The 117,754-nt window shown below is 40.1% G+C and overlaps 2 protein-coding genes across 2 annotated transcripts; both read right to left on the minus strand.

The window, feature by feature from the left end:
* Positions 1-15,533: 15,533 nt before the first annotated feature.
* LOC133128901 (uncharacterized protein C1orf226 homolog) lies at positions 15,534-18,031 on the minus strand. Its single transcript, XM_061242705.1, has 2 exons — positions 17,721-18,031; positions 15,534-16,116 (listed from the first exon to the last, which is right to left on the minus strand). The coding sequence occupies exons 1-2, from the start codon at positions 18,029-18,031 to the stop codon at positions 15,534-15,536; spliced, it is 894 nt and encodes a 297-aa protein (XP_061098689.1).
* A 10,744-nt stretch (positions 18,032-28,775) lies between these two features.
* On the minus strand, positions 28,776-96,463 carry LOC133128796 (carboxyl-terminal PDZ ligand of neuronal nitric oxide synthase protein-like). The gene is made up of 10 exons (XM_061242588.1): positions 95,961-96,463; positions 95,553-95,624; positions 62,270-62,362; positions 59,550-59,608; positions 50,418-50,526; positions 47,018-47,156; positions 46,170-46,327; positions 38,918-39,076; positions 32,495-32,660; positions 28,776-30,131 (listed from the first exon to the last, which is right to left on the minus strand). The coding sequence occupies exons 1-10, from the start codon at positions 96,063-96,065 to the stop codon at positions 29,653-29,655; spliced, it is 1,539 nt and encodes a 512-aa protein (XP_061098572.1). The 5' UTR covers positions 96,066-96,463; the 3' UTR covers positions 28,776-29,652.
* Positions 96,464-117,754: the final 21,291 nt, after the last annotated feature.

Genomic DNA, 117,754 nt, shown 5'->3' on the forward strand with positions numbered 1-117,754 from the left:
ATTTGGGGAGACTGTAAAACCAACATATTTCGGAGGGTAAACAAGATCTGACCACATCTACTCTTTCAGAACTTGTTACGACTTCCTGACTTTTGATATGGCTATTTATTAGCGTTGTGTCATTAACTACGTGGCCTGGTATTCAATCCACACCGAAATCACGTGCGCAGTTAGGAGTTCCGTAAGGACCTGTCCTGACTCCTGCATGGACCTTCGGGCCCGAACATTATACTGTAATCTCTACTCTAAGTACGTAATAAATGTGTGAAATACGGCAGGCTACAATATCTACTCCAAATACAAGCAAGCATATCCACTTAGTCGATTGTAATTAAATGGATAGCTTAATGACTTATCCACATTTAGAAATTAATGATGGGAGTAAATGTTTGAGCAGTGGATAGTTTTAACATTTTTCAGCATGTGGCATCTTATAACTTGTGTATATATACACATGTTCTACTGTAAATGTCACCCAAGCCAACCTTCCATCTTCCAGAATAAAGCTATGTGCTCCAGATAATAATCATACTGTAAACTATATGGGAATTCAAAGGTCTGCCCACCAAATACATTTATTTCTTTGTCCCAACGGGCATAATTTTGTAGGTTGAAATCACACTTCTTTGCAGGCACTATCACATCTTGATTAATGGCTGTTTTTATTATTGATATTATTATTGATATATTATTGATAATAAAAACAGGCTCTGGGTGGCATCCATCAGTATAATATAGATGCCATAAATAGGGAGCACAAAGTTGTTTTTCTTGTTTAAATTAATTTGTAACATGTTATTTAGCCACCATACATGTATAACCCAACAGTAGCTTAATTCATATTATACTGCGCTCCTCAAAATAGAAATTATGTGAGCTTGATGAAAAGGTTTAGCATACATGAAATATAGGCCTAGGCCTAAATTATATTGCAAAGAGCCACCAGATGGTTGGTATGTCTTTGGGGACATGTTCTTTCCCCCCCCCCCGGCATTCAGGTTCGCTTGAAAATGAATTACAGGAGAATTTGTGAGGTATGGTAGAGTCCTGAAAACGGAGGGTACTCCTTCAGGTTGAGGAAGTGAAAAGGATCTAGTTCAGCACATATAGATGCTTTAAATGTCATTCTATCCCTCCAGGGGGCAGTGATGATCCATGTTACAGAAAGGACATCTTGCAGTAGCTGGAGTCAAAGCTACAGTACAGGCAGATTTTGCTTATACAAAAAAATATATATTAGTATTTTAAGACCGTATGAAGACTACAGCTGTCGTGTGGAGTATTTATGTTCTTAATGGTGTTTTATTTCATTATTAGCATAATGATTTATTCTATTTCTTCACTTTTGTGTGTCGCTCTTGATAAGGGTGTCTGTGATTTTAATGTAATATAATTTTGAAGTTGATATTTCAGTTGGCCTACTTGGCGCTTATTTGAATGATTCACTGTATGGAAGTTTTTCATGGGCAAGTTTCAACCACAGCCATGCAAATGTTTCGCCAATGTGTGTAGGAGGAAGACTATGCAGATGTGTGTTTTAAATATGGAACCAAGGAGTCAATTTGTCTGCTGCAGAGACTATGCCTGGGGAATATGAGATCCATTGTCAAACCCTGTTTTCTCTTTGATGTCCCATCGCCAAGGGAAGGGGCGAGGCAACTGCAGCATACTTTTCAATGCAAAATACCGTAGTAACAATTTCAACTGATTCACAATGTCTCAAAATTTATTATTTGTTGTTCCTGAATCTTGTGTTCTCCAAGCGAGTAGGCCCGCAGTAATTTCTACTTGTGTTTTAACATGACAGTTTATTTAACATAGCTTTGCTTGTGCAATACCATGGACATTCATTTCACTTGTTTAATAAAATAAAATAAAAATAGAACTGAATTGCCAATGTTCATACTGGCTGTTACCTCTCAGCTAGGGTGATCCTGTCTTACTGCTGTCTTTGGGGAAAAAGTTTTTGATGTAACATATGGAAGGAGGTCTTGGGACATGATGAATGATCATAGTTAATGCGATTTCATACAAATGTTTGAGGAATCATCGAAATCAACCAAAAATGTAGAATTTGTGTCATGATTCTGACTATAAACACATTTCATAAACTCTAGGAGAATATCTACAATCATCGATCAAACTCAAATATACTGCATTATACATGGGTTAAAATGGTAATTAGCACATTTCTTATACTTATGCATATCTTTCACCACAGACTTTACAGCTACAGTATATGGATTTCTTCACCGACTTTACTTCTCTTATTAAATATTGAACATGTTTGCGGGTGAATAAAGTAAACACTGTAAATAATGCTTTGAATATCTAGATTTTGTTCAAAGGCTAACTGCTGATCTTTGGTTCCAGAAGGCACTTCCAGAGTGATCTTCCCCTAAGGAAACAAAGACTCATACTATGTGAAGACCTTTGTGTGCTGCTGCTGTTTACTGTCGGTGCCCATTACAGCTTCGACAAGGAAGGTACTACCATAATAGGTTATTTTGTACAACTGTAACATTACTCATTTCTATTTATCTTGAAATTTGGACTATTATTTAGGTTTTTAACATTTCTACAGATACAAATTGGAAGAAGGGGGTTAGAGGCAAGAATAGCACAGATAAGATAACTATGCTAGTCTGCATAAGACAAAATACAATATTAATGCAACTTTAAACCCAATTTTCATGTTTTATTGATCAAGCACCTTCAACAAATTCCCCACATACTGTTGACCCACTTTCTTGCACTATTGTCAGCCAGAGGAAATATGTTTGAATACATATCAAAAGAACAGAAAAGGCAACATAAGTCATTGATAGAGTGGATTTAAGAAGCTCTAAAGTACAGAGAAATTATCATATTCTTCCCCAGAAGAAAACTTTTACTGCATTCAAAAGCAAGTGAAATCTTGAAATGTTTCAGATTGGAAATAATTCTCATTTGGCCGCACTGCTGTATTTTGTCAAAGAAAATAATAAAAATGATAATGAATATAAGGCAAAATTATGTTAAATTAAATTGTGCTCATTATCTTAGTTTTTGGTTTGTAAAAATTGACTGGACATTGTTTCAAGATGATGTAAAATGGTAAACGATATGGCATGGTCATTTGTCGCCTATGCTGTTTATCTGATAGCTGTGGATGACTGGTCGGGAATTGTAATCTCAGTTATAATGCACGATTTTTTGAGCTAGGTCCTCTGTATTGACTTTAGAATCTAAAACATATCACTCACACTAATTCCAACTGGGGTGTTCAGCCAACATGTTCTTACAAAGCAGAGTGCTGTTCCCATGCAAATGTGCACAATCAATGCTGGCTAATGACTAAGTCTGTCTCCATTATCTAGATTCATTAGCTTCTTGATTACAGGTCATCCATCTCTGGAAAATGGTAGTACAATTACTTCTGAAAACTCAATTCTCAACATAATGTTTGTATTTAGACTTTATGAAACATAAAATAAAATGGTTTTAAAAAATACATTTTTAAGCATGAAAAAAGAGTGAGAATGGAGAGGGGAGTTAACTGGATTGAACTCCACAAACAGAGAGGCACCCATGGTCAATCCCTTGCACATCAATTGTCAAGCATAAAAATGAAAAGGCATTCAAAATGAAATATATCATTGGGCCTAGGTTTTGATTTTATTTTTTCCCACAGAAGATATTTAGAGCAGGATCTGTATACAACAGTGGGACTCAGTGTATTCACCAGAAGCAGGCTGTGGGCAGGCTGACAGCACGTCTTAGCCTAAAGGTCTACGGTCACGCTCTATATGAATACATACAATTTATGAACATAAGTTACCGCAAACATTTCCACAGACTGCACACTCTGGATCAACTTGGATTTCCATCAAACACGATTCCCATTCTCTGCTTGCCTCGTCTTTCACCTGGCTGTGTAGAGCGAGAATGTCTTGTGTCGAATTGTGCCTTATCAGACTACTCTCTCTACTGAATATGATAAGAGGGCAGAAGTGACTTCCACAGGAACTGGGCAATAGTCTCATCAGAGAATGGAGACGCAGTAAAAATATGCTAACAAATGCTACACTGCAAATTTGCAGCGTATACCCGTGAGTTTTAAAGAAACAAAGCTGTAGTGACAGTGTCACTGAAATTGTACTAATTAGGTAAAAATCCAGGTTATACATCTGAACCCCCCTGTCTGACCTTACCGTAAGGTAGTTTACTGTAGCTACAGTCAGGAAGCTCCCTTACTGTATGTTCCTCTGTGATGTAGACCAAATGGTTTTCTGTAAACTTCATGTCCAATTGAGGTGCAAATGAGACATCCCCCAAGACACCAGTTACCATTGTCTATCAGAAATTAAAGGAAACTCAGTAAATCACATGTGCCATAATGGCAAACATTTGAAAACCTAAAGAAAGTACTGTTATATTACTTTCACTAGAGGGCAGCAAGCACCTGTAGCACTTCAATGTCCGTGATAATTACTTTCCACGGTGTCCTTTTTATTAATTCTGCAATTTTGAATGCAGTTGGTTATCGTTTGCCTACTGCTGGGAGGGTTGGTTCTTTAATCAGGTAAAAGAAAAAAAAAATATATATATAAAATGAATAATCTTTTAATAAGATTATATAATAACAGGATTATTATTTCACGGTGGATGAGAGAGCGTTGTGTCTGAAAATTCGTCAATATTCTCTGATTAGCTCCTGTGTTACCTCTGTGATTCCTTTTTAGACATGGATATTAAAATAAGGGCATACCGTAAAGTACAAAATAAAGCTGACTTATCCATCCACTGACGCCAAATTGGAACAAAGCAGCTACATCTATTTTTATGGCCGATTTCCTTTTGGTCCAACACATTGACACATTTTGAACTGTTTTAACCCTATTTGAGGGCTCTAGGTGGCTCCAATGCAATCAGCGCACATGGACTCATACATATTCATAATGAGCCAGCGAATCAGAACACTTCCTGCTTCCCAAATGGCAGTGATAGAAGCTTCAATGCATGGTGGTGAGATGATTGTCTGGTGAGTGCATAGGCGATCTGTGCTCACCACCTCTCATCAGTAGTTTGCTGGACTTCAGCAAAGCTCTCCTGGAGTCTGACCTCTGACAGCGAGAAGTGAATCTGTGGAGGGAGATTGGAGGAGGAGAGGGGACCAGGGGGCCACGTTTCTGACTGAAGACTGAAGCTGGTATTGCAGTAGCAGGTAGCTTCGGGGGCAGAAGACACCCTGTTTCTGGAAGCACAACTCATTTCCCATCCATTACCTTATATTACATTACATTACAAGGCATTTAGCAGACGCTCTTATCCAGAGCGATGTACAACGAAGTGCAGATCGAACACAGGAACAAGTGTGAAGAGGACGGACCCTAGAGGACAGTACGGACAGTCCTAGCATGACCATACAGATACAGATGGAACCCTTTCATCCCTGCCCATTGTTCTGTCCCAGTAAAACTGGAAAAGACCTTCCCTTAAAACCAGAAAAGACTGCTTCCCTTCCTCGACACGAGGCCCCTGATTTACAACCTGGCCCATAATGGAAGCTTTGTCTTCAATTAGGACTTCTTCTGAGAGGCATGCATTGGTTAATGACTGGGAAATAAAAACATTGATCCAATACATTATACAATGAAATAAAGTTTAAAAGCATTACGCGTAGAAACATTAAAAGAAGTTGCACAAAAGTGAAACCTTATATCCTGTCTCAGTTAAATGACTTTATTATCCTCGTATAAGTGAAATTGCGCAGCTAAAAACAAAACAAAACAAGGCTCTAAAAGAGAATAGTTATAAGCACATTGTGTATTGTCAGTCCGATTAAATTTCCAAAGGGTAAGTGCACTAGAATTAGTAAATGTAATTAATACTATTTAATTTAAATCAAATATTGAATTTAAATAATGAAAGTAATTATTAAAGCCTGCTGCCCAGATGTACTGTATTTTACCAACCCTGTAATATTAAACATTTATTTTTATACTTTGTGTGTTCGAAAAACATATTACGGGAAAATAAAGTATTCACAAGATATTTTACAAAATGATGATGTCATGAGCTTTTAATGAAGGATCAGCAGAAATCAATGACACAGTATTCTCATTTACAGACAGAGGTTTGGAGCCTGAAATCTCCAGCCTCCCACTGTAATGAAGCATTATCAAATAGCCTAGTCTGAAATTACTCACCATGCAGCATAACCGGGTGACGGAGGAGCTGGGAGCTGAATCAGAGCGTGGGAGAATACAACCTTCAGCAGACTCACCCTGTGGCTATGCACCTCCATCTCCACCGTTGTACTGCGATCTCCTGCCACTCGACCCTGACAACCTCCCAAGGTCTGGGGAGATGATTGGCCCTTGTGCCCACTGCTCCCAGTTCACAGCTGGAATGAGGCACCAATGGAGAGCTGCGGGCTGGCTTGGTTCATGACCCACACAACCTCAGATATCAGCGTATGCGTTGGCGGTGTCCGCAGGACAGAAAGCGGCTGCCTGCCTATTACCCGGTTACAACTGTTATTCACAACAGAGAGGGCAGCCTGACAAATGTAAAACAACCTTTAAAAGAAATGCTTGGATTTTTGCTTTGGCATCCTCTATAACAGTGATGATACTTCTAATCAAAGTATCAGCGTTGTTTCCAGATCAACAGATTGTGAGAACATAGTATCTGTTTGTACATTGGATTTACATAACAGTGGGTGGAATAATTACAATACTACAGATATGAATACAGCTGTTGTTAGCAGCTCCCTAAATATAATCAAATCGAGCTCCCACCATTGTATATAGTCCTTATCAGTATGAGTAATGTTCCACACTCTGTCATACTGTAGTGACCTGTCTGGTTAATTGTTGCTAATTGGGTTTCTTGTTACATTTATTCATAAGTTTCAGTACACTTAAGTAAGGTAGCTTGCTCATTATGAACCCATCCTCACTCTGAACTTGGTTGAACTATGCCTACCATTTTAGAGGAAAATGTTAAGTGAATCGCTCCCTCCAATTTCTTCACTTCCCTGTAGGACTGCCAGAGCCAGCCCAAGCAAAGTTATGATACCAGACCCTTTTAACAGGCCATGCCACTCAAAATATATATATTTTTTCCCCAGAAATCTATTTACACTTGATGCGAATGAGAAATCTGTTGGGATGACTCTGTTGAATCAGGGGCTGCCCAGGCCAAGACTCATACAGACCGTAAATCCGACATCACTCGGTGAATTTGTTGTGAACTTAGATAGCTTCGACTTTGGAGCTTGGATTTATGACCTCAGAGCTTTCCAGTTGCTACCTCGTACTAGCAACCGTTAGTTTCTTGGCAGATGGCAAGAAGCTGTCACTAGCTTCTGAGCACCATTGACTTCACAGCTACTTGGTAACAAACGCTGTTCATTGGGAACATTAAAATATATACGGTATAAAACTTATTTAGGAATGACAATTCATCTTGGGCTCTGTGGTGCGTTTTCCTCCTATTCAAAACATGCATGCCAACTCAACTGAGGATAACTTGTGAGCCTCAGCACATTGAATATAACACACTGGTTATATTGAATTTTGTTGAATGGTGCTCTGTGTAAGAGCATCTGCCAAATACCTGTAATGTAATGTAATTAATAGGATGCAATAATTGATGTGTATGCCTGAACTGGGTCAATTCACTGCTGCCTTGGAGGACAAACAACAATACAATGGATCAGTGTTCGGGGCATAGCAAAGTAAAGTGGAGGGTTTCAGTTCAAATCCCAGAAGTAAAAGTGCCCTTGTATCCTTGAAGAAAATCCGTAATCTGTGCTGCTTCGGCAAGTACTGAGTATAAATGATTAAAAACTTAATTGTGCATTGAATTACCCTAATTGCTATGTAATGTAATAACAGCTCACAAAACTGTTCACAAATAATCGTTCACAAATGTGTTGCCCAGCAAGCAAAGCAAACGGAATCAACAAATCAGACTGGTCTCACATATATTTGGATTTATCAAAACATGAAAAATATCCATATCCAAGAGAGGCTCACATTTTGAAAATGGAAAATGGCAAACGGAGTTGCTGAATCACTCAAACATGATAAAGATCATGACAGATGCCAAGACTGGGGTTCAGTGATTAAATATACATTAAAATGATCCGTGGAGCTTTGTATCTTTTTCTTAGCACAACTTTTGCCAAAGAATCACAGCCCCACTTGGTGTGCTTTTAGCTTTATCCTGCTTATTAAAGAATGAGGAAAGGCGAGGGAAAAGAGTATCTGTACGACTGTGCCCAAGTCTGCTCTAAATTCAAAAGGCTTTTGCAGTTTGAGGCTGCAAATCTATTTTTACTGCAGCAAGAACCCAATAATTCCCAGTTTTATTTTATGCAGTGTAAAATATATTATACAACACATAATCTGTACATCAGCATATCGTAATGCATGTGAAAGTGGCCATAACTGACACTTTTTCCATTTGAAATTCCTCCTGACAAATCCTTATGGATTTTTATATCGTTACAAATCAATTACTTGCCAGGCCAGCTTCATTACCTTGAAGGTTGTGCACCATCAATCTCTGACTTCATCTAGCAAAAAAATATCAGGACTTGGCTGCCCAACCTTCACGAGACAAATGCGGAGAGTTCAGTTGATGTGGAAGAATAAATCTTGCTGGAAAGGAGTAAGCATCAGGGATATTCAGTTACGCCCGAAATGAGACATGGACATCATTCAAAATGATCAGCAATAATGATTAAAAATAAAGAGGACAGATAAATTGTTTTGATGAATGATATTTTGAAATATCTCAAAGTGACATAAAGGAGGAGCAGGGAGGACTGACTTACCTGAATGGAAGCCATTTTGTGCCAGAATGCTCATCAGTGTGTCACCTAAGGTTCAGTGGGCAGGACTTATTTAGCTGATTGTAACAAAACCACAAAAAAGGTAACCAATGCATATCCTACACACATTTATTCACATTAATTTATATTTTAATGTTGAATGGGGGGTTAGCATTTCCCTCACTAGGAAAACATAAAAGATTTTATTTTGGGAATTGCTCTCCGAGTACAGTATGTGGATCCATTTCATGACCACTAACCAAACATGCCTAATCATGTTCACCCACTCAACCTACAGGCAGTTGTAGTAATCAATCAACCAACCAATCATGTTTATCTGTTCATGGTTGACTCATTGACATAAGCATCAAGTAACTGCAGACAATCCTACTGGTAGAAGGTGATCTTAAGACCACACTGAGGAGATAGTTAAGGCATTTTTTTCCAGTGACAACTGAAAAGAACAGAGAACTTGAATAAGATCACTGGAATCAATTCTTTCCCCTTTTAAACAATTCCAGTTTCCCTGCCTTAGAGTACAAGATGGCTGACCTTCCCCTGCCCCCTTTATGTTCCTCCATGAAAAGGTCCCTGTCAAATGGAAAGAGATATTATTGACTTCTGAAAAGGCGTTACAAATCAAGGCAATACAATGGAGTACTTTGTTAATAGTAATCTTGTCTCACAGAAAGCCTTCTTATCCTTTCTTTAGCAAGTCAGTCCAAACCATCTCAATAAGGACAAGAGTATTGTGAAGAAAGCTCTTTTTCTGGCCCACTTTTGAAATGTCCCAGTACATTTTCTCACCCGTATATATATTGTCCCTGATAAAAAAACGGTTAACCTTTTACAAAAACAATTGCTGAGGGAAAAAAAAGGGAAGACTATATCTGGTAATTTAGGATGGCTTTAGTCATACTATCAGGATTAGAGATCGCTTGGTGGAGGACATGAGATAAATTGGATGTGATGATGTTCGATGAATCATTAGTTGCCATGGTTTTGCTTGAGCTGAACAACATTCAAATGAAAGACAAGTTTCCCTTGATACAGAGGCTGTCAATGACAAGAAAATACATTGTAACATTTAAAAAATAACAATTATTTTTGGCAATAACCTGTTGAAATATTAGTAGCATGTAAATGGAAGCTTTGTAAATATTAAGGCAAAACCCAAGCTATGGACACACTCACACACACAGAATCAGTCACAAGCAACATGGGAAGTTTCACAAATTTATTCTCGAGAAAATGGAAATATTTAATTATCGTGGGATGTTATGAGGTCATATTGCAACAGGTCCTCACATGCCCCAAATCTTAAAAAAAAAAGAAAAAAAGAATTTAGTTTAAAAATGTTATATCTACATACATTTTCAATAAAAATCTGCAGGAGCACTAATGTGTGACAGAATTTGAATAAAAAGTGTGTGTAGATCAGGGAATGAGACATGTTTTTCACTTAGTACATTAGAAACATCAGTATAGCCCAATGCAAAAAATAAAAATAAGCATCCGTATAGCCTTATGCATAAGGCAGTAAATTACGATCAATCATGAACCAGGCACCAGGGGCAGTGATCCAAGAGGAAAATATTAAATCTATTCAGCATTTTGCAGGATATATTTTTTGTTTTTGTCGGTAAAAAATGATTACTTTAGTCATATGTTTTGGCTAACTTTTATTCTAATACTTTATCTAAACTTAGATAAAGTATCTAAACTAACTGACTTAAATACTGACAATCAAATTCAGAAAAGATTTCTATGATTAAGCAAAAAAAGAAATAAATAAAAGGCTTTCAGATTTATTTAAATGACTTTCTCAGATTTTTACAGAAAAAAATTCACATTTTTGTAATTTGCAACTTCGCAACCTTACATTTCTTATTAATTTAGCAGTGTCAGGGTCTGTGTTTTCTGTTATCTGTTTTTGTCTCAGTCCTTCATTTATTTTTACCCTCTGTGCTCACCGTTTCCGGTTTCATTCATGTTTCATTAATTCCATTTTGTGTCTCCGCCTCCCAGTCCTACTTACTTCCTTCCTGTCTCTTGTCATTCATTCCACCTGTTACTCATTTTATGCTTGTTAAGGTGTGTATTTAAACCCCTTTGTTTCTGTCTTTCGTCGCCAGATTGTCATGAGCCTTAGCCATACTTCCCAGCGTTATTTTCGGTCTGATTTCCCGTTTGACCCATTTCGTTTTCGACTACTGCTCTTTTGATTTCCCTCTTGTTCTGCTTTGACCCGCTGTATTTGGACCCCTTTTGGCTTCTCTGATTTCGGTTTTGGATTTTGTTTGTTTGGACTGTGTGTTTTCGACCCTTTGCCTGTGACATCGACCATTCTCAGGATTACCCTTGTTCTACCAGTTTGCCTGTTCACCTAACCATTGCCTGGACTTGTTTTCGAACTGCCTTATCTCTGCCATTACTGTTTGCTGGAAATCGACCCCTGCCTGTCTCAACTGCACGGAAGTTAATAAAGACTTTAACCTTCACTACATCGCCTGTGGTCTTGCTATTGGGTTCAGTGTTCAGGTGTCTTACAAGCAGTTTGTTTGACAAAATGTAAAGCACCTGTTCACAAAATAAACTGACCATGGCCAACAGTTTTAGTTTAGATGGCCAAAACAGAATTCAGCTATGACCCACAGACCAAAATATAAACATTATCAGATACAAAGATAAGCACACATTTTACAACAGTAGTCATGTTTCAATGCTTAACAGTACGGCCTTGCGTAGCCAATTATGTTTACGTGAACATGGTTTCAGTCTGTACTGTATTACTGGTTTATAAAGATGGGATTGAGATACATAAATTTACTTTATGTATATCTCTTATTAAACATGTTTTTAGTTAGCCTTAGTATTGAAGTGTTAGTATTTAAGAGTTAAGGCGTAGTATTTTCGTGATATTCTTTCTCCATTTATGTTGCTTCTAAAGTTTTTTTAGTATTTTTAATTTTCAGGTCAAAAACCAAAAGATTTTGGAAGGATGAATTTGGCCCCTGGTCATCGTTTGGGCATCTCTGTAAATATACAATTATGCAAACAAATACTACAGGAAATATGAATGATGCTAGTAAGCAAAGTCCAAATGTTTAAATCATTCAATTGTCCTTACAGTACATGTAAATATATTCAATAATAAACATACAGCCATTTCATGTTTTGCTTATATAAACAAACTACAAAACAAGTTTTCAAAAATCTAAAATGTGCTCTAAAATAAACAGTATCTCATTACATCAGGGGAAAAGCATGTAATTTGCGTATTTCACAGGCATGGGTAAAAAACTAGATCACAGATCTGCTGATATATAAAGAAGCCTTATGAATCTAGTTACCTGCATATAATTTATATATCATTGCAAAGCTTATTTGGATTATTGTATCCAACTTTTAAAATATATTTGTTTAAAAATATGACACTTGAAATGAATTGTTACCACATACAGTACTGGAAGATGCACCTGTTATCATATGAAAATATGTACAAACTCTATAAAGTCTTTTTCTACATAAAACAACCATTTCTGTCCAATCGTATTAAAATGCATTATTAAATCAGTCTGAAGATTCTGGAATTAGACTATACAATTGACATGAAAAAATTATTATAACATTCAGTGGGGTAAAACACGAGACACAAATGATTCAGCCATATCATTCTCCATTTGTTACCATTTGAACAAAACCTCCAAGCCTGATACAAACACAAACACATACAAAGAGAGTGCAGGGAGTCAAAAGGCTCAATGTACTTTAGCGGAGTGCCTCTGCATTACCTGGCCAGTGCTGAGATGCAGACATGGATTGGTGTTCAGTTACTGCATTCCGAGAACTTTCCGGACTAATAGCAAGCTGATGACAGAGTGACTTCTACATTTGTTCCGCAGAGCCAGATCCCTGCCTCTATCCTCTGGCTGGCCCAGATGCCAGCAATTTCACGTAAGCGATCATCTTGTCAAACAGCACCTAATCTCATCTGAATCTGACCATTAAGCGTGGCTGTTGCTAACCCGCACGAAATGTCTTGCTTCTTCATACGTTTTTCTCATCATTCACAGCAACGGCACATGCTAACAAGCCAATATGACTGCCTTCAGGCAACAATAACTAAACCTATCCAGTGAAGGGATTGCCCTATGTACTGTACGTGACTTAAAATTGACTTTATTAATGTCATCATAGAACACAAATGACCTCAGAATGACCATTCAGTGCGCTGCAGTATATCAAGGTTTTGTTATGCATGAAATGTGTGTCTGAGCGCAACAGCAACGTATTGATTTAGATTTTAAAGTCGCTAACCGCAGAGATGAAAGTGGCGAGTGTGATGCCTGACACCGTTTCATTACGTTTCATCAGAGTCAGTGTCACCACTGGTTACTGGAGGAGAACGCGGAGGGCAGGACTCCCAGCTGAGGCGACAGAGCTCAGAATTCCCACAGTAAAGCACTTTCTCTTTGCTTTGTTTCCATTTGATCGTCAGCCGCGCTAAACATGCCCTCATCTCGGTTTCACAGCCGCCCGCACCTGCAACGTACTACAAGGACATGACGGACAGCTCCACGCCAGCTCCTTTAAGCCAAATAAACCTGTATACTTATCTCATTTCGACATACAAACACCCTGAAAAGCTGCAAATATACACCACTGTGTATAACCTCAAGGTTCTTCCATTATCTCAGTGACGCAACTCTTCCAGCCCTTCTGTGGCTAAGCGAATTGATAATTTCTCTAGCAGCTGACCTGGTAATTTCAATGGGATGTGAAAAACAAAGTTGTTATTTCTCTGAGCCGGCAGCCCATGGCTGAAAAGGAATCTTCATTCTGTGCATTGCTATCACACTGGGCTGAACTAAGCCTTTCCTTCTATTCAGGCAGACAATGCACCCCTGCTGTCTCTCTCCATTGGGTTATAGCGGTGGTAAATGAAAAAGACAAAAACATAAGAGGAGCACTGGTATGTGCCTGGGTTTTAAGAAAAGACTTTGTCCCTGGAAGTGGCTGATAGGGATTAGGTGGAATGTCGATAAAGCTGTGAGACAAACAAGCATCTTAACAATTGGCGGTTTCACTGCTTGAATACGCAGCACTGGGCAGTGACAAAAGGAACAAAAAATAAAAATACCCAGGTGAAAACAAATCCCCCCCGAAAATAAAACGGGCTCTTTAATCCGTCCCTGTTGGTCACAGTTTTTTTTTTTTAAAGACAAGATGAGATTTGGATTTGAGGTTTTTCCCAACAGATTTTATATATAGATTTCTTGATTGTTATTTACTCATGGCTACAAAACTTAATTATTATTGCATACAGAGATTGTGCTCAAAGAAGGTATAATTTATAATGGGTTTGTATTGATTATTTCAAGGTTTATACCCAAGGTTAAAATTATTTTAACAAGGTTGATTATTATTGAAAAGACTGCAGTTATGGATATTTTAGGCACCACGTTTTTCAAATATATTCCACAATCAAAAAGTAGAAAGATGCCACAGAACACATGGACACTACTTTTCTGGACATGTTGAACCTCATGCAAGAACATTTTAATATTCTTATAATACATTTTTCTTCCTTTGTCCACACTTGTATGAGTGTGCCGTGTTAGATTCAACAAACGCTTCTAACTTTTGATTGTCCTAAATGAAGATATCCATTATAATACAGTATATACGCTACTGTAGATGGGTTCTGTCTGATACATGACCAGTGGGATTAACAAAGAACAAGGGATGTCTCATGTGGTTGGTACCTGGTTGTATAGACTGTGGTTCACTGGTTTAATCAAAACAAAACAAAACACAATATGGTGGACTGTTGATAAACTATATCTCATTCCTCTTAACCTTTGTGTAGTCTTAACATTCTGTATATTCCCCTTGTCCTAAGGGTTATAAATGACCCGCCTTCACTAAACCCCCAAAATAAAGCAGCTTCATTGAATTGTAAACCCCAAGTCTATTCTGCGTGAAGAAACAACCTGTCACTCATCACAAACTTTGTCACCAAATTTCATTTTTGACCCTTAAGACAACACAAGGCTTAAACCGTCCACTAAAATACATTTAGGTGAGAAATAATCGTCTTGATTCATATTTGATCTGCAAAGCCGAGTCTAAAAGTTTGATCTGAGGTTCCGCACTGCGAGGCTCTCCACAGGAAATAAATGCAATGGGTGTTTATGATTCGTAGCACAGGCCGGCACCACTTGTAAATGTTGTTCCTACATAAGAAAAATATCTAAATATGAGAATGAATAAATACGCCAAGTTCTCTTAAATCACTCATACACAAGATTTAAGAACAAATCTGTCCACTGGAGTGGTTCTTGCATGAGGTGCAATGGTTTTAGGTGATACATCAGGGAATAAGTTTGGTCTGTCTAGAGCATCACCACTCCTTTTATTTGAAGTAGAATCTAATGAGTGCAAGCCTGTTTTTGTCAAGGCAAACTGGAGTCGTCCAGTTACAGTAGCTCCATTTTAGGCTTGACTCTCACTCTACCCTGCCACTGCAGAGCACACAGGAAGTCATGAACAGCAAAATCCAGCGGGAAGTCATAAACAGGAAGTGAAGCAGGAAGTCATAAACATAAGCCAATAATAGGGAAGGAGGCCAAACAGGAAACAGAAAGTCATGGTGAGGACATGGATTTAGGGCCGTTTGTCCCAGTACTACCAGCCAGTTGCTCTACTCGAAAGACAACAGGTCTGGGTGAAGACCCTCGTTGTCTGCACTGGCTGATTCCAGCGACCCGTTCCCCAGGAACTCATGATCGCTCATGCTGATGCAGAAGCCTGCCTTCTCTGGGTGGGGCAACGAGCCCCCCCATGACTCAGGGCCTCCTGGAATCTGCTTTGGGTCCAGTATGTCCTTGTATATGAGGTCAGGCACTGAGAGCAGGAGCTGGGACAAGTCCTCCTCTTCCTCCTCTTCCACTTTCCCCTCCCCCGTTCCCTCCAGGCTGAGAGTGTCCTCTTTGTAGGGTCGTCCGTCTTCCTCGCTGAGCTTGCACTCCATAGCAAAGGTCAGCACCGGCTCTTTCTCCACCTCCTCTCCCTCCTTCTCCAGCGGCTCAATGGACCCTGGCCTCTGGATGAGAGCCATTTTGTCAGGCGAGGCCATGTAGGAGGACTCAGTGATGTTGGGTGTGGCCACCACAGGTGAGGAGGAGATCATCATGTCCCGGGTGGTGGTCAGGGCACGAGGGAGCCGTTTCTTACTGGTGGGAGGGGGCGGGTCCAGGCGGGGGAAGGAGTCCATTGTCACATGACTGTGAGGAAAGGACAGAAGAACATAGTTTTAGAGTTTTTACAAACCGGAACCTCAAGTTTTTAGAAACCAAAGAACCTAGAGTTTCCAAACCGGAACCTAGAGTTTTTCGAAACCAAAAGAACTTCATAGTTCCCATACCTCCCACAAATCTTGAGTGAATACCCATTTTCAACAGACATATAGTGTAGATATCAATCAAATGGTTTCGACTTCAGTCTCTGTACTAAGTCAATAATAATTAAAATTGCCCCAGAACCACCCTTCACCCTCAGATTCATATTCTTCCCCCACTTTTTAAAAGAATACTCTTTACAAGTCCAAACAACCGAGGAACATCCAGAATAATTTATCACCGGATGTTAATTTTCATAAAGCAATGCTTTCTAATTGTGGCCCAAAGTATTCTGGGCAACAGGAGGATGCAAAAACTAACAATGGAGAGGCACTGCTATTTGTAGAAGCTTTCAAACTAATCAGTTTTCAGGAAGCTAATGAGAGAGGAAAATATAGTGAAACCGTGGCCAACTTACAAAACAACCATACAATGTGTGATTCATGGTGAAAGAGCATACTGATTATTACTGAATGTGATTTCACGAAAAGCCTGGGTGAAGTCATTTATTTTACAGATAGCAGCAGCGCTATATATCTCAATATTCCATTAATAACCATGTAAAATTCATTTATTCAGGCAGAAAACCACCTGGACACTTAATGGCATCAAGGCAGTTAATCAGAAAATGCCACGGATCATGCTGGGAATCACATTTATTAAAAAAATATTTAAAAAAAGAAAATGCCTGAACTTGACCATAATCAAGTAGCAATACTCAAAAGCACCACACTGTTTCACGAATTAAGTAATTGACACAACAGTGCTAATTTATCGTGGTACGCTTCATACCAACGACCAACGAAAACTGAAGAATAATTCCATTTCAAGCTGTGAGACACATTGCAAATACAGAATCAGTTTTAGATAACAAAACACACAGCATTCCTTTCAGAGAAAATGTCTACAAAAGGGTTTTACAAGGGAGACACCAAACAATCTCCTCTTCTTTTTCCTTTTAATCTTTCCTCTTAAGTTCTCTCATCACTTTGGAAAAATTGTGCCTCTCAAACTAAAAACCGAAAATATTTAGTCTTATATTGAGATATTAAAATCTTTTTTTTTTTTTTAAGACTAAAATTATGTAAGACTCATTTTAAGATTCGCCAATGAAATAAGAAACTTTCACTTGCCAAATGAAAACTCTAACTCTTAACCTTATTGGAACCCTGTAAGCTTCATCAGTGCATTCACCGAACCCTTCGTAATTGGAAAAATAAAATATGATTTCTTCAAAACATAGGTAAATATTTTATTAGTGCACAATGGCTATACTGTGTGTGTCTTGACCCCTGCCGAACCCCTGAGACTGTCTCAACGAACCCCTGGGGTTCGATCGAACCCAGGTTAAGAACCACTGCTCTAAGCTAACATTTGAAAGTTCATCAAAAAAGATCTTAAGTCTAAACACCAAACAAAAACATATTTTTATGCAGTGCCAGCAGGATCGACGCACAAACAACAGCGTTTCTGACGAGGGGGGAGGTTACCTGTTTCCCACAATGCCCTGGGCGCCGCTCTCAATGCAGGACCACACAGCCTCCGCGCTCCTGTTCACCTCCGTCACCCCGACGACGCCCAGGTTCCCCGTGTCTCTGCGGCGAAGCAGGTCATTCACTTTGGCGCCCACGACCTTCCCGAGATTGAGGGCGTTCTTCAGATGCTGGCTCCCGCCCGTTTTATGGCCGGCGGAGCCATCTGGCAACGCGCCCGCGGGGACGGCCACGCCAGACTGGCAGTGCGGGGACGAGGCACCGTTCTGAAGCTTGGCTGGGCGGGCGGTGAGGGAATTCTCGAACATGCTTTGGTCAACTGCAGGAGTCGGAGATGAGAAAAACATTTGTTTTTAATACGAATCGCACAGGAGATGAGATCTAACCTCTAGGACAGGCGACTTTTACTGCAAGTCATGTGAACTAGCAGGATTTGAGAGAAAGAGAAAACAATTATTGTGCCAAAACAATGTAAGGGTATTTCAAGGGCAAAACAGAAAATGCAAGCGAAACAATTAATCATGCACCAGACACAATGATGACCAACTTTAAATATAACATATACTCAAGAAAAACATTCAATGACACAAAACCTTTCTCTTGATTTAGTTGCTGCTGCAATCAAAACACAATGTGACCAATTTACAATGATTTGGAATTAAAAAATGTACTGGCACATAGATCAAAGTTTTGACTCCAGGCAGGAAGCACAATGTCATCAAAGGAATCTTACCTTATAGAGAAAATAGTTTCTCGGAAAGCATTTAGGGTAAGACATGAAAAAGTTAAATGTACTTTGTTAATGGAAAAAGGTTAATGAAAAATGAGTAACATTTGTCCTAGATATCAGGATGAACAGAATTGGGTAAAAAGACAGGACTTCTTAGAGCTGTCATATTTAATTGGAAAAGGTGAAATGGTAACGTTGATTTCACTGGAACCACTGAAAGACTGTTAAACTAATATTCACAATTCAAGACAAAACACTTAAGTCTGGCACATCACAGCAAAACTCGGACTGGAAATATTGGAAGCCAGACACACATAAACCTTCTTTAGACAAAACTGCACAAAATGGACTTGCAAACACTATCCAAACACTGGAATTGCATAAGCAGATTCATTGAAATGGGAAGAACATGCAAGAAGTGATGAACATTTAGTTGAACAAATAATCATTCTGATATCTGTGCAAAATATACATTATGTAAGATTCCCTGTCCTCAGTTTGAAGAATTGCAGCCTTTCTTTTTATACAATTTGCCATCTCATTTTTGTAATGGCTAAACTCTGCAAAATTAAAGACATGTACAAACTTGTCAAAATGGAGACAAAATGTTCTTAATTACATGAAAAAAGTCAAAACAATTTTCAGTGTTGAGGTGCCAGGTGGATAAACATGGAAGCACATGCCCCCAGAGACATGATTAAACTGATATGCTGGACATTTCATGTCATCACATGCTCAGAAATGGACTAACATTTTCTGAACCCAGGGGCCATCATTCATAACAGAAATGGAGATTGATGCGCTTTTTATGAATAATACGGGGCGAGTTTTTTCAAAGGGGAGGCTCTAAAAACCGACGCAATTCCCTGCTTGAGTTCAACATAAAAAATTAAAGCTACACTCTCCGGTGACTTTCTGTTCTGCTCAGAAAGGTGTTTAATATAGCTGTTGCCCGAGTGTTGTCATGGCAATTCTGTTACTGAGAACAGGACAGGTCATGATGCATTTCCACAGCTTGTATGAGCTGTACAACAAAGGGCACACTTGTGTCAAAACTGCAGTTTGATGCCCCGGTCACGTACATAGGCAATGTGGTCCAGAGATAGTGTATCCGTCAATTACACAAAAAACCAAAACACACACTCACATACACGCACACACGCAAAGCGCCTCCATTACTGATGCATGGTTTCCTCCCGTTCAGGAAAGACCTCCTACTGACAATAACGAGAGGTGAAAATGACATTTGGCCCTCGCTGTCCAGCAGACGCTTAATACGGATGCTCACATCTCCAGACAGTAATCTGTGTGTGGTGCATTCGACAGGCAGTGCCACTGCACATTAGCTTCCCTGCTCAGTCTGGGCAGCGTATGGTGTTAACGTTGATTTAGCACCCGTCACTGAAGGCCCTGCAAACAAATACAGCTCAACCATTCTGCACCAGTCTCAGCCTCTCCACTTCTATCCTTCAGCTTCCAGCTTTCAGCATGTCTGCAATGCCTACTGTCTAGCAGAGGTCTTTCTCGCACAACTCTAAAACAATGAAATGCACTAAATGTATCTCGATATTGTTTTGCTTAAATGCTAAAATCTGGTTTGTCAACATGTGGTGGAGAGGTCTGTGAAATGGCTATTATTTTCTATGTTGTTTCTCATCAATAAAGGATTTAACAGGTCAAATCAGTAAGGGTGGTAAAACAAAACAACTTCAATTATTTACCAGATTGACTGGAACAAAAACATGTATCAACAGAGGTTCCTAGGATAGTAATTTAGAGTGAACTGTTGCACCCCACTAAGCTCAGGAAATCAAAATTATTGAAGTTTGTGCATGTTCTGACACAAATGCTCACATTTGCATACATTTTGCACATCACTGATGTTCAAAGTGTCTGGGTCTGTTCTTGCATAATCCTTTCAAATAAACTGATACATTAGCAATGTAATTTAGCACTGGAATAGGTGTAATAAGTACACAGGGTTTGTACAAAGTGTTCCAAGGCTGACTGCTAATACTTTACTTTTGCTAAAAACCAGAACCAGAAAAGAACAACAACCAAGGACATTTAGTAAGAGATATGTTTCAGTTCTGGAAAAAAGAGGAAAGGTCAGGACCAGGCCTTCGAGCGAGAGTCGACCTGAGGTTATTTAGGAAATAATTATTATTTCATCCATTATTTTCTTATAATTGATGTAAAATATGTCAGGCCTCATCTGCACACGTACATGAAAAGAATATATTAGGGAACTTTTCGAAGTGTTCAAAGGAAACCTGTGTTAAACGTGGATGCCAGAGGAATCACAGTACAGTACATTTCCCACCTGGAGCCACATAAAAGAAAACTGTCAGAAACTTTACCGTCATGTTTTTTCTGGTGCTACGTTTGGGTTTTTATTCCCCAATGGTGGAAATACAATATTATATGAAAAATACTCTACTTCCTTTCTACTTTCATAGTTTTGGAGATTCCAGTTGAAGTTGATTCTGCCACCATTATGAATATGCACAGAGGCAGTATTACAGCTTCAACAACAGAAACAGTTGACTGTCTGGATCATCATTTGAACCAGCAGTTATACCACATAAACATGTCATAACATGTCAGTAAACAGACAGTTAATAAGACCAATGTCAGGCAACTCTGACCTTTGAGTTTGGATAAGTAAGACAAACAGAGGAATATACACCCAGCCCTTTCCCAGTGGACATCTATGAGCGTTCAACATTAAGCCACGAAAGAGATTGACTTTATTTACAAAGCGGTTTTAAAGAGATGAATTGCACTGGGAAAGACTTCAAATTAAGACTTCTCTTCCTTACTGCGTGTTTCCATCTTCAGAGACCACTAAGACCATTCAGCTGTGTAAATGGAGTCGCGTTATGTTTTATTAACTCAACCATAGTCTTAACAAAGGAGATAAACAATCCGAAACCAATCTATGGTCTGTTTCACTGCGACAGCACATGGGAGGAAAGAAAAGCATCATACACCTTTTTTTTATCGTGGTTCAGGGTAAATGCATAGCACTCCAACTCCTCTGAAAAATAACAGCGTTAGAACTCTCGCTTGTACATCAAGAGGCAGAGAGGCACAAGATCGTTTGACATTTCAATAAAACAAATAAATAAACAAAATTGAATTTTGAGCATTGGGAATAATGGTTTCTGAATTCTGAATGAGCGTTTACAAAAATGGTTTCGACAAAAACACTCATACTTGCCCAAGGCTGAGCAATTATATACAGTACTGTGTAAAAGTCAGTGAGCACCCTTTCAATTACTTTACAGCAAAAACAGTGTTCAGAGTTCAGGTTATTTACTTTTCAGTGTCAGAAAATGATGCAGCAAATATACTTTATACATTTTAACCCAAAATTACATGGAAACCTTTTTGATATGTACAATATCTAATCTTTCAGTATTTAGTGTGTCCACCCTTTGCCCTTCCAGATTTACACTTTGCCTATTACAGGTTCCATTCTTTTTGGGAGACTTGCTTTATGAAAACTGCAGGGATATGTTTCCATGCCTCTTGTAAAGACCAACTCCAGATGGTGTTATACAACGCCAAACTTGCACTGATCTTCCACCATGCCAGACTCTACTGCAGGTTGATGGTCTGTCTTCCGGCTGTTTTCCGGCATCCTCCAAGAGGGCCCACATCACTCCGCTGCTAAAAAAAGCCTACCCTGGACCCCTCCATCATCCAGAACTACCGCCCGGTATCTCTTCTTCCTTTCCTTTCTAAAACTATAGAACGAGCCGCTTCTACTCAACTTTCTTCCTTCTTTTCTAACAACAACCTGCTAGACCCCCATCAGTCTGGCTTCAGATCGGGCCACTCGACAGAGACTGCACTCCTCTCCGTCAGTGAGTCACTTCATGCCGCACGAGCAGCCTCCCTCTCCTCTGTCCTCATTCTTCTAGATCTCTCTGCTGCCTTCGACACTGTGGATCACTCCATCCTCCTGTCTGCCCTGTCAGCAACGGGCATCTGTGGCACAGCCCTGGACTGGATTGAGTCCTACCTCTCTGGTCGCTCCTTCCAGGTTGCCTGGGCTGGTTCGGTATCGACACCTCGGCCCCTCGCCACAGGAGTTCCCCAGGGCTCAGTCCTTGGCCCGCTTCTTTTTTCTCTCTACACTCGCTCCCTTGGCCCTGTGATCACTGCACATGGGCTATCCTACCATACGATACCCAACTCTTCGTCTCGTTCCCGCCGTCTGATACGCAGGTTTCAGCCCGTATCTCTGCTTGCCTGAGGGACATCCAGAGCTGGATGGACAACCACCATCTAAAGCTCAACCCAGGTAAAACTGAAATGATATTCATCCCTGCTAATACTTCTCCCCATCTGGATCTCTCCATTTCCCTCGGGGATACCACACTCACGCCCTCACCCAGTGCAAGGAACCTCGGCGTGGTGATGGACAGCAGACTGTCCCTTTCCGAGAACATTGCGGCGGTGACCCGGTCTTGCAGGTTCTTCCTATACAACATACGGAGAATCCGCCCCTTTCTCACCCCCTACTCGACCCAGCTCCTGGTCCAAGCGATGGTTCTGTCCCGCCTGGACTACTGCAATTCCCTCTTGGCTGGCCTCCCAGCGTCTGCCATCAGACCCCTCCAACTCATCCAGAATGCAGCAGCTCGTCTGGTCTTCAACCTTCCCAAATACTCACACGTCACCCCCCTGCTTACTTCCCTCCACTGGCTGCCTGTCATGGCTCGCATCAAATTCAAAACATTGGTGCTAGCCTTCCAAGCAGTTAAAGGGTCTTCCCCAGCTTATCTGCAAAAAATCATCAGACCCTACACCCCTGCCAGACCTCTTCGTTCAGCCTCCACAGGCCGCTTGGCACCTCCCCCTCTCAGAACCTCCACCTCACGCTCACGACTACTGTCTGTTCTGGCTCCACGGTGGTGGAACGAACTCCCCGTTGAGGTCAGAACTATAGAATCCCTCCCCACCTTCAAGCGCAAGCTGAAGACACACCTCTTCAAACAGCACCTCTCCCCATCCCTCCCTACCTCCCTGTGAACCTTAATTGTTGTCTCTGTGACTTGTGTATCAGTATTTTAGTTGGCTAGGTAAGCAGTGTTTGGATACTTAACTTTGGTGACTTTTGCTCTGTTTGTTTGTTTGTTCAAAAAAAATAAAAAATAAAAAAAAAAAAATATGGCCCTTGTCCTTATCTTTGTTGTACAGGTAGCAGTTGAAATTGTACTTACCTCTAGGGTCTTTCAGCGAACTTATCCCTGGTTATGGGTATGCACTTTGTTGTACGTCGCTCTGGATAAGAGCGTCTGCCAAATGCCAATAATGTAATGTAATGTAATGGTTCTTTCATGAGTCTTTCATTGCATCAATGGTTCTCTTACTTACAAAAAGCTCAACTTTAGACTTCTGTGTACTAAAATCTTTTTCACTTTTGTTTATTGCCTTTTCTCAGTAGTTGCCTTTTGTTTTGATAGCTACACACCCTTTCTGACCCATAACATTGAGTTGTCCCACAGTGGAAGGATTGACAGAAACACCTTGGAAGCATGGAGCTTAATTTTTCCCAATCTCAGTACTGTCTTCGTATTGCTGACAGTCTACTCGTTCTTGACGGTGGAGTTAGGAGTCCCGTTTTCTGTGTATCTTTTGAAGTTTGGAAATTCCTGTTTTTTCACTTACTGTCATTTTACTTTCACCTTCCTTATGCAGTTAGATGCACAAGACAAAGACATTTGAGTAGCTGTTTGTTTGAATGCTAGAGTCACTTGTGAAGGCAAATTACCTGTAACATTAACTCATTGATACTTTTGTTGGGAGGACAAAGCCGTAATTTGTATGTTGATTGTGATTGGAAGGATGGAAGACTTGAAGTGGTAGTAGGGTGCACAACAGAAAGAATGGATACTGATAAATTTGATATTAGATGTAGTGGCACCAGGATGACTGTCTGACACTGAAAGAAAAATGGCTGATTTGACTCCAAACAGAACAAACAAATAGGTGTTCTCTGATTCTGCATAGTACTGTAATGCCCACATTCTGAAATTAAATTAATAAATGAACAAAATAAAAAAGTCGGTCTTCATTTGAATGAGTATATCATTTGAGGTCAGTTCCGTTTGTTAATTAACGGCTTCTAAATGCCACCTCTACCATATCCAGCGACCTGTGACGGAATTGTGGGTACTTTTATGACCGAAGGGCTGACATGAGTCAGAACGCTATTATGGTTATTACAGCGACACCATAAAGTACGACTTGTACCTTAAAGTACCTGCCTTCACTAAATGGGCATAATGAAATACAAGCAGTGTTTTCACAAGAAAGGCCCCATGACCTGAGCAGCTCAGGTACAGATTTATGGGACTAACCCCTGAGGAATAATTAAATACTTTGCAATAACTTATGCTCACATTTAAGCCATTAATGAACAGTGGGGTTTGGTGGGGGACATTTGGAGAAGGAACATTTTTCCAAAGCCCGGCTACTTTATTGTCCTGCTGGTCAACAAACTTGTGATTAACTTGTGAATGGTAAGAGTGATTAACTCTTACCATTCTGTATACTCCCCTTAAGGGAGTCAGGGTAAAACATTAGCCACGTTCACTAAACCCATGAAATAAAGCAGCTTCATTGAATTGTAACCCCCAAATCTATTTTGCATGAAAAAACATTCACTCATCACAAATTTAGTCATCAAAGTTCAAGTTGAAAAAAGATCATTTAGGGGGTTTTCTCTGCTATTAAACATAGTGGCGGGTCATTTTTGCCCGTTAGGACAACAGAAAGGTTAAACAAGCTAACCGCCTGTTGGCCATAAACTGCCACGGTATGTCTAAAAGCACATCTCCTTCAGTTGAGGATTGGGGAAGAGTCTACCACAGGCAGCTGTCCTTGGTCCCCTGATAAAGTGCCTCTCAATGACACGACGACGCACTGGTAGGGGATGAGCTGGCAGAGAGGCCTCGGCCACGCAGAAACATCCCACCGTGGATGATTCACAGCCCCAGGGACAGGCTGCGGCACACCAGCACTTTCTGTAAATCTAAACCTTCTGGTCTCAAAGTGGAAGCGGGCTGAGGCGAATGGGGAATAGCTCCGCTAAATCACATTACGTCCCTTTAATGTTCGTGTTGCCCCTTTAGAATGGCTAGTTATTTAAGGGTCAAACATCCACCTATCTATCTATCGATGTGTCTATCTATCCGTCTAATTTTGTGCATGAAAAAGCTTAATATTGTGCTTTAACACGTGCAAGGAAGCGTGCAATGGACTGTCCTTAGACCTAGTTCACTGCTTGCTTCCATGTCACAGAAACAGCTGCTTATAAATGCAAATGTCCTTTGAAGATCAATACTATTCCTTCTCTTTGAAGAATTAACCCTGGGCTTACCCCCTTAAGTCATCATGGAAATGTTCTAATGTTCCTCCCGGTTAAAGGAGGTACAGTACATCTGTCACCTGGCTAAATGCACTGCCTCATTTCACGGTGAGAACCCTGGATGGATTTCATAGTGGAACATCTGCATATAGTTGAGCATGAATTTTTGGCTGCTCAGTTCTGGTCAGCAAAAGGACATATTATCACATTCAATATATGCATCTTGCATCAGCTAAAGGTAAGCAATGTATTGTGCATGTATTGAAATGCTTTCTTGTAGATATCTGGCATCTCACTGCACCCAATACGATTGCAGGTGTCCAATGTAAAAAAGTGATTAAATACATCGATTTATCGCTAATATTTAATGCAAATTTTAAAATTAAATAAAATGTAAGCAGTAAAAATCTATAAAATGTGATGAAGATTTCACATGAAGAACACTGATCAGGTCAAAACAAGAAAGTACAACCAAAGAATACAGAAGCTACAGTAACAAGTCTTAGAAGTAGACTGGTGCCAGCATAACACCCAGGAAAACTTACAGCCCTAACAGACAGAATAGAAGCAGAAACAAAATATCAATCGTAGAACCTCTACGATATGCACATCATTCTGATATATCTGTATCTGTGAAAGTATAATAAATAAATAAATTATTCTACAAAAAGCTAAATGAAATTTTTAAAAAATACTCTTGCTCCTGAATTCATTATTGAACTGGGAACAGTAAGGACAAAACACTATCCCAAGAACGACAACAGGAAACAAATTGTTTTCTTCTAAATATGGACACAGAGCAATGGGCAACATTAGAAAGCAGGAACTGCAGCAATCAGAAACATCGATAGCTATGCTTTTTGCCTGTAGCCAGTGGCTCTCAGGCAGCCTGTAGCACTAGTGGCAAAGGTATATGACTGAGAGTTGGTAGGTTAGTGGTTCAAGCCCCGGTGTAGCCGCGATAAGTTCTGCACAACTGTTGAGCCCTTGAGCAAGGCCCTTAACCCTGCATTGTTTCAGGGGGGATTGTCAAATGTGGCTATGTACCACAGCAAACAAATAAATGAGCTTGCCTCTATTTCCTGGTCTTGAAAGCTACGCTTAAAATTGGCCCTTGGCTTCACCAAAACAAAGCGTGAAAACTTACCGGCCCAATTTTAACAGTGCACACAATCCATGCTTGTTTTTAGTTTATTGGATATATTAACCAAACACAGTTCTGTAAATTTTGAGTTAAAAGCCAGACTGGTTAAAAAATGTAACTCTAAATCAATGAGCAGCCAGTTTTGTAGGAAGAATCACCATGTTTTTGCTGTGTCCATGGCAGCACTATGATTCAGAATGAATAACATGCGTCATATCCGGTACACATTAACACGCTCCCTCCCACATAGGCCTTGTATTGCTGCCTGCTATCCACAGTGCTGTCTGACAGGATATCAGAGTGTTTACACCCTGGCAGAAAGAGGATTACCAAGCAGATCTGGATGCAAGTAAAAGTAACTGCTGGTCAACCATATTGAGTAACCACAAACATTCTGCACAGAGACCATATGGTGAAAACATTCAGCCTCTGTACAGAAAAGAGACCAACCACACAGTGAGAGCACAGTGAACACTGTCCAAATGGACCATCCATAATTTGTGATTTCACAGCGAAGGAATCGTAGCCACTCTGCAACCGCAGAATTAAGTGACCATACAGTCAAACAGCAGGGACTGGACAGTGAACAAACAGTGGAAGCAACAACATTAAATTAAATTGACAAAGCAACAGAAACACTCACTGCACATACATAAAAACATTCCCACACGTGCACACATAGTCATATGCAAGTTTCACAAACTACTTTTAGGTCACGTTAGGCAATGTCCTGCTAACTGCTAAAAGTGAAAAATGTAGCTCTGGCCAGAGGGCTCAGCCAGCACAGTTCTCCATAAAGGAAACGTAATGAGGGATATTTAAAAACACTGTGGGAAGATAATGGGAGCATATAAGGTGGGTTTCCAAAAAGGTCAAAAATCTGTCATCTGATGGATCAGATGGATAAGAGCAAACGCCTCCTACAACCAAGGACATTTGAAAAAAGAGAGAGTGAAAGAGAAGAGAGAAAGAGAGAGAGATAGAAATGTCAAGCCAGTTCTTGAGGATGTGGACAATGCTAAGGGGAGAGCAATGCTGACCTGTCAGCAGGGACTTCTTCACCTTTCTTGTCTTGCACAAGTAAACAGGAAATTAATAAATACAAATATTACCATGGATACTCAGGAAAATGGAAGAAGACAAAGACAAATGGAAATATCACCATGGATGCTCGAGTAAATGGGAGAAGACAAAGACGATTATATTCTTATAAATGAATAAGACTTAACACGTTCATACACACACATCCATTAGATGTTAAAATTCACAAACATTCTTAGCCCTTTAACTGTTCGAATGGTAATAATTAAAAGTACAATTCAATATGAAATACAGGTTCAAATAATAAATGGGGTTGTCCGCAAAAAGGAGTAATAGGTATGGTTAGTTCTGACAATTTCTTGAGGAAAAAAAAAAAATCGAATAATTGTGAAAAGATATGTCATAAAACCAACCCTCAACAACTCATCAGAACAACTATTCTCATCTACACTGTGTCACTAGCAAAGAAGAAAAGAGAAGTTCTGAGAAGGTGATCTGGACATTGATGAACTACCTCTACTTTTAAGAGTTCCACTATTCAAATATATACAGCAGCAATCTTTGGGGTCTCTTACACTAAAACAATTAGCTGAGGATGTGTGCGGGGTAGCAGCACAACTAGTTGTTCCCTGGATGCAATCATGAACGGATTTCAGAAAAGATCATTATCTTACAATGTACTGCCACATTTACATGCGATATGCAGTGAAAATCAGGCTTAATAGAAACTCAAAAATCAGCTGTACATTAAGGTAATTAGAATAACTTTTATTTCCTTTAGTCCAAGTTTAAATAAACATCATCCCTCCACAGTGAGGCAGTGAAAATGACTGTATTCCAGCTGTTGTCTCATTACAGGGGTTGTTACCCACACAGCTGTGCATTTCAAAAGCAGAGCACCACAGAACAAACAAAGAGGCTGACATCTGGAGCGTACTGTACCTACTCCAAAAACAAAGAAACCAGGTAACAGCTTCAAATTAACGGCCCTTTCAAAGTGGAAAGAAATTACCCGAGAAGGGTTCACTAGCACGCCTGTTTAAAAACGGTTTATGATTAACAGCAGACGTATGCACCAAATTGATGTTTATCCACAGGAAAATAAAACAAAGCTTGAGACGATTGCATACTTTTTTCTTAGGGCCGGATAATGAGTAGAGGCCAAACTGAAAGTTACTCTTTTGCAACGTTTTTCTTTCACTCCTGGTTTCTCCTGGTAAAGCATGTAGACAAAGGGCTTTGTGGAGGTGGGAAATGGACAGTCTTGTTCCCATCAGTTCATTAGTCTATTAATAGTTCAATCTCATTTCTATACATTTTTTACACAATTGGACGTACTCGACCGTGACATAAGATCGTCGTCACCCGAGCCAGTGGTTTAGCACTAAGCTCTGACCCATAAACCTCCCGAAAAACCTTCCCGAAAAATCAGCTTCAGACTGATTAAACCACACCAAGACCTCAGGGGGCTCCTCGCCGATTCCTAATGTTTGGCGAGTTAGAGGGCCAAGGCTAAGACGGAGAAGGACAGCTTGGGCAGGACTATGACCACTTGCTTGAAATGGACGGGAGCTAGGACGCGACTTGGCGGGGCGAAAGAGGGTTGCGCGCGGGGAAGGGGGGCGGGGGGCTACACGGCGATTTCGTCGCCCAGGCAGTCGGGCGGCGCCTGTTTGTCGAGGACGTTGAAGAGCCGCAGGCCGCTGCTGTCTCCCCAGCTGTCGCGGTCGTCGCTCTCGTCCGTGTTGGACTCGTACTCCGAGGCGATGCCCGACTCCCTGAACTTCAGGAGCTCCAGGCTGCCCAAGACCTCATCCTGGGACGGCAGGGGGTCGACGCGCTGACTCCCCGTCTGCCCCTGGCCACCCCCCAGCCCCTCCTCCCCCTCCTCCTCTTCGGGGGGCGGCAGGGGCGGGAGGAAGCGGAAACACTCGAGCTTGACCAAGCAGCCGTCCCTACCTAGCGAGCTGCCCAGGGGCAGGTGGAGCGCGGTCCCGTTGGAGAAGTGAGGCAGTCCGGCGTCCTCGGGGTGGGGAGTGTGGGGGTCACAGAGCACTGGAGGCACGTTGGTGCGAAACGTGATCTCCAGCAGGCTGTCTTGGGAACCCACTGCAGGACCATGCCAGGGAGATGAGAGGGGGGAGAAGAGAATGCAGTCAAACTCAACTTTACCAGTGAGACTCCAAAGTGGAGTCAACCTCAACTTTACCACTAAAACTCCAAAGTGGAGTCAACCTCAACTTTACCACTAAAACTCCAAAGTGGAGTCAACCTCAACTTTACCACTGAAACTCCAAAGTGGAGTCAAACTGAACTTTATCACTGAAACTCCAAAGTGGAGTCAAACTCAACTTTATCACTGAAACTCCAAAGTGGAGTCAACCTCAATTTTACCACTGAAACTCCAAAGTGGAGTCAAACTCAACTTTATCACTGAAACTCCAAAGTGGAGTCAACCTCAACTTTACCACTGAAACTCCAAAGTGGAGTGAACCTCAATTTTACCACCGAAACTCCATGGGCTGTAAATGTCGCATTCTTTTTTCTTTTTCTTTTTTTAGCAAAATGCCTTGAATACTATTGGATTATACTTAACTGCAGGTGGTATGTTTTATTATTAGCTGCCCCAACTTAAGTGTTTATAGCTCCTAGATGTTAATGTATGGTGAGAACAAAAGAAATGCCTGAAAATCAAATACAAGTGGATTATACTTAACTGCAGGTGGTGTGTAATACTATCAGCTGTCCCAACATAAGTGAATAGCTCCTAGATGTTACTGTATGGTAAACTAAACAAAATTAATTTTACAATCACACTATTAAAAGGGAATTCCACTGTAAAATGAACATTTACCCATACATAGTAGCTGTCCTACTGATTAAAATGAGCCAGCACTCTACCAGGAGTGAGTGCAGACATAAAGCCCTACTACTCCTCCAGGTACGTGTTTTACTAAAGACAACAATGGCCCGGTACTTCCAGTCCATAGGAGGGCATCAGACAGTACCAGTCACAAGTTGCCACTCCAACAGAATACAAACAGAGGGACTAGGCATTACTACTTGGCAGGAGAGAGGGACAAAAGGTAATGTTACTTGTTGGCAAGCTAGCAACTAAAGAAAAGAAAATCTAGGTGTTCAGTTCAGTTTATTTTACAGCAAAAGTTCTAATAAAAAGAAATAGCTGCTTCAGTGGGGCAAGTTCTGTGATTTGAATAACTCACTTATACAGCTGGCTTAGTGCAAGTTATTTCAGACACGGTTGAGACTTGTGAAATTTTTGGTCATCATAATAAATTGGACATACATTTTTACAGAATGTCGGTGTGAGCGAGAATGGGGGAGAGGAGACAAAGCTATTAAGCCAGGCAAGGAGAAATTTATGATTGACAGTCCCTGATACGAGAGCTGATATTCTCCACATATATGCATTCCGACAAATTATCTGACAAAAAAAAATCATGCTCGTCTCTTCTTCATTCATTGGCATTTTTGTTGCTTTTCTACATAACCCATCAGCAGCAAACAATCTGCTTGCCTTTTTGACGTTTTTAGCCGAATAAAGACAGATGTAGCCCAGACAACCTGGGTCTGAGAAATCAATAGGAGTAGGCCTATTACCACAGCTAGTGGCAGTTAAAAATGAAATGTTTTCAGAGTGGGTTTTAGTCGCTTCATGTGTAGTTACACTGTCTACCGTCTCAGGTTTGAGTTAACTCAATATGCACTTTCATTCTGCAAGCATGGCTAAATGTCTCTGTGTTCGCATGCTACTAATGCTTGAGTATCACACCAAAGTGAATAGCTAAATAAAGTTTATTCTAGGTCTGGGTCGTTATACAAACATAAATTTCATTTGCTGAAATTGCCATACTGGAGATTTCATTTTTTTTTTTTGTAGTGTCACTTTTTCAGTGATCAGGGATTTCACCAATGGGCTGAAATTATGGATACCTTTCACATACCCCACTTCCTGGACAGTGGATCCTTATCAGCAAAGGGCCACAGAGAGCACAGAAGAGCAGGAGCATTAGCTAGCTTTTAGCCAATATAGCTAGCTTTTAGCCAATATAGCTAGCTATTAGCCAATGCTAACTAGCTAACTCCTATGGTAATACTGTTGACAACCCAAATTGTGGGTTGAATTCCCCTTTAAGATGATATGACATAAAAAGTTAAAGGTATCACTTCAAATGTATTTGTTTGTTTTACAGCATGGTTGGGATTGTTTAAGGAGAATCACACTGGAGACAAACTCAAAATGCAGAGAATGGTAAGAATAACATTATTAGCAAATGCTAGAGCCCAAAATCTCCCTTCAGAGACACTGACTGTTAACACAATCTGTTTGGTTTTAATGCTCATTGATTTATTTGAGGTGAAGCCACTGATGTAAATGAACAACCGCTGAAAGCATAACAGTGGAAAAGCTGTCCTAAGGTAAGGCAGGGTAGGGTCGAACAGAAGCTTACTGGAGCCGTGTCCACAGAACTTGAGCTCTAGGTCCTGGACCTGTTTGACCAGGAGAGAGATGTGCTGCAGGAGGTCCTTATTCTGCAGCAGGAGCTGGTGTACCCGAGCCTGGGCCTCCAACCGCGCTGCTGCCTCTGCCGAGAGCTGGTCTTTCAGCAGCTGAACCTGCATACACACACACACACACACTTTCAGCAGCTGAACCTGCATACACACACACTTTCAATAGCTGAATCTGCATACACACACACACACACACACACACACACACACACACTTTCAACAGCTGAACCTGCATACACACACACACACTTCCAACAGCTGAACCTGCATATACACACACACACACACACTTTCAACAGCTGAACCTGCATATGGATACACACACACTTTCAACAGCTGAACCTGCATACACATACACACACACATTCAATAGTTGAACCTGCATATGCATACACACACACTTTCAAGAGGTGAACCTGCATACGCACAGATACTTTTAACAGCTGAACCTGCATACACATACACACACACACACACACACACACACACACACACACACACACACACTTTCAACACCTGAACCTACATATGCATACACTTTCAACAGCTGAATCTGCATACACACACACAATTTCAACAGCTGAACCTGCACACACACACACACACACACACACACACACAATTTCAACAGCTGAACCTGCATACACCTACACACTTTCAACAGCTGAACCTGTGTACACACACACACTTTCAACAGCTGAACCTCTGTACACACACACACACACTTTCAACCGGTAAACGTGTGAACACACACACTTTCAACAGTTGAATCTGCGTATACACACGCCTTCAATTTGTATACTGCAATACAAGCAATGTGTTGAGCAAGAAAAATATATGAATGTACATGAGATAGCCTATTATATTTTACTTTGACATCTGTACTTTGTAAACACTAAGAGACCTGCATTATTGATAATACCTCTGCTGCATAAAATATTGGCATTCCCCAGTCTGCAATCACTACCAAACAGCTGCAGGAATGGAGACTAGAATGCTTGTTCTGTCAACATTTAAAACAAACTGAGATAAGCTGCAGCCTAATCTAAAAAACATCTACAAACTGGATCTGATGAATTCCTGTCAAATTGTGAAATTGTTTAGTTGGTGTTTTGGTGGCAGTAGTACAGTTGTTAACCACACTAGTCCCTCTTCTTTTTACCTTTTTTCAGCTGCACTGTATCTTTTCATGTTTGCTGGGCTCAGAGTTTTAGATTTTGAGGCTGGAGAATAAAATATTCCATATTTTATTGTCTTTGCTTTATTGTATTAACCCTTGGGTCATTTTTGACCCTTAACACAACACAAGGGTTAAAAAAAAGATTATTGCATGAGATGTGGATGACAAAAAAATGTCTGGCTACAGAATCCAGTGATGACACAGCTCAGGTGTGAATTTTCTGATAGAAGGCTTCAACCTATTATGCCCACAAGGATAATAGGTCGAAGCCTTCTATCTGAAAATTCACACTGTTGCATTTGCATAAAGTGATCTTATGGCTATTCAATTGTTTTGTCTTTAAAAACACTTGCCATACAGTAAGTACAGGTTGGGTGCCATAGCTGAGACATTACAAGTGTAACCTGTACCATTCGTCTGTCAGAAACAGTGCTGGGACCCAACCGCTGTTGTCCTGACCAGCGTAGGGGAGAATTTAGGTAAAGTGAGGATCCTCATATCACTGTTGAATGAACACAGCAGCACAGCACTGACCCAAGAGGCAGAACTGCCATTGCATCTTAGCAAGAATACAATCTGTGAAGGTCACTGGGCAGACATGCCATAGCAAGAACAAAAAAATCAGTGCTTGCAATTTTTGATGGTTAACTATTGATCTTTCAGAGTTAGCGCCCTTTAAAAATTAAAGCAGCAAAGCAATGCCGAGAAATTCAATTAACTAAGAATATATAAATCATTAACTCATTAAAACGGCTTTAAAGGAATTTTCTTTTTTTTCCTTTTTGCTGTTCAAGGCTTTGTTTAAAGTTCATATTAATCGAGTGATTGAGAACTGAGAATTGAGAACAAAGACAGCTAGTTAAACTTGTGCCACTCTTCTAATAAATTCTTTGGAGGGCTCAATTTTACCAAAGAAGTGAAGCATTTCTCCAGCCCACAGTCTGTTTTGCTTCATCCAGAAACATACATTTTTATCATTATTCAAATCCTGAGTGCCAAATGGATTTTCAATAAGTTTTGACTTTGAAAAAGTCGCTCGCAAAACAAGGCAGGGAGCCAGCAAGTCTGCGAGTGAGACCAATGCTCATTTTCCTGGAGGAATGACTTCTCGCTGTAACTCACTTTGATCAACGCCCACCATCCACAGGCGTCATGGCTTATGAACATGTGTAGCGACAAATCGGCTTCTGATCTAGGCTTGCCTGCTGGGTATCGGAGTGAAGTCAGAAACTCTTCTCTTTAAAAGAGAGAAATAATCAGCAAAACCGCATTTAAGTCGACCTCTTCAAACCGCCCGGATTTTCAGCTCTCGCTAATACATTCAGGAGTAACAAACGGTCCTATTCGTTCATCATCCTTCCAAAATGATGTGTACCTTGTGATAAATGAATGCTTCTTAATTTTAACCATTCAGGATAAAAAGAGCTACTCTCAAAAAGCTGTGCTGTGTATAGTATCTCATAACTCAGAGATACGCATATGGGTAAAATTCAAGGTGAAGTGCTGCCACTTTTCCCTTTGGCAGGTCAATTGCTGCAGTAACTATTAAGCTGTAAAAATTGACAACATGTACGCCACTAGCATTTATGGATAATACTGTAATGAGTGCACGTCGCTCAGCACAAGGGCATGGGCTAAGCAACTTGCACATAATGACAGCAACCTATTATGAATCACTGTTGTTTCATTGCGGTTAAGGGTACCTCTGAATGTATGATACTGTATGTGTACAGAGGTTTCAGATGATGATAATTTTTACTTTCAAATATTATTACGATGTAATAGTATATTTGAATATATGAATTCACACAGAAGAAAGCTGTGATCATTACAAGTAGCTCAGCCTCTGATTCTGTACACAGTAAGACGTTATACCCTTATTGCTATTTGCAGAGCTCAGTCCCACCAAACTACTCTGGTTTCCTCCCAAAGTCCAAAGACATGCAGGTTAGATGGATTGGAGAGTCTAAATTGCCCATAGGTATGAGTGTGAGTGAATGGTGTGTGTGCCCTGCGATGGACTGGCGACCTGTCCAGGGTGTATTCCTGCCTTTCGCCCAATGTATGCTGGGATAGGTTCCAGCCCCCCTGCGACCCTGTTCAGGATAAGCGGGTTCAGATAATGGATGGAGTTCCACCAAACTACCTAACAATGGCCTGACCACAAAGGAGTGTAGCTTTATCAGAATATGCCGAAGACAATTGGAGGAAAATGGAAGAACCAAAAAAAACGACTAGCTCTTGTGACTGACAAATCACACAGGGTTCTTGTGTGAAAGCTCTGGCAGTGAAAATGAAACTATCACCACTCAGAATTATTCATTTTCCCCCATTACAAACAACAAATATGAGGAAAAAACATAACATGAGTTTACCGTCAAATGCAATGACATGAAAATGGTGTAGCCTCATTTTCAAGCAGTTCAGTTCAAGCACTCTTCGCTTGCACTGCAGGGAATGATGTACAACTGGCACTAGCTTCTCCCAGGGCTGGGAGCCTGACTCACAAAATTTGTGTTTGGTATCACATGCCTTGGTGGACAGCACATCCTTGTCTGCACTCTCCTGAATCAATAGCAGAGGTTGCAGCAATGAGTGCTGATGTATATGATTAGGTCTCCAAATTTTGATATTACATGCAAATAAAAATGATTGCAAGTATTCTGAATACGATTTGTCCTCAACTTTCGCTTGCAAAAAACAGGCTGTCAAGTTCATTTCGGTGATTGCTGAACTGGAAACCTTTGTGAAGAACACCTAATTTTAACTGTGAGTCAAAGCTGACAACCGTAAATACGGAGAGACTCCACTGAGAGCAAAGTCAACCTGAACCAATGAAACATCCGTGCAATGTGATTTTATTAAAACTTCAGAAGAAATGCATGAAAGCAGGAACGAGGTATAAAAAAAAAACAAAAAAAACATCTACAAGCAAAACAAGTATTAAGAGTAACAGGGTGACGAAGAGGCTTGCAATGTTCTCAGCTGGGAACTTACATGAACTCACAGGAACAAGGATTTGAATAAAGTAAATAAATAAATAATTAAATACAGGAAAATCTGACTTCATCAATATTTCATTCTCTGCATCCAAGAAAGGCTTGCATATTTATTCTCCATCTGCAACTTGAGAATTAGAAGAGGCTTATCTTTTTTTTTTTTTGCTTGCTGCGAGCTTATTAAATACACATTACACTGTCAAGCGTCCCTTCAAATACAAGGACCTCCCCCAGCGTAAACTGGGCCTCGGGCCCTTGAGTGATCGCAGGCAGGCCCTTTATTAGATATTTTTACATGCTAAAGAGGCTTATTCTTTCTGTACGCTGACATGAAACAGCTGCAGGCCACCGAGATCTCTTTCAATACCAGCCACTAATTGTAAAGATAAAAATATTTAGTGGTTTATTGGCTGGGTACAATCCATCACTCAGTCTGCGTACCCTAGTACAGGTGTTCATGGGATACCTATTTGTTTCAATTGCGTAATTTTGAGCCCCTTTGTTTCACCCTGTTCCACAGTAGGATTATGTCTCAATGGTGTTGCAGGTGTTTTAACGCATGAGCGGATATCTTTTTTGAAGCCACAAAATGGTTTGACCTGAAATTACTTTAAAACACTTTTTCTTAATTTTTTTTTTACAATCAAGCGATTAATAACATATATTCTGTCCCAAGCTGAAATATTGCTGATGCAGTGAGCACATTTCTGAAGAGCATTTCAAACGTGTGAATTTAAGTACCTGAATAGTATTGGCTCGAGCCTGTTCTCCTGAGGGCAGTAAACTCATGGCAACAAGGAAATTGGCCCAGAATGTGAGAGAACCAATTTGTGTTCGTATGCAGTCTGAATATAGCCTCGAGCCCTTTCTCCCAAACTGAATATGAAATTTTGAATGTAAGCTGGCCAAGAATCTTTAAGTAGTGAGCCAATCAGTGAGCAAGGGTGTGACACTCTGTACCTTGGCGATATCAGCCTGGGAGCGAGCCAGCAACTGGCCGGCTATGCTCTTCAAACACAACAGTTAGCAAACAAGCTCAGAGAAATGACATTTTTATTGCAAATGTATTCATGGGAAGGAGAAAGCAGATATTTTGAAACTGAGATCGAAACCCTATTGATTTCAACAGAGTAACTGCCATAACTCGACTGTGAAACCGAACGATTAATCCGAATATTCATCCGAGTGTTATGTTTGCCCTGTGCTGAGAGATACAGTTTATGCGGGTGTCCTACTGATAGCGTTGATCATTCACCTCAAAGATCCAGAATGCTTTGGTGGAAAAAGGGATTTATGGCAAACTGTCTGTATGTGAGCGGGGAGTCTGGGGGTGGGGCAGACCTGGCAGACAAAGCCAATGGGAAGCCTGGAATAAATCACACAATCACGGTTCCCCTCCATTCAGGAGCGACCTTAGTTATGTTCCCGCCCCCCCATGGGAAGAAGGTGAGATGAGGACTCTGGGAAAAAGAACTTTGAATTACCACCAGGGTAGAACAAATCAGACACATAGAGATGTGAGGGTCTCGCCGCATATGGGAAAGGATGAGTCAGAAATCATCGCATTATGCAGAGGTCATCCGCTTTCTATCGCACTACACACGCACGCATATGCTCTGTGGCTGCATATCAAAAATGTAACTTCCACAAGAGGGTTTGCGTACCCTGCAGTGGAGACTTGTGGGAAATAAAAAGCAGACACCGGATAATTAGAGACTTGGCCTGTCTGTTGAACTCCTTCCTAATGAACTAACTTGCGCTAGGGAGATCCAGATTGAGAGTGTGGAGAGGGGGAGGGATGTGGCTAAGACTCCACTGCATCACCAAGAACAGTTTGTAATCCTGGGGCTTCTGGGATGGTCCCCTTCAGCCCTTTCATCCATCCTCCTAGCAACCCTGTGCCTCAATCTTAAACACAATCTTTCTGTTTCTTTGGTTTTCCTACCTCGGGACATTAAGAAAACAGACACAAATGCAACCAGGATGTAAACAGTTTTGGTTTGAACAGTATGTATCTCAACCGATGTGAACAGTATGTATTGTTTAGTTCTCCCTAATAGGTTTCTTGGTAAAGAACATTCATTTTTGTCTGCAGGTGAATTTCAGGAACTCCGTGTGTAGGGATAACAGAATGGTTCTCGTTGTGGCCGGTGGGGTAATGGGGGATGAGCAGTCTTTACCTGGGCCACAGCCACCTGGGTCTGCTGTAGCTGCTGCTGGAGCTGCTGCTGGAGGAGCTGGATCTGGTGGTGGAGGGACAGCGGGGTGCCCGCGCTCAGCCGGCTGGACGAAGGCAGGAGCATTTTGGGCGTCCCCGCCAGGATAACATCACCTGAAACCTACGAGGACAAGGGAACACAGTCAGTGCTTCTGACCCGGCCAAGGTGGACATGAACACCCGCAACGGGGACGGTCAGCATTGCCAAGCTCATCTCCTCCAAAATGATGACCTCTTACAAAATTGTTTACACAAATACCCCGTATGCACAGACTCTCATCCACATTTTGTGAGAATTTCTTCACTGCGCACATCATTTCCCATCTACCGTGACTACCTTACAGGCCACAATTATCACTGAAGCATTTCAAGTCTCCAAAATTTGACACACAAGTGACGAGATGACACAAAAATCGGGAAAGTGCGCCGACAGCACTGGCAGATTAGACACTGCAATAACAAGCATCCCTTCTGGGCAAGTTCTCTGGTGCCCCGCCTTCGCCAAAGCACGTAATCTATTTTGAAAAAACAAACAAACCCCAGTTTATTCACCACTAGCATTAACAGAACAAGTGTTGTCTGTTCTAATGAGCTGGCAAGGCCGTTTCTTATTATTGCTCATAATGCAAAATATGAGCACTGCTGGACAGCAAGCAGTGAGGCCAGCCACATAGAACGTTAAAGTAAATAAGTTACAAAAGCATTGCAGGAGAAAAGATGGATATTTCACCAGTGTGACTGTGGCTGTTATTAGAAAGACAGAATAACCTCTCCGGCAGAAGTAGGTCATTCCTCATTAATGGGTGAATTCTGACCCGCAGCAACCCGGAGCTTTATTTACTCCCAGTTCTACAGTTGGTTCGTCAGTAAACACCAGAAGGTAGAATCTGCAGGGAACATGATTCAGGAGGCAATGGTGGTGGCAAATTAGTAATATTTCGCAGTAGGGGGAGAGGGTTGTTTCCCTGGTACAGGAGAAGTAAATTTGCCGAGGTGTCTGTCCTGGGTACTGACCCCCAGGGCGGGCACATAAGAGGGATCTGGGAGAGATGGCCACAATTTTGTGGTGCCAACTCCATTTCCACTGGGTCCGGTGTCAGGTTTGACCAATAAGCTTTGATTTCCAGATGCGACTATTAGCACTAATTAATTGCAAATAATACATTCACTGCTGGAGATTTATTACATTAATGCAGATGAAGAGCCAATGACTTGAGCTAAGATTACATTTTTACAGCTGGATACTGAAGCAATTCAGGTGCCGTGCCCGAGGGTACAACAGAGGCACCACAACTGGGAAATAAACCTACACCCTTTGAGTTACTGCACAAGCCCAACACACTCAAACTCAATCCTGGTGTTAATGCAATACCTTCATTGATAATTCAAGGATTTTTAAATCACACCTTACATAATTTTGACCTAGGTTTGCCTCATTTTCCTTGATTTTGTCTTTGAAGTATTCACTTCACAGATGGTTTAGATTGTGTAACTAGGGGCCGTATTACAGAAACTTCCTATCTTAAGTCTAAAGGCGTTGTTACTTTAATTCGTTAAAGTTTGACAGTTTCCTCCTCCAACTCGTTCTCAAGGTGGTCCAATAAAATGAACGCACATAAAGCTGTGCGTTTACACTTGTTGGCAGTATTGTAAAATTAATAAATTAAACTAGCTAAATGTAATGTTAAGAGAAAACGAATAACCTTACCTAAATTTTGCGATCAAGAATTGATTTTTGTATCTAACGGAATAAACGGATCCGGCGTAATATCGAATGCTACGTACATACTTGAGTCTGATTGGTCATTGCAATTTAAATTGATTGCAAATTGCCCCGTGTAACAGTGGAATTGCATAAAATGACATCACCAGCAACGAGTTGCCGCAACCAAAGTTGCGTGGAAATTGCATCGCCTAACAACACCTTAAAGCCGACCTTAGTTGCGTTAGCTATAACAGGGTTATCCTAAAGTTGGAATGCTTAAGTTGGGATTTTGTCAAGTTTGGAAACATGCATTACAGAAGCATCCTATCTGGAGATAGGATAGGAAAATGAACATTGGAACTTTTGTTTTGTAATGCCTATTTTCTTAAATCAGGTTCTAACTGATATTACCATGGTAACAATACAGATAAGATAGGAATTCAGAGTTAGGGAGTTTCTGTAATGCGGCCCCAGGTGTGGAAAATTTCACCTGTAACTGTATGCCCTAATCAACTGAAAATGTATCTTTGTTGGATTTATTTTGGTCATATTACAAAAAATGAAAGCAAATAGAAAGCCCTTGAATATCGGATATCCAACTGTGCATATCCATTTCAGACAGAATGTGGCCTTAAGAGGGTAAGTTATCCCTCATTACACAAGCATAATGTCTAATTAAGAACAATTAACACCTCGTTACACTTCAGGAATTGCAATTACACTTGGAGCGAAAACCAACATACATGCCAGGGGCAGGATTCTGAGAGGACAGTGATACTATTGGTGCAGAAGAACCAGACAACTTTTTGAATTCATTGCCAGAACCTGTAAATACATTTGCTTCTCACCTGAAGTGGGGGAGACGGTGTGGGGTGAAAATTATAATTTCAGTCTTTCATTCCCTTTTCACTTTACTCCACACACGGCCAGCTATATTTCCCATGCGTGTTCTGGAGCTGCCAGCTGGCCTTGAATGGCATCAATGAAGAATACACATTTGCTTGGGAAGCGAGGTGGAACGGTTGTCTTGTAAACACTGCATTAACTGCCATACAGACTTCCAGGATTTCCACATTGACTGACTGGGAGTAGTTTCCGCCGTGCAGATGCCATCGATAGCAGTGACCCCCCCCCCGCACTTTGATATCCTGATATTTGTATCGTATTTTCTGGGGGGGAATCAAACAACTGTGTAAATTGAGGTCTCTGCCCCCAGCCAGGTAGTTTTGTGGATAAAGTAAGACAAAGGCCTTGAGCCAACCAATGCAAGTAAGTGTTTTCTTCCCTCTGCAAAGAGAGTTTATCAAGTTCATTTTTGCGATGCCTGAACTAATTTCTTAACAAAATAGCTAACCTTCCATTCAATTGGAAGTCACGGTTTAAGGACAAATGCTGGTGGATCGTTTTTACAATCCCATCACTGGGTATACATTCCACAGTGGGCCCATAACCATTTCCTGTTTATTGGCTTGTTTTTTCTTAACTGCTTGTTTGTAAGGATGAGCATTATCCCCTGTGTCACCCCAATGTCCCCGGGCAAAGCTCTCTCAGTGGTACCATTCCTTTGCCACTTTGACCCAGATCTTTCCATCCCATTTGTATGGAGACAGTTGTGTCAGATACACTGTCGCTCCATCACACCATGCCATAGGCATTCTCATTCGAATGCTAAGGGCAACAGCAGCAAGGGAATGAAATGGAAGCCAGTGATGTGCATGAAGAAATCATTCTGTACGAAGCTTGTGATGCTGCCTATGGGTCTGCAATCCCAACACACGACTCAAACCTCCGAACTGTCTGGCATTAATGAGTCGCTTGCATTCGTAAATGCTCTTTGCGCACACCAAATTGGATCCGCTGCCCACGTCACATAGGCGATCCATTAGCTTCAACATCTAACTGCCTTCACCCATTTTTACATTTTGGAAATGGCCTCGCTCTGAAAGGAATTCCTGATATTTTTTCCCCCCAGAAGATGATTTGGGGTGATTTGGGGGGGAGGGTAAGTGGGAGTGGATGACAGATGAGGCTGTCATTTGCTGCTATGGGTTAATGAGGTGTAATTTTCTGCTGTGTGACAGGCTGTTCTCATGTCTCACCAGCCAGCTCTTCCCCAGTCTGGTGGAGTATCTCACCATAGTTTGTGTAGAACTGTGAAGTATATAGTCATATATTGTGGAAGAATGAACAAGCAGAAAAGGAAGAAAGCAGAAAGCAGAAAACATACAAGTCCAGAGGCTGTCCCGAAACGGTAAACTAAGATGAATTACGCTGGTAACCCTCCACTGACCAATCATGGCTAGGTTTCATGAGACCTGGATCCAACGGAGTTGGGTTAATCAATCAAACCTGCCAGACAGCACTTAGCAGGCAGTCTTGGCCATATTACCTGAATCAAAAAATATATATATTCCATACTATATGAATTTACTTGTCAGCTAAGATCATTGTAGCATTGTGAATTGATATTAATGTGCCAACAAAACGGACCTCACAGTGAATTTAATTGTGTGGCTGCTTTGCTCTGATGTTCAATTGATGGATGTAGTGATCCACTATGGAAGAGGCTAAAGCAGGGACTGACATTATGTGTGTTATCTGCTTCAGTGGCTCAAAGCCACCCAAAGAGGTCCTCTGAAAAATACATCCTAGGGATAATTCATCATCATTCAAGCCAGTTGGTGGCTTTTTTCCCAGGAGGTTGTTGAGGAAATGATTATGCCGGGCTTGTTCACCAATAGAACTGATTTCTATTATGGGACAGTTTCTCTTTGAGCAGTGAGTTTTGAATGGGAGATCTAACAAACCTGACTTCACACGGACAGCATTGTACTTTCCTGAACTAGCACATGCTGCAGCATAACGTCCACTGGCAAAGACCCCCACCCAGCAGTGATTAATCATTTAATATTTATAAATACTGCAATAACTATACAATTGAAAAGCTCATTTTAAACAGATGAAAACTACAGAGTATATACAGCTATTTCAGAACGTTCGATAACTAAGGGCTCCCGATAGCTAACGGATAAACACACTCTGCTGTAAAGTGGGTTCCTCCCCCTCATAGGTGACCAAAGATCTGGTTTTGCAGTTGCTTAGATTTCCCTATAACTCCAAGCAAGACAGTACAGAGGTATAACCAGGGTCTCCTAACCAAGATGGTTTAGCGACATTTGACAAAAATAAATGTGTATAAATATCATCATGAGAATAAGGGTACGCATTTCCCATTCAAGCTCCAAGTATTTGCCATGTTATCACAGCTTGGTGACACGCTCAGTGAGGTTACACCCTTCTGTAAAACCCAGCCGGAAATCACCAGTGCACCAGTGTAATGGCTCTATAGCTGGACTGCGTCCAAGCCCCACCCTTCACTGCTGTGATTCTGCCCAGTGCCTACGACTGGCCTCCCACTCCCCTGAGTCTATCCAAGGCTTATTTATTTGGGGGACCATTCCACCCCCCCAGCCCTCACAGGATGTCCTTGGCGGTGTTAATCGCAGCGATCCATCTCTTTGGCAGGACGTCCGAGCGGCCTCACGCGCGGGATTAAGACGAGATGGCCTCCTCCGATAGTGGCGCCGGTTCACGTGTCCCTTGGCTGCGATTACAATGCACCACGGCATCATTCACCAACAGCCCGCCACTATGACCGTGCAGCAGAAAACAAAATGGCCTCCTGCGGTCTTTATAGTGATTGCACTAATCAATTTCAGGTTGATAAGGACGTTTGAGTACTCTTTCTCTTCTCCATATCTCAAAATATTCACCCCATTTAGAATTCAGTTGAAAAAACAATGACATGATAAAATATGCCAGTAAACTTTTTTGTACATTGTGTATAGGTATTGTGATAAATATTTAAATATGGATATCTGCATATGTTGCAAACAGCTGACAACCACACAGTATCCACCAAAAATGTAATTATCTTTCTAGCACTCGATAAGGGATTATAAATGCATAATATTTCATATTAGCAGAAACTTCCAATAGGATCACAATTGCAAAGGAACAGATTTAACAGATTCCACACAACATCACCATAACAAATGGCCTAAGTCAAAATGTCAAGCACTTCAATCTGAAAATTATAATCCTCCATTGGATAAAAAGCAAATGATGCCTCATCATAAGAGCTCTATTCTTACATTTTATGGAATAGACTTCTGGGAAGTGTCAGATCGGTCATCTGAAATTGAATAATTCTTTTCCCGAGCAAGGCAGACAAATTGAGTTGAGGATTAAACACTTGTTCTTTTGGTCTAACACTGAGAATTTGAAATCTTCAGTGGAGTCTGCATTAAGAACTTGTCATGGTGGCAAATTAGATGCAGGACAGGGTTATAATTAGCTGCTGGATGACTCGCCCAGTTAATACACTGGGTTCCAGTGTAGTTACATAACTGGTTTTGAATCCTAACCATGACTGCACCCACAGTGGCTAATAGCCCCACAGGATGGCACTCCACGGACTGCTGCTTAGCCCAGTGGAAATGTCTCAGTGGAACTGTCCTCTCATTCTCAATGGTTACGATCAAGGACGATTATGCAGAATCAAAGATGTACATAGACGGGCTGCTGAAGAGTAAGTCACTGATGTTGTACTATGATCCACAATCCAGAATGTAATTCTAACTGGTGCTAGTTCAAATTGAGGCCATGCAACATTTTTGTGGAGCTTAATTGGCCAAAGTATCAATAGGATGGGAGGGAACAGCAAATTCTGTCTCAGGCCCTGACAATCCTGACGGTGGTCATCCCAAGGCCACATAATGCGCTGTATGTAATATTGCGTACGTATGCATAATCAGACTTTCAAATCGACTGCCATGGTTGCCTGGTAACTGCTTCAAAGTAATGGCACGATTGGGGCAAAATAAATAAAATGTCTTTCTAATCCCAACTTTATGGATTTTTTTTTTTCCTTCTCTTAGAAAAACATAATTCAAGCTCAGATGTGAGAGGAGGTTAATGCTCAGACTACCCGCTTTGCTGGGAAGGGTTTCACAGTCCTTCACCAGGTTGGGAGATTAGACAGACAGGGACAGTCTGTGGATTCGACTGTGGACTGCCTTCTCTCACCTCATTGGCTGGTGAAGCGTGGCTTCAAAGTCGCGGTGTTAACAAAGCACTGATAGATCTGAACTTATGTGTAGTGCATCGTGTCCTGGGGGTTCAGGGACATCTTTCCCCCTTTGTGTCTTTTTCTTGCCACCCTCTCCTAGTACTACTGATCTCCTGGTGCCAAGATAATTTGGAGCAAGATAATGTTGAGGGAGAAAATTGCATTATCCTCTTCGAATCACAAGATGGTTGTCCCGGGGCTCTGTTGCTCACCATGACAACGGTGGACTGAAGCCCTGCGGGAGGGCATTTTCAATTTTGTAGGGCTGGAAAAAAAATAATTTTAAAATAAAATAAAATACGGCACCAAAACCGAGCATGTTTGTTTTCTCTTGCCTGTAAATCTTGACACCTGAGAAAAGCTGGTAAAATGGAGTACCTTCTCATCTTCGTCAATATCCTCCTCCTCTTTGGCTGCATCCAGGTCAGTGACTCCCCGGTTGAACTCGTCTACTGTGCTGTCTGGCAGAGGCACTTCCTCCGCGTCGATATCTGTCTCTTCAGCCGCCTTTTTCTCCGCACCTGTTAACTGCCGGGCTGAGGAATGAAGACACGCCATCATAAAACGCATCACACACACTCCACCGAACAAAAGTGAAACATAAGTGAAGTGACACCCCTGCGATTCAATAAGAAAAAAGAAAAAACAGGGGTTGAAAAGCCAGCGGTTTATTAATTTATGAACTGCGTGGCATGTAAGAAAAAAGCCCAGAGAAAGCAAAAGGTCTCACACAGCACTTGTAAAATCCATCAGAGTTCTCCGACTTGCTGTGCCTGCGGTTTAAGAGGAACGTCAATACCTTTCAAACGAGAGCTTTAGCTGGGGTATATTGTAGAATCCGCACCAACAAGCACTCTGCCCGTAACAAACAGCACTTTCACATAGCTGAGTGATAAGAGATTCCTGTGTTCTCGTGTCAAAGCGTGTGGGGGGCTCAGAGGGAACTGCCTTCGAAAGGTTATGCTAGCCAGATAACAGCTGCCATAGCAATTAGGAGGTGGACATCTTAATGCAGTTCCCTTTGTGAAAATAAAACAAAATCCCCCTTTTAACTGGAGTATTTGTTAACAGTCTTTGTACGTGCAGTGAACGAACAGGTGTTATTATGAGCGTCGACGTGAGACACGGTCCTAATGACGGTCCCGTATCAAGAGCTGTTCTGGGTCTCCCTGTAGTGGGTGTACACTGGAGCAGGTGTCGAACAGGTGTGATGTCGCGTGGGTCACCTGGCCCGGAGTCGGGGCTGGCTTTCTCGCTGTCTCCGTCTTCCTGTCCGTCAGCGTTCTGCTGAGTGTGCTGGAGGCTCAGTTTGTGACACACCTCGAAGGCCTGGCCTACTGTTCGCACAATCCGCATGGCCTGGCTCTGGGGGAGCGGTGAGGAAACAGGGTGTCATGGGTGGGGGGTCATTAGCCCCTATATGAAGCATTAAGCACTGCTGCCAGCCAGATGAGCGGCCATTTTGTGTCAATTTTTTCACATTAACCCATTATGGATTAAGGCGCCGTACAGAAAACCCACAGAAAGGCTTAGGAATCACAATGCATTTCAACAGTTATGTATCTTGAAAAACGGGCATTAACAAATCTGGTGTCGCATCCGTCTGTTAAGGGAGATGTAACACACAGGTCGCATCCGTCTGTTAAGGGGTTATTTTAAAGAAATGCAATGAACTTGAATGTGGATCTGGAGGAAATGACTTCTGGGTACAACACCACCAGCATTGGCATACTGTACAAATGCAGACATACTGTACAAAAAAATCACAGCATCACGATAAGCCAGACCTGCAGCTAATGTGAAATGGCACAAATTATTAAAGGTGAAAGCATGTACCTCAGAATCATTTAAGATATTAGTACCCATTCAACTCCCTAGTATTTTAATACTCCACGTAACTCTTTGCAAGTTTAAAAAATTTTTTTTTTTGTTTCATAAACAAGTCCAAGGAACTGACCTGCTACTAATGTGAAGTAAAATCATATGAAATTAGACTCAAAAGCAATAGTAAAAACAACAACAATGGACAAAGTACAATCAATCCTTACTGTTGCCTAATCTCTAATAAGATGAAGACTACAGCTTATCAATACAAGGTTATCAATACACAATTATGCATTAGTTATCAAAAGACAATTAGCCTGGTCATTTTATAATGAGTACTTTGAGTGATTTTTGGAGCTTGACACTCATGAATATTGATGCTGCTCAGTTTAATGAACCGGAAAAGCTCTCCAAACTCAGGAGACTGATTACATCTTTGAAGTCTCGGAACAAAAGGAAACCTTTTCCCCAATAGACTACCCTGTCCTACAAATGCGTTTTCACACCAAAAAATCGATACGACTCTCTAAAATTAAATGAGGGAGAACAAAGCCGGACTGACACCTCTGTTATACACCGTGCACTTCCTTTTTTATCCACTAGCCATATGCCCTTTTATGCAGGCCCAAGGTTCACCCATGTAAGTGTATCCATAATCATTGTCAATTATGAACCAATATGCGTGTCCCTACAATGTGTATTATCTTCAAGGCCTTCTACAACGGACAATTTAACCTGGTGACATTTCAATGGATCAGTGGCATGATGAACAACAGCCTTCTGAGAGTCTATTAATAGGTTGCAAGATACTACTCTGCATAGTTGAGTCAGGACAACATACCCATTTTATCTTTCAGTCGATTGTGTAGCTATATGATAAAGGTCTATTTTCTTTCAAAGGCTCTGTGGTTATGGACAGTTCTCTGTAATTGAATATGGATCAAAGCTCTCACCCTTAACAATCATTTGGATTCAATTGCAATAATTTTATCAGTGGAGTGCATTAGCAGGTGCCAGTGATATGCACATAAACAGAAAACACATTAATATTATGCTTTTGACGCCAAGGTTTGATTGTGAGAACATGACTTCAAAAGGAAATGTAAATGGGTCCTTTGCTTTTCCTGTGATCGCTGTGCAACCACAATTATAGATGTTGGGCACCTACAATTTTATGAATTCTGGATATTAATTAAACTAGTAAATAGGGCAAATCATTCCATGCTCCACCATCACTCCACAGCCTCAACAAAATGCAAACATATTTTAGCAAGAGGATAAAAAAACTTTGACTAATTGCATAATGCATGTCCTTCGTCTTCATGAAATCAGAAGGCATAAAACACAGTGCATCTATAACTACACATTTTAACCAGAGACAACGGTTAATCAGTATCTGAGTATCTGTATCATAGTTTATTTACATTAATCTGCTAATATATCAATTGGATAGATCCTGCCATGGTTCCCGACACCTCTACCTGAAAACAGATTGCTAATGAGAGCCTCTCTCTCGTTGCCAACTGTTTCAAGTAGCCTAATGCCAACCGTTGCATTCTATATTTGGCAGGTGCCACAATCTTTCCTGCAACTGTAAACATTCTCAAAGCACACTCAAGTGTCATTAACGATGGGGTATCTGTCCTCACTGACACCAAAAGCTGGTTCCCAAAGGTGCTGTTACTTAACGCTCTCCTGGTAGAAGTTAATACTACGCCTCAATCCCTTCTTTTTTTATTACTGGGGAGAACCGCCAGGCCTTTTCAAAGGAGTCTTAGCCCCAGCTAATTAGAGCCAAAGGCTTGACTTTGGATCTGGCGGAAAGCATGCGTCTATGTGTCTGTCTGAGGGCAAGGTGCGCAGAGGAGAAAGCTGCAAACGAGTCAAAGCACATTTAAACTTTAATTTAGCTCAAAAAGAACAAAGAAATTCAAACCCCACATGCTGATGAACCCTCGGTGTAATTAATCCAATTAAAACCCGAAAAGCCCACAAGTGGATTTAAACATCAAATATGTCTTGCGTGCACCCAAGTACATTTAATTCCTCAGGAGCGAATTTGACTTCTTCCTTCTGTGCCAAATATGCAACTGATGGCAGGGGAACAAAGGCAGCTCGGCCAGCTGTACCACATCCTGTCTGACTGACCACGCCCCAGACTGGCACAGGATCAGTGCACAGCAGCACAGCACGGGGCTTGTGCCCTGCCTCAAAACAAACAACAGCCATGTGCTGAATGCGTCTGTGCCTTTCAATTACATTAAGTAGTAAGGGACACCCTGCAGGCTAGTTGTTAAGGTACAAGACTGGGACCCGCAAAGTTGGAGGTTCAATCCCTGGTGTAGCCACCATAAGATCCGATGTTGGGCCCTTAAGCAAGGCCCTAAACCCCCTAAATGATCTAAAAGAATCAGTTAAATAACATAAAATGTAATGTAAAGTAGTCCTCAGTCCTGGTGTTGGAGAGCCAAAGGGTCTGCTGTTTTTTTTATTTCCAAAAGAAAAGAAAAACAGATTCCAGTTGAGTTCAACAGAGTTCAACAGATCAATTGAGCGAGGAATGAGTCATCATTAATAAGCAGATCGAGTGGATTGGCAGGGCCACAGGTATTAAGGACAACCGCTTCATTAATATCCTTCATCTACCGGCTTCATTTCACAGCGATGCTGATGGCTTTGCTTCCTGGACGCAGCCTACTTTGTTGCCGTACTCCAACCACAGTACACAGAGGGTCAGTGGGTAACACTATCAAAGGGGGACCTGTGGTGGGTGGAGTGTGGGTGGGGGAAGAAGGGTCATACCTTCTTTTTTGATTTGAAGACATTGCAGCGGAATACATTGCTCTGCCCATCCCTCGCGATGTAACTGAAGATCTTCAAGTCCTGCGAGTCATGTGAAACATAGAATATCCTGCAAACAGAAATAAAGGTCGATATTCAATAATGCAACCTGTCATAACTGAGCAGGAAAGGGATTGCCCAGCCCTCACAGTGCAAACACTTTCAGTGAGGTCTGACATCAACAAGCATGCTAGTATAGGTTTTCCTTTATTGATGAATTACTGATTTTTGGATTCTGCAGAATAACTCCATAGCTTAAGGCAGAAGACTAGTATTGGGACACTGTGCAGACAAGAACTTCATGGAAGCAGTGATATTACACAAGGTGATCTTAGAGCTGCCTACCGCATGACCGGACAGCCTACAGAGAAAACTTTCAGCACTTTTAATGAACTGCAAATTTGAAACAGGGTGGAGAGATCCATCTGAAATCCAGGCAGAAAATATTTTCATCTTTTACCATGATACCCATCTTCCCGAACATGAAGAAATTCCCACAGGGGAAGAGCTAATTTAGGGTGCCTACTTTACAGGGCCGTGTATGGTTCTGTAGCTATGCTATACATAACCAGACAGACTGAATAACAGGAAGGGAAGGCTTTTCAGTGCAGGGAGGGAAGGACGATGATTAGCTTGCCAATCAGGGAGCATCATCTGCTCTGCAGAAAATGTCTGAGCATTAGGCCTTTAGTCTGGAGATCACACCGGCTTCAATCAAGCCATCCGAATGACATAAAATTTGCATTCTGTGGGAATCCACTTCAATGAGAACCAAGCTTTTTTTTTCTTCTTTTCATTAAATCCGAAAGCACTCGAGGCGATTCCAACTAGCAAATCATAGCATGATTGAAATTGCACCTCAGACTTATCTGTTATTAAAGCTAGAGAACAACAGCGGGGTCAATTGCCGTTATGATTTACCAGCCCCAATGATAAAAAGTTATACAAGAAACGCTGTGGCTTGAGGCCTTCTTGACCACTCTATGCGAATAATAGGTGCTTAGTCATACTCCTGTTAGGTTTTGAGAAACTACTGTTGCTTCTGTATGCTGAATATTTCAACTGAAGGCTCAGGTCTCTATCACTGCCATCTAAATTACTGTGGGAGGGAGTACTTATTAGGGCGTGGAAGAACAGAGCTCCCTGAACACAGTACTGTGCAGAGAGCCCCTTCATTAACAATGAAAACAAACAGAACTAAGCAATTGCTTCATGGTTTCATTCCTTTTTTCATTTTCATGGTGGGGACATTCAGCCAATAATAAATACCACGCTGGAGTTATAAAAATGTAGTCTGAACAGATATTGAACCATTACAGCATCTTATCTTCAGGGAAGTGAAACTGAGACCACAAATTTAATCTTAATTAATGAGAGCTTAATTTAATATGGATATTCAGCAGTCTCCCGAAAACTGGATCGAGTGAAGTTTGATTATCGCTGCTAAAAAAACCCCAGTGACATTTTAAAATCTGTGGTCTGTGAAGTCACAGCAATTAGCCAAACTCCTAAGGTTCCTAAAGCAGGGTCACTGTTCACACTGCAGAGACCCACAAACTGTCTGTGAGCATCGAAAAACACTCCAGAGACCTGAAAACAGTTCCTCATTACCACCATGGCATTCAAACTGGGGACGAACTACTACAGTTTTTGCCCCAAAGCCTAATTAATATGGGTAAGTTTGCAGTCTATGAAGACCTTTTCCTGTTCCCTAGTCTGGACAGAACACAGTGTGCACAAAGTGCAAACAAATAAGCAAACCATCAGTCTAAAAAACAAAAGTAAGACTAAAAGCTAATGTTTCTCCACTGTGACCCAATTGCATCCACTTGCCACCATCAATAAGCAAAGGCCACCGGGAGGGCAAGAGCCAAGACTTTTGCTGAATCCTGCCTCTTGATGCTGCTTAGAGAAATGATAGACATTTTAAATTGGTAATGGTCAGGAGAGGAATTGCAGCAACAAACACCCTCAAATCACAACACTGTTTATCCCTCCCCCATCTATGTGAATGCGCTGACTTTGAAACACGATTAGCTATGGCAATTAGAACCAATTTTCAACCAATGAGCTTGAATTATTGTACAGCTCTACAATGTTTTGGTACGAGTGTCAGTCTGGCAATTTTACATCTTGAAACCCTGAATTTAAGGACTATAAAACACAGGTATAGGGTGAGTCAACACGTCAGTGAGCCTTTTTCAATGATAGGAAGGGATTTACAATGGTCTTGTAACAATATATTGTCTCAAGGGTAAAAAATTACCCGCCACTAACAGCAGATAAAACCCCCTAAATGATCTTTTTTTCAACTTTTAAAGTTTGATGTTTGTGATGAGTGACAGGATGTTTCTTCATGCAAAACACATTTGGGGTTTAAAATTCAGTTAAGCTGCTATATTTTAGGGGTTTAGTGAAGGCGGGTCATTTTTTACCCTTCGGACAAGGGGAGTATACAGAATGTTAAGACTACATAAGGGTTAACACAAAAATCTACCTCTTGTACCTTTAAGTAAAAGTATTGATCTGATTACTGAACTTGAGCTGGAAGGGAATGAACTTGCAAGGTTGAGGAGCCTAATTTCAACAAAGTTAGCAGCCATAGCAAGAGAGCAACGGCAAGCCCCCTAATTAGCTGCTGCAAGTCAGTACCCCCCCCCCCCCCCATTCTCACTAACCATCATCAGAAGTGAAGTGGATTAAGTGGGTTTCCCTAGACGCTATTTCTAAAGGTTGCTGCAAGTAATATTGTTGTTAATTTGCCAATTAATTATTCAGCACAATAGAGACAGGATTGAGGACTTCGTGTCCGATTCACCCTTCTAAACTTCAGCCGCCTTGTCAATGTGCAGCAGCCTTGAGCATTTCAAGTAATGTCGATGCCGTTTGAGTAGGGGCCCAATGCTTATCTTTGTCAACAATTCAAGTTATATAAAACGCTTGAAAGATTCCTCAAACTGAGTGCAGTCGCAGGGTCTGCTCTTTCAGTAGGAATTTAAACCTCAACCATTTTGAGCCTCCATTATTGATTGTATTGAAGCTGCGGTTTGTTTCTTGTTTTAAAAATATATACATTAAAAAAAATATATATACATTTTGTTGTTTTAAAATAAAGGTCACATGTCTCTTTTTAAAATGTGAGGTTATTAGGTACCCTACAAAATTCATTAACAGTTTATTGCATTGGATGGGCAACTTTCTAGCTAAATGCCAAGCTTCTTTTGAAGACACTTCAGGGTAGCCACAGCAAAAGCCACAATGACCTTCACTGGGTCAGGCTGAATTACCACAGCATGGCTAGATCCAGCCAACTGTGTACACTGAAATACCACCAGCAAAGAAAGCCATATTCTAAAAGCTGATATGTCTTAAACATTGTACCCAACCCAAGTACTGGGGACACCATCACCATGCGATCACACATATTCATTTTGCTTAACTGGGTCAATTTAAATGTAGATTTCAGACATTCAATTGGCTATATATTTACTGAGCTGATTTAGGTAACACACTTTAGGCTTGTGGGTAAGTAATGGAGTCCAGTCTTTTTGGTTCAGTAGTTTCCCTGACACTTGTGCCTGAGAGAACCACAGCAGTACAGCTTCCTGCTGTAACTGCAGAATATGAGTACGCAGAAGGAAACAATGAAAATATGCATATGGACATGACAGCGAAAACACATACACACAGACAGCATATGCATATGCAGTGCACACAACTACACACACAAACATGTCAAACACAATCTGAGAAGCATGAACACATTCATTAACCTGGAATATGTTGAAACTGCTCATATCATACATAGCCAACCAACTACAGCCTTCATTCATTTTTTCCCCCAGTCCAGAGCTTTGCCATTCAGCACTGAGTATTAATCCCAGTGGACCCAGTCTACTAATCTCCCTGTAATTACACAATTTACACCCAGATCAAAGCCTTCATCCTCCCATTACAGCCTGCATGCTTAAAATCATGCTCTGCCAGACCTTCATCTCGGGCTACACATCCCAAAGCTAGCCGCTCTGTATGGCACTTCAGATACCTCCTGTCTGTGACAATTTCGCTGTGGTGTTCTGGGTGAAAATATTACAGTGATATGCATCATCAAAATATAACTGCATTCAATGCACATACTGTCTGTGTCAGGAGAGTCTTGTGTGGACACAATCCTATTGTTTAATCCGCATTTGCCAACAAAACACTGTGAAATCCCACAAGGCTTCAAAAAAATTTGTTAAGCTTTATTCGAGCTGAATTTGTTTCCAAGTGGGTTATAAGTAAGGTCGTGAAGATTTTGAAATGTATTGTCTCGTCAATTCATAAGGGATTAACAATTTATATAATTCATCCTAAATTACAACAGATACAGTAAATTAAACCTCACTAACTGCGCTCCCACAAGAAAAAAATAACAGGACACCAAGCAGCGACTTGAAATCTGATTCCCAGTTGCCAAACACCAAAGCAAACACATTCCATACGTAATTACATTACTGCAGGGTCCATTTGAACTGGAAAGTTATTACAGACAGACTTCTGATTTTGGGAAAAGACAGAAGATAATTTGCTCAGGTTCGGTGTTACTACATTCCAGGCTTAAAAATGAAGATTAAAATCACGCATTCTGTTGTTAATCACTTAAGTCACATAACCTTCCTTGCTGAAACTAATCCAGCTCAAATAGGCCTTTTGAGTTATGAGATCATTATGACAATTAGAGATTAGAGCTTATGTCTATGTCAATAAATCTTAAATAATTTTTACACAACACATCATAAAACTGCATTGAAATACTGTATATAAAAAGGTAAGTTACAGCCTGCAAATTTCTTTGCTTTTGTCAAATCCACCAGTTTGTATTCAATCATTCATGCCAAGCTATTTTGAAAGTATTCATGTATATATTCATGTATTCAAATTCAACTAGCTCATCACCAAGAGTAAATATGTATTGTGGAGGGGAAAAGTGCAGAGAAAGACATTTTGGACCCTTGACACAATTTCTCAAGCGTAAAGATAAGGATTATTTCTATGGTGATACTGATGCACTGAATCATGGTTGTGGGAACTGTCAGCAGGCGATCCGACTGGTATGAGGAAAATGTAAATGTAGCTCCCAATGAGGTCTACTGGTTGGTGCAACCAGTTAGAACCTAGATGCAGTGGTGGACCACCTTGAGAACCAAATCCCATTGGGGAGTCACTGTCTCAAGAAGTGTTACACTTAGCCTCATTGCAAATAATAGGCACTTATGGTCTATCTGAGTCAACTGCACAAGAATAAAATAGCTGTACAGCACAGCTGGTGGGCTGCAGGCAAAAAAATACATTATCGGAGAATGTATATGCTAGTCTGTATACTTTCACAAAATGGTGGAGCACGGTAGATTGATATAGGTTTATTATGTCAATAAATGATGGAAATGATATAGGTAAAAAAAAAAAGTCATTTGCCAAATTACCATTTCAGATGATGTGGATTGAAGAACTTGAGATTTATACAGTATGTGAGTAAAACTGGGCACCACGGCCAGTGAAATTAGAATGTTTTTAAATATTCTTACAGTTAACCAAGCAAATTGTACATCTGACTATAAAGGCTGATAACTCTCACTTATTACCTGTCCGACACTTTCCCTTTTCTCAGAAAATGTAGGCACTGCCACTAAGTGTACAAAGATGAATACAGTTTTAATTGGTTTTCCATAATGGCACAAATTCTCATAATGCTTTGTGGGAAGCCCTTCATTCTTGAGACAGAAATAATTTTGCTCGAACACGATAAGAACAAGACTGCTTACGCGCATATCTAGATGGATGGCAATTTAAAACAAACTGAACAGCCACAGGCTTTAATTAATTGCTCAAAACAAAAAAAAAGATAAATAACAGGCCTTACAAATCTAGTTATTTAGCATTTCTTTCTTTCAAGAAAACAAACCGCAGCTGTGTAAAAACCTGACATTCTGACAACAAAGCAGAACCACAACAATAATTATAAATATATAAATATCCACGTTGAGGATTTGCTGACCAGGCATCGTTTGGACAAGGGCACCTTTTCATATTTTAATGGGGCAGATGGAAGCTGGGCATATCTTCAGGCATTGCCTGTTTTTGTTCTTATTAGATGGTGCTGATGTACTTATTGGCCTGGTTTTCTGGATTGAGACCAAATATGAGACATAGCCAGAACTTTTAGCCTGTAAATGCCCAGCCTTTGGAAATAAGGACTTACATGGACAAACCCCTTCTTGACCTTCTTTAAGCTTTGTACATGATTAAGGTTGAAAGAAGGATGCACTGTTTGCAGTTATTACATTTGTCATTTATATTTTCATAGCAAATGCTAACCCCAATATTAGTTGGAGTTTTAGCAACGCCATCATAATCGCTCAGTTCAGTGCACCTCAGTAAGAATCAATCAGACAATCAATCCTTTATTAGTACAGCACATTAACACCTTTCAGAGGCACCATATAAAGATTAAATGACTGGTTCTAGAATTGATCCTTGGGGGACACCACATGCAACACAGAAGAATGCTCACCCAAATTAACAAAGGAAAGGTCCTGTTAGGTAGATCCTAAAGAGCGGTGCCAGTGACACCCACCCATTTTTCAAGACTAAGAGAATGGTATGGTCAACGGTGTCAAAGGCACTGTTCCAGTTCCAATAACAGAACAGAGAAAAAGACAATACAGAAAAAAAGAACAGACAAGCTCTTGGCATCAGCACTCCACCTGAGGTCATTTACTACCCTTACAAATGCAGTCTCTGTCCTGTACCTGCATCTAAAACCAATATCATTGCATCTTAACACTACAAAGGCCAAAGCAAATGCCATCAGGCATTTGGACTTTCAAACTAAAATTATCCAACAATGCAATACTCTCCTCCTTCCTAGATTTTTCCTCAATATTTTGGCTTTCACAGATTACTGTGAATAACTGTGAATTTATTTAATGAACACAATTTGCTTTATTTTCATCACAGAAATCTCCTTGCCAATACACAGCAGGTACTGGTACCCTGTTGTGAATGTGTTGCTCTCATCCATGCTATACAGCAATTGAATGGTTGATGCATTGCTGCAAACTGATCAATGAACCGCTCTAGAAACTAATTTTGCATATATAATCAAACAATGAAAAAATCTTGTTTTAATGAATGATTAATGATGATGGGTATGAATAATTCTGGGTGTTGTAGTTTTCTTTAGGGTACTTTATTGTATGTTGTTCTGGATGAAAGCGTCTGACAAATGACAAAATGTAATGTAATGTAGTTTTAGAAACTATGTTCACCTTATTGTCGGCTCTTCTCTGAAACTGAGACTTTTAATAATTCAGAATAGACTGCAGGATGGTGATACATAAAGATAACTGTGTGAAACAGATGTCTGTGCGGTCCCTGCTTGTACAAAAGAAAAGATGAGTTTTTTCTGTGGAAATGATGAGGAGGTAAGAAGCAAAAATAAATTGTAGATCTGGGCATCCCGACAACTGACCAATCCTGAATTCTTAGAGCACACAACCTGCTAAGGACCTTTTTGGGCCTGGGTGGTCCTGAGTTTCCAGTTAAGGACCTTGTTTTTCTTTGTGCTTTGCCCTGACAAATGATAAAAGGCAGAGACATGACCAGACTGAGCCAGTGGGAAGTGGATGCACCAGGCAGCCAGCAGGCTGAAAACTCAGGGCTAACACCCAGGTCTCTCTTCAGACAACAGCTTCACAGGAACTCAGGCCATGACTTGAGAGGTACCTCTCCTCAAAAACGAAATGTTGGAATATTTAATGTTACATCTGGGTTGCTGGGAGCAATAAATCGGGAAAGTATAAAATAAGAAATTGAGTGGGGGAAAGAAAAGTGTTGTGCATCTCGCGTAGAAATCGCTTGATCCGCCTCTCGACACGGACCCCCGGGGTTTCTTCACTTGCAGGAAGGGAGATGAGAGGGAACCTGTTCTCCTTCCCCCGCCGTCTGACTTCATTAATAAATACATAAGCGCAGCTCTCATTCGATTCCACTACAGATGGGGGTTTCCAGCTCTACTACCTGGCCCCTTGCCATGTTCTGTGTCTTGCCAGCTGCGAATGCATCCTGTTAAATCCTATTGCATTCTCATGAATACAATGTTTTTCAGAAAGTGATTCTGTAGTGACAAAATATCCCCACAATTGAGTAGTGATGAGATTTAGGTGATGGTCGAATGTGAAGATTCCAGTAATTGCGCTGCTTACTTAAAACCATACATTTTTATTTCACCTGGTAGAACTTTAACAGAATGGATTTTAATGGATAGATAAAGAATGCACATCCAAATTTGATGAGCTGTGCAAAAAAAGAAAAGGAAAAATAAATTTAGAAGTAGAATCCCACACAGCTCAAGGCTGGTGAAGTTAGCAAACCGCTATTTTGTTCATAGCTGGTGGGACACAGTGGAAGACATTAACCAGAGCAAATTCCTTGTATGTGAAAACTACTTGGCGAATAAAGTGATTCTGATTCTGATTCGATTTTGTACTCATTCAACAAGCAGGTGGATGGCCTAGGCTGTGGCAGTGTTGGTGTCTGAAACACCTGAATAAGACAAGTACAGAATATCTTATGACTAAACATTTTATACTTCATAATAGCCATTGAATGACACATTACAGACACTGGTGAGGTGAAGGGCAGCGGCTATAAAACTTGGAACTGCAGGTTTACCAGCAAAACAGCCATGTGCTTAAAAAGTTCAGTCTCAGCTTTAAGCTCAAAGTGATTTCATTTTCCTTGTGAATAGTAACAAAGGGATGTGGCTAAAGACTAAGCCATAGCCCTAAACACTCCTCTTACCCACTGAAGTCTCCTTGATAGACAAAGTGCACACAAACAGTAAGGAAGGAACTGCATAGCCCAGCTTGCTAATAGAACAGCTGTGGTTTGAACAGACATTTTGTAATGATCTCAATTCATTTAGGAAAAATATCCACAACAATAAAAGTCAAAATGAATGAGATTTTCATATGAATGTTTACTAGTGAAAAAAGAGGAAAAGAAAGTTGTGCAAAATGCATAAATGTTTAAATTGAAACATGTTCTTACCTGTAAATCGGGTCCTGCATCACCATCATTTTACTCTCGTCCCAAGTCCACTCCTTTTTCTGTCAACAATCAGATCAAATCACATCCATTAAAGCCAGGGCTGTAAATTCACATTTGACTTTTACTCTGAATAACCACAACAAAAAACAAGGTAACAACTACCTATAAGATCTATACAGATGTATATAAGATGCATTCTGTGATTTTTATTTCATTTTCTACTGCTAATCATGCTAATTTCACTCAAGGCATACCGCAAACACTTTAAGCTAAAAAAACAACACACCGAAAACACGCCGCAGACTGACATGAAATAAATCTTGAGGATGTAATCCGTATTGAGAATGGAAATAAGCGGCAGGTGTTGGGATAAGGTGATTGTTTTCTGATGGCCGTGGATGCGAGGTGTGAGAGCAGCTCTGCTGGAGAGCTTCAGTTGGATTACACGGCCTGTAAAATCAATAGGACGTGGCCAGCTTATTTAAGCGAGTGGTAGGAGGCCAGGGCCCATCCCACAAAATCAAGCTGCCATCATCCAGATGGGTCCAGGACAGGTTCAGCTCTTTCCCCAGTGCACGATTCAGACCTGCCGCAAAGCTTTGAGGGACTCCACCGCGCCCGTCAAAACATATCGACCATCTTAAACGTAAACTCATCCTGTGTGTGTGAGGGGGGTGCTTTCACAGTTAGTGTCTCTGACACAAACTGTAAGAGTGCTTGAAATCATTCGCAATATTGGCTTTGGCTGTGTCTTTAGAATGGAGTTACGACATGTTTCACTGCCAAGGCCAAATGTGAACAAATATGTGAGCAAGCTGAAGATACATCTACTCATTCTTTGATTTTGCAGTTGAGAGGTTAACAAATGTTTTTATTTGTCCTTCATTTCACCAGGTAGGTCAACAGAGAGAATTTAGACAAAACAAAGGGGTTAACATCTCTATTCTTTCATAAAAAGCCAAGGGGTCATCACCCACCACAGAGATTCAAAGTCTTGGCTCAATGTCTCATCGGAAAGACAGCACCTTCTAAAACACAGTGACCCAATCACTGCTCTTTTGCACTGGGTTTCTGTTGGTCCTGAGGGGGAAGTACCCGCTACTGATTTATCAACACCTCTTCTTGTGGCAAATTAGTTTTCCCAGGAGGACTCCCTTCCAAGTATTAACCAAGCCCACAGCTGCTTAGCTGCTTATGAGAAGGGCACAGGGAGGTATGGCTGGCATAAATGTGTGATTGAGTGAAATGCAGGCTAATGACAGAAAAAAAAAATATATTTAACAGTACTTATCATCTGCATGAAATAACATGAATATTATTCCCAGAGTGTTAAGTTAGCAGAATAAATTTATATATGTTTTGATTGAAGATTGATAGCAATGTTTTCAGTCAAAGAGAGTCAGGTCAGCTTTGAAGATGTTCATGTTGCACACGTTAAGGTTGGGCTCAGACCGGGGGGGTCCTGGGGTTTGGGATGGGCTCACGCTTAAATTTCAAACCCAAACAAAACTCTCACGACCCCTTCATTGGACAGAGGCCAAACCTGGGATTCCTCTACCATTCTTGGGAGAAACAGACGCCTGGAAAAATCTCATTAGGGCTCAAAGATGGAGTGCAGATAAAAAGGAGCCAATGGCCATATAAAAGCCACACAACAAAAGGTGTGAGGCCCCTGCAGTCTACACAAATGATCCATGTGCCTTTTAGTTCCCCCTTCTTTAGCAATTACTGTAAATTTCATTTGGCTTCAGGAAAACCTTTTGTGTGGCCCGTGTCATTTTTTAGAAGGCTAGTTACCTAGACAAAGAATCACTCTGTTTTAAGCGCTTTTCTTCATTTCAAAAGGGAAGCTATTTCAAACACTTTATTCTCCAATAGAGAGGCAACGGTGTGTGCATGTGGATGTTTGTACAGTTCAGCACATTGTAGCCTCTGTTTAACAGACCTACAAATCATGCAACCAAGACTTCCTCTTTTACAATGAAAGAAACATTCTTGATACAAAATCATACCAGGAAAGCATCACGACACCAGTGAGCCTGATTACTGTCAAATGTACGGTAACCATTCATTTTGCCTGATACTTTTCTATGTTAAGGAAGAATTAAAAAATGGATCTAAAAGATTAAGCAGCTGTATTTAACTCCTCTCCTTTGTTAATAACTGCTGCCAATGTGAATTAATGTCTGACGTAGAGATTCTGAAATTGCAAAAATAAGTCAATGACCCTAATCATGAATTAAGTATACCGTACACTGTAATCTTGCATGAATCAGCCTTTTCTTGTGACAAATAAATTATATTCATTCAGCTCCTGCTTTCTTCTTTTAAATTGGGGCATACATTCGTGATACAAATGTCAGACTGCTTTAATGGGGCGAGAAGCACTACGAGGGTTCAATCACCTGGATATCAGTATCAGAATGCAAAGTGATTGGTGAAGCTAGTGTTGCTTCTGCAACACAGCCGTCAGCTGCTATGCATCAGAATGCAAATGGGAATAACCGGAAGGTAAGAGCAGTCATCCAGCAGTCGGAGGGTTGCCGTCCCCTGAGCAAGATGCCTAACCCGCAATTGCTCCTGATGAGCTAGTTGCTGCCTTGCATGGCAGCCAATCGGTGTTGGTGTGTGAGTGTGTGTCAATGGGTGAACGAGAAGCATCAACTGTACAGCGCTTAGGATAAATTCATTCACAATTTTTACCATTTACCAAGACTCACTTTTTTTCTCTTCCTCAAGGCCACCTTGACGCCGTCCACAGAGACGATTATGTTTACTTTTTTCTTCTTGATGTTCTTCACTTTGAATTCATACTGTTGGAAAAGACAAACAATAATATATTGTTTAAACACATTATGTTAATTGGTGTGAACACAATACAGGCTTGTTTACAGGGTGTCTCCAAGAAACCAAATACTCTGACATGATTAAAATAAGAAAGAAATAATGTAGTAACCAGCTATTTTCACAAATTAGTGCATATTTGGCATGTACTATAAATACAACTCAAAAGATCTGAAGACTTGCAAATCTGTACCTTCATAGGACTGGCACTCCTTGAAAGGTGCAGATTTACAGAAATGCCAAATTAGTATGCTCCAATTTGAGAAAATTGCTGATTACTTGATTTTCTTTTTCTTACTAACATACTTAACCATCAAAAAAACAGTCTTCTGGAAGATCAAACTACAGTCTAAATTTTTCAGACTAGTAATACAGTATGTTTGAGGATGCGTCTATAACAGCTGCACATTTGTAGGGTATATGATGCGGTAAATTAAGTGAAAATCTCATGTTCAAAAAGTAGCCCATTTCATCCATGTTTCTTTAAATAACAAAAAAAATGTGTTTAATTTATCATATTTAGCTGCCAAAAACATAATAAAAGCTATATATACAGTAGGTTCAGTAGCTTTCTAATATATCATACACAAAAAAGATGCTGTTTTTATCTGTACAATACATGCAAAACAGGGCAGTACGGTCATCAGAATCAGTACTGGCCAATATGGCCAGAGAAATATTGAGAACAGCTCCAGAATTCCCATATCACTATTGCCATTTAAGAAACAAAGACCTTGCAGTGGCATCAAAGCAAAAAGAGTGATAGTAAGGGTGAGAGAGATGTGGAGTCTGACTGATTTTCATGGATATACATTCTATAATCCTGCATCAGTCAGATCAGAGATTAAAAACTCGGGAGGCTTAAAAGGAGATAAGAGGAAACTGGTATGCACAACATGCTGAAAGTTTGTGGAGCTGTTATGATGATATTACTTCTTCACTGCCATTAGACACGGTTGTATAGTAGCAGAATATATATGAGTAAATAAGAATTTAGAGCTTGTATGAAAGCCATACCGTCATGCATCCAGCTCCTGCCAAATGGCTGAAGTTAAGCAGGTATGGGCGTGGATAGTACTTGGTAGGGAGACCTCCTGAGAAAACTAAGTTGTTTCAAGAAGTGGTGTTGGTGGGCCAGTAGGGGGGTGATCTTACCTCTGGTCAAATTATCCCCAATACCCCGGCGTCCAAAATGTAGGAGACGCCGTCTTCTGGATGAGACATTAAACCGAGGTCCTGCCTCACTGTGGTCATTAAAGATCCCATGACACCCTTCGCAAAGAGTAGGGGGTTCCCCAGCTAAATTCCCAACCCTGGCTCTTTCAGCCTGCCACCTAATCATCCCCTGATTCAATTTGCAAAACATTGTTCTCTCCCTCTCCACCTCAGCTGGTGTGTGGTGAGCGTTCATGGTGTAAAATGGCGGGTGCTACACATTGGTGGTGGTTGAGGCGAGTTTTCCCCTGATCACAGTAAGTACTTTGAGTGTCCAGAGAAGTGCTATATAAATGTAATGATCTTTCTAAAACATGTGAAGTACTTTCACATGCAACAGCGTCCTTTCAAATCCTGCTTTCCTGATTAAACAGTGGTCACCCCAGGTGTATGATTCAATGGCGGAGCCCAGCATGGGCGTATACTATTTTACACTTTTAAAAAATGTGCTGGGATTACCAAGGAAGCAGACACCAAACTTTGACATTACATTACATTATTGGCATTCGGCAGATGCTCTTATCCAGAGCGACGTACAACAAAGTGCATACCCATAACCAGGGATAAGTTCGCTGAAAGACCCTAGAGGTAAGTACAATTTCAACTGCTACCTGTACAACAAAGATAAGGACAAGGGCCTTTTTTTTTTTTTTTTTGAACAAACAAACAAACAAACAGAGCAAAAGTCACCAAAGTTAACTATCAAAACACTGCTTACCTAGCCAACTAAAAATACCGATACACAAAGCAAGTCACAGAGACAACAATTAAGGTTCACAGGGAGGTAGGGAGGGATGGGGAGAGGTGCTGCTTGAAGAGGTGTGTCTTCAGCTTGCGCTTGAAGGTGGGGAGAGATTCTATAGTTCTGACCTCAACGGGGAGTTCGTTCCACCACCGTGGAGCCAGAACAGACCTTGGCTGAACAAACTTGGCTGAAATACACATTGCTTTTTTCCACCCCTTGGGAAGAATACAAAAATCAGATGTTTTGTCCATTGTATCACATTCTTCAACATGCTGTGAATGCAGCAACACTTCCAAAACTGCTGGGTTTCCGCCTTTCCCACAGCCCCCCATGATAATAAGGCTACTTCCTGTTTTTGTTGGCCCTAATTGGATTTCCCTTTGGAGACCAGCACTCTGACATATTGTGTCACAACAGGATCCAGGGCTGAAGCTGCCTGAGCTACAACGTGGATCCCAATGCAACCTTTGCATAAAGCAGTTAAGGTACTACTGTACCATCCATTCTCACCATTGTGTTTTGGAGAATCATTGGATAATTGACTTCATGTCTTACCTGCCACTGGTCTTTTGAACTGTACCACTGCTCAAAGGTTTTATTCACTGTACACTATTTACCTACAGTAAGTATAGACTGTCAAATCAACCAGTAAAATTTGTTGAATCAAATATTTAGGTCTAATATTACCTCCATGTTGAGAAAAAAAATATCAAGTGGAACATTTTCACAGAAAATTATTTCGCCGATCTGTGAGAATTTTTGGATTTTTGTTAAATGTACCACAGTTTAAAAACATTGTGGAAAGCTGCAGTCTGATTTCTGTGATGATGTAGTCTGCTTAGTGTAATCTACTAATCTTACTTTAGAAGAAAAAAGTTCCAGGCCGAGAAATAGAAAGAGAAACAAATTCAGGAAAGAATTCAGCTCAACAAAGATAATTATTCTGCCCTCACACTTTGTGGGTTACTGAAAATGTACCCACCCTTTTAAACAAAGTGGAACAATTATAGTTACTCTCTCAACAAATGCTTTTAGAGAGAGAAACTCTAACAACAAAAGTAACTTTGCTTGAATTTGTTTACAACCATTTGTAAAAGACATAGATACCCCAAGAAGATTCAGGCCCACATTCATTGTTGAATAGTTAAACGGCTACATAAGGGGCATTAAAACAAAGAATGTTAATCACCACTGACGTAACCATGGAAACAGACAGGAGATTGCGGCTGTTTTTCCATCAGCTTCAAGCTATATTATGTGTTTCACATGGTTAAGACCCTGCCAGAGCATAAATGACAAGGTAGAAGCAGGACAACTAATGTACAGCAAGGAGATTTTAATTAACTTGTATCATAAAAAAAGTGATGAGATGCAGCTCTTCTCTTCCATGACATCTTAAGCACAGTGCCAGAGCATTTTGAGAAAGGCTTGCACACTTCAGAAAGTGTTAACAATTCAAATTACAGATGGTGCAGTCAGTAAACTCTAGACTGCGGTAGCTCCAGAGTGATAAGAGAAGGCTAAATTAATATACACTGTGCTTCTGTAAAGAGTAGATTTAGGCATTTCCTTATATGGTACACATCGAGATCTGTTGCTTTTCACCAAGAACTAATCAGAGAATGAACAACAAATAATTCCGTTTCGAACAAGAAATATATGACTTGCACTTAGTTGTGGTTAAGTAACTTCAGTCCCCACTGCAAAACGATGCCATAAAGCAAGATTTAAATAAGACTTACACATTACTGTGTGACTAAATATACAGCTCCAAATTTCTGGAATATTCATACCTCCCTCTCTGACTAGTTCTATGTCTTTTAGACACGGCTTTAAGCAAATTTAAGCAAAGTTAGGTTTGTTATATCCCTCTAAAACATTTGTTGACTATAATTGTTCCACTTTATTTCAAAGGTTGGGTACATTTTCAGTAACCCACAAAGTGTGTGGGCAGAATGATTATCTTTGTCAACCTGAATTCTTTAGCTTACCAAAGACCCACTTTTCACTTAACAATGTAGTTAAGTGAATGAATCATTGTGCAACAGACGATGAATAGAACAACAATTGATTTCAGAGAATGGAAGACTGAATCTGATTTTATTGCCTGGCTTTTGTGATTCTGAGAAGTTACTCTGCGAGGCAATTCCATGTTCTGAGGAGCAATAATAATAGGCAGACATAAATTCGAAACCACCAACAAAAGAACGCACACATACTCACCCAAACAAATATGTGCCCACTCTACACACTAGCACATAGACACAAACGGATGCACTGAGGTGAAACAAAAAAGGACATTTCTGGGACCAATCTAGTCTCATAGTTATATGTCTGATCTTGTCTGATAACTTGGGAATCCAGGATACTCTTAACACTTTCCACAGTTTTTCACAGATTTTAAGAGGACAGGAAGTCCTCTTAAAACCAGAGGACTTCGCAGTCAGCTGCAGAAAAATGCTAGATAAGTAATGCATGTTCTGTCATAGCCAAACACCAATCAATCAATCAATCAATCAATCAATAAATCAATAAATCAATAAATCAATCAATCAATCAATCAATCAAGCAATCAATCAATCAAAACCAACCAACCTTTATTTAAATAGCACATTACATACACCTTATTGCAAAACAAAGCGCTTCAAGGGAGAATAAATTCAAAGAACAGAGTAAGAGTGAGTGGAAAGATGGGTAATAATAACTGATTTGATCAACAGCACATGAGTCATTATGAAGTAAACAAGAGCTACCTTTATGTTCTACTCAGCCATTATAAAAAAACCCACTTCATTTCAACATCCGGGACCAGCAATTTTTATTTTAAAAAGCTGCAACAGCAGCGACAACAGCAACAACAACAAACCTAGCAGAGGATAAATATGTTCACACCAAAAAACAAGCAGCTGTAGTAAATCTGTTTGGCTACATGTAAAGGAAGAACTATGTGCCGGCCCGTGACATAAACACTATCCCCATATCCTGGCGAATGGGGGTAATCCCAGGCCATTCAAGGCCTCTGTGCATTAGAGCATACCCTCAGTGTCTACTCTGCCTGTCTGGAACAGAGACTGGGTTCAACATGACACCAAACTCAGCTAATTGAATCTTGACAAGTGATTTTAAGCTGGAGTTATTGACCCCCTGCTGTCAGGAAGGATAATCAATCACACTAAAGAGCATTTCTCCTGATCGGGAGAGGCCGGCAGAGCTGAAGACAGTGAGCACACAATGCTGTGGAATCAGGAGGTCTCATTTAAATACACTGACCTGGCTTTGAAAGCCAACACAATCTTCAAATGCACTCAGTATTCTGTGCAAGCCTACATTTTAAGATGCCAGAATATAAATATAATATTTTATTTATAACACATAAATAATTTTATATCATATAAAAATACCCATTTAGACTGCTGGAAACTTGCTGAAAAGGGTACTAAATAAGCTGCCATCAGGGATTTGATCTTCTACTTTTACAACTTTTAATCTCAGTTGGCTGTCCCTCCATTGCCATAGATCCAGTCAATAACGCATCATAGTCATGTAGGCGGAGCCTTCCGAGGGGAAAAACAAACATGTGTCTACCAGACTACCTAGTAAATCATACTCTTTCGTTTCGCTTTTAACATCGCGTTGCAGAAGCGGTGTTTATGATTTAATTTTATAGGCTAATGCTATTAGCTGTTGTTAGCCACGGACTTCTGGGCAATTAAATAAGTACAAATCCAGGTTCTAAACCTGTTTTCAGCACGGTAAGGCACACAGTAGCTTTCAGGCATTTTGAAAATGAATGTTTTTAATATCTGATTACATTTGGTGTTCATTTTAAAGACCGATCACTTCGTTCATTTCCTATGGAAACTCTGCCACTTTCCCCTTGGGGAGTGAGCCTGGAGAGGTAATGACATTTTTGTTGGGGTGTCCTCTCTTGCCCACTGGATCTATGCTGATGTACTTGAGATATTAATCGATGCCCACATACATTGTAATGAATCAAATAAGGTCATCAGACATCTATGACCAAGAGTCGCCAAAACTAGGACTTGACTCACTTGATCTCAGATAAGATGGGTTTAAATTGGCCAGAATTCCTTGGGTTACTCAGTACTTATATTCAAGATACAAAAGTTGGGCCTCACTGAATTGTTACCTACAAACTTCAAATTTCAACCGGATTTGTGTCCCACTGTCTTCTTCAGTATGCTATCTCAAGCCATACAATCTGTTCTTAATTTGCATGTTGGATTACAATGTAGCAGTGATACACTGTCATTTTTGCTGCAGTTCAAATTACCTTCTGTTCCTTGATCTATTTTGAGCCTCTCAAGTGACAAATGTAGATATCACAGAATCCCTTCCCTTAAAGAATTTAGAATTAGTTCTGAATGTATGCAGCTTTCAGTGATGTGAATGGTTTTGTGTTTTTATACAAGAAGTCTTAAACAGAAAACCCTTAAAGACTCACTCATTGGTCTGCAGCTTTTGTATGAAACAGACAGGAGTTTCCATAGCGACCTGCAAGGCATCTCTCACCACTATTTATATACTACAGCAGTTTGAGGCAATAAATATGCCGATTTCAGGTCCCTGTAATAAAGCTTCTCCTATCCTTCTCCATCCCGCTCATGCAGCAGATTAGAAAATGTGCCATTGTACTACTAGTAGAAAGTCATATCTTGCTTGAAAAATAAGTAACAATTAAGGGCTAAAAGTTAGTCTGTCTTAGAGGTAAAATATTGAGCAGGCATTAAGCAGGCACACAGACCTGAAAGCGGTCACCTTTTGAAGAGCAAGTGAGAATGGAATAGAAATACTTTCACATCTTTACATTCACCAGGGTAAACAGAAGCTCCCAGCCCAGATCAAATCATAACTGCCACTGCCAGCTGTGGCCAGGAGTCTGCTGGGGCACTGCATAATAATAGTCTCATAACTGCACAGTATCACCCAGGGAGGGTTCCAGTTAGCACACTGTTCTGTAATAGCGATGCCCTGTGATCTGCGTGCCCCTGTTATGCAATCTTCCAGCACAATGGCCACACACCTCAGATGAAGTAAAAACAAGCTGCTGTCCCTCCAATAGCTCTAAGTTAGCTAACTATACAAACAAGATCATATTTTCAGTACGCTCATCTGACAATAAATATGTTTGCCTTCTAAATGGAAGAAACACAGCCCAATCCAATTGTTATTCTTTAGTATGCTGAAACCACTGTAAGCAAAAATACAGGCCTTTAAATAATTGGTTTGATAAAGCATTTTCAATATATACTTAACTGACTAATGATGAGCAATGCAGAATGCCAAACGGCTGGCCTTCTGTTGTATAAACCTTTGAAGGCAGCAATAAGAATGGAGGGCAGGAGTAACCAGGGCACAGACAATAAGAGGAGTTTGTAGACTAAAAGAACATAAAAAAACAAACATACACTCACTGAGAACTTTATTAGTAACACTATACTAATACGGGTAGGACCTCCCTTTGGCCGAAAGTGTGCTAAAACATTCCCCACATCATTACACCACCACCAGCCTGGACTGTTGACACAAGGCAGGTTGGGTCCATGGATTCATGCCCAGTTTTGGTGAGCCTGTGCCCACTGCAGCCTCAGCTTTCTGTTCTTGGCTGACAGAAGTGGAACCCAATGTGGTTTTCTGCTGTTGTAGCCCATCTGCCTCAAGGTTTGACGTGTTGTGTATTCTGAGATGCTCTTCTGCTCACCACAATTGTACAGAGTGGTTATCTGAGTTACTGTAGCCTTTCTGTCAGCTCCAACTAGTCTGGCCATTCTCCATTGTCCTCTCTCATCAAAAAGGCGTTTCTGCTGAAATACTCAAACCAGTCTGGCAGCAACAATCATACCATGGCTAAAATCACCCCATTCTGATGGTTGACGTGAACTTTAAATGAAGCTCCTAACCTGCATGATTTTATGCATTTCACTGCTGGCACACGATTGGCTGATTAGATAATCACATGAATAATTAGGTGTACTGGTGTTCCTAATAAAGTGCTTAGTGAGCGTATACTGTTGATGATCTCAGCCGTGTGTAGGCATTTTTTCCTTTATGCATGTGTGTGTTTGTATCTTTATGCAGTTATCCTTATCTTATATAAGCACCATCAATCCATTTCAAATGGCTAGATACTGCCCTTTTCTTTAGATTTTCTCTACATGTTGCCCTTTATGAGCTTGACTTATGTGACCGAGCTCATTGAGAGAGAGTTAAGTTATAGTGAAGGACATTCCTTGCCTGCCTGGGTGAAAGCATTCTGAAGTCGGGCAGTGGCACAGACGTACAGGGGCCTTCTGCTGTGTTCAAAGTCAGGCAAGCTCTGCTGCTTCTCCACTACATTACCAGATCTGCCTTTCTATAGATCGCCGCAGGAGATGCACCGCTGCGCCAGCAGGCTCACAAATATATTCATAATTTCCTGAAAATATCATCTTTTAAGAACTTCAGTCATGAAAAATTTCCGGTATAATCAATGAGCGGCTAGTGTTAGCGCTTTTCGGAAAACTCTAAAGTATATGCATCATTAATATACAATGACAGGATTGTGCAGTACTTAGACACAGTTGGATTCTCTCCACTCACCTGTGTCTATATCCACAACTACTACTGGGCCAGGGTTCCTGCAGGCGACTGCTGCATCAATGACTGCTAGCTACTTGCCGGACTGGCAGTCATGAGTGAAATATGCGCCACTGCCCACTATCTTGAGCTGTGTGGCAGTTAGTGTGGAAAATATTCAGTGGTTTGCAGGCAAGTGTACCAAAGCTATCCATTCATTCAAGCTGGTGTGCTCCCTGTGTGGGTATTAGCGTAGCAGTAATGTGCCAGCATAGTAAATTTGATAAAGAAGGTAAAAAAAGAGATGTTAATGCGAGTGTAAGAATTGAGATTCAAAGCGGGTGTGTTTGTTAATTAGTCTCACTGAGCAAAGTCAATTCTCAGAAGTGAAATATTGCATGCATAAACTGCTGAAAATAAACAAAGCAGAAGTATTTTCATATGAAATGATATCCACAACAGCCATTTCAAGCATCGGAGCTGTTGGACTGCAATGGCTAAATCACATCTGAATCATTGACTGATTGAAAGGGCGATTAAAACTAGAATATGGAATTCCAAAAGCACACACAACTGCTTACACAACTAGTGTTTCCCCAACACAGTGCCACTGCTTCATTTTTGGCACAGCTGGTAGAACTTTATTTATTTTTAAGCCAAAATGCTTTGAGGTAAATGGACCCATTGGCTCAGAATAACTTTGTTGAAGCAAACAAGTAAAGCTGTGACCTATATTATGTTGCAAAACTTTTTCTGCGACACAACCATCAACAGAACATTCATCTTGTTCATCATCATGCATGAAACATGTGGACACGGTTCCACTCATTTACTCACTCATTTCATTTTTGCTTTTAAGTCGATTTGTAATATGTAACGTCTTTCATTATTGTTAGTTGTTTCATGGGGTGTTAAAGGTGCTTAACAGTGTAGTTTGCATCCATAGTGAGTCAAAAAGACATATGACTAATGGATCTTTTAAATCCAATTTGGCTTTTCCCACTAGTTGTCTGTTTTTCACAATGCGTTCAAAATTTTGTCATACTAGTTGAACGAAGCCTTTTTGATATAAAATATTTTCACCTTACTCATCTTACTTCATTTTGAGCCAGTAGTTACACTTTTATTGTACTTGTTATATTAGAAACCTCACCAGTTGCACAGGGTGCTGACCAGTGTCAACACAGTCAGAACTAATCAGCTTTTCAACCCACTAATGGCCTTTTAAGCCTAACATGTTGCAATTAAAGCTGCACTAATTCACTGGGGAAGCAGTCAGTTATTAACTAATGAACTAATTAAGTTGCACGTCCATTATTTGCATATACTCACTTAACTAAAAGGTGACCACATTTGTTCACTGCTGACCATTGTCATCTAGGTCCAGGTCCTGCAGGCCACAGTGTCTGCATGCATTTGCTCCAACAATAATGAGTTTAATGAGCTCACTTCCTTAACCAAGGAGGTACAACCAGGTGTGTAGGGCATAGGTGGAGCAAATACCTGCAGACACTGCGGACCACTACTGGCTTAAATAAAACCCAAATGGCAAGGAGCCAACACTGCACCATGGATTCACATAGATTGTTCTCAGTTACCTTTACCAGTTCCAAAATTGCCTGGAACAAAAAGACACAAGTGTCCTCAAGACTGAGCTTTGGAGGCCAGGCGCGAGTGCTACAGTATTTCAGGGCGCTAATGGTGACAAAGGAAAAGGGCTGAGAAAGGCAGTGAGGTTGTCCTGTTCTTAGCTCCTGGCCTGAATCCACAATGCCTATGAGAAGTACTGAACACTGCAAAATCTCTGTAAAAGCTTTATTCATTCATGCCGTGACAACTCTATTCTCAGAAGATGTCATATTTTACTGTCACGGGCATTTATATCTCACATAAAATTTTATGTGAACAACTACAGTTATCAATCACTTTTCTCCACATAATACAAGGATTAATGGGGCACAGTGAAAAGATAGGGAGGAATGAACCAATCTTGTATTTCTATAATTTTTTTAAAATCTCCAATTTCAAATGTTCAGGTTCATTTCTAAAGCACACTTTTCTAAAGCAGAAGTTAGGGACCTTCAAGTTTTCAAATATTTATCTATGAATGAACGCTCAGACTTCAATATAAAAATAAATATGACTGACCAGTTTATCAGGCAGAATTACATACACACTACACTATCAGTGCAGACAAGCTGAAATTACATTTGAACTTTGTATCTTTACTGCATATATATGACTATTTCTTGGTTAAAAGTCAAAATATTTTCACCAAGAAGCTTTTTCACTCCCCAGCCTGTTCTCAAGTCATGCATAATGATGATTTAATAGATATAACCCATATATTTTAACACAACATTTGAATATTCTGTACACCATGTGGCCCTTGCTGAAATGGTGAACGGCTCTTGAAAAATAAATGTTTTTGGGCTAAACCTATAATCAGTGCAATTTTTAGAGTTAAGCCAGCCAGGCTCTTATCAAAGATAACGCTGTATGTGTGCTGAGGGAATTTCAGCTTCTGAGACGGGTCATTTCTAACCGCGCCATTCAATACGCAGAGGGCAGAAAGAGAGCCCATAAAAGCCTGCTCTTTTCCGCTGTAAAAAAGGCAAGTTAATTTGGAAAGATATTGGCAGGATTTCCTTAGAAATAGTTGACACATTAGACCACATGCCACGCCTTTCATCCGATGTAGAGTTCTGCTCATGAGCGCGGTCGTGTTCCTGAGCAGGCTGGGCATGAACTACTGGCACAATCATTTCTCACAAATTGATTTTAGGATTCAAAAGGAACTCAGCTGGGACCTGGAGTGCAGCTGGTCCGAAATTGCGATTCGCATCTCGGAACATCTTTGCGAGGTCCCTCTTGCGCAGTGAACCCAGAAAGCAACGTGTGCTTTATGCAGCAGTGAGCCCTATGGTTTGTATCAGCTCCGGTTCCTCTGAATGTGGCTGGAGATCACAGTGGGACACACATTATTTGGTTACTGTGAGCCCTGAGAGTAGGGCTGGCCAGTGTAACGTACAGTAACAATAATTATCTTTTTTTTTTCCGAGTGCAATAACAATCGTCATCACTATGTTGTGAAGTGCCTTTTTTTTCCAACCTCCACATTAAGGGGCCATGTGAAATGCTTCCAGGAAAAAAAACATCACTAATTAAATCTATTATATGTTCATATCATAGCCAGAAGCTTGGCCTTGAAACAACTGATGAATTTCAATTTCAAGAGTTATCTAAAAAAAAAAAAACATTTAAACATGTTCATCCAAAGATAAGGCCAAATAAGGATCCCACTTCACCATTTCAAAATATTTTGTTGAAGAAAAGCAAATGGTTAATGCCCAACTGTTGGGTGTTTTAGGCCGTGTTCAGACTCTTCAATTCTGTGACCCTGAAACAAGGCAAGCAGACAGCACTGCTATCTTTGATGAAAATGTATGTAATTGGTACCAAACAAAGAGAAAGGCCACTTGCATTCATAACAGAGACAGAGCGTATGGTATTGCTGACACTGCTACAAGTGACACATCACTGCTCTTTTTCCACCTCCCACATTTCGATCAATTCAAAAGCAAATTTTTCACCAGGGGCGGTGCACATTAATCAACATTTTCAGTTTCCACATCAATGTAACTGTGCCAGAGTTAGCTAATGAGCTAATTTTCATCTGTAGTCCCTAACCTCCATGTCTTTGGACTGTTGGAGAAAACCAGAGTACCCGGAGGAAACCCACGCAGGCACAGGGAGAACATGCAAACTCCACACAGAAAGGCCCGGGCGGGCCTCGAACCCAGGACCCAGAATGCATATAATAATGATTTTGTTTTTAAATGTCAAGACTACACCCATTGTAACACCGAGGAAAAGGCCCATCAAAAACAGCCTTTGAATTATTTACTTATTTTTGAGTAGACTCAGCAGTTACAGCACAATGATTCACAAGATGTTACTATAGCAACCCATTCCACATTTCCATTGTCATCGCCCTCAAAATCAGAAACCTTCTAGTCTCCATTTGCATAATTTCAAAAATGGGAAACAATCCAGCTCCATGACAGTCAGAATATTTTTCATGCATTCTCATAAACTGTTTGGCTGAGGAATTCTGCACCAGAAGCAATAAACCTTTAGTGCAGAATACACACACAAATTAAATAGATTTATTGAAAAAACTAAATATAAACTTCCAGGGTATGATATAAGCTATCAATATGTTATTTAAAGGCACCCAAGATGGTTTCAAAGTAATAAAACCTGGAGAGAATATTTTGCTGACAGTTCCAATGCTTTGCCATGAGCAAGCTGGCCCTGTACCCTAGGAATCAACAAACACTCTCGTTACTGTAAAGGATTTCAGTATCATCAACATAACCTATGAAAGACCAAGTCTCAATGAATTTATCCTACAAACAATTACTGTCCATCAAGCCAACGCCTATAATAGTAGTAAAAAAAAAGTTAAAACAATTGCTTGTTCGATATGTGAAAGTAGATAGACTTCAGGTAGACTTGACAGTATGGAAGGCTATGGCCATTCTCGCGAATTGCATGCTGTTATGTGTACTAGACAAGGCTTGTGGCTTCCCTCAATTTGCCTATTCACTACCGCATTGAATGCATACAAAGGCATGACACTGACATACTGAAAATAGTCCCCATGCAAATGAACAATTTGCTCCATTTTGCAGTAAACAATTGCACTTTGTAAAAACTACACTGCCTGTTTTTTTGTGAATAGGCTGCATTTTCTGACAATCAAAATGTCTTCCCGAGCTGTGTTTCGTGACGTCGGCACACAACTGAAATTAGTGGCTTCTTAGTTTAAGGCTAAATGGAGTAGGAAAATATCAAGTAGGGATGAGTTGGGCAGAAACATTTTTAGCATTGGTACTTGTGTAAAAAGATATCCTTTAAAAGGTATGTCCATACCTCTGCGACAGTGAATACAATTTGCTTAGTCTTGCCAGAGGTAGGCTGGGTTATTACAGCATTAGTTCCACATATTAAGATTCAAATCAGGGACTAAAAAGAATGGGGATTATGGTTTTACTTTACAAAGTGCAAAGGATTTATACAGTGCTATTGGATCATAATTCTGATGAACAAATAGGCCCTCATCCTTATCTTTGTTGTACTGGTAGCAGTTAAAATTGTACTTCCCTCTTCCCTCCCTCTGTGCACTTATCCCTGGTTATGGGTACGCACTTTGCACTTTGTTGTACGTCGCTCTGGATAAGAGCATCTGCCAAATGCCATTAATGTAATGTAATGTAACATATTCAGCTACAATAATTACTTGAGTTAATTTGCATAGATACATATGTATTGTATATACATATACAGTGCAGTGCACAATTATTTGGACAGTGACACAATCTTTATTGTTTTGGTTCTGTACTCCAGCACATTGGATTTAAATTGAAACAATGAATTGTGCAGTGTCAATTTAATTCAATTTACAGCTTTCATTTACAATAAATCCAAATTTGGAGATCAGTGTAGGAATTTACACATGCCCTTTTTACACATACAGTAGTTCCCCCACATTCTGCACTGTACAGAGGTATAAACACATAGCTGTATTGCTCTATATAAATGATGCATCTGCGTAGTTGTGTTTGTGGATGTCGCTCTTAAAAGCACAAAAGCCAGTAAAATGAGCCAAACTGCTCTACATAATCAGCTTTGACTCTCAGGTTTTAGAAAGGCATGCATAATTGATGGCAGAGTTCTGTTGGACTGACTGATAAACCGAACGTTCCTTGTGCTTTATCGGATTGCCTGTGCTCTCAGCTGGAATGGGAGATGAGCTGTATGTGTGTGAAACAGTGAGAGATAGTGTAGAGCCTCTGTCCCTCTCCCTCTATCTAATATCCTGCACCTTCAGCTGAAGAGCATCTAGTTGCCTTACCAGCTGATACCTCTTAAATTGGTTTCCTAAAACTTAATCTCAAGGCCCTCTAAAATGGCGCTGAGGACCCCTACCTCAATAATAGTTGAATACTGCTATCTTTATCCAACACCCACCACAAGTTTCAATACCTGACAGGATGCCTTCATAATGATGGTATTATGCCACATGCAATATATACAGAATGAAGCTGTTTACTGTAGAGCATATTACAATGACCTCAAGATTACCAAGAATCTATAAACGATAGATTAGGATTAAGGGTAGTGAGAGGACAGGGCTACAGTATTCCATGACGCGATTCTCACAAGTAACCCCAGTTGTTCTGTTTGTTTCCATCAACATGCATTATTGTATCAATTACCTGCTGTATTTCCAACAATACTCGTGAAGCAGCAATATGCTGAGGTCTTGACAGCAATCTTTGCTTAGACTAGTTTCACAATTCATTTCGGATTCAGTTCTTCCAAACACAGCTCAGTATTACCTACCATCCGAAACCCACTCTAACCGGCAACACACACTTCTGATTGCAGATATTCCAGTCTGACTGACCTGATTCACATGAAATAAGAACATCATTTACCAAATATAATTTGGTAAAAAAATAAAAAGAGGAGGCACAGTTTGTTTAGGTTGTTTGTGGCCAAAGCTCTAAAAATGGCTTCCGTATGACTCCGAGTGTACCCGCTCTGGATTTCACGACTCTCCTTTGTCTCTGTCTCATGTCACAAATGGCTGTCCCATTGACAAATCAACCTTGTTCAAAAGGAGCCCCACAAATCACAGCTTACAGATAGAGGTCCACAGATCACAACGCGACACGCAATTACAGTGTCATTATTCACAATAACCGCTAAGAACAGTGATGGATGGCTGTAATTCCCACAAAAGGAACAAGGAGGCACTGAATTACAGTAGAAAATGTCTTCATGAGATAACAGATATTGGACGTTAATTAAAAAGCGCTGAGAAAGAGGCTACTGGTTGGAACCAAGATCTAAGCTATGAGATTCACCCTAACTGGATGTGGGCATGCGTTTCCCTGAATTACCATTGGCCGTATATTTTCTGTGGGGTGGATCTGCCACTTGCCTGAAGCACCAAAGCGGACTTTAGAGGAAAATGCTATCAATGCTATCTATTTCTGTGCTGACATTCATATTAATCTGGTGGAAGAGCTGGATATCACACAAGCATGTGACTGGCATGGCTAATCCTTACCTTAGGAATAATATTATATACATTACTGTCATGAAAGAAGAGCACAAGTGAGATTGTTAATTAAATTGAGTATAGACAGGAGGGTATGCTGTCTCCTTATCATAACACCAGTTTTAATTGAAATACCACCATTCATGGGATGGATTCCTGCCATCCTTTGGGTCTGGAAAATTGACATTCTACCAAAGTTCATCCTGAATATTCCTGTGTGACCCAGAAGCAAATATGCATTATTGGGATGGCTCACTTCATCTTATCCCACCAAACTGAAAAAGAGGTCTTTTGAATAATTTTGCCAAATCAAATACGAAAAGTACAGCATAGAGCTGTCATAGCTGGGTCAAAAGACATTTTTTGAGGTAAGTAAATCTATAATGAAGTTCTCTATTCTGCAGAAACCAGGCTGCACAGAGGTTATCTGAGGTCTGTTTAAAAGCATTTGAATTGCTTTAAATACACAGTCTCTACTGGCCATTCCATTGTCATTTATCAACTGAGCAAGGCCTAATAAGCACATGCGGAAAGTGAAAAATAGTAAGTGGAGTTACTAAAATTGATTACAGACCCCCCCCCCCCCCCCCCCCACCCTCAGCTTGCTGAATACTTTCTGCAGCTAAACACTTTGATTAACTGGGGTTTATAAGCCTTTAAATACATTACTCAGCATTAACAAGATTAGCTCTGAATCTTGACAAAAAAAAAAGTAAGATTTGTCTATATAAATGCCCATCTTATAGTTGGTGTTAGATTGATGAAAGTCTCTTGATTATATCAACACTGCCAAATCAATATTGGCACAGAGACTACTTGTATCTTCGTATTATAAGACAGATGCCTTTAAAAAGCAACAGATTTGAAAAAATCACTGCTTGAAGCCAATGAAGTGGCAGATGTCTCTGAATGAATGATTCAGACAGATCGAATTGGCGGCTGATTTACATTGATGTAACCCCACACTGGAAAGTCCAACTGCAAAAGTGAGGGTTCAGGAATCCTCTGCTGAAAATGAAAGGTTACATTTATTTCAAATAGATTATTCAAATTTTGACATTTGCTCGAAATGTGATTTAATCAAAAGATTTATATTTTATATTCTAGTTACATTACAGGATGGCTTGCTGCAGCTGAACTGTCAATTGCAATATGGAAGTGTCTAGCGTGTGGAGCTAGATGTACATTATTCAGCTGCAGTCTATTTTTTACAGGGCAATCCATTTCAATCAGAAATTATTTTTTTTGCAATAATAATAATCTGGGGAGTAAATGGCAAAAAGTCAGCACCGCACTCTGTCACTGATTTGCAGCCAGCACAAAAACGATGCGTTTCTCTTACACACTTAAAGAGCCCAAATAACCAGAAGGTAAATGAGATGGGAGTTGCACTTCTCTTCAAGACCTCATCCAGGGGCATTTCTTCCTGTAATTACTAGAAAGCTAAGTCTGGCGGTAATTAGAAATGTGCCATTTCCATCCCGCTAACATCTTTTCAAGCTAAACGTTTGACAGTTGAAAGTCCTTACTTAGATTTAAGACTCAAATTAAGTAGCCAGTAGCTGAATTCACCTCTCTGGGGCATTTGTAATATACACAACAGCAAAACAAAAGACCGATTGCGCTCACCAATTATCTTTCAAGTGAGCTCTCTCGTTCCTTTGATATTAAAAATTGAGTTGTGATGACTTCACTTGGGCTATAAATGTAGAGAATGAACACAATAACAGCACGTGCATGGGTGCAAGCCATATATCAGGGTGCAGTACATAGAAACCCATTAGTATGCTCTCCCAGGCTTGGGAAAATGGTGAGTGATTATGTCCATAAATACAGCTATCAGAGCAGAAAGCAGATAGCCATGAGACCGGATTAAAGCATTAATCATGCATAGTCCATACACTGTACAATAGGATCTGGTTTCCTTTAGTGTACCCAAAGTCTTTCTCTTTTGGGTCACATCAATGGCGGGGGCTGGGCAGTGGGGTCTCAGACCACCAGACTGGTGCCAAATAAAGGCTTGTGCCTCAAGTCACCGGAAAACCACTTTATGTGTTAATGGATCATAACAGCTCAGTTTGGCACATGGCACGTATTGTACAAGAACTGCTTCAGACAGCCCATAGCCTTGCAATGCGGGCATGTTGCTATGCCTGTTTAATAGATCTCGTTAAATAGATTTCCTGATATGGATGGGTGGGTTGATGGTTCTCCTTTCATGCTATAGGGGATATTATTAATCCTCAAAATCCTGTGGGGGCATGGAGTCTGGGAGACATCCCTGTCTGAATGAACTGTGCAGAACTGATTAGTATTTCACTATTGTTTTCTCACCTATTGTATTGGCATATTGCTAACTTAAAGCTGACAATAAACTATAGTTGGGCTTAGGATAACAAGCCGATTTGTCCTTGTGTTTACTCAGGTAATAATGTATTAATTTGTTTTGTGCCTAAAGCCCACTTTACAGGAGCAGACCATCTTAAAGGCATCATACACATAGAATTTTGCCTGCTGTAAAATAGCCTGAACCATTACCAGGCATGGTTCAATTATAGACTACAATGGCAAACATAGGCCTAACATCAAGACTAATCTACACCTGACTAATCAGAAACAGCTGAGAAGCCAACTGTCTAATTACATTTGGTCTCCCAAAATGGAGGGACATGGTATAAAAAGGGATACAATTCCTACACAGATCACCCAATATGGATTTACACACACACAAATCAAAGGGGACAGTCTGCACTTTAACCTCATATTTCATTTCAAATCTAATGTGCTGGAGTACAGAGCCAAAAGAACAGAAGTTATAGCACTGTCCAAATGCTTATGGACAGTACTGTATGTTCTGCAATAGTAATATATACCAAATAAGCATGACTGAAATTAGCCTGCATAACAATTCCCATCAAGAATTTCATCAAAATCTCACAGACATCAAAGGCAAACTTGAGCTTGAGGCAAGTGAAAATGGCTGCCCACGTTAAAGAGGAAACAGACTCACAAAAGCATATAGGACTTATATTGAAATAAAAATAATGACAATTCACTGAGAGTATAAATGCTGATGTATGAAGCCAATGAAGGAACACATTTTTGTATTAAACATGTAGTTCTTCCCAATTAAATCATCAGGAGCAAACTGTATAACTTTAAAGGGCACTACCTCATGAATTAATCATGAACTGTTTATCCGGGTGCTTCCATTGTCTGCAGACAATACAATTTAAAAAAATCTTTTTGGGTGAAGTATCGTACAAAATGGGTGGCTAAGTGTGTCTGCTAAATGCCATTAATGTAATGTAATGGGTGGTATAGAATATCTAGCAGTAATAACAGCTCCTCAAAAAAAAGCAGGGCCCAAATTTTTTCTCTGTATCAAATGTTCTTTGCTCAGTAGGAGTACAGATGAAGGGTTAGTGCATTGAGGCGTTTTATTTATCCTGGGAGTTCCTGAAATACCGGGGGATACATTTCCCTACATATCCTAAGCAAAATACCCCTCCTTTTTCATTTTGCAGTTCAATTGAAACAAATGAAGTTTCACAGGGCCACCTCGTCTTTGTTTAAAACTAGTGCTTTAAAGCGCTATAAACACTATATACAACACAGGCTTGATATAAAAGATACAAAGGGTGCTTGTGATAAAGTGAGAGGAAAGTGCTTGTTTAATAATACCAAAGATTTATAAAGTTCACTTTCCCTGCTGTGTGGTGTCGTGAGTAAATGCTTTCAATGGGGGTCATTTATATTCAGCAAAAAATTAAAGCTGATTCATTAGGGTTTTTTTTTTATTTATTTTTTTACTTACTGGTCTTCTGTTGCTATAGCCTATCCACTTTTGGTTTAACGCGTTGTGTGTTCAGAGATGCTCTTCTGCATACCACTGTTGTAGTGTGTAGTTATTTGCATTACTGTCACCTTCCTGTACCCTTCTCCTCTGACCTCTCTCATTAAAAGGCATTTCTGCCTGTAGAACTGCTGGTCACTGGATGTTTTTAGTTTTTTTGCACTATTCTCTGCAAAATCTAGAGACTGTTGAGCATGAAAATCTCAGGAGTTTAGCAGTTTCTGAGATATTCAAACCACGAAACAGTCCACAGTCAAAGTCACTCAGATCACATTTCTTCACCAATCTGAAAAACAGCTGAACCTTTTGACCATGTCTGCATGAATTTATGCATTTAGTTGCTGCCACATGATTGGCTTATTAAATATTTTCTGGTGTACAGGTGTACCTACTAAAGTGCTCACTGAGTGCAGATAAAGCCAATAAGTTAGGCAATCTCTGTGAGGTTAATAATGAATTGTTCCAAAAATAGCAAAAGTGGTCTTTAACTACCAATCCTTCACAGGGAATCCATTGCTGAATGATGGGAAATCACTCAGAATTAACTCTGGTAGAACATACAATAAAATATATACTGCCGGCCTTTTTTGCTCCATGAGTCATGTACACTTAGATTTTCAGAATCAAATTAATTCTAATGATGGAAAATGAGTTCAGTCATGTTTGCAAAAAAATGTAATGTATTCTTATATGGTTGTACTTTACAGAAAAAGATATTGTACTTTAAATCATAATGCACTTTAGAGACAGGTCATAAATTCACAGCTTGTCAAATTTGCAATATTCAAATTCAAAGGTTTTCCCACTTGTCAAAATTAGCATACTAAGTAATAAAAATAAAACGCTAAATTTCAAATTCTCAGTGTGAACATGACAAAGATAAATGTGTGAGTCAGTAAGGTTTCATATTTTTGCACATTATGAAAAATGAAGTTATGAAACAGGGTAGAAAAGGACAAAGTAGTAGAATGTCATTTGTGATTAGCAATAATGGTCTAACAAAACAAAGTAAACAGCAAAGAATATGCTTCAATCTATGGTATAAATGGAGGTTTCTTGACACTTCTAACACAGTGTCAAAAGGTTTTCACTTAAATGCACCCAACAACAGCAGTATACTATATCCTCCTTCCCTATTCCTACTCTGGCTTAGCTGTTCTCCTACTTCCTGTCTCTCTCTGTCAGTCCTTCCTGAGGCAAATTCCCTCCCTAAAAGCCCGGTTCTGAAAATACAGCACGGCAGGATAAGGGTTTCATTCCACCTCCGCTGTTTACATTTCACATCCTGATGGTCAAACGTGTGAAGGAAAACAGTCTTGCAGAATGCATATGAAATGAGCTTCTCCGAACCCTTCAACATCATGTGCACCGCATTCAATGAGTGCGCAAGGCTACTTTATGGGTTCCAGAAACACGGCCCTCATGTGGCTGTATTTGGGGGGAGGGATGTCTCTATTCAGGCCATCTGGAAGCTACTCAGAAGAAGTGCTCAGAAGATCTGTGGTGCTGGAAAATGAGGAATCACCTCAGAGTTTATATAGATATTTTTAGTTTACAGATAATCAGTGATAATCTATCAGTTTCAATTAAAAAATACATAACACTGGCAATTACTTGATATAGTGTTCTATATTAGTTCTTCACTGTAAGTCTCATTGGATGACTACATCCCTTTTCCCTTGCCCCCAAATGGGATAGTTAGCAGCATCACGCACATTCATAAACTACGCCTACACAACACTCCATATACTTATTTTATTCTACCGAAAGGTTTTCCTTCTAGTTATTTGGTTAACACTATTTTCAAGTAAACATCCTTCCTTTTTCAGAGTACCTGGATGGAGCACCAGAGGAGTGTACCAGGGTTAGTGACCTAACTTGAGCGCTAACCTGGTCCGGGCAGGTTATGTTCAGGCTATCGGCTTGAAACATAAAAGCACCACCGATTGACATTACATTAATGGCATTTGGTAGACACTCTTATCCAGAGCGATGTACAGTTGATTAGACAACCCTCCCCTGGAGCAATGCAGGGTTAAGGGCCTTGCTCAAGGGCCCAATGGCTGTGTGGATCTTATTGTGGCTACACCCGGGATCGAACCACGACCTTGCGGGTCCCAGTCATGTACCTTAACCACTACACTACTGGCCACCCTTTGTCCACCCTTTGTCCAATCAACTCCAGCTCAAATTAATTGGATGGTTTCTATTTGGTTACACTATGCAAAAGTCTCTTAATGGAGAGAATACAGTAGCCGACATAATGCAAGTTTCTTGAACCCTGAATGTCAGTATCTACTTCCCTTAATTGTGAGATGGGCTATAATTACTGAGTTTAAGAATAAACGTTGGTGTGAGTTTAATAAGAAGACTTTTTGGCTTCAGGCATATTTTTAATAGCCTATCTTGTATCAAGTTTCAGTTTTAGGAGGTCCAGACTGTGTAGTATTGGTTCTGCAGCAGAAATAAAGTAATTAAGAGTGGTGATATTATTCATTAAGAGTGGTAATAGCCTAAATAAGGTTTTAACTAACAAAGTTACAGTGGCCTAATAGCTATTTTTTTTGCAACCTTTCAGGATTACTTTTTGGAATTTGTCTATGAGTATTGTATGTTCTCCGCATTATATTCCTTCATATCATTACTTTGCTCAGGCAAAAAATATGCCACTCGTATAGACTACAGCCCATGTTCCATGTTGAATTTAGTCACTTCAGTGGACCATTTCTGCAATAACAAACAGACAATTTTGAAATCTGCCGATTTTAAAAGAAATTTCCCTGGTGATCATAACTGCCATGACAACCCTCAATATTCAGCAGAATTGTGGAATTGTGGTCTTTAGCTACAACACAAACAAAGCTAACCTGGATACCTCACACCACAAAAACAAACAACCCCAATTTGTTTGCCATTCCCAAACATTCCATTTACTTTGGAATTCCATTCCATCTCTCCATTTACTTTTCTATTATTACTATTCATTCTTTATGTTTGCTTAACAGATGCTTTCATTCTGCCTGAGTGACACTGCTGACGGTTTTGAACATGTAAATATGATATAGAGTGGTAGATTGACAGATGAACTGAGGTAAAATGCCTCGCATTACAGCAACCATGGATTGCCAGGAGGGATTCAAAGACAACAGCTTCAGAGAATATATGTTGTTGGTAGCAAAAACCAAGACTCAAGGTTCTTTAAAAGAACCAAATGGAAATGTTTTGTTCATAAGGGTTAGGGTCAGCTGTACTGCATATTCCATATAGCTACAATACAGCTATTCTATTGTGGTTACAGAGAAAACTGTTTTTTCTTTTACTATATTTGCCAAGTATGAGCATGAATCCACCCAGAGCAATGTACAAAACTCGACAAGTACACTGCTGGATAACTTACTGAAGAAATTAAACACCTTCCTCAATAGAACAAAGGCAATAACCCATGTAGGATTGAATCCTGCAATCACAGTTACAGCCCCAGTTCAATACAGCACTGCCACCCCTTAAGTGTATGTGTGTGTGTGTGTGTGTGTGTGTGTGTGTGTGTTTACTACTGAGGTTCCTTTCTGAGATTAGTTTGTGATTGCTATGCCACCAGCACTCTGAATGTCTCTATGGCCACAACAGTACAATTCTGATTGATGTCACTTTTAACCTAAATGTGCAGTCAGACATGAAGTGCGCATTGCTTTCTCACCATGAGCAGGGCAGTTACCCTTCATGGCAGGTGATACGAAGGTGACTACGTATGTTAAAGCTGTAATGATTAACCAATAACCATTACAATAATCTACATGGATATACTGTACATCAAATTAATGGTCTTGTCAATTTTGCAAAAGCCTAAATGCAGCTATAAATAATCCTTGTTCCAACTGAGCATGCATAATGAAATGTGGCAGCCTTTTGATAAAAAAATAAATAATAAACAAATAACCTTGCAGCTGCTGAGGTGCATACTGCCCTTCATGTGTAACCTTACTTGCATAAGTTACCTGCGCTTTTATTTTGTTTTTTTTTCTCATTCATTTCCACCATATTTGATCTAAAATGGACTTTAATAGGTATTTATCAGACTTTTATTTATTTTTTTACTTCTGCTGCTGTAGCCTATCCACTTAGAGGTTTAACGCATTGTGTGTTCAGAGATTCTCTTCTGCATACCACCGTTGTAATGTGTGTTCATTTGCGTTGCTGTCACCTTCCTGTCAGCTTTGACCAGTCTGGACCTTCTCCTCTGACCTTTCTCATTAACAATGTGTTTTTGCCTGCAGAACTGCTGCTCACTGGATGATTTTTGTTTTTCACAACACTCTGTTGTGCTTGAAAATTCCTGGAGATTAGCAGTTCCCGAGATATTCAAACCACCCTGTCTGGCACCAGCTATCAAGTCACTTGGATCACATTTCTTCCCCATTCTGACATTTGGTCTGAAAAACAGCTGAACCTCTTGACCACATCTCCATGATTTTACAGATTAAGTTGCTGCCACATGATTGGCTGACTAAATATTTGCATTAACAAGCTGGTGTACAGATCTCCTCAATAAGGTGCTCAGTGAGTGTATATTCTGTTTCAAAATACAAATTTCATCCATTTCTGTTTAAAATAATTACACTACGCCTTTATAACATACAGTAGTATGTTATATATGTTATATAATAGTGGCTTTGATTGGTGATACCCATCTAAAACCAACTTTAGCAGCATCATAAACAGAAACCCTGAGTTTCGACCTTTAATGAAATGCTGAATGTAACTACTGAATTCTTCTGATCTATGCACCACTCACACATTCGAAGCAAATGAGAGCAGTCTGGCTTGCTTACAAACTGGGGGTGATTATAAAGCATTTCCTCCTAAACCGCCACCAGCTCAATAAAGGCTGTGTCCAGGTTCAGTAGGATCCCTGCCTGAGCCTGTGACTGTCAATAAACTGAAGGAATTTTTATGACAGTCCCCAATTCATTTATATATATATACAGAGACGAGGGCGAGAGCTTTTTAACAGTAAAAATGAATTATGATGAATATCATGGCCACAAACAATATGTATTGTATGAGACAAATGTTGGTATTGAGATGCTAACTTCAGGGGCCTATTCGATGGAGGCGACAATCTCTTGTATTGTAAGAAATATTTCCTTGCCCTTCTCTCCTTTGCCCCCGTCTAACAAAACACATCATGGGGAAGGAAGGAAACTCTCCTCACCCATCAGCAACATGTAGTACTCACCTAGATGATGCAAAAACTGCATCAGAAATTTCACCACATCAGCAAGGTTGAGTGGAAGGAATTGTTTAGAAAATTTAACTGAAGGATGACAGGTTAAAGGAGCCAGGTTATATTAACACATTCTTAAAATGAACCTTTCCTGCTTGTTAAAATTAGATACCACAACACCACACATCTAACTTACTCGCCATGGATTAGCTAAGATGTTCATACAAGGCCCTCCGTTTCTGTGTATGTTACATTTCCCAAACTGACTATGACAACTATTTTATATTTCTCATGTGGTTACACCACAGCCCATAAACTGGGCTGCTAGCAGGAGTAAAAAAAAATTGCAAGCTCTGCTCTGCATAAAAATAAAAGAGAATTCCTGCCTAAGAATCTAATCAAGTGAGAAGCCTACAGAAACATGTAATATAATTAAGAATTTTCTCCCATTAATGTATGGTTTAAAAAAACATGGAGAATGTATTGTTGTTCTCATCACTGTAAAACAAGAAAGTTCAGTGTACTCAAATGGTAAGAGGAAAATGGTTCCCTTGAACCATTTGACAAGGGTAAATAAATATGTCCAAGTATTCACTGGTCTTCAAAATTTAAGTTAACCTCCTTTAAATGGTGTTACATGACTTGATATGAACTTAAAACTAAATGTTTAAAGTTTAGGCTACTCAATACATTAAGTAAAATTGTATTTTCATATGACAGAGCAGGAGAAAAACCAACGCAGTTTGGTAGTCTTACCAAATAAAAGGCTGTCTCGCCTAATTCCTAAGAATGAACTTGAGGGTTATTGAGTTGTGCACATAAGTCTAAAGAAATTACTCTTTAAATATGACGCTGTACTGTAATGTACGGTAATGCTTCAAGTGAAAAGAATGGGGAGAATAAGAAGCAGGGAGAGGCCTCTTCTAAAGAACACAAACTCTCCAGCCCTTGAAACTTCCTACTGACCTACATGTGCAGAGCTGTCAGCTGGTGCCAAATCCTGGTTAAACCACCCACCCCACTCCAGCGGAGCGAAACCGCTTTCAAAACGCGGATCTTCGAAACCCGTCACCCCGCAGAACAACCCCCACCGCCTCACCGCCACCCCACCCCCGTTAAGGCTGGGTGTCTCCTGGCAACTGATGAGCCGGCAGAGATGCGTCAAGGTCTCAAAACAAACAGAGCGACCCCGCACTATTTCTCGTGGGTGGGAGTCTTTTGAAGCTCCCGGCGGGCTGGTGCGCAGCCGCTGGGTCTGCTGTTTGTTTTCCGTGCGTACATCTGTCGGAGGGAGTGTGGAGGGGAGGGGGGGGGGGGATAAGTGTCGAGCGAGAAAGGGGGCTTTTCAATCACAAATGCGTCTCCTTTCGCCCAGGCCCGATCGTCAGCAAGCAGCCCACGTCTCGCACACGTATTACATCTGAAGCTCGCATTCTTTAATCTGCTCCAATTTCTCTTTTCTTCCCAATTCAGAACTGATCCAACAAACAGAAAAACATTCAAGGCAAGCAAGAAAATTACTATAGATGAAATGACATAGTCGTTTTGCACATGAATAATATTACATCGGCTGAGAAAACAACTAAAAAAAAACAATAATAACTCCAATACCAGTCCACCAGACAAGAGCTCCCGCTTAAGGTAAGTGTGGCTGTATAGTTGTCATTATATGAAGTCATCAGCCACTGCGTACACATCAAGATCAAGAGATGAGATTCAAGACAGTAGATGTCAACTGCACATTCCATGTAATCAAACTGCCAATCTGTTTGCAAAAGGGACAATATTTTGGCAAATAACAAGTAGAAATACAGTAACTAAATGAGTGCCTTACAAAGCCAGTAGATAACTCAATTCAGTGCTCATCAGATTTCATTCAAAATATAGGCATCTCACAATTGTTTTGATGCCCAAAAGTATAACCAAACCTGTCATTCGAATTTTAAAAAGCATTTGCGATCATTTACAGACTAGATAACTGTCACTAAATTGAATGAAAACATATTATCTTGTGCTACAAGTTCAATTCTAACAATATTCCCATAACATGGGGTGTTTGATTACTTGCCTCGAGTTTTATACTTTAGAGTCAAGATTCAATGGGCTACATCACTGGACCTCAACCCTGGTCCAGGACAGCAACATGGTGTGTTTGTTTTGCCTTCACCTTAAAATTCTTAAACAAATTCAGACCCAAGAAACCAGGTCAGGTGAATTAACAAATCAATTAAGCATTCAGATGTGGTTTGAATATTGCTGCAGCACAGTGCTGATAGTTTCCATAACCAAACAATAAGCATAAAAATGACAGATCTCTGTGAGTAAATGCCCACAAATATACCCTTTGGGCTTAGAATAATTCCAGAGAGTAGCATTTCTGCCACATTCATATTGGACAGATGGAATTTGCTGCTGACTTTCAGTAATCAGCTTGGAGGAGTTCTGCAGAATGTTTCCCCGTGTGAGGTTTTTCTGTTCCTTCATTCTTTAGCTTCTGACACTTTCCTGGCATTTTGTTCAAGCCCTCCGCAGCATCTCTCTACTCCAGATTAAGTATAGCATTTGGCTTTTCAGTAGCAAGGCTAAATCTTTCAAAAACTGCAAGTGTGCCATAATCAACACAGATTTTACCAATTTCTTTACTCAGATGTAAAATTTCATCAGCAATGATTGCCTACAAGATTAGATTGGTATCAGCAATGTAACCATGAGACTCACACAAAGCTTATTATGCCTAATGCACAGATTGCAGGTTCAATTTCTCAACCTCGAGCAAAGTGACAGGTGAGTGCTTGCTTTGGCAAGAGCTGCACTACATTTAAGATTTATGTTTGTTGAGTAACCCAACAATGGAAAGATCCTAAAAAAAGTGGAACCTGTTTTTTTCCAGCTTTTAATTTAGAAAGTGATTTCTTGGCTGCATTTTAAGTTAAACCTCCCCTTTAAAAACATATCAAATAAATAAAAGTAAAAAAGGTCCTTGGTTCATAGTCAGGTACAGATCCCAGTGCTCCCATTTTTTTGAGCATTTGCTGCTGAAAATTGATGTGTGGTAACTGAAAAAATATTTTAAGAGCACATCTTCAAATTGGGATGCATTTGTGTGCTCCTGAACCTTTCAACTTAGGAGCACATTTGCTCCTTGGAAAAAATGTTAGCAAAAAGCCCTGAACCTACACATTCATCTCGGGGACACTCAAGAAAAAAACCGATTTATTTGTTGTCAGGGACACTAAACTAAGCAATGACTGAATTAGGGAGACACATTTGCCAGAGCAAGGCTGTCACCAGAAGGTTACTAAGGTGGCACTGATTTAGCAGAGGAAAATCACATCAGTCCTCTATCAAGCGATGGCTGCCCAGTCAGAAAAGGGATGTTTGGATCCTGATTAAGTGTGCTAACAAACGGGAAAATATTTGCACCAGAGCAGCTCTTGCTGAACTTCTAAGCCGTACCGCATGTGACTGGACTGGCTCCATTGAAATCCATTATTGAGGATACATTTCGCACAGCGTGGAAAACCTTGTCATTAGGGCCCCTCAGACATCTCAAGTTACTATGGTGAAGCGGGAAACAGGGCGAATCATGCTCAGATTCCAGGAAGGGGAATCGCCCGTTTCTGAGAACGCTGAAGCCTCTCGTGGACTCAAACGGAGGCCCTTTAGGATGGAGACAGATGGCACTACGGCACAGGCTGCTTTCCTGGAGCCATGGGCCACATTGTCCGAAAGCACTCGCCAGCTTTTCACAAGAACACGATGAGCCAGGGGACAAGCACTGGAGCCTACATTACATTTGGCCACAAACGGCAATCTGTCCATGTGAACCATTCTAAGATCAGTGTAGCAACGGGACTTCATAAACTTAACTTTACAATTATGCGGAATATATATTTGTAAGTGTCCGAGCAGTGATTTTCGTAATTCAGCCTATAGTAGGAACCTACAACCCCAATCACTCGCTTAGGGATGCAATAACACAGGCACTAACTTCTCCATATTCCAGTGTGGTGTGTCATAATGTCACTTAAAGGATTCTCCATTTTACTTCCAGTAAATTGCAGTAAAAGGTGGGCTTAAATTAACTCATTCATCTCACTCAAAGCAAATTCAATTCAAGCTACTGTTCAGTGTAAATAAAATCATGCGTCTTGAAAAACGGTCATAGGATCAAATACAACACTGGTGTCGCATCCGTCTGTTAAGGGAAACGTAACGCGCAGGTCGCATCCGCCCATAAGGGGTTAATGAGTAAATTCTCAATGTGAACATAGTTAATGAGTAAATTCTCAATGTGAACATTACTATGATGCAGTAAACATCTCCAAATGTGTGGGTAGAAACTGGCAACAATACCAACCCCCCCGCCTACCAGTTCCACCTCTGCTGTTGACTCAGGTGCCATGTTAACAGCAGAGTAAGCTGGGGAGACAAAGAGGCTTCACTCAAAGCAACACAGACAGATAACAACAAAATAATGCCTGAGCACAGAGGAACGAGGCCTTACAACATCAATCATGTGAAACCATACATTCTGAGCCCGATACTTCACCTTCTGCGCAACAAACAGTGGAGGGATGCATCTGTCCCTGTCCAAGCCTCTCCACAAAGGCAGGAAATACAGCAAGCTGACGGACGGCCGATAGTCAGCCGATTAGAGCCGACAACTGGGCGGTCTCATCGACACTGGTCGGGAGTGATCTGTCCCAACTCTCAGACAAAGTGTTCACACAAAAACCTCGGCTCTAGACTTGTTTCTTGACAGGCTCTAATAGTATATACTATTCACAATCAATTCTGGCTTTGAAAACAGTACCAACAGTGCTTGAAGTGGAAGAAAATAAGTGCTGATACTCAGATGAGAAAAATCTAGAAGTCCCAGGACTTTTTTACCCAAACTAACATGGGAAAGGCTGATACCGTTGCAGCTAACAACATTTACAGAAATACACTGTTGGGTCAGAACAAGTTGTCTAACAAGTGATAGTCCAGCAGTTTTACCAGCAGTTAAGTTTTACCAGCATTGTAAATCGCATAAAGTGAAAACAGTATCCTGGGAGGCATCATCCGTTTAGAATTTAGTCTGCCTTTATTTTGGCAGAAGTTTGCAAATACAAAATAAAAGCCTAATAGTCTTATTACGGAGAAAAACTATAGCATGCATGCCTAGATCCACGAATAAGTCATGGCATGCAATAAGAATGAATGGTGAAAGTCGGCCTATATGACTAACAAGAGTAAGCTACCTATCAGCCCAATTCAAGCACTGCATACCAGCCTGCTTCCACTTCCACACCACGCCCCTTCTCCCAGGTCAAATCCTTCTACACACAGACTGGCTTGAAGGACAGACCAACAGGTTCCTGATTCATTTTTTAAACTGGGTCCCGGTGTTTTCTGCAAGCACAGCCGACAACACACATCCACCAGGCATACTGTACGCCGACACTTGGGTGACACTGTCGTCAGCCGATGGTCGGCTTGGTGCATTCCCCGCTTACGAAAAGGCCAGACCAGAGCCAAAAGCATATTGTCACAAATATTTTAAAAGTCATCATCGTGGCAGTTAAGCTGATTGCATCTAGTTTGTAATGAAGTCACATACAAATCGTAGCAGCAGATATTTTTTTTTACTTTGTTGACTGATATGTTATTTACACAAAGAAATACAACCCCCAGTGGATTTCATGGATTTAAAAGTATAGGTAACAAACAGATGCGCAAAAAATACACTCAGTGAGCAGTTTATTAGGTATTTAAACGGTAAACGGTTGGCATTTATATAGCACCTTTATCCAAAGCGCTGTACAATTGATGCTTCTCATTCACCCATTCATACACTCACACTCACACACCAATGGCGATTGGCTGCCATGTAAGGCACCAACCAGATTGTCAGGAGCAAATGAGGGCCAGGTGTCTTGCTCAGGGACACTTCGACACAGTCCGGGCGGGGAATCGAACTGGCAACCCTCCGACTGCTCTTACTGCCTGAGCCATGTCGCCCGCCCTATTTATTAGAATTATTTTTTTTAGTTATTAAGTCTTCTGCTGCTGTAGCCTATCGACTTAGTGGTTTCATGTGCTGTGTGTTCAGAGATGCTCTACTGCATACGACTATTGTAATGCGTGGTTATTTTTGTTACTGTCACCTTCCTGTCAGTTTTGACCAGTCTGGCCCGTCTCCTCTGACTGCTCTCATTATCAATGCGTTTCTGCCCGTAGAACTGCTGCTCACGAGATGTCTTTTGTTTTTCGCACCATTCTCTGCTCTAGGGACTGTTGTGCATGAAAATCCCAGGAGACCATCAGTTTTTGAGATACTTAAACCACCAACAATCATTCCACGGTCAAAGTCACTTAGATCACATTTCTTCTCCATTCTGACATTTGGTCTGCAAAACAGCTGAACCTTGTGACTACAGATGCATGCTTTTATGCATTTAGTTGCTGCCACATGATTGGCTGATTAAATATTTGCATTTACAAGCGTGTAAATAAAGTGATCACTGAGTGTATATAGGTGAAAGGGTTAAAAGCTTAACTTTTACAGACAAAAACAAAGGAATCGTATAATTGGCAAAAAGAAAAATACAATGAGTTTGCAGAAAATACGTCAGTTAAGCAGGAAGTCTAGCCTCAGGAATTAATTCAGGAGATGAAGGACGGAAGACAGCACACATCTGTCATAGAAAGGCAGTTTGCCCCAAAACGAGGATTTATAACGGAAACAGGAGAGATAAAATGGAAAGCATGATCACAGACTGAACAGAGCATTGAAAAGACATCACAGAGGAACAGAATGATTAACTTCATGATAATCAAGAACGGGGTATGTGTGTGTGTGTGTGGGGGGGTTAATGCCTTAATCCCTTTTAACAATCACTTATATCATTAGTGGTTTTACTGAGCATCTGCCAACAAACAATAATTGCATTCATATGGGGTTACTGACAGAAAGTAAATTCTGGAAGGGGGTTCAGTGGGTGTAGAAAGAGTTTATCCATGGATGAGCATTCCACCTTCATGCTTATATTTAGAGTTGAGTTTCTCAAGTAAAATATCAGATCATTTTCTTTGTCACAATTACTAACACGCAATCAGACAGCAGCACAAAGCTCAAAACTTCAGAAATACTCTTGCCAATCAGCACACAACTTCAACTAAGACTTTTGGATAGTGTCTTGAAGGATTGCCGGAAGTTTCCACTCAAGATGGCTTTAAATATAAGACTTTTTTGTGTAGTACATCACATACTTGATATGTTTCCAATGACTTGATTTAATTCAAGAAAGAAAAATTCTTTTTTTTTTTTTAAGAATTCAGTTCAAATACAGCCAGGCTATTAAAATCACTTGCAACTAACCATTTTAAATTCAACGGTTGTTCTTTTCAAATAGAAGGAAAGAAAGCGTCAAGATATTAATATAAAATCTACTTTAATGAATCAACCAAACACGGTTAGTCAACATAAATGCAATCCTTCACTGGACAAGCAAACTGAGGGAGGTTTCCAAATTGAATCTTCACATTAATTCCAAGTAAACAGAAAGTATATTTTTGTTTTTTTCTCACGAGAGAGCAACATCCTGCTTTCCTATTGTGTTTGAAGGTGTGTACATATTTCAAACTTGTTTCAGCACAAAATTGAGACCTACATTTATTAAGACCAACATTACTTGAGGGGGTATTATAATTGTCTGCCTAAACAAGCATCTAAGAAACGTTACCTCATTGAGCCAAATTAGCAGTAAATGTTATGGCAGACCGGCATTTAACACAGCTCACCAAGCGAGGGAGCAGCCAGGAATGTACTTTAATAAGGAACTCTGACAATAACCTCAGACTGATAGCAATGTTTGTCTCTTGGCCAAAAGGCAGCTGTAATGCATACTAGAGGCTAGGTCTCTATGTTTAATAAGGTTAATGGTATCGTTACTACCCAGGGGGTACTGGCTAGACAAGATTAGCGTTAGGGTCGGTAGCACTAGAACAGTGAAATGGCAACATTATACCTCGTTGTCCAAACTAGAACGCAGTCATAAACATTGTATGCAAATGTATGTTTTGAACGAGTCAGAATGAAATGCCATTGCAAATATTCAATACATGTGCAGCCAAGCTTAAATCACAAAGCTTCAAACCGCTTCACTTTCCAAGCCCAAAAGCAGTTGAGTCAATCACGTCAATTGTTCAAACAAACGGTTTACAACATCTGGGACTTAGGTCGTGGAGTGTCATTATGCCAGACTATTCTATTTTCGGAATGGAAATGCATAGTGAAACCCTGTATTTGCTATAAACAAACAAATATAGACCGAATGCAAGCACACAGAGAAGGCAGGCAGATAACACAAACTGTTGTTTTGGAAACGTAGGCTATTTATAAACGTAACGAGTCAACTTACCCTTATCCTCCTCATCGCTGCCACAATCTCAACTCGGCTATTCGGTCGCGCCACATCCAGACTACCAATGTACTACAAATAAAAACATTAACGCATTACATTTTCTATGGTCCGAATTCATGCACATATTTGAGACTCATCCTGCAGGTTTGGCAGGCTAAAACATAACATACAATGGTAAACTTGACCTGTCGTTTATGCAAGCAACGCTTAACAACGAGGTACATGTTACAATTCACACGTGGGACAATATTGCACAGAAATAAAAAAAAATGTGAAGAATTAGTCCAAAAAGTGAATACACTAAGCGATAATACTTCGGTGTCAAGCACTATAAATTATATGATTGTTTTGATACCCGCAGGAGCGCTTATTTTCAAGAGGAAAAGTTGTAATTAATTATCTCACCTTAGCTTCGAAATTGACCCCATGTTGAAAGGCTTCCTCGTTATGCATTGGAATCCTTAAATCGTGGTCATCATCGACTAAATTATACTTGGTTTTTCCTGGCATGTTCGCCGAGTTACATGAGTGTTCAATAGGTAAGATAATTAAATCAGTTCAAACAAATCAATCCCACGATGTCAGGGTCCCTACTTCGAAACTCCACATTGCACTGTTCCGCTTAGTCCCCCGCAAAAGGCACCGTTATAATAAAATACACAGTCCACAAACGTAACTTTACAGCAACTAGGCTACGTAGCGCACCAATCCTCTCGTTTTTTCAATCTAATAACATAATTGTAAGTAGCCTATACTTCGACCCCCGTCTCGCCGAAAGCACACATTCCCATAAAATAATCGCGTGATTTCCCTCTTTTCCTCAGCTAAAATACTAAAATCCTATGTTTACGCTTGTCTCCTCATAGCAGCGCCATGACTGGGGCACATACAGACATCTCGGACGCGGATAAATCTAGAGCGGAACTTGATTGGGTGGATCTGGGAATTCCGCCCGTTTTGATTGGAATAGAGTCACATCACGAATTCGTGGGAGGGGAGAGAGCGTCGCTTTCCTCATTCATTTAAACCTATTACACGGAGGTACTGCCTGGCACCTAGTGGTACCTTGGTGGAGAAAAATACAGCATGAGTCGGAACGTAATTTACTATATACGTGTAAATATAAGGAATAGGTTTAAATTAACCCCCCCCCCCCCCCCACACACAAAATAAAAATCCTTCAATCAATGACTAGAGCTCAGAATCCACCAACAAGCTGTTGTATCACATTCATTTAGCATGTAGCATTACAACGGTGCCTGTTTGGATCCCCGTCCCTTGTTCTGAACTATGGCTGGATGCAAGTTATATGATTGCCAATCATTTGTTTTGTCTGCTTACCTATGCTTTCCAATATTTCAATAAAGGATGGTTTGGCTTGACGGGAAATCAGTAAAATGGTAAGACGAAACGGAAGGAATGATTCGATATTTTGGGCTGGTAGGCCTACTGTTACTTGTGTTTGTTGATATAAATATTTTCCTTTTTGTCATTGCTTTGTTTCTCAGCGCATGGTTTCAGTGTTATGAAAACAGAAATGGCACAGCCACATTTTCCACTATCTCACGCTGGTTATGTTCTTTTTTTTTTAACCTTTTACCTTTTTGAAGTGCTGTAGTACAGAGTCATAACAACAAAAATGTATCACTCTCCCAATATTTTATATTACAGGCTATTTTACAGGCTCTGTCATTTCAAAGAAGCAAAAATAATTTGGCTGTTTCTTTCAGTATTGTAACACTTCTCTGTAATGGATTCAACAGTTTTTAAATGTATATAATTAAGTTTAAAAGTAAAATATAAATGAAGTTTGTATGTCTGCAAACCACACAGTGAATGTTTTTTAGGGATGTTGCCTGTGATATCTCTCATAAACACAACTGTTGCTTTCCCATAGAAAACCATTTGTAGCTATTCAGACTAGCAACATATTGTTGGCTCCGATGCAGATTGCTAGAGGACTAATGCGTAGGACTGCCTGGTGATTTAAAAATGGCTAAAAAGGTATAAAAAAACAACAACAAAAAAACAACACATAACCAGCCTGCTCAGATGGGAAACCATCTGTAAAAGGCACTGGAGAATAACTGCGCCATTTCAGTGTTATCACAACACACAAACAATGTGCTGAGAAACAAAGCAATGACAAAAAAGAAAACAATGTATAAACAAATCCCAAACAACAGAAATATCGAATCATTCCTTCCATTCCCTAAAGGTAATCGTTTTGCTGATTTCCTTTCAAATCCAAACCATCCTTCCTTCACATATTGGAAACTATAGGCAGGCAGACAAAACAAATCATAGGCAATCATATGACCTGACACTACTGTTCAAAATCTATGGATTGTTTGATTACAAACAGAGAAAATAAAATATTAAATCAGAAAAACCAGAAAAAGACAAGGTGACCCTAAACTTTTGAATGGTACATCCAACCATAGTTCAGAACAAGGTAAGGAGAGCAAATCAGGCACCATTGTCATGCTAAACGCTAAACTAATCTGATATAACCACTATTTGTTGGACTCTAGTGGTTGATTACTTGGTTGGGGGGGTGATGGTAATTTAAATCTATTCTTTAGTCATTTCAAGGGAAGGACATCATGTTATTAAATAAAAAATAAAAAAATTAACACAATTAAAGTCAAACCGAATTCGATTTATTTTGGAAATGTAATTCCTATCCCTTATGCTACCAGTGTAAGTTTTGGCATTGTGCTATTTCACATAAGCGGATAACCTCTGCATGAGTCTTTGAATCTGTGAAAATGAGATAAAATTAGATTCTACTTTATTGTCACTGCAAAGTATTATGATAATGAAATACAGTTTGGCATCTAACCAGAAGTGCAGAATAGTGCATAGGTGCAATGTGTTACATAATAAATACAGGATAAATATGAATATACAGTATGTACAAGTGCAAATATTGTTATAAATATGAGTACAGGTACATAGAATATGGGTGGGAAATAAATAAAACATAAAGTATATATAATGTACAGTACAGAATATACATGTGCAATGGATAGGTAGTGCAAACACTTCAGGTGGTTCAGGCGGGGGTAGGGAGTGGCAGGTTTATGTTATATTGTCATTAGTGTTAATGGCTACAGGAAAGAAGCTATAGGAAAGAAGCTGTTCCTAAGCCTGTCGGTGCGGGAATGGAGGCTCCTGTAGCGCCTCTTGGATGGAAGGAGGGCAAACAGTCTGTGATTTGGGTGAGAGGTGTCTTTTACAATGTCTCTCGCCCTCCGCAGACATCGCTGGCACTGAGGGTCCTCGATGGAGGGGAGCGGGGTGCCGGTGATGTGCTGGCCGGTCTTTACCACCCGCTGCAGGGTCTTCCGGTCAGAGACAGTGCAGCTGCTGCACCATACTGAGATGCAGTTGGTCAGAATGCTCTCGAAGGCACAGCGGTACAAGTTCACCAGGATCCGAATGCATTCCCTCATGATGAGGGGACACAAATTCACATTTTGTACCCATCCACCGTGCTGGCCCAGACATCTTTGCTGACAGTGAACAGCCATTAGTCATGGGGGTGAGAGGGTGGAACCAACTACACGTTCTATCCTCCTTACAGAGACAAAAGTTTATTCCAGTTTCATACATTTTCTTTGCACTGTTACCTCAAGTCTGCAATGCTTTGCATTAACCCTTGTGTTGTCTTAAGGGTCAAAAATGACCCGCCACTATGATTAACAGCAGAGAAAACCCCCCTTTTTCAAATTTGTGATGAGTGACAGGTTGTTTCATCATGCAAAATTCAGCTGCTTCATTGAAGGCAGGTCATTTTTTACCCTTAGGACAAGGGGAGTATACAGAATGTTAGGACTACACCAGGGTTAGAAAGGCAATGTAATGCCACTACCGTAGCCGGTAGACATACAAATGCATATTTGCATCATTTACATTAAGCACACATTCAATTCTGTGTGCTCATCATGAATTACATCTGATGACTGTACTCCACATTTGATGATATCTGAAGTTTACCCTAACCAAGAACACATACTGTACAGTGAGTATTACAGAGCTTCAAAATATATTTTCCCCTAGGTAAGCAAAAAAAGAAAGGAAACCGAAATGGCTTAAGCTTGTCACTGTGCCTGCTCTAGAGTAGGCTGAACAGTTTCACGGGTCAGCAGTCTTGTCCAGATGACAACATAACATCTTTCATCATCTGCTGTATTATGTACACTTTCCAGAGGGGTATCGCTCCCCCACTGCCTACAAAAGGCTGATTATATATATCATTCATCTGTCAACTGAACTGCGGGGTACTTTTATGGAGGACCAAGGGCAATTTACAGTACAGCCACGTAATAATTCCTCCGGTGGTATAATGGCGTCCTAAATGATAATCGTCTGTATGATTAGTCTGAAATTCTTGCATACTCTATCATTTCCATCATCAAATATAGACATCTAATCCAGATCTGGTCCTGGTTTTCTTCTCTCCCAGGTAATTAGCTGAACAATTAGTTCTACCGATTGGCCAGACTGTCTTCACATCTGACTCCCAGGTAAAGGGAGGGTGGAAAACCAGCAGTCCTTGGACCTTGAGGACCGTGATTTGATGATCCCTGCTCTATAACATGCCAACTCCCCTTCCAAACTCGCCACAGTGTGTTCATTCCTTATTATTGAGTGAGGAATTACAATTCACAAAACCATAACTAGCTTTCTTAATTACGGTGATAACCAGGCTGAGTAGTTATTGTGTAAAGATGAAACTTAAAGTTTAGGACACTAAACATGGTACAGCAGATTTGGCACAGCTAGCTCACAAATAAAAGTATGAATGACCGCTGTAGCTAATAAGCACAGAAATACAATACAATTAATTTACAGTAGTGTGCAAAGAGTTGGGCATCCCTGGTCAAAAAGCCTTTTACAATTAATATCTAAGTGAACAGAAGTGAACCTGACCATTAAATGGTACAGCGTTAAACATGACACATTTCTTAAAATTTTAAAGCAAGATAACTTTTTATTTGAATTTTTGACAGTTTCAAAATAATAAAAAAAATTAAAAAGGCTTTGGAACCCTGTCAGTTAATACTGTAACTCCTCCTCGTGCAGCTTGTAAACAGCTTGTAAACGCTTCCTGAAGCCAGGTAAGAGTCTTTCATTCTCACTTTTGGTAATTTTCCCATTCTTCCTGGCTGAACACCTCTGCATGGACAGCATGGATGGCATGTTTGAGATGTTTGAGATCTCTCCACAGATTTTCAATCATACTCAAGTCTGGAGTCTCATTCCTGGAGGTACTTCATTGTTGATTTTCAGGTATGCTTTGGATCATCTTGCTGGTTCTTGCTTGTGGGTTCTTCTGAGCATTTCTGACTGGGTCTTGGGCCATTCTATCTGAAATCTCTCTTGGTCTTCCAGACCTTGCCTTGACTTCAACTGTTCAATTTATCTTTGATTTTGTAATAATGGAAGTGGAAATAAGTTGAAACATTGAAAGAGTTTGTATAGCCTTCTCCATCTTGGTGGAAATGAGCCATCTTCATTCTGAAATCCTTGGACAAGTCTTTAGAGGAACCCATGGTTGTTAACACCAACAGCCACTGGATACTTTAGAAGGCATGGCATTACTAAAGCCCTAACGAGTAAATCATCTGAGTCTGGGCCTGAGTAATCATCACTTTAAAAAGTGACAAACAATAATCCAAAAGGGTTACCAAACTTTTGCACAGGGCCCTTTTCCTTTTTTACAATTTATAAACAGTAAAAAAATAAAAATAAGAAGCAATTCCACTTTAAAATCTGCAGAAAGATTTTCAGAAGAGTTCAGGTTTGCTTTTGATCACATACAGATTCATTGTAATATACATTTACACAGGGGTGCCCACATTTTTTCACCCCACTGTAAGCGTAATATTAAATGTGCAGTACTTTAAAAGCTCACTAGAGGGGACCATTCCTCTTCATAAAAAGACATAACATGTTCCGGGCGCAATCATCACAGTTCGTATCAATAAAAACCTGACTTAAATTGAAAAATTGAATTGAAAAAGCATATAGTTATCAATCAAAACAATTTTTATTCCTTTAAATAATGCTTAAATCACACATATTAGAATGACAATGTAAAATTCATACAGTATACTGATGAGATGAACATATTGCTGAATGTAATTATCTTATACATGGCAAGCATTTGGCTCAACCGAAACAGAATGTGCAAACAGAATGTGCAAAGGTTCAATCACTATTGGAGGGATGAAATGCTCATTAATGTGCAAACCGCTTTCAATGACTTTTTCAACTGTGAAAAAATACTGACACATTATTTCAACTGGTTAGTCCTTCAGCAAAGTATTTGCTCATCTAATTCAGTTAGCTTGGTAGACAACTTACACAGGTCATAGGCAGAATTTGTTTAAACTGCTGTAATTGTGAAATTGTAAAAAAAGACCTAGTTCCATATTTCCAAAATCAGCTGTATAATATATTTGTAATTTACATGCAGTTCTATTTGTGTTCCTTCAAAAGGGAATATCTGAAAGGCAGGCAACTGTACTGCTGTAAAAATATACAACTATGAATGAAATCTGCACGTACTGTATGTAACAGAAAGAATATTTGGATGTTGCAACACCTGTGAAATATATTTCTGAGTTTTGTTCTACATTTCATGTATGGTAGCATTAAATAATCTGCTTTACCTTGCAGTGTGAACTAGCATGGCGGCACCCTGACACATGTTTGAATTACGGGTAACACTGCTGTAGCTGAGGTTTTTGTTCTAGTTTGCGTTCCTTATATTTCTCATTTTTCGCCCCAATATGAATCACCGGTTGTACCTCGCTCAGGTCACTGCTGTGCCACCCACACACTGAACTGAACATATCACAAGGCGGCTGAAGTATATGCGCTGCGAGCACTCGCTGGTTAGTCAGTGACTTTCTTCCACCTCATTTCACACGACACAAGATCAGAGATGGAGGAGGGGGCATGTCTATCCATGACAACTGGTGGCCTGTGTGTCAGTTCAAGAACAGTTTAACCCTTGTGCAGTCTTAACATTCTGTGTCAAAAATTACCCGCCTTCACTAAACCCCTAAAATAAAGCAGCTTAATTTAATTTTACACGGCAAATCTATTTTGCATGAAGAAACAACATGTCACTCATCACAAACTTTGTCATCAAAATTCACGTTGAAAAAAGATTTAAAAATTTTTTTTCTGCTGTTAAACATAGTGGCGGGTAGTTTTTGACCCTTAGACAACACAAGGGTTAAATGTACCCTACACCACAAGCAATTATGCCTCACATTCAAGGCTCAAAACTGAAATGAAAAGACCCAGCCTGACCTGAATGAACCATACTGAACCATAGAGTGTACTGTTTTGTGACCTTACTGGCCTACTCTGCTTCTGTCTGATATCTGGCAGTGCTTCCTTTTGCCAAACCCACTCCACAGCAGTGGACATGTTAGCTTGCAGAGATGCCAACAATCATTCCATATTTGGCCATTTTACAAAGTATGCTTTCACTGGGAAAGTACAAAAATCAGCTTCTGTCAACTAAAGTGTCAAAATTTGTCAACAAATATTTTGTTCCTTTATATGAAAGCATTTAATAAATTAGGACGTTAAGAGCAATAGCGCTATGGTTGTAACTGAATTCAGTACCTCAATGAATTCTCTAAAACACTCCAGAGCTGCAGTGCCTGATGGTTTTCAGTATGTTCCAACTAATTAATTGAAGTCATGGAGTGGCTAAAGAGTTCACAAACCTTCTTCACAAGGCTTTATAGTTTGTTATTTGAAAGGAAACCACCCTCCATGGCTGGAGTTTGACACCCCTGCTTTGGGTCAGAAATTACTCTGGCCCAGGGGTAATATAGCCTTTGCTAGGTTTTCAGGAACCCAGCCACGTTGACCTGGATTTAATAAATATTTGTCTTTAACTTTTTTCAAATAGAAACACAAACAATTTCACTCCCCAATATGTGCCATATGTAGATAACGTTGCTGTTGACTAGTGCAGCACCATGTTGCTTGAATTATGAACACACATAAATGGTCACTTTATACTGTGTTTCCGCATCGAGGTTGTGGCTCATTGGTTTCCCACTGAAATAGAGATATGATAGGTTGCCTGGCAACAGTTACCTGGATTGCAGATGTTTTGAGGTCTACCGAGCAGGCGTTAAGAAAACGACAGCACAGAAGCAAGAATACACCCCCTGTTGCCTAATAACAACTATCCTTCACATATAATTAAAAGGATACAAAATCCAACTCATTCACAGCAAGCCATACATAATCACGAAATTGTCAAATTAGATGAGCTATAGACAGATAACGTTTCCTTTTCCATATAATATTTCCTTTTATTGTGTCATAGTGATTTTTCGCATATGTACCAAACTACACACCTTCTCTGTGGGCTACAAGGCAATGTTCTTGTATGAAACAGGGAGATTAACAGGGAATTTAGCTCCTGCTAAATTATTTACTTCATTATAATACCAAAAAAGGTCTTAAAAATGAAAAATGTGCCTTTGAATATTTGTTATGTAGTATGCGGGATGGTTATATAGAATATGTTTGGCAATAGCTTCACCAGTCAAACTTCTATTGATAAAGGTCTACTGTACAATGATGCCAGCTCATTAGCCAAAGTTAACAGAGATTGCCTCCATGTTCAGTTTGTGGCATCCTTTCAAGTTGATTAAGTCAGTCAAGGAAAACACAGTGAGAAGCAGATTGTCCACATTCAAAACAACCGCATCACGTTTCAAGTGCATGTTGTCAAGGCAGCATAATCACACTGTGTTCTACAGTGCGTCAAGACCAGTGCCTTGCATCTAGTCACACCGCTGTACACATCCTGACATAATAGCATAGATTATGCATGTGGGTGTTAGCCAAACAACCAACTACTGCTAAAAACATGGGATATTTTGTTACCAAAAACCATTTTGTCAAGAAGGAGAATTTTCTGAAGGTAATGATTAGCCTTGGAAACCACATGATTTATACGATGATATAAAAAATGTTAAACCAATATTAAATTTGAAGAAAGTAATTTTCAGAGGAAGCACAACATCAATCACAGTCTAACCAAGGTCCTCTTCATTTCGTTTTGGACAACGGTTATCCAGGATTTGCCTAATTTATGGTTTTCTGAAATTGATTCATGGAGAAAAATGATTGGAAAAAGGCATAAAACTGTTTAAAGTAACACTTCGTTGTCACCGTCTATTTCTTCTTCATTTGTCGATAAGCTATACTGCACAGTAGGCAGCTGAGAAAAAGCCCTGCTTGCCTTCCTTGCAATATTATATTCAGTGCAGTTAACACTGCTTTTTAAGAAAATTTATGGAATCTGCACACTGCATTACAATCATTGCATTCATTTTGCAGATGTTCTTTTTCAGAACGCCTTACAATATAACAGAAACTGCTGCGCCATAGTATATTATATCATTATACTGTACTGTATATAGAGCACTTTAATCTAATGCTGTGTGCAGGCTTGTCGTAATGTTGGGGTGCCTGGTCGCCAGTTGTTGCTGATGCTGTTTTGTAGGTATCTGATGATTGCTGTATGGCATATTATGAATTTTTCGAAAGGACAATCAATTTCTCAAACAAACATACATATATTCTCCTCATTAATATGAACAAGAGTGCCAGGCTTGGAGAACAACATTCTCAGACCAGCAAGTAATGACGCAACATCACTAAAGCACTGGTGTAAATACCGGTACATACAGAGTACAACCGTAACAAGCCCTACGCAGAGAAAAATAAAACCATAAAGCTAAAACAATGAAAGTGCCACAGGCTGAAATATGAAGAGATGTGAGCATTACCGGTGTGGGGAAACCAAGATGAAGCCCATCAAGGTGGGTCAAGAAGCAAATATTTTGAGTTTCCATGTATAGCTAATTGAAACTATTTTATTTCTGTCCCATATGTTTGCAGATAAAAACAATTCTTAAACTCCACAATGACTTCCATACCATTATAACTTTACATCCTGTTTTCTGCATTAACAGCAGCTAAGTGGTATTCAGAAAGCTCTATAAGACATATGACATGTATATTCCATTGTCATATTCCATTGTCAGATTGCTCAAATAGGCCTAAGTCCTTATCTTTGTTGTAGCACTTGAAACTGCACTTCCCTCAAGTGTCTTTCAGCGCACTGGTTCCTGGTGATGGGTACGCACTTTTCACTTTGTTGTACGTCGCTCTGTATAAGACTGTCTGCCAAATAATGTAACGTAATACGACTTATATGACAAGAATATGATGTGTCAAAAAACACAATGCATCAGAATGGAAAGGCACTTTTGGGGAAATGGGAGGTTGTGTAGACCCACTGCCCACAACAGTTACCAGAGCAGCTCCTAAGATTCAATGACATCAGGCCATTGTTTTACCGCATTCACTCGAGTCCATTGTTTGCTATTTTTGTAGATCCTGACAGGCTGACAGGACAGACACACTGGGGTGATTCCATGACAGTCCTACCAGCATTATTCTCCTCAAAAAAAAACAAAACAAGAAAAACTGTTCAGCCATGTCGGATAGTGCTGAATAATCTGGATACACTGCCAAAAAAGAATTTAGCATCAAGGCACTATTGAATTCGGAGCATACGCAGCACAGCACAAAATGCAGCACCGTCCGTAGCCTGAATTAAATCTTGTCCTCTTTCAAATTTTTATTAAAGCAGCCTCATTGCCCAGTTTATACTTTTTTCTCCACATTTGGAAGGGCCAAAGTAACATTTGTAGACCCCTCACATTACTGCCTTGACCTATGTAAATTCGGGGCACAGATACAGTAGGGTGTGTGTCCTCTGGAGTCATCAACAGCTGCTTCATCTCACTCAGCAGTCCATGAATGCCACTGAGCTGCACATTCACTGCACTGGTGGACTGACTACCGTTACAGTCATTTAATGCACACATGGTGAAAGACAACCAGGTAAGTGGCTCCTGTATAATATCACACCGTAGTTCTCAGGTCAAACAGACTTCACCGAGAGGAAGATGTTTTATGTGCAGCTCAACGTGTGGATTTTGCTTAGTATGTAATGAGGTTTTGCTATTCTGGTTAAAACTGAAACCCTCCCTACCCAGGGTGATGGTTGACCCAACTGTGTATTGCCCTGCATTGCTACTGGCCCAAGTGGTACAAGATAGGGTTTGGATTCAATAGCACAACAAGGGGCCCATCTATGCACTAAAACAGCGCCATAACAGGATGAGTCATCAAGTAAACAACCCCCCACCCCCACCCCCCACTTCCCACCTCTCATCCCCACCCCATCAATTATTTGTGTGTTTGTCCCGTTTCACCAAAGCCTCTGTGCTTTCTGATTCACATCATGTTGGCATACTGAATCTCAGAAAGGAAAATAGCATTAACAATTGAATTAATCTTAGAGGAATAAAAGTAAACTCTTCCAACAGGCCAGTTTCCCTCCCTGTATTTTGCCCTTCATTTCAACTTCCTTATTTTAATGGCTAAATTCAAAGGACAAAGTGTTTGGACCTCTGAAAACCGTGAACACATTTTTTATGAGCAAAGGCCTGGGTTTTATTTCCTGTTTCCGCGACTTGTGCCAGGCACATCAACAAAAAAGAGTAAGTCAACAGTCTGCCTGCGTCACAACAGTAACCTTTCCCATCTGTTTTTATCTGTTAGCCACCAGAGGGAGCCATTGCTGTGCACAGGTTTTGCCACAGACAAAACAATCACATCAAGATTGAATTATTGATGCTCCAATATAAAATGTTTTGTTGATGATAACATTATCATTGATGATAACATTGAAATCATCTTATTAAAATTATGTAATGGCCAAAACATAGATTTGATCTGATATTTTATTTTAACAGTAAAGTAATTCAATTTTTACCTTCCAAGTAATAATAATAAAAAAAAACGTGTAATAACATTTGAGGAAAAACTAAAAGCAGATATAGCCGTGTTCCATTATAGCAATACGCAATGCCTACGGTCAAGTGGTGTGAGCATGTGCTGTTGTGTAGCAAGAGAACCGTTTGAAAATGAACTGAATAGTAAATGCCAGGCTAGGGGCTTAAATTACTTATAGCGTTTATGCGTCGTTGATTAAATATTAATTTTCACACAGGAAAGTAAGCCGGTCTAAATGTTTGATTAAACACTTAATGAAAAAACAAACAGGCCTATGTATTCCAGGCAGCTGTGAGAGGGAAGGAGAGTGCATCTATGTAAATAATTGAAGTATTAACCACTTTGCAAGGGCGATGTGTCTGATTCCGGAAGGGGGTGGAAGGAGAATGGTAAACCACGGCTCATATTTGCGTACAGTACCGAAAGTGACGTGAGCAGCTGCGGCAAGTACCGGTTGCTCCACATTTATTGTGAACGCGGCGCTATGTGTTTTCATCCAGTAAAAGCGTCTTCCCAGAGCTCTGTCATTGGGCCAGGCTTCTGAATCTGTTTCCTGTTTGGGGCTAAGTTTGTGATTCACGGAGGAAAATTACAAAACAGATGTGATGTGTAACCTCAGAAGCATGAAAGCTACGTTTAAATTAAAAGTGAATTATGTTTCCGCATTTCATTCATCAGTTATGTGACGTTTTTCGAAGTTCCACAGAATGTAACAATTCCTAGAAGCTTCAGCATTGCACATATTGACGTAAACTCAACAAACACAACTCAGCATTCAATGGAAAAACAAAAAATCTGCCATGGATACTGGCCCTGGGGTCAGCTGTTTGCTTATAGGAACCATGTTAGTTTACAAATACATGGGCACAAGCCCTCTGCCCCAGGGTGTGTTTGTACTTAGCCAAGTACATGCAAACTGGATAGGCTAGGTGATTTAAGGTGGTGGAGGGCATGCCAACACATGCTAAACTGGGTTGACCTTCAGTGCTCATGGCTATTTGGTTATTCTATCCTAAAAGAGAGATAGAGGTGGATAACATTTCTTTTTAACCCTTTTGTAGTCTTAACATTCTGTATACACCCCTTTTCTCAAGGGTAAAAAATGACCTGCCTTCACTAAACCATCCATCCATCCATCCATTATCTGAACCCGCTTATCCTGATCAGGGTCGCAGGGGGCTGGAGCCTATCCCAGCATACATTGGGCGAAAGGCAGGAATACACCCTGGACAGGTCGCCAGTCTATCACAGGGCACACACACCATTCACTCACACACTCATACCTACGGACAATTTAGACTCTCCAATCAGCCTAACGTGCATGTCTTTGGACTGTGGGAGGAAACCGGAGTACCCGGAGGAAACCCACGCAGACACGGGGAGAACATGCAAACTCCGCACAGAGAGGCCCCGGCCGACGGGGATTCGAACCCAGGACCTCCTTGCTGTGAGGCGGCAGTGCTACCCACTGCACCATCCGTGCCGCCTCCTTCACTAAACCCCTGAAATAAAATAGCTTCATTGAATTTTAAACCCCAAATCTATTTTTGCATGAAGAAACAACCTGTCATGCATCACAAACTTTGTCATCAAATTTTTCTTGACTGTTAAACAAAGTGGCGGGTCATTTTTGACCCTTAAGACAACACCTGACATAATGTATGTGTTGAGAACATTCGAAACCCCTTTGCCCCAATCCCTTTTGTTCCTGAAAACATGGCACTGGTTTTCATGTTCAACACAGGTGATTACTGGTTGCTCATTTCACTATTGTAGCTGAAAAAGGTTTTTGCTTTATGATAAAGACATACTAAAGACATACTTTATCAGGGTTGCCTGGTAGCTAACTCGCTTGCACATCACAGTCTCAGATGGAATCCAGCTCACAATTGGCTTCACATTGTCCAAGGGATTTATGGGGGAAAATCAGTCAGCGGGATAGCAGTGTTCATTGCTCGAGTGATCTGAGTTGATTGTCTGGGCACACATGGCTGGCTCTCTGCGCATGCATATAATTGGGCCTCCTGTGCCCCCGCTCTGCATGTGTGAGTGTTGTTGCTGGCACAATGGCTGCCGCAGTGTGTTTGTCTCCAGAGCTGGCAGGAGAGACCGTGTATGAGCAAGCATTGACATGGTCCAGGAATTGTACATTCCAAATCCAGGTGGGTTTTGAAATACCAAATAAAAAAAGTCTTACTTTGTTGAGAGCCTCACCATGTGCGTTTAATAATATGGGCCAAATAGCCTGTTCTCATCATCCAATCGTATTATACACTTTTAAATCCTTAACGAGTGCACATTTATGAGAAATGGCCTTCATGTTTTAAAATGTATTTTATGGTGCATGGGTGCAAGAATAACAGCTTCATTTTCACTGCACGGTGTGTTTCCTTATTCTGTCTCTGCACACACGTCAATAGATTTGCCAAAATAAGGGTCCAAAGCTCGTCACTGTTGTTGACCCTGATTCTACTAGACTGCCCACTTGCTCAGGGTACACTATATTTAGAATATCAACAGTCCTTTTCTCTCTGAAATATGACGTAGAGTCCCGAGATAAGTAAAATATGATTCTTCTGCACCCCTGTTTAAATGTGCTTTTGTACTTGCTTTCTTTAATGCATCTGACTCACAGGAGAGAACTGGGCTAACATATTTATAGAGCTTGAATATCAAAAGTGTTTTCATTGCAGGAAAGATTAAAATAGCCTACATTTGTCTGTACTTGGAATGTCATACTCTTTATCAAAGGTTCACAGATGTGCTGGTTATCACCTAGCCATCAAGTCTGATTTATTTTTGATATACAGTGGACTCCAGAATGATTGGCAGCCCTGACTGGCAATATGCTCACAAATACTTACAAATAAATAAAAAATATGATTACTGAGATAAACTCAAAATGCTGAACACATGAAAAATACTGTACTTTATTAAAGTTTCAATGGAACCAACCAAAATCAAACATTTGTGTAATAAAAAATATTTTTTTTTACCAAAATCAAGATTCCATAATTATTGGAAAACCTGGTTTGTTACTATTATGTACATCCACCTCTGGCAAGGTTAACAGCATGGAATCTTTTCCTGTAATGCTTTTTCAATTGGATTGAGGTCTGGCACCTGAGATAGCCACTGCAAAACATAGATTTTGTTGTCACTGAACCATTTCAGTGAGGATTTTCTCATATGCCAAACACAGGAAGTCAGTCCAAACATACAACGGTACAAAACACAATCCAAGAATCAAAATCCAAAGTCCGAGAACAGGTAGTCCAGAAACAAAACAAAAGGCGGATTTCAAAAACAGAAGTCAGGGTACACAAACAATACATAAGTCAATACACAAAACAGACAAGCAGCAAAACACTGGAGAGTATGGTCGGGACACATAACAATCTGGCAAAGAATCAAGGCAAACAGGTGGGTATAAATACACTGAAATGACGAACAGGTGCGAGTGCAGGGAAACAGGTAAAGAGACAGAGGTGAGTGAATGACTATGGAAAGTGAACAAGGACAAGAAACACAGAAACAACGGCAGGAGACAAAATACGGTAGGACACGGGTGCCCGGAGTATGACAGGGTCATTGTCTTGCTGGATAGTGTACCTACAGGTAACCAGATTCTCAGCCAAAATTTCCTGATACTTGGTGGAATCAATTGATTTTAGTGCCCCTGGACCTCTGGAATTGAAACAGCCCCAAAACATCACTGACTCCCTATTCTGAATGTTCAGCAATTTCTCCATTGTTTGAAAGGCTTAGAATATTTAAAATACAAAACATATGCATCTGTAGTCTACAATGTAACTCTCACTTATTATGTTCCTTTTTGAATGAGCTTAACCTCGTTATCAATATCAGGAGTTGCTAATGAGGAGTTGGCTTTTCTTCAATGTTTACATAATTATTTCACATATTGAGTTGGGATCCTTTCAAAGCCTCATTTCCATACTCATTATAATGTTCATAACAATACACTATTTATGATCTGATAAACAATATATTTGCTTACTAGTTGAAATGCATACATCACTGCATGACCTTGACATCAGCAGAATAAGGGATTGTATAGCTCTTTATAATCACTGAAAAGGCTGTGTTGTGCTAACATCATTGCTGAAGATGTAACATAATATCCTATGCAAATATAAATATATATTAAATGTATATTATACAATGTCATCACATATAGATTATACAATGTCATGTCCCATTTGTGGAATAATATGCAGTAATAATATACAGTAAACCTGTTTCCATAGTATTCATGCTGCATATATCAAACTGATTCTTCCAACAGTAAACCTAGGAACACAAAATAAATTTATGGTGCTATTTTCTGCTTGGATTGCTGTTTATTGGTTTGTCAATTACCATAAAATGCATTTTTGCCATCTGTTAACACTACTGGAAGATGTCACAACAGCACCACTGCTCAGCTCCAAGCAATAATTTACAATCCCTGTAGCACTTCCTTTCCTAATTATGTATGTGTCTGGAATACCAAATTAATGTACGTCATGTGATATATTGTATACTGTAATTCAACAGCTAAGACCATACAATGGCATTGTATTTTGTTGGTTTTTGCTTTTGTGTTGAAATGTTCTTTTTGTCAGGCATTTGCCTACCAATGTTATCCCACCAATACTAGTGCAATTATTGGATGTAGTTATATAGATATGTTCATATATTTCTGACTATATCTAGAATTATATAGATACAGAATTTATTTTATTAAAAAGGAAGAGGAAATGGCCATGGATGAACGCTAACGCCATGTGGAGGATTGATATCCATCTTTCCATGTGCTATGCAACATGTAGTCCTTTGTGTCTACTGTATGTCCACATATCATGTCTGCTCAAATTATGGAGACATGCTCACAACTAATACTTGTGTGCTTATGACCGCTTCTTGGTATTCAAATGTTGTTTATTTATTTGAATTCACGAATCTAGATGGTTAATGTGCGGTATAACTCATATTACCAATTAACCAATGTGGCCTAGGGCCTTCTAAAGTTAGTATAGCCTGTCTTTGGGATTGATGTGAGGAATAATCCACAACGAGGTGGTCATTACACGGTTTGAATGCAAACGATTATACCATGTTCTTTTATCAAAGATAAAAATAGAATTTTGGTCGTCAATATTTTTGGCAATTAACCATCAAAATAAAATTTGCTGGCACTAACTACTTCAGGCTGTTAAGGTGGCCACAGTTTCATCATGTTCCTATGGTTACATATATTGGTTATGTTCTGATCAAAATAAAGAAGCTAGACAGATGGCTAATTCCGGTTTTGATTATTTGTTTATCTTGGTTAAATTCAATGTTTTAAACAAGGTTTAAATTGCTTTCTTGTTCACCACTTCTTATTCGTAATTCCCGATCCCGTGGCAGAATTTTTTTTCGATAAAATATTATAGATAACTGAGAGTTGTCCGTTAACGAACAACCATTTAAGAATCTCATGTAGTAATGTTAGCTAGCAAACTAGCAAAACATTAGCGCGCATACGGCTATTAACATCTTGAGGTAATGCTACTGTACTTCAAAAAACCATTTGACAATGTTTAAATGCAAGTCGTTTTATCGGTATGTGAAAGTCATGGTCAATAAAAAAACCTTTTAACTCGTATCACACTGATGGCTTTGGGTTGCAGCAAATAACAAAGAAAAAAAGGTTGAATCTATATGTCTAGTGGGGTGAAAATCTAGGCTGAGAGATTTTGATATAATTTGACTAGGTTAACCCTAATATAGCTCCGGGTTTTTCCAGATGCAGCTGGGCTACATCTGCTAGAAAACTGTTGCCTTTCAACCTAATGTAGCTTAGACTGCTTAGACAGGGTTTCACAATCAAAAGACTCAAATCATAATGGTGACAGAATTTAATATTTTTAGAGAGTGTAACATACTGAAACCTGTTGACCTTCTTACCTCCTTGTGGGGATTATGCAAATTGACTCCATCTTTCTCAGGGTTTAATATTCACAGAGTGAACTAAATTTCTCCCACCTCTGGGATATTCTGTGATCTCTCAGTTATGACCATTTCTGAATAACTGAATAACTGTGTCAAAATAATTTGTTGAGCACTTAACTTCAAAACAGACTTTCATGATCTAAAGGGGTCAGGGAACATGTGCACACTGTGTACTCGATGTTACCCAGGGCAGAGTCTACGTATTCTCAAAGGATATGAATTATATATCACACTGTTTGTCTCTTAATTTTCTTCAAGAACTGAATAGTGCTTAGTTGTCTAGAAATCAGAGGACTTTTTACTTAGCTTCTCATAAAAAGCCTAGCATGTGGTTTGGTAGTATACCTAAGGCCTGAAGCTAAACAGTAGAAGTCCACCCATCCATCCATTTTCTAAACTTTCTAAAATGCTGACTCTGGGTAAGGGGGTTGGAGAACCCCCTTACCCAGCAAACATAGCTGTGTGAAAGCCTTTTTATAATCATATAATTATAATGTCTCTAAAAATGTCTAATGTAACATTACATGAAACTGTAAAAAATATGAATACTGTTCCAGGACAAGTTAGATATGTTATAGACATCAGGCGAGAACAGTGATATTTGCTATTAAGATTCCTCTAGTTTATGAAAATCAAGAAACATATTGTTCCCTTTCCAAAAAAACAGCTTGTTACAATAAACACAAGAATGAGTTGAGACTGGGCCAAAGGACTGTCATCTAGCAGAAATGTCTGTGCAGTTACTGGCAGCATTCAGGAGGTATTCAAGAAAACCTATTTGTTTAAACATAAATCAATATCTTATTGAGATGATGCATATTTTAGGGATTACAGTTAACAATAATATGCTTGTGTTCATGATAGCCTAAACCTCGTAATGAAAGGGTTGAATATGTGAATATGTTTTGTTAAAAGGGTAGGTGTAATAAGCTAAAGCTTCAGCCTACACCTTTTTGACATTGTTATTTATTATTTATATGTGCATTCATTCTGTAAATATTGTTAATAATACCAAAATAACTACTACTACTACTACTACTACAACTACTCCTACTACGACTAGTTGAGACTTGAACGTTGGAGCACCCCTATGCACTTAAACCTTGTACCACAAACATGTACACATCCTTGTTATAGCCACAAGATGTGTGTGTGTGTATAATTGATAGACTGCTGGGAAAATGTGCCTCATTAGCTGGTGTTCCGTGACCACTGATGATGACTTAAGCATTACATTACATTATGTGGCATTTAGCAGACGCTCTTATCCAGAGCGACGTACAACAAAGTGCAAATAACAAGAACAAGTGCCAAGAGGACCTGAGAGGACAGTACAGTTCCGAGTCCTAGTGTAAACATACAGAAATTCAGAACCCTTGAAGAGTACAATCAACTTTCAAACTAGCATACCACAGTTGGCAGCTTGAATACAACAATACAATAGCCAATAAAAACAACAATACCTATACAAGTAACGATATCTATACATAAGTGCCATTACAGTCTAAGGCTAATCATGGTGATTGTGAGTTGGGGAGGGAACGGTGTAGATGGGTCTTCAGTCTGCGCTTGAAGGAGGTCAGAGACTCTGCCGTTCTGACATCCACCGGGAGGTCATTCCACCACCGTGGGACCAGGACAGACAGCAGTCGTGAGCGTGAAGTGCAGGTGTGGCGAGGGGCAGGCGCCAGACGGCACGAAGTGGCAGAACGGAAGGGTCTTGTTGGTGTATAGGTCTTGATAAGGGATTGAATATATACCGGGGCTGATCCTTTAACTGCCTGGTATGCGAGCACCAAAGTTTTAAATTTGATGCGAGCCATTTGTATGTCTTTCTGTTTCTACCAGCGCCATTAAAATGTATTGCATCATATGGTCTCAAGTTTAAGGAACTTTATGTTTTGGAGCGTATCTATTGTTTGTGGACTATTACCTTATACTTACACACCCATCAGGCTCTTTCTCTTTTTGAGCACAGACACCTTGCTTTGTTATAGTTTTACAAAGGAGTAAATGCATGACACACCCCACCTTGACGAAATAACCTTAAAATGACAAAAGGCTTCTTGCCAGTCAAGTGGCTGCTCGAAAATGTCTGTGAAGCCCAAGCATGGGATTTTGTACTTTATTTATAAATACATATAATACATATTTTTATTTTGATGGCCAATGTAATCATTGCTGCAGTACTGCAGTTTAGACCAAAGACCTTGACAAGAATAGATTTGGCTGTTTCCTTTGGAAACGATTTCTGTTTTCTGTTGTTGGGAGAATACCACAGCGCTTTCCTTTACTGGCACGTGGTGCTTAGTCTGTCCTATTAAATACTCTGCCAGTGAACTAGATGGACTAGTTCCAGTTCTTCAATCAAACAATGTGTGAGCTGCACCTCCTGTTGCTCTTGTGATGTTGCATATGGACACAAAACACATTTGAATGATTCATGAGGACCTCTGAACATATCTGAAAGGAAAGGTGGAAAAACATCTTGTTACTGGGTATTGGAGTTCAGGCCAAAAGCCAGCCTATGATTGGCTGACAACAAAGAATGAAACCCATTTGCTTCCCTTTCATCTGCTGAAGCAGACCATCAACCACCGTCGCCTGATCACATAGCCCAGTGCCCTCCAAACTACTGTTGTACACTGAAATACTGCTCCATAAAACTGGGTCACTGGATTAATACAAAGAGACAATCAGTGGCCAGATATTTGGATTATATAAATGTATTAATCCTCACAGGACTCTTGGCAGCATATGAGTAAATTAATCTATCATTTTAATCTACAAATAATGAGGAGGATATTCATGTAGGATAGTGGGTTATTGATTTAAGCTCTGTCCATACAGTCACAGGTCATCTAGTGGCCCTTAATGGTATAATAACCGATGAACAAGATGAATAACCAAAACATATTTCCTGTTATGAGGAAATAATTGGGCTATGGCCCAATGTGAAGTGGAGACAGACCTGCAAGAAACAGAGACAGTTGTGCTACTTAAATATTTCTAATTAGGTTTATTGTATTTTTACACAATGCATACCTATTAAAAATGTTTGCCACCCTGAAGAGCAATTATTTCCCTTCAGGGTGTGTAATTCAGTCTCTGCAGGAAGGTAATCCATGGTGAGAAAGTGTTTTGTGAAAGTACTATGGGAATAAGCAAAACATAGGTTGGCTCCATTTCCATTGTTATTCCTTTCATCCTGTTAAGTGACATTAGCACTGACATTATCGTTCTAATATTGTTATTGAAAAAAAATAAAACTATGTTTGCTCAACAACAGTAGGTTCATAAAGCATAGTACATACAGCCTATAGGTCACATATGTCCAGGTGTAATTTTACCATTGGTATCCTGTGTGTAACGTTGTGTGTGTGTGTGCTGTGTATCATGTGAAACATTTCTGCTGGCACCCCTGCAATCATGTATACCAATGATTAGGAGATTGTGTCTTTTTGGCCACTGCACAACATTAATTAGCTGTCACTTATTTTTTTACTAATAAATGACAGCTAATTAAGGGTGGGTAGTGACCAAAAGAACACAAACATTTTTATAGCACGAGAATTTCAAATTAACATGGTTTGGACACAAATAGCGTAATCTATAAAAACAGGAACTGACAAAAAATAAAAATAAAAACACAATTGGCTGATTAGATAATCGCATGATTAAGTAGATGTGCATTAATTATTTAATTATTTTGACCGCTCCAGATGAATGTACACTAGGATAAACTTGCAGAGTATAATATGGAAATGTTTAGTGGCAACATAATCCCCTAATGAATTAAATCTTCTAATTGCAGGAAAATACATCATGAATTAAGTAAGAATGCGGATATGCAACAAATGGTAAAAATGCAGTGTATTTTAAGTGTAGCTAGTGATTTTTCTATCTTTCAATAGGATCCTATCTATGAATTGCAATAGATTCAAATTATATTTTTATGGTTTTTAGCATTTTCCATATGCAATGCTACTTGATACTGTTTGAAACATGCCTCTTTTCAATGACACTCTTTAAAATGATATTCCATTTTGTGCATGCTTTTCATTGTAAGCATGCTGCAAAATGATTTTTTAAATGGCTCTATGAAAACAGGCTCTCCCCATCTGCTCACAGTGTTTAGACAATGCCAAATCAACTGATCAGGAGATTAGCCACAGAGTAAATAAAGGTAGACAGGGTTTCAAAGTGAAACAAAAACACATGTAGGAAAAGCTAATTTGCAGAAGCTGAATTGAGCGTGTTTTTCCGTAGATGGTCAC

The sequence above is a fragment of the Conger conger genome, chromosome 5 (assembly GCF_963514075.1).
Source record: "Conger conger chromosome 5, fConCon1.1, whole genome shotgun sequence".
NCBI classification, from domain to species: Eukaryota; Metazoa; Chordata; class Actinopteri; order Anguilliformes; family Congridae; genus Conger; species Conger conger.

Bases quoted from the DNA above. Each gene is read 5' to 3' on its own strand.
- LOC133128796 (XM_061242588.1), bottom strand. From the start codon at position 96,065: ATGCCAGGAAAAACCAAGTATAATTTAGTCGATGATGACCACGATTTA. The intron at 62,363-95,552 runs GTAAGTTGACTC...CTTTTCCAACAG, and splicing joins CAGCGATGAGGAGGATAAGG to TATGAATTCAAAGTGAAGAA. The intron at 30,132-32,494 runs GTAAGCTTCTGT...ATGGTCCTGCAG, and splicing joins GTTCTGTGGACACGGCTCCA to TGGGTTCCCAAGACAGCCTG.
- LOC133128901 (XM_061242705.1), bottom strand. From the start codon at position 18,031: ATGTTCGAGAATTCCCTCACCGCCCGCCCAGCCAAGCTTCAGAACGGT. The intron at 16,117-17,720 runs GTAACCTCCCCC...CTTTCCTCACAG, and splicing joins CAGGGCATTGTGGGAAACAG to TCATGTGACAATGGACTCCT.